The following is a 144,179-nucleotide window of genomic DNA, read 5'->3' on the forward strand; positions in this document are numbered from 1 at the left end:
TCCCAACTTTAATTTCTCTATCAAAAAAGAAAGCTTTTTAAAAATTTTTTTTTTATTTTAAAAAATATTTTTCCATATTTCCATGATTCATTTTCTTTCCCTCCCCTTGTCCTCCCCCCTTGCAGAGTCAACAAGCAATTCCACTGTGTTGTACAAATGTTATCACTTGATATCTATTTCCATATTATTTTTAATAAAAGCTTTTGAATGGTTTTGCCAATCTTATAATCAGCTGTGACATTGCCAATAAGTTAAATTTTCCATAATGTGTAGGGAATTTGCAAAAAAAAAAGGCTAAAAAGCATCAGTTAAGAAAAAAACTCAAAATTTGACTTCCCTTTTTTGTCTTTTGTGGGGGTTGTTTTGGATAGAACATCCCAAAGCCAGAAGGGGGTCTGGTCATTTTTGGGACCTCTGAAAACCTCTCTATTTAATGACCTTCCAAATTTGCCCTGATCTCATTTATTTTACCTTTAAAATTTAATTCCTAATGAATTCTAGGAGTGGGACTGAAGTTATATGGGTGGATTAGAATAACTTGGGCAACCCAGTAAAACCGTTTCACTTTAAGAAAAAATTCTAGCCCCATTTTCAGGTGACCATTCAGTGACACAAACCTGTAGGACTGAGATAAATGGCTTCTGGAAACATTTTCCTCTTGGAAAATCACAGATGAGACTAAATGAGACGTTTTATATATATAGTAGCAAACAGTCATAGGTACATTTCATTTTGAAAGTCTCATCTGTCTTATAGCCCAAACAGTTTCTGACACCGTAGAATGATGGCCACACTTTGTGATGTTCGGAGAGGCAGTAGATATGCAGCAGAGTCCTACCTTCTGGTCTTTAGGTAAACCCATAAATAAAGCCAGAGGTGTAATTATATCTTCTGAAGCATATGATTATTGTATGTTGGGAAATGTCCTGGGATCTGAATAAAGGAGCACAAAATTTAACTATAGCTCTGGCTTGGAGATGGAAGGAGAAATGATGTGGTTTCTCCCCTTCCCCTCAGATTCGGCTTTAATTGATATCATTAGAGTGAAAACTTTGAACTTGATGGGAGTAATGACTATGAAGTTATTCGGCACCTTATTATTCATTTTACATCTTCATGTCAGCTGCATCCTCAAGTCCACTGAGTCTGAAATATTTGAATTAATAATGTAAATTTAACTATTGCCATTAAAGCAAAGAGCTAATTAGGTCCCTGTTTGCTTGCCGGTCGTCTGATGCAGTAGATAAAATGATTGGCTCTGCTTGCTAATATTGCTAGGGAAATGGGAGTCAAGTTCACTGGAGATTAAACAGCTTAGAAGAGGCAAGGAAAGGGGGGAAAGAGGGAAAAAAGAAGTCTCGATTTTTTATTTGATAAATGAATTTAAACAAGGAAAGGAGCCCAAATAAAGCCAGTAAGCAGGAATAGTGTGCCAGAGCCTGTCCACAATTATTCCCCCTTTCCTTCCCTCCCTCCTCCCATGTTCTCCTTTGAAAGGTCTCTTCTTGCTGGCATATGCAGGGATGTAGTATTCCATGGGCACTAGTCGGAACCTGTGCATTTCCCCATAGTAACCAAGCCATAAACAGGAGAGGTGAACAAGCTGAGCTTTGCCTGTTTTATAAGAGCCTCTACTAAATAAGCAGAATATTTTTTTATTAGCTACTTATTTCAGAAGAGCAAGAAAAATGAAAGGCTGGACTAGAGAGCAATAGCAGAATAGCTCAAGGGCTTACCTGAGTTCAGGTAGGGAGGTTCTGGCCTGAAATCGCTTCTAGGAATAAGATAAATTCTTCACAAAGGCATGGTGCTGGGAGCTGCTGGGTAGCTCAGTGGATTGAGAGCTAGACCTAGAGGCAGGAGGTCCTGAGTTAAAATCTGATCTCAGACACTTACTAGCTGTGTGACCCTGGGCAAGTCACTTAACCCCCATTGCCTAGCCCTTACCACTCTTCTGCCTTGGATCCAATACACAGTATTGATTCCAAGATGGAAGGTAAGGGTTTTTAAAATAAGTGATACTCTTTGTAAAGTGCTTTTCAAACTTTAGAATCCTACCTAAATGCTGACTATTAGAAGGTTATACAGAAATGTTACATGGAGAGACTAAATCAGGTTGAGGGCAGCTGATGGGCTTTAAATTGCTAGCAATCTAGGGAGATGTCTATCCCAAGCATGTGAAGACTTCTTCTGGTGGAATGGATGGACAAGAACAGTTGGTTCCAATGGCCATTCAGGTGGTTGAGATAAATGTTGTGGAGTGTTTAGAGCTTGGTCAGACATCTAAGACTTCAAGGACATCCACTGCATTGCAGGCCATCATCAGCGTTCCTGACTTTTGTCTTGCCACTGGACTTGGATGATTCTAGAAGAGAGAATGAGGCTAATGATTTTGTACGATTCTGCTCACTAGTGGCTCAGTGGATGGAGATCCAGGTCTAGAGAGGGAAGGGCTTGAGTTCAAATCTGGCCTTAGATACTTCCTAGCTGTGTGACCCTGGGCAAGTCATTACATCCCAATTGCCTAGCCCTTACCTGCTGCATTGGAACTGGTAATTTGTATCCGTTCTAAGATGGGAGATAAGTTTTTTTTAAAAAAAAAAGAAATATTTTTATTATTTATTATAGTATTATGACATTATAATACATTTTATATGATAATACAATATGAAATATATGATAATAAAATATATTTAAACCCTTTCCTTCTATCTTATAATCAATACTGTATATGTTATTTTACAGATGAAGAAACTGAGGCAAACAAGGTTAAGTGACTTGCCTTGGATCTCACTGCTACTCAGTGTTTGAGGCTTCATTTGAACTCAGGGAGATGAGTCTTGCTGACTGCAGACCTGGCACTTTCTCCACTGCTCCATTTATCTGCCCCAAGCATCAACAGACTCCCTCATTTAATATAATCAGATTTTAGATGACTGTTTACCCTGAATATTTTCCCTGTGAATGAATGTCAGCTTGCTGATCAAGATTAAGTCAATGGTTAAAGAGCATCCAGAAATAGGCGGCAGCCCAACCACTGCCCCAAGGACCCTGGCTCCGGAGCAAGGCAGTCAAAGTTTGAATGTTTAGAATAAGGAGCAAGATTGATCAGGCCTTCCCATGGAAAAGGTATAACATGGCACCTAATTGGATCTGAAGCAGGAGAAGTGAGCCTGACTCAACCTGCTTTCAAGGAATGTATGCCAAATATTGCCCTTGTCAAGGTGTAGCTCCATAAACTGCCGATGCTCCATTTGGCAAACATTTATCCAGCTCCTACTATGTGCAAGACATTTTCTAGTCCTTTACTTTTGAGGGAAAAAAAAAGATCATTGGATTGAGCCATCACCATGCTCCACAGTTGAAAGGTTTCCTCGGGTTACAGAAGTGATTATTTTCTTTCACTTACTAATAACTAGTTCCCACATTCATTCTGGATGACCCTAGTTGCATAAATCATGTTTAATTATATGTATCTTCCATCTCTATATTCCCCAACTCAAATGTCAGGTAACTATGGGGTTTTTGTCCCTGTATAACCTCTCCATTGGTATATTGTGGCATCACAGTGCATATTGGGAAATAACCCTGGACCTGACATCAGGAGAGTCATGAGTTTGACTCCTGCCTCCATATTTAGTGTTACTATCATCTTAGAGTTTGGTCAAACACTGAACATGCCAAGGCTGTCCACTGTGTCCCAGACCATCGCCGGGCACCCTGACTTTTGTCTTACCACAGAACTTCCATTACTCTGAAAGAGAGTGAGGCTGCTCACTCTATGCAATTCTTCAATTAAATCTAATTCACAGGGGCAGCTAGAGGCCTCAGTGGATAGAAAACCAGTGTCGGGGAGGATCTGGTTCAGATCTGGCCTCAGACACTTCCTCACTGTGTGATGCTGGGGAAGTACTTAACCCAAATTGCCTAACCCTTACTGCTCTTCTGCTTTGGGACCAAAACTTGGTATCAATTCTAAGATAGAAAGGTAAAGGTTAAAAAAAATAACTTTCGGACTGCTTTCTCTTTTCTAGACTCACTCCTTTACCATTTCCCATGGACAATCCTAACTTTGGGATCAGCTTAGTTGGTTCAAAATTGGCTGGCTTGTTAATAAGAAACAATTTGGGGAAATTTCACATGTCATTGGGGGAAGGTTTTACCATGTAACTTATAGGCATTTTAAAAGACACAAACACCAAAGCCTGCCTTTATTTTAACCTAAATCTTCTGAGTCTTCTGAGTTTCTCTATGAAAATGTAGATAACATCAATAGTGCCCACTTCATAGAGTTATTTGTGAGGATAAATTTAGATAATATTATCTCAAGATGCTGGATAATTGTGAACCTTTATTATTCTTATTCAGGTTCTAACAGTGAGCAGAAAATTCCTTCTCATTGTAAAAATTTATATCAAATAATAAAAATTATATTTTAGAGTTTTATTAAATGATCATTAGAAAGGAATAATGAGGATACAAAATAAAAACCACATGCCCATGGCTGGTTAGCCCTTTTCAAAATCCCCACTCACCACCATCACTGCTGATTGCTGTATCATGCCCAAAGAGCAGGAGCAGGTCTGCCCCCTGGATATTTATTCCCTGTCTACAGGAAGTATGTAATGATAGGAAGTCAGTGGGCTCTCAGGAAATGTAGTTCTTTTTTAGGATAACAGATTTTTCAATTATACATTCCCCCTTGAGACCTGCAGAAGACTAGTCTCTCCAGTGCGTCTTGTAAACATACCAACTTTGAAATTACAATAATTTGAGGATAAGAGGAAAAGAGAACAAAACCAATGATTGCTAGGCACATTGACAAAAAGCCAGTTAGGGGGCAGTCCCCTTTGGCATGAGAGTATACATACAAAACAAATGCATTCTACCCCACACAGTTCAAATGACCACATCCCAAAGTTCACTCTGGATCTTCTGGTGCAGCTTGTGGTCTGTGGAGGCATCTTCATGGTATTTTCTCCAAAGAGTTCATTTTCTGGATTCAGAGAGATAGCATATTTCTTAACCAAAAATTACTCTCAAAAAGAATTTAAACTTTGCAATTTAAAACAATAATAATTATACATTGTTAAGAGAAGAAGAATATGTGTGAAAAACTATTTCTTGTAAGAGAATGTCTAGTATTATTTGTACCTACTTAAAAGAAAATTGAAGCATGACTTAGAAAGCCATTCCTGAAGGAGGTGAGATTTAGATGGCAAGAGGCTTTTAGTGGATACATTTAATTAGATATTCATGTAGATCCAGGTGGTAGACCACATGGGAGAGGGATAAGAAGATCTCTCTTCAATCCTGTCTGATACATATTAATCATGTAACCTTGGATAAGCACTTAACTCCTAGTGCCAAGCCTGTTAGCCCATTATTTCATTGACATAAGATACTTCAGTGAGGAACCTCCTCTGGATGTGCTGCAGATTGTAGTTTTAGAGGATGATCTGGGGCACTAAGAGGGTGAGGGGCTTCTCCAAGGTCGCACAGGTTTGGACCTACGTCTTCATGACTTAAGGTCCTCTCTAATCCCTATAGTACCATGCTTTCTTTCAGGTGGATTCAAGTAATTAAATCTGTCCATCAAAAGCCTTCTTGCTTTTCAAATATTCCCTTCCACAGGTGATATATAGGAGAGAACTTAGCTTATTATTTCATCATTATCATATGCATATTATATATGTGCTACATACAGGAGATACATATGTTTATTTCTTTGACATCCATCATATGTCTCCCTATCTAATTTATGTCTATCATCTCTATCATTTAAAAACCAATCATCAGGAGAAGCTAGGTGGCTTAATGGATTGAGAGTAAGGCTTAGAGACAGAAGATCCTAGGTTCAAATCTGGCCTTAGACACTTGCTAGCTATGTGACTTCAGGCAAGTCACTTAACCCCCATTGATTATAGCTCTTAGTGCTCTTCTGTCTTGGACCCCAAACACAATATTGATTCTAAGATGAAAGATAAGGGTTTGGTTTTTTTTTTTTTAAACAATTATCTGGAGCAGCTAGGTGGCTCAGTGGAGTCTGGAGTTGGAAGGACTCCAGTTCAAATGGGGTCTCAGACACTTCTTAGCTGGGTAACCCTGGGCAAGTCATTTAATTTAGTTTGCCTTGTCCTTACTGCTCTTCTATTTTGGAGTTGTTACTGAGCAGAAAGTAAGGGCCCCCCAAATCAATCATTTATTTATTCCATATCTTTCTTCTCTCTCCCCTTCTCTTCTTCCCTCCCTTCCATCATCTCTCTGTCTCTCTGTCTCTGCCTCTGTCTCTGTCTCTCTGTCTCTGTCTCTGTCCCTCTCTCTGTCTCTGTCTCTCTCTCTGTCCCTCTCTGTCTCTCTCTCTCTCTGTCTCTCTCTCTCTCCCTCTCTCTCTCTCCCTCTCTCTCTCTCCCTCTCTCTCTATCTCTCTCTCTCTCTCTCTCACTCTCTCTCTCTCTCTCTCTCTCTCTCTCTCTCTCTCTCTCTCTCTCTCCTTTCTCTGTCTCTGTCTCTGTCTCTGTCTCTCTCTCCCTCTCTATCTCTCAATCTTGCCCCCCTTCCCCAGTCTCTGTCTAATTGGATATTCTCCAACAAGAACCAAACTACCATTATTGTGATTCCTCTACAAAATTTACAATGAATTCTTTAGCTGTCATGAGCTAATATTTCTTCCTGCTTTGCACCATTCTTAGTGCTGAGTCCATAGGCCATGGCAGTTGGTTGGGGCTTGGGGGGCTGGCGGAGCAGGGCAGATACAGGGATGGGAAACACCTGGAAGAAGACTTGGCAGTCAGAGAGAATTAGAGATCAGGACATGACAAGTTGTCCAGAGGCAGAGTGCATATAGGTTTGGTGACAAATCATAGCAAGGCAGTGGGTCAAAGTCAGGCATGCAGGCAGGAGGAAGGAGTACACGGATGCAGAGAGAAAGACTATACAGTTGGACAAAGGTCATGGAGACAGGCAGGACCAAGTAAACAAGGTAATGAAGTTGGATCCCAGACCAGCTGCTTAGCTAGCAGGAGACCCAGAAATCCATGGAAGGTAGTCATCTGGGGTCATGAACCAAGTCAGAAAGTCTCAACCAAAGACCAGAAGAGACTTGAGCAATAAATAGTGCAAGTATTGAGGTCAAAATTGGAGCTCAGCCAATCAGTTTCTTCTATGCTTTCTGACACATCATTAGCCAATTCATGGGCACCATTAATATCATACCAGCAGGTAGTCCATCTGTGGGACTATTGTCAAATATAAAGAAGCAAAATAAAGGGCAAAATAAAGAAGACTGACTGTCCCAGAGCCTCTCTGCATGACATGACATCGTATCTGTATTATCTCTGCAGCATCACTGGCTTACCATATACTCCTGGACTCAAGCTTTCCAGTCCAAAAAGATGTAAACTATTCATGAAAGGTAGGGGTTAGCTTGAACAGAGCTATTTCCTAAAAACTAGTGCTCTGTGACTCTTCCATGGAAAATGGCGGAGAAGACTCTTTGTTTCAGATGCCCATTGACACCGTGATGCCACCAGGGAAGCCAGGGCAGGGAGAGAAGCTTCGGCTGCAAAGGACGGTGAGAAGAGGGGAAGCTAAATCGTTGGACCCCTTTGCAGACCACTGGGGTTTCTCTACGGGTTTCTGACACCTTGGCCCAGCACTTGGTGCGTCAGAGCCTCTCAGTGAATATTCTGCAGCCCTCCTTCCGTCATGGGGATAAGAGGTTGGAGTCAGAGAGGCTCGATGGGTCGTTGACACGGAGGTGACGGTGTCGATGGACTGGCCTTTTCATGAAGCATTTATCCTTCGGAACAACCTACAGACCCACACACCTAGGCGGATTCTCATCAACCTCAGGCATGCCTGCTTTTTAAGCTCACCTTTTATTTCTCGGAGAAGCATATTTATCACGTCCAATGCAAAAGCAGTGCCCTTTATGTATGAGCTCTCCTTTGTCCCTGTTCCCATACCTCAGGGTGCTTAAAGAGCACACAACAGTGACATTTTGCAGGATTCACCTTTGAGACTCCAGTGTCAAACAAGCAGCTGGGAGTATTGAGTGTGGCTTCTGCACTCACCATTGTCTTGGGGGCATCCATATTGATTTCCTTTCTTCCTTCGCGTGAAGATTCAGAGTGCTTACTTTGACCCACTGCTGGGATGTGCTTGGCTAGGAATAGTTTCTACAGGGAAGTGCAAAACTGGAAAGCAAGGGGCAAAGAGGAAATGAAGGAATAACCTGGGAGGGAGAAATGTGCTCAAACGAATGAGCCTCATAGTTTGAAATCTGGAAATGTATTTCTGTTTCATTAAAATGTGTTCTGATGAAGCATGTGCTTTTTTAGAGGACTTCTTTTGCTGACTTCATTGACATAGGTCACACTTATTTATAGAGTCATAGGTTGTTTTTAATTAAAAAAAAAATTTAAACCCTTACCTTCTGTCTTGGAATCAATACAGTGCATCGATTCCAAGACAGAAGAGTAGTAAGGGTTAGACAAAGGAGGTTAAGTGACTTGTCCAGGGTCACACAGCCTGGGAAGTATCTGAGGTCATATTTGAACCTAGGACCTCCCATCTCTAGGCCTGGATCTCAATCTACTGAGCTACCCAGCTGCCCCCCTCACATACACACACACATGTTTTGTTTTTTTTTTAAAGCTTTTCCTAAAAGGTAGCTGGGTGGCTCAGTTTTAAGAGCCAGGCCTAGAAACAAGAGAGGTCTTAGGTTCAAATCTGTCCTCAGACACTTCCCAGCTGTGTGACCCTGGACAAGTCACTTAACCCCCATTGCCTAGCCCTTACCACTCTTCTGCCTTAGAACCAATACACAGTATTGATTCTAAGATTGAAGGGAAGGGTTAAAAAACGAACAAACAACTTTTTCCTCAAGGATATTTACTCTAAAGACACAGTAGGAACAAAATATAAACATTTCCCCCAATCCTTTAGGGTCACCCTGCTCCCTCTACCATGGCTTTCTCTGGGGATAGTAGGCTCTGCTGAAGTCAGTTCCTCCGTTTCACTGGCCACACTGAGGTCAGACCGAAGGCAGCCTCGCTGTTTGATGTGCCTTTGTCTCAGCGACCACTGCTCTTGGGCCCTGAAGTTGAAGGTCATTCCTGGCTCCCTGAGGCATGGAAGCTGGACTGGCTGCAGAACCCGGACTTCTGGATTCCTGAGCTCCAAATTAATCTCTTTCACTTGAAGGCGAAAAGAGCAAATGCAAAGGCCCGAGACCCAGGTCTGTTTCTAGGGCTGGCATGGCGACAGAAAGGAGAAAGGCATCTTGTAGAGACTTAAGACATGGTCTTTCCATGGACACTGTGGGCCCTGGAGTCCAGCCACAGACAGAGCAGCTGAAAGGACTGAACACTTTAAAATGTGTTCCTATGTTTGCAAATGTCCAGCTATGCCAGCGGATACGAGGCTGTTTGAACATTTAATCTTAATCTTTATTACTTTATACCAAGAGTTGGCAAAATATGGACTAAGTTCCCAAAACTGAAGGCTACCAGAAGTTAAAAGTATTTTTATAACCTCTAGTTACAGTTTTATTGTATTTTAAAATTAAAATAGTTAACCAAAAACCCTCCACCATTTTTAGCTCACTGGCCATTTGACAAAAAGTCTGTGTGTTGAATTTGGCCCAAGGACTCTGGTCTGCTGACCACTGGCTCTCTACTGTTGAATTAGAGAGAAGTAGTGGAAATCTAGACTTGGAGCCAAGACCTGCTTTCAAATCCGCGTCTGAAATTCAGTTTCAATGAACCATCGAGTGTATGCATCAAGCATAGGCTATATACCATGTACTTTGCTTCTGTAGGTGCTGGGATACCAATCACTTTGTCCATTTAAAAACACTTCTAAAGTACACATGGGTTGTTTGCCAGGCACATTCTGAGCAATGAGAACACACATCTAATGAATGAAACATTTCTTATTCACGAGGGTCGTATACTTATTCTACAGAGACTAAAATTAAACAATCTCTCCTCTCAAAAAGCATACAAACCATTAGGGGAAATAATATATACACTTAAGAATATACAGAATATGTATATATATGTATAATAGAAAGATAAGATCATTAGTTGGCAGGAAGGCACTAGCTTCTGGAAAGATCAAGAAAACATCTAATAAAAGAGGAGTAATTCTGGGAAAGTCACTTAACCCCCTATAGACCTTAAGTGACTCCCTAAGATTTAATATTGTGAATTGTTAGAGAGATCTCAAGAGTTCATGAGCCAATTCATGAGGAGAGAGATTTCATGAGTTCATGAGCCAATTGATGAGAAGGAGAAAGACCTCATCCTCGTGTGGACATCATTCTAGATTCCTGAAGCCCGAGTCAGCATAGTAAAGTTGGATGGGTCCTCTCTGTGGTCCAAAGGCCAGCCTAGCCCAGTTCAAAGAGGCTCAATACCAGAAGGAAGGATGGCCGGCAGATGATGATTTTTTGCTGCAGTTGTACCTCCTAGGGTGTGAGAGAAGAACTATGATCTCCATCAACCCAGAAAGTGCCCATCCTAGTAAAATTCTTCTCCCATGCACTTAGAACATTCTATGATAGTTATTTCTGTCCCTCTTGCACCTCGCCTTAGACTAACAAGATTGTAAACTCCTGAAGGAAGCATTTTATGCATTTCTGTATTCCTGGCACTTCATACAATACCTCATACATACATAGTAGTCAGTCAACAAATGCTTGTGGAATTTGTTGGATCTAATTCAACTGGCACTGATTAAGTCTCTACTATATATGTGTGTGTGTGTGTGTGTGTGTGTGTGTGTGTGTGTGTGTGTGTGTGTGTGTGTGTGTTTGATGTCACACAAGGCAAATAACAACCCCTTTTAGACCTCAGGTGACTTGCTAAGATTTAATATACTCAGTCATAATTAGGTTCAGTTGGAAGGACTTCACGAGCTAGAGGTCACTCTACTCTGACAAAACTGGATATTCAGGTTCTTTACCTGAATTAACATAGAATTCATGTTCTTTATCTAGGTCTATAAATTTAAAAATATATGTATTCTGATAGGGGCAGATAGGTGGCTCAGTGGATAGAGAGTCAGGCCTAGAGATGAAATCTTGGGTTCAAATCTGGCCCCTGATACTTCTTGTGTGACCCTGGGCAAGTCACTTAACCCCAAATGCCTAGCCCTTCCAGCTCTTCAGCCGTGGAAATAATACTTAGTATAGATTCTTAGTATAGAAGGTAAGGGTATAAATGTTTTTTTTTTTGATAACTATATTTCAAGGTAATTGACTCCCTTTGTAATCATATATAAATATATGTATATATGTGCAAACACACAGATATGGATATACACATATGTATATATACATGGGGGAAATTGATCTGGCCCTCCAGGAGTTGCTGCCATGTTTAACTTAAAGGTATAGTTCCCCAGAGTCATCCATGAGAGTTGCTATGTGGCTCCATTTTACAAGGTAGCTTTATCTCTGTTCTCTTGACAAAAATGTCCAGATTCCTCATTCCTGAGAGAAAGAAGGCATGGGTCAGTTATCTGCCCACTTGTTGCCCTCTAACCCCAAGGAGGATGCATTATGATCATGAAGTTTTATGTATATAATTTGTGAAGTTCTCCTGAGCCGACAGTGCTCTATAAATGTGAAATGCTGTTATTAATAATAAAGGTTGGCTGACCTAAGAATACTCCAGAATTAAAGTAATGAGATTCTATTTTTAGTCAGACTTGCCAATAACATGCAAGTATGATAAGGCTGTGATTTAAAGCTCACTTTAACCTGCCATTGCACTAAAGAGTACATTTTCTGGGCAGTGTACAGAAGAGTTGGTCGAGAATCTCTCCATTAATGTTAATGGGAGCCCCACGCTTGCATTCCAGCACATTTGACTAAAAATAGGCTTTGGTCTTAAAGGTATGGGAATGGGCCTTAGAGATCATTTACTTTCCTAAAATACAAATTCACCACTTCAGTCATCTTCTAAAAGGTGGCGATACTGGCTTCTGAAAAGATTAGATGAGCCAAAAGCGTTATTCTTGATAATATGCATTTATCTGTAATTATGTAATATGTTGATGAGATCCAGTTAGATTTGCTTTGCAGTATGTAAAAGGTAGTTTATTGAAGGCTTGGTTTCAGAGTAATTCACAAGAACAAAACAAGCCTTACTTCTTGGGGAAAAAATAATTAGCTCTCCCACTAATGTTCAGGTCAATGGTTTGTCAATAATCATAACTCTTCTTTACTTATTTAGTGGGGCTTGTAAAGAGCATTATTATTCATAATTACAGATACATATTTGTGTCAAAAGAAGTATGTAAATCTCCTGGTCCAGCTAAGTGTCAGGTGCTCTCTAGCAGAAAGGACTATTTAGTATAGGTGACTTTTGGACCACTCTTTTGGGAAAAATAATTTGTTTATTGATTTGAAAATTTCTTTTTTCATTACTTATATTTTCCAGTGTACCTCACTCCTTTTCCAAAGAGCCCTCTCTCATAATATGAACTAAAAAAGGGAGATAAAAGCAGTTCAGCTAAACTAACCAATACATTTTTAAAAATCTGACATTATATGCAGTGTTCCACATCCACACTTCCCTACCTTTCCTAGAAGGTGGGTACATAGCCAGTCATATTCTTTCTCAGGAACCTAGATTGGTTTTTTGGCATCTCCTCCATTCCAATGATCATATTTTTTATATTTTACTTTGGTGGGCTTAGTGAGGAGGCATAGAAAGAAGGGTGGGGAGTTCAGACACAAGTTTTAGATAACAATTAAATGGAAAGATATAAAGCTGGAGAGACGGAATGTGAAATCCTGCATTAACCTGGAAGAATCTACTTATGGGGGAAGAAGGCTTCTCTCAGTAGAAATATATACATCTGGGGATTATCTCTGTCTGGCTAAGTGATGATCAGTTTTCCAAAACCTGTAGGCTAGGGGTTATAAATCAGAGTAAAGATGATTATCTGAACAGAGGGAGAAGAGCCTAAAGAGTCTGAGATTTCCTGTGTTTGAGGTCTCCTGAGTGGCTATGAGTAAACATGCCTAAATCACTAAACCTTGTGAAAACCCAAATGATCAGGCAAGGTGTAGGGTTGGGTCTGCCTAAGGGTTTCCTTAGTGCTATGCTTGTCACTACAAAGAGTAGATATTGGGTTGTGTTGACAACTCCTTGTGGTCTATGTTATGAACTTTTAGAAGCCTTTTATTTGTCTCTCCCAGACTTTTTAATTAGTTGGTTTATATAAATTAATAGAAATCCTCAGGAGATCGTCCTTTCCCACTATACTTAATTCCAGGGTGGTAGCTGTTCAGTCATTTCAGTCATGTCCAACTCTTTGTGACCCCCCTCCCCAACCCCCTTTGAGGTTTCCTTGGCAAAGGTACCTGAATGGTTTACCATTTCCTTCTACAGTCTCAGGGTATTGGCTGATTATTACTCAATGAATCCCCATTTAACATAAACTACAGCGAACAAAAGAAGTGCGGGACAGCCTTTTTCATGAATTATATCCAAGAGAATCTTAGTTTTAACTCTACTATGGAAAATGTCAGTAATTTAGCTTTAGGTAAATTTATAAGATTTTTTTTCTTGCTTTCATAGTTCCTATGCAGAAAGGAAAGCATTGAATAACTATTGTAGAATATCTGAGAGTGTCTTGGAGCCAGCTAAAACCATCAAGAACTGACTATTAAGTTTTTAATGTGAGCATTTATATCTTGCTCTTTAGTAATTTTCAGTCATGTACAACTCTTTGTTATCTCATTTGGGGTTCTCTTGGCAAAGATACTAGAGTGGTTTGCCATTTTCTTCTCCAGTTCATTTTATAGATGAGGAAACTGCGGCAAACATGATTAAGTGACTTATCTAGGGTCACAGCTAGTATTTAAGACTGGATTTGAACATGATTTATATTTTAGTAATTGGCAAAAGGTATAAGTCAGGATTTTTTAAAAATTGTTTTGTTGATTGTCTGGATTTGACAATGAAGGAGAAAATGTTAATGGTGCATGTTAAACTTAAAACGCGTTGTCCATACATCATCCCCACCCCCACCTAGGAGAGCTGGTTATTAAACATTAACCAGCACACTCTTGTTGCCTTTATTCAAACTCATGGTATGTATGTGAAATCTGAGTATGTATTGCAACATTATTTACTTAGAAGCCCACCTCTTTTTTTCTGCTTTTAGTCATCGACTGATCCCTAGAGCAGCAAATAGATTTCCTGACCTAACTACACTCCAAAATTTGGTGACTTTTGTCTAGGAAAAGCAGACAATTTTCAATATGGTGACTTATTGAAAAAAAAAACGCATTCAGAAAAGAAGTCAATACTTAAGCTTGGAAGTCTCCCTTTCTTTAGATGATAAATAGTAATATAAGTCATCCATATAATGCTCTAATATTTGTAAAATAATTTGCATACATTATCTTATTTAAGCCTCCAACACACATCTGAGATTGGTGGTATTTTCTATCATTTACAGGTATTATTACTTCCCTTTTGCAGATTAAGAAACTGTGTGAAGTCACGTGACTTACCCATAGCCAACAGTTATGAAATGTCCAAGGCAAATCTTGAACCCAATTTATTGAATTGTATTTTTTTTTAAATTTTATTCTGACTCCATGTCTAGGTGCTAATTAATGAAAGACTAAATAACGTACGGCTTTCCTCTTTTCTTCTGTACTCCTCAATCCGGGACAATACAGCTCATAGAAATGGAAATGGAAGGACATGCCTAGAAGTTCACTTGTTTCTTAAAAAGGTACACTTAACAAATTAGGAAATGTTTTATGTGCAAGCGTCCCCTTTTGGGACAGTGTTGTGGAAGTGGTTTGTTTTTTAATAATAGATAGTTTGATTTGATTCATCACCTGTCCTAACCCAAAGATTAATCAACTAATGATTCCATTGACCTGGAGGACAATCCAACATAATGTATTTCATGCTCTTGTGCATTTAACTTAATTGATGTGGGAGGTTATGATGCTTTTATAACAAAAGCTAATATTAAGTTCATATTTCCTCACCTCCACCTCCTCCCTGTCTTAGTCCTTCTGGCATTCTCCTGTAATAAGATCTTTCAAGCTGTGAAAGGAGATGCCATGAGGTTGCTTATATTCACATATCATTTGTGGAGGGAAAAAAGGAAAACGATTTTTTTCAAAGAAGGACATGCTAGGATTTTTGTACTGGCATCTACTACCTATTTTTCAATTGGTTTTTCCACTTGGTGGATTCTAGAATTTGTCAGACACTTATAGCACCATTTGCAAAATGCTAGTAAGATTTAAAAATCAAGTCTCTGCCCTACTTTATTGCTAAGAATTAGCAAGACTCAACTGAGACTGGCCAAGAAAGGAGATTCTGAGTTAGGAAGGATACCAATGTTGCATCACTTGGGGATTCTGGTACATTTTGCAGAATTGGCAGTTCTTAGTATCTTACTTAATTAATTAAAAATTTAAAAACCCAACAAAAATGCTACTTCTGATCATTAGCAGAGATGGGCATTGTTTGAGGGCATGGGGGTGATGTAAGTAGAACATCCCTGGATTTGGAGTCTGAAAACCTAGGTTCAATTGCTGACTATTATTTCCTCTCTCTGAGACCAAGGGCAAATAAATGCAGCTAAGCTAGGTGGTAAAATAGTGAGAGTAATGGCCCCAAAGATCCGAGTTCAAGTTGTGTGATCAGGCAAGTTACAACCTCAGTCTGCCTTGTTTCCTCAACTAAAAAATGTAGAAAATAATGGAACTTCTCTTTCACAGGATTGTGCTAGGGATCAAATGAAATAATATTTGTAAACCACTTCACACAGCATTTGGCCCAGTAGTATTGACTAATAAATGCTTTTTCCTTTCCCCTTTAGTTTCTATATATATAAAAACTGCAAAATAAGATGTATGGATTAGTGATCTCTAAGGTTCCTTCTAGCTCCAAATCTTATGATCACCATGAGATGTTCTCTTCCTGGGAGAGAAATGTAGATTTTCCTCACCCTCAATCAGATTAATCTCTTTATCATTTGGATTTTTCATCTGTGGAAGACTAGCCCAGATATACACAGCTATTAAGTGTGTGAAGTGGAATTTAAACTTAGATCTTTCTGATGTCAGGTCATGGAGTGATGAATTTTTTTCAGCCACAAGAATATTGTGAGGAGGGAATAGTTGGGTTGGGAGAATGTTCTACAATGAAAAAAAACCACAGATCCTTGAAGAGCTGAAATGCATTCTTCTTTAGGATTTTCATATCTTATGTCTTGTCTTCTTGACTAGATTATGAGCTCCCTAAGGTTAGGGACCTGATAATATGTACCTTTTATAGTGGAAGCATGGAGCAGTTGAAAGAGCATTGGAAAGGCAGATAGAATCAGTCCTGGAGACAGGAAGCCCTGTGTTCAAATTTGACTTCAGACCCTTTCAAGTTGTATGACCCTGGGCCAGTCACATAACTCCAGTTGCCTAGCCCTTGCTGCTCTTCTGTCTTAGAATCAATACTAAGACAGAAGTTAAGGGTTTTTTTTTTTAAAGCACATTATATTTAGAGTAAATGACCTGGGTTCGGATGTGCTTCTACTATTTTCCACTTGCATAACCTTGGACAATTAATTTTACCTCAGCTTCCACAGCTGTAAAATGAGAGAGTCTGACTATATAAATGTCCCCTAAGGCCAGTTCCATCTATACATGTATGATTCTATCCTCTCGTCTACACTTATTGCAACGAACACACGCAGTGCTTGACAAACAGTAGGAATTTTATGTTTCTGTTGAAGGGTTGAATTGAAATTAAACACAGATTCCATTTTTGCCTGATTCATTGTTTTATTTTTTGTTTGTTTTTCCATTCTCACTGTATTTGTTACCAGTCAAAGCCTCCTCCGTTACTTTTTTCATTTAGGCGGCATCTTTCTCTACATTTAATTCCTAAATCACTTTAAAATGGTTGGGCCAGCATGGAGAGCTTCAGCATGTGTTTGGTCAGTTTCACCTGAATACATTTTGCCATTTTGTCCTTACGTCTCCATCCACTGCAACAGTTCCTGAGGGATCACTTATTTGTCTCTTTTCTTGCTGAGCCCCCAGCAGTGGCAGCTGGTTAGTTACTGGAATTAGGGGTAGTGGTGATGGCTGCTACCCTTTCTCCTTAGGGCTCCTCCCTTGAACAATGCCTTGTTTTATTGATGATGCTATGTAGAATCAAATATTATTGATAGAGGTGTATAGGTGCTCTCTACAACCATGTCCTGAATTGTCTCCTGTTGAGACCTGATTAGTATGGCACAATGGAAAAAGCATTGACTTTGCCATCAGAAGACCTGTGTTCAAATGCCAGCCTTGGCTCTTATTACCTTTTGACATTGGACAACCAATCAATGGTCAAGCATCAGTTGCTATATATAGGGCATAATCACATAGAGAGAGACACATATCTCTATATACAGACACTTTATTTTTATATATTAATTTATAATGTTTATATTTTTATAAAATTGTATTTATATTTTCTATTTTATTTATATATAAATAGGTTTTCAATACATAAAATAATCCCTGATCTCAAGGAATCACTTAACCTCTCCAACCCTCTATTTCCTCATCTATAAAATGAAGGAATTGTATTATATTGTAAACTTCTTGAGAGCAGGGACTGTCTTTTGCCTTTTAAAAAAAAATTCCCATACTTAGCACAGTGCTTAATAAATGTCTATGTATTGATTGATTAATAAATGTTGATTGAATGATTGATTGACTGATGGCCTCTGAGATTCTTTCCAATTGTAGTGGCACAATATGACCTATATCAGAGCTGAAATCTTGAAGATCCTCTGAGTTGATCTTTGGTTCTAGGCCAGATGCTTTCTCTTTCTGGGATCAGATCCTGCATTGTCTATTTAAACCCTTACCTTCCATCTTAGAAACAATACTAAATATTGGTTCTAAGGCAGAACAGTGGTAGGGGCTCAGCAATGGGGGTTAAGTGACTTGTTCAAAGTCACACAGCTAGGAAGTGGCTGAGGCCAGATTTGAACCCAGGTCCTCCTCTCTCTAGTCCTGAGTCTATTTGTTTTGGGGCTAGACCTATGAATTTATTGGTATTGATAGGGAATTCCTATTTACCTATGCAGGTAGCCCTACCTGGTTGTCTGGGACACTGACAGAAAGGTGACAGAACTTCCCTCAGGGCCACTGAGGCTGTATTTATAAGAGAAAGAAAGGCTTGGTCACAGGTCTTCCATAGCTCAGCCTGCATCCATTTGGAAATACTGTCTCTCCAAGGTTTTATTTCTGAGCGCAGCATCCATCATATGAATTCACAGAGGACATGGGAAAAAGACCGAATGTGCAGCTCATTACTCGCTGTGCCTACTGGTCTTTCCTTCCCCTCTCTGTACTAGAAGAAAGAAGAGCCAATCAGGAATGCAAAACAACAGCTATGTAACCTATAGGGCTATTAAAAAATTCCTAGTAAGAAACAGAGTGTGACTTGTCAAAACTTATAGCTCTCTGGAGAGCACCAAAAATAATTAGACTATTAAGTTCCACTCTTCTGGAGCCTTTGCTGCCCTCAAGTTGTGAATGCCAATAGTCAAAAGGCGTTATCGTTTTTGGGCGGCTTCCCACCGCTCTACCAAGATCCCCGGACCATTTAGAAGACCTCAGTCACTCAGGTACTTTTGCCTCTCCTGAGGATTAGTCCAAATTCCAGATTTAGTTTAGTAATGATCCCTTCCTTCCCACCCCCACATGTATACTCTTTTCCTAATCAATACTATCACTGAGGACCCAAAGCATTCCAGGTTCTACTGTAATCCATAGTAATAATTGCTGGCATTTTGTAGCACTTGAAAATTTATAATGGATTTTAAAAAATATATAAAAATTCATTTATATATAAATAAAATACATATTATAAATGCAAACATATACAAATAAAAACGTATTTACATATAAATATACATAATATAAATGCAAACAAATTTATAAAAAATTATAAACATTATAAACTGAAATATAGAAATAAAATGTCTGTATATAGAGATATGTCTCTCTCTCGATGCATATGTGCATATGTTTTTGTATTCTTTGGAACCTCCCAACAGCTTTGTGAAATGGGTACCCCAGATGTACCAATGAGGCAGGTAGATACCTATTTTAGAGATGAGACGTCTAAGGCTTAAAGACTAAATGATTTGTCTGAGGTAACAAGTAAGGGTTGCAGTTTGGATTCAAACCCAGGTCTTCATTGACTCCAAATCTAATCTTCCATTCTCTTTGGCAAGCTGACTTTCCATGAGGTTCTTGGTCTTTAACCTTGATATATCTACCACACATTTGGAATATGAATCAACCAGAAAAATGATGTAAGCATATATAAACATGATACATTTTAAAAGTTTAATATTCTATTTAGTTATTTTTGTTATTCTTTTGGTAGTTGGGGTTTGTTTTTTTTTTAGAAACCTTTCTTCCTTAACTGACCCTTAGGACTATTTAACTGGAATATTTTGTTTGTTTGTTTTTTAATTTGAAGAATATGAATTCTTCAATATACTTAGTGAGCCTAGACCTCTGGGATGCTTGTACCAATAGTAAATGAATTGATGGGACCCATTCGTTTATTTCTTCTTCCTTAAGAGCCTATTTGATATAGCTGCGAAAGAACTGATTCTTAGAATAGCAAAAAATATTTGGGACTATAGTTCCTTTCTTTATGCCATGACTGGCCAATTTTTTTTTCTTTCCTATAATACATTCATGACACTGTTTCCATCTGTATACTAGTGGTCAGATCATTGCTTTTCATTCTCAAAAGTGAATGATGAGCATGAGGCAAGGGTCACTGCTAGGTTTCTGACACACATCAAGAATAGTTAATAGGGAGTGGGGTTCAGTTTACACACCCAAATTGGTGGCTACCTTTACTTTGCTCAGTGAAGCAGTGATTGGGTCATCCTGCAATGTTAATTGTTCATTTAGGTGAAAATGATTTGATGAAGTAACCGGAGGGTGGGTATAGTGATTAAGATTAAGTGGAATTTGGCTGCCGTCTAGAAGCTATTTTCAGAAATGTTAATGATATGTTCATCACAGCTCCTGCAATGAGTTTAACAGGAAATGGATAAATCTTTGCTAATTGACTAGGCTCAAGAAGAGAAATTGGGGGACACAAAAGTTCTTTCCTGTTATAAAGTATATCTTTCCAAAAGTGCCTTGCAACATTCCACCCTGACCTAGAAGTCTATCTTATAGATATTCATTCCAGGAAAGAGATTGTTTAGGAATTTATAGTGGGGCAAAGAACAATCAAATAGTGTTGATGAGTATTATAAATTGAAGACAGAATGGGTTTTGTATCTGTATATAATAGAGTGAAATAAGGAGTCTGGTTACTTAAATATGACTTGGTTTCTGAAACATTACCAAGGAACAGTCGTGTGTGTGTGTGTGTGTGTGTGTGTGTGTGAGAGAGAGAGAGAGAGAGAGAGAGAGAGAGAGAGAGAGAGAGAGAGAGAGAGAGAGAGAGAGACAACTATGGAGAAATTATTCATCACTGACTATGTGTGTGTGTGTGTGTGTGTGTGTGAGAGAGAGAGAGAGAGAGAGAGAGAAAGAGAGAGAGAGAGAGAGAGAGAGAGAGAGAGAGAGAGAGAGAGAGAGAGAGAGAGAGAGAGAGAGAGAGAGACAACTATGGAGAAATTATTCATCACTGACTATAGAAAGGAAATTAGTTCAAGAATCTAGTGAATTTTTTCCTTTTCTTATTTTTCTTTTTTAAAAGCATTTTATTGTCTTTTGGTTTTGTCACAATCATTTCCTTTTAAAAAGAAAATAGTTGAAGAAAACCAACTGGTATAATGACCATGAATGACTATGTATGCAACACTTTGTACTCACCTCTCCATCAAAATGAGAAATGTTGCTTCCTCCACTCGTTTCCATGAATTTATCAATTGTTATTTAAAAACATTCCATTACATTTATCTGCTGCTATATGTTCAACCATTCCCTGATTGATAAGAACCAAATTTGTTTCTAGTTTTTTGGTGCCACAAAATTATTGCAATTAATATTTTATTGTATATGTAAGATTTAGTGACACTTGCTCTGCATCAAGAAATGTGATGTTTAGTGCCTTCCCTTTTCATACTGAACTGAATCTTACAGACCAAAACATATTATATTTGACTTTCTTCTTTTTGATTTTGTTAAAGATCTTTTCCACAACAATGATTGATATGGAAAAATGTTTAAATGATTGCATGTGTCTAAGATTGCTTACTATTTCAGGGAGAGAGGAAGGTAGAAATGGTAGAAAGGAAGGACAGAATTTGGAAATTAAAGTTAAAAAGAAAAACAAATGTTAAAAATTGTTTTTACATGTAATTGGGAGAAACTAAAATATTCTTAAAAGATTTTCAATATCAGACCCAGAAGGAAATTGCATTTTGGTGAGCTAAAAGTATGCTACAAATTCTCTTGACCTTTATTTTTATTTATTTATTTTTTAAATTTTATTTAATTAGTTAATTTAGAATATTTTTCCAGGGTTACAAAAATCATGTTCTTTCCCTCCCTTTCCCCAACCCCCCTCCCATAGCCAATGCACAATTCCACTGGGTTTTTCATGTGTCATTCATCAAGATCTCTTTCCATATTACTGATATTTGCACTAGGGTGATCATTTAGAATCTATATCCCCAATCATATCCCCATCAACCCATGTGATCAAGCAGTTGTTTTTGTTCTGTGTTTCTACTCCCACAGTTCTTCCCTTGAATGTGGATATCATTCTTTCTCGTAAGTCCCTCTGAATTGTTCTGGATCATTGCATTGCTACTAGTAGAGAAGTCCATTATGTTTGATTGTACCACAGTGTATCAGTCTCTGTGTACAATGTTCTCCTGGCAATGTTCCTTTCACTCTGCATCAATTCCTGGAAGTCATTCCAGTCCATGTGGAATTCCTCCAGTTCATCATTCCTTTGGGCACTTTCCTTTGGGCATTCCATCATCAACATATACCACAATTTGTTCAAACATTCTCCAATTGAAGGGCATCCCCTCATTTTCTGATTTTTTCCCACCACAAACAGTGTGGCTATGAATATTCTTGTACAGGTCTTTTTCCTTATTATCTCTTTGGGGTACAAACCCAGCAGTGCTATGGCTGGATCAAAGAGTAAGCAGTCTTTTAGCGCCTTTTGGGCATAGTTCCAAATTGCCCTCCAGAATGGTTGGATCAATTCACAACTCCACCAGCAATTTTGCCCAATTTTGCCACATCCCCTCCAACTTACTTTTCTTTGCTGTCATGTTAACCAATCTGCTAGGTGTGAGGTGATACTTCAGAGTTGTTTTGATTTTTCATTTCTCTGATTATAAGAGATTTAGAACACTTTTTCATGTGCTTATTGATAGTTTTGATTTCTTTATCTGAAAATTGCCTATTCATGTTCCTTGTCCATATTTATCAATTGGGGAATGGCTTGAATTTTTGTACAATTGATTTAGCTCCTTACAAATTTCAGGAATTAGACCTTTGTCAGAAGCTTTTGTTATAAATATTTTCCCCCAATTTGTTGCTTCCCTTCTAATTTTGGTTGCATTGGTTTTGTTTGTACAAAATCTTTTAATTTAATGTAATCAAAATTATTTATTTTACATTTCCATAATTTTTTCCAACTCCTGCTTGGTCTTAAAATCTTTCCTCTCCCAAAGATCTGACAAGTATACTCTTCTGTGTTCACCTAATTTACTTGTATTTTCCTTCTTTATATCTCTTGACCTTTTTTGATCAAATATCCAGATTTGGGCTATTAAATGTTATTACTTGCCTTAAAATAGGTTATTCTTTTGCCTTTTCTCCTACCTATCCCTTGCTAAAGAGCAAATGTAGACTGAATATAGAAACTAGGCTGCTCTGGTTTAATAGATGGCAACTGAACTAAATCTGAACCTTTTTTTTTTTGGCAGAGAGGGGATGAATGAAACAAGGGATGAATATAGCACTAAAGGCCTAAATAGATGATTGTTTGTTTTTCTAAACCCTTAACTTCTGTCTTAAATAAAAACCAATAATTTGTTTCATTATAGAGGGATGGTAAGGATTAGGCAATTGAAATTAAGTAACTTTGCCCAGGAAGTGTCCGAGGCCACATTTGAACCCAGAATTTCTAGTCTCCAGGCTAGGCACTCTATTCACTGAGCCACCTAGTTGCTCTGAGGATGGTGTTTCTAAAGGATAGTCAAATACACCATTTCTAAAAAGATATTGTGGTGTGATCTGCATTCTCTGAGCTTCAAATACAAGTACAGTAGTAGCCATGTACTCCCAAGTAATACTTTATTCAGTCAGTACTGGCATAACCATTTGGTCTCTTTAGGTATACATCCCCCATAATATGAAAATAACCAGCTCTCTCCCCCCACCCAATATGATATTGTAAACTCAATATGTCTAAAAGGGAACTCACTATCTTTTCTCCTAAATCCTCTTCTCTTCCACACTTCCCTGTAACTGTCAAGGGCACCCTTCCTGTAATCCAGGTTTGCTCTTTGGTGTTATCCAGGGTATAAGAGGAATTGATAGCACAGTGAATAGATTATTGGGCTTGGAGTCAAGGAGACTTAAATTTAAATCTGGTCTCTGATACTATCTGTATGAAACTGGGCAAGACATTTAACCTCTTTTTGCCTCAACTTCTTCAACTTTAAAATGGGGATAATAATAGCACCTGCCTAGCAGGGTGATGAGGATCAAATGAGATAGTATTTCTAAAAGTGCTTAACATAGTGCCTGGCCCATAGAAGGTGCTCTAGAAATAAGAATTATTCTCTTCTTTTCCCTTATCCTCAACTCTTCATTTACATTTATCCCATATATTCAATCCATGGCCAAATCTTTTCATATAAGCCATCACTGTTGTTCCTTGGTTTCAGTCACCAGCTAGTATGTGTCTAAGACTGGATTTGATCTCAGGACTTCCTGACTCTAAACCTGGCACCTTGTCCATTGATCTATCTAACTATCCAGATTATCTCCCATTTGCATTGTATATATCTTTTGCATATGTTATTGTTTGCATGTTATCTACCCCATTAATATGTGAGTCCCTTAAGTGCGAGGACTGCATTTTTCTCTTTCTTTATATCTCTCATCACTTAGAACATTGCCTAGAAAATAGCCAGCTAGGTGGCTCAGTGGATTGAGAATCAGACCTAGAGATGGGAGGTCCTGGGTTCAAATGTGGCCTCAGACATTTCCCAGCTGGATGGCCCATGGCAACCCCCATTGTATGCCCCTTACCATTCTTCTGCCTTGGAACCAATACAGTATTGATTCTAAGATGGAAGGTAAGCATTTATTTTTTAAAGTATTTTTTGGTTGTTTTTTTAAAGCCTGAGGCTCCCAAACTCACCTAGGTGAAAATGCTTTAGCTGTTCATAGCCCAGTCCCACTAGGAGCTTAGCCCTGCTCTATTTCAGATCTTGACTGGTTTACCCATACTTGGGTACCCTTGTAGCCTCCCGCTCCCAGGGATTTTACCATAATCTTGCTGGATATTAGTGCAGACACTGGAGAGGCTCAGCCTGCTATAGCTCAGGACTCCTGAGCTCAGGTAATCGTCCCCCTAAGCCTCTCCAGCAGCAGAAACTACAGATTTGTATGACCACATCTGAACTAATCCTAGCTGATAATGACAATAAAATCAGCCTTTTACATGGAAGAGGACCATAGCTAGATAACCAGAGTGACTGATGAATACCATGAATGCAGGTCATGACTCCAAAAGACTTCAAGGAATGCCTGTGTTTAGGTTGATCTTACCTCCTTATGGTTGGACTTATCAAAGGCAAGGAGGGTTCCTTTGCCCAGAATTGTCACATCTAATCCAATTATAAAACCCAAGAGCCCTCTAACATCTACAGGTCTTACAGAACTAGTCAGTGGCTTTGAGCTAGTTGCCTTGGATTCATCTGTGCCTTAATGGGATTCTACTCTCTCAGATAGACCAAGGTCCAGATGTGGGGATGGTAGTAAGGAGGAGATTGTATATATCTTCTTGCATCTTGGTAGAGCAGTGTCTAGAGCATATGACTTGGAATCAGGAATATCTGAGTTCAAATTTGACCTGTGACACTAGCTGTGACCTTGGGCAAGTCTCTTAACCTCTATTTATCTCAGTTTTTTCAGCTATAAAATGAGAATAATAAGAGCACTTACCTCAAAGAGTTGTTGTTAGGATCAAATGAGATCATATTTATAAAAAACATTTCTCAAAGTGCCTGGATCATAGGAAATGCTGTGTAAATGCTTATTCATGTTCCTTTCCTTTTTATATATAAGCAAGTCTTCTATTAGTAGTTTGTGTATTCTTGAAAAATTCCTTAGTTAAATCAGTTTAGTTTGGGACTTTATTTATGTTCCTTCATCAATCCCATCTTCCTTTGCACAATGACAAAATGAAAGAAAAAGTCCACCAATATCTAAGAACCAACCAACTAACAAGAAGAACTCCAAATAAGCATGGATCATTAAGTTATAGACAAAATTGCACATATATATATATATATAATATAAAATATACACACATATGTATATACTATACATATACAATATGTTGATGTATAATAGAGCCAACATTTGTTTATTATTTCATTTTTCATAAAGAATGAATTTGAAGACAACTCGGTGGCTCAATGGATTGAGAGATAGGTCCAAAGGTAGGATCCTAGGTTCAAATCTGGCCTCCGACACTTCCTAACTGTGTGACCCTGGGAAAGAAACTTAACTACCATTGCTTACCTCTTAGCTCTTTTCTTCCTTGGAACCAGTACTTAGTACTGATTTTAAAATGAGAAATAAGTTTTTTTTTAAAAAAGTAGATTTGATGGACCCCCTTATTTATGCCAATTCAGCTGAGTCTCTCTATAAATGTTCAGTGCCTGAGGAGAGATTGATAAATTCTTCTCACATATCCCATCTACTTTCATTCTCCATCACGCATTATAACTTTATATGCACAATTATAATGTCAGTAGGTTAGTTTTGGGGCAGAAGAACACACATATATGCATTGGTCTGTTTGTGACTTTTTAAAATTAAAAAAAAAAAGGAAAATAGATTAGACATAAAGGGCTTTCCTAAGCCACTGGAAAGGGGGATGGTTTGTGATTAGGAAATATCTTTTTATTTTTATCTTTAGGTCCCAATCCTCTATCCACTGTGTCACCTAGCTGCCTCTGTAAGCAAAATATCATTAACATAGCAATTTCAGATTAATAAAGGAGTGTCATTCCATAGCCCCTGTTCTGAGTTATCCAAGTATCTCTACTTAACAGGATAGTACACCACAAACTAAGCCATAAGTAGATACACAGAGCAAATAAATGGTTTTTAACTATCTCCTGCCCTGCCCTACACGTTGAGGTCATATGAGTAATTTAGTGGGAAAAGTATGAAGTATTCTGAGCATCACATTTTAGTGTGCACTGGGGAAAAATCACACGGGGGTGGTTTCATAGTTATGTCTTCTTCAATATTTCTTAGGATCGAAGCACTTCTGGTTGATACAGCTACAAGAGAATACTACTTATCTGCAGAATAGAATGACTGGAGTACATGAATAAGTGAAAATGACCCTGGCATTCTACAACCACAACAAATTCTTTTAGAAATTGAACTGGATATCCTGAAGGATGATGATACCCTGTTTGCAACTCTTCAGGGAGGCTTCATTTTTGAACAAAGGTTCAAAGAGAGGAGACCACTGTCAGAAAACAAATGTAGTAACTTTTTTTTCTTACTTGGACATATAATGTGTTTAGGGAAAAGGCAAAGAAAATGAACTCTTATGTATCTATTTAAATATGTGCATATTTGTATTCATACACACCCATATCCACACTATAGATATATTGATATGGTTACACATATATAAGCACACATAAATATATGCACATACATATATATACGTTTGATTATTTATGCATACATAAACATTATCCCTCTATATGTATCCATCCACCTATCCATCCATCCATCTATCATCTATCTGTCTGTCTATCTATTTATCCATCCATCCATCCATCTATCTATCTATCTATCTATCTATCTATCTATCTATCTATATCTCTTTTTTAACCAGTTCTAGAATTTATATATTATATACATATGCATATATATATATATACATATAATTGATGCAGGGCACAGGTGCCAGACTCCCTGGAACACACATTGTGGGACCAGTTTAAAATGTAATTGAGAAATGTTTAACAAAATAAATAAAAATACCACACAACATAGATAATGTTAATTTGTTAATTTCTAGGTCAACATGACCTAGTCAGCAGGACTGAGTCTCAAGTTGAATTCAACACTAATGGTGAAAGGAACTTTTGATAAAGAGACTTTTTTCTACCAATATTGTTATAGTTACAATTTTAAATGGTTGCCTGAGATACTAAGAAATTATAAAGCAAATATGTCAGAAATAAGTATTGAACCTGGGTCTTCCTGCCTCAGAGACTTGCCCTTTACCCTATTTTTTTATGCTGCTTTTCACAACATTTGAACACAGGGCAGTTGGTGCTGAAAGATAGGCAAACATCTCTCCAAACTGGAGAAGACTTCCATGTGAACATGGAGAGACAGATAAAGGAAAATTCTTATTCCTTTAAGTGTTGTTAGTCATTTCAGTTGTGCCCAACTTTTTGTGACCCCATTTGTGGTTTTCTTGGCAAAGATCTTGGAGTAGTTTGCCATTTCCTTCTCCAAATTATTTTATAGATGAGGAAACTGAGGAAAGAGGGCTAAGTGACTTGCCCAGGGTCACATATTAAGTCTTAGAGATTGGATTTGAATTCAGGTTTTCCCAATTCCAAGTTTAGCTATGTACTGCACCATTTAACTGCCTCTTTACATCAAATAAAATTAATATATCAATTGGAGAATAACAGAGGAGTTAGTTGTGGCTCCTGTTCTGAGTTATCCAAGTATCTCCACCTAGTAGAATAGTAAACCACTAACTAAATGATTTGAGTGCTATCTAAATTGATAGTTGAGGTTCACGGAACAAATAGATGATCTTTAACTAGGTTCCCTCCCCCAAATCTCCCATAGTCAGGTCATGTGGGTAATTTAGTGTGAAAAGTCCTGGGCACCAGCCCAGCAGAGCTGATATGGTTTACTGACCACAAAAGAAACCGTGCTAATAAAAGTATCTAGCCAACTGGTAGATCTATAAAACATGTAAATCTCATAACCCAAAAATGAACCTGAAAGTTGGCTATATTCCTCCAAAATCATTGACAGAAACAGGCTTAGCCAAAGGCAGCACATAAACTAGGGTTGTCAGGCAGCGAGAGGGGAGACACTTGGAAACCTTTTAGCCTATGAATTTTGAGGGCAAACGCACAAAAGGTGGGTTGGTTCAGTAGGCATTCCAAAGTTAATTACTCAAAGGCTTCCCTGGCTCCCTCAATCCCCCCTCCCCTGCCCCTTTCCTCAGGCTGCTTCTTTCCTTTGTAAAAGGATCCATGCCCCTAAATTATAGTGCGTTCTAAAGCATATCCAATCATCCAAACCACCTCTTAAGTTTAAATAGGCAATTTATTACATGTCATATAACTCTTCCTAACCTAGACAAATACGATTGGTTTCAGATTCCATAAAAGCTTTATAAATACTTAATTTTTTTTAGTTAAGTCTTTATTTTTGACTTGCCTAATGTCAAAGGCTTACTCTGTAAAATACTCCACATCAGGATAATGGTCTCTCTTATGCTTATTAGAGTTTTATATGCGGAAAACTCTGTGGCCACCCCCTTTCCTCATGGCCCACCCAAAGATAGATAGACAGAATGGCTTTGAAACTACAGCACAGTGAATCAGTTCAGAAGTCCACCAATAATGTTCTCACAGACTATAATGATCTGAAACATCATCTTAATGACGTGGACGTAAAACGTTGTACTGTACCTAATTCATTCAATTCAATTCTTTTAAGCTTGGTCACGTTCAGAAATTGACATCATTGTAATCTGCTGGCTTATGTAAACAGGATCAATGGGAGGGCCTGATTATTCATGGGGGGGGGCGTAAGGTAGGTGGTTCAGGGGATTGAGTGCCAGGACTAGAGACAGGAATACCTTGGGTTCAAATCTGGTGTCAGACACTTCCTAGCTGTGTGACCCTGAGCAAGACACTTAACTCCTATTGTCAACCCCTTGCCATCCTTCTGCTTTGGAACCGTTACACAATTTCCCAATCTAAGACAAAAGATAAAGAGTTTAAAAAATAAAAGAGGAATGGGTTTTTATTCCTACCAACAAGGCTCTGCGGTAGTTGGGTAGTCCAGTGGACATAGTGGACTATCAGGAAAACCTGACTTCAGATCTTGCTGCAGACCCAGACTGACCCTAGGCTGTATTTTATTTTACAGGCCATTGGGAGTCACCATTGTTTCTTGAGTAGTGGGATGACAGAGTCAAGGCCTTTGCTTTAGGGACATTAATTTGGCAGTTGTGCAACAATTAAAATAGAGCAGAGAGAAACTGGAGGCAGATAGAACATTAATTTCTTTTTAGGTTGTCCATCTAATCAGATGCCAAAACAACAAAAAAAAGTTTTTTATTCACTTGACTTTTCCTGTGGGGATGGTTAGGACAAACTCTTTTGAGTGGTTATGAAGAGGCTCAGTCACATTCAGAAATTGATGCAACTGTAATCTGCCATCTTGGGTAAGCAAGAGCAATGGAAGGACCTGATTATTCATAGGGAACTTCAACTTGGACGCCATATGGCATAATCTTTGTGACAATCTTGATGAGAAGTGTCTCTTTGTTTTAGGGTTTTCCCAATATGAATTATAATAATTATAATGAATAATATATATTATTTATAATTATGCTCATAAACATAAACAAATACTTATAAATATAAACAAATAATATTCATAAATATAGACAAATAATTATAATAAACATATATTATTTATATTTATGCTAATAAATATAAATAGTATATAATAAAATATCTTAGAGTTATCAAATAAAGTTATCACTATTATATTCTCAAGAAATTTTGATATATAGGTGAGAAGCATCTTATTGTGGAGAGCCTTAGTGGAGTGATCCTCTATTGAATAACATGCTTTTAAGAAAAAATAGTCAAGAGATATTGGCATGGTTGTATCTTGAATTCTTTATGCCTTTCAGGCAATTATGTGCCAGTAGAGACAGTTATATATTGGTTGCTGGTCTACTATGGAATATCCCTTGCAAGAGCCTGACTAGCAGCTACAATAGAGGTTGGACCTGTGATTTTGTTGCTTGGAGTTGTACAACCAGTATGTGTTAGGGGAAAGTTGTCCTAACCTCAAGGCCAGCTCTCCATCCCCAAGCCAGACATGCATGGAAATATTCTTCTCATAAGATTTTTATTTAAGTGAAGAAATGATCCTATAGTTTATTAGTTGCTTCATTTCCTCCTCATTACCATTTTTGGTATTCACAAGTTCTAAAGTATTTCTGCAACTTAGGGATCTTTCTTTTCCTTAAATGCTTATTTTTCCTTATTATCCTATAACATATAATTAATAGTAGTAGTCTCTCTGTAACCAAGGATGACGATTGTCTTTGTGCATTTTTATCTATGGTGTATAGATGAGTGTGCACAAAGACACTTGTGCGTGAAGGAGATTTAAGTGGAAAAGTCAATGCACAGAGACAGTCCCACTCTCTCGACATTGGAAGCCTGGGTCCAGTGGCACGAAAAGTCTTACGCCTGGAGACTTCCTCAGTTGCATTGGATGGCCGTGTGTGTTGTCCTTTGTGCTCCAACACACCCTAAGCACTCCACAGTGCTTTGCTGCATCGCCATCTCAGCTGTTGAACCTTCTTGTTGGTTTCTTCCCCCTGTTCCACCAAAGCAATTTTCACATGCTGGGTGAGCAAAGCCTTGGTTCATCAGGGGTCGACGACCAAATGGCTACCCTCACAAGGTTTAGCCAGCCTGTCAAAGCCGATGCCCAGGGTGTGGCTGCTGCTACTAGGAGCCACAAGTGAGAGCTGGGTGTCAGGTGAGGGTCAGAGGTTGGAGAGCTGCCCTAGGAGGGCAGGACAAGTCCTCCATACCAGAGATACTACCCCTCCCTGAGCACCCCATACACCCCATTATAACATATAATAATAAATGCTTATTATTCCTTAAATGCAAATTGACAGCTCAATACCCAAAGAACCCTTAAAGACACTCTTCTTAGGAATAGAGCAGCTGGGTGGTACAGAAGATGGAGTACCAGGATTAGAGTCAGGAAGACTCATCTTCCTGAGTTGTATTTTGACCTCAGAAGCTTTACTGCAGAGGTTACTGCACAGGCAAAAAAAATAAAACTAGCTGGGTGACTCCAGGAAAGTTGTTTTATTTTTTTGCCTCAGTTTCTTCATCTGTAAAATGAGCTGGAAAAAGAAACAGTGAACCACTCCAGTATCTTTGCCAAGAAAACCCCAAATAAGGTCATAAAGAGTCAGTCACAATTGAAAACAACTGAACAATAACAAAGTAGTAATAACAATAAAGCCCAGATTATTTCTTTTGTTCCTCATCACAACTCTAAGATAGATACTCATATCACCATCACATTTTACAGATGAGGAATCAGAGAATCATAGCATGTCAAGTGAATTGTGGAGGCTCATATAACTAGTAAAGCTGAGGCCAGGTTTGAACCCAAGTCTTCCTGATTCCAAACCAGAACTCTATTTGCTATATATACCATGCTACCTTTTTGCTAATAGGACAGTGGCATGATTGTATTTATACATTAGGAAGATTAATCTAGTGATGGCATAGTAAGTGGGAATGGTCAAAAAAGAGGGACTTGATCCAGAGTAGCCAGTTGGGAGGTTTTGACAATAATACAGGTAAGATATAATGAAATCCAGTGAAATGTAATGCTATACTGTTAAAGTAGTTTTGGAGTTAGTCAGACCCACTTTCTTTCTAATTTTCCATAGTATTTAATGGGGAAAATAGCCAGCATGTAGGTGTATGTACCCAGTGTTACCAACATGGTAGACCTGACTTACAAATTCTTGTGGTGCTTGGAGCTAGAGATCAAGGGGCATCAATGAATTCTAAGAGAGCCCATGTGTATATTGAACAACAGACTAATGATAAGCCTGGCCTCTTCAATGAAAAACAGAGCCCCTTCAGTACCCAAATCATTCATTTCCCCAGGTGGGAGGCAAGTCTAGGATGGCAGAATTTCATTTGGTTGAAATGGTCTAGCCCTGCTCCACTGAGAAGGGGGAGTTGCGGTTACTGCACAGGTCTACTGATTTCCCATTCAGCGTTTCATGCATGAAATTTTACTGCCGCTTAAAAGGTGAATGAGTACTTTTGATTCATTGGAAGTCAGAAACAGCTTTTCAAACATTTGGGAGTCAAGGAAGTTAGTCGTCCTTGAAGAATGTCCTTATGGATGTCACCATTAGCCCCATTTCTATTAGCCTGAGAAATTGAAAAAGCAATTCAAACCAATCAAGCCTCTGCAGAATAACCCACTATTAGTTGAGGGTTACAGCATCAATCCTAGGCCCATCTTAATTTACAAGATGTTGAAAAGTAGCAGTGGAATTTCCTACTCTATTTTTACATCTTCTGATTTCATCTCTATTCCACAGTGGTGAGATGTTATGAAATCATTCAGTAAGCATTTATTGAGCATCTACTGTGTAAGATGAATTGTCAAAGGAGTTGGGGGAGATACTAAGGGCATGGTCTGTGCCCTGGAGGAGCTTACAGTCTAGGAAAACATAAAATGATCAGGCACATCTTTCTTGCTGAGGTTTTGCAGAATGTTTTGCTCATCGTATGAATTTTCCAACTTTCAGACTAATGCTCACATTCTAATAATATACTGAACATCGCTCATACAGTCAAGAAATTGTAATCTCTGAATGATGTGACCTAAAATAAAATAATAGAAAGCATTAAAAATGAACTGTTAATTTACAATAATTTACTTGTCCATGAAAAGGTAAATCCTAACATAAAAATAATGAACAGGAAAGGTTCCTATTGTATTTATAACATAGATTAATACGATCTACGTGGGCTGCATGTGATCTCCATGGTACCACACTGGGCCTTTTTTCATCACCTAAGCACCTAAGTAATAATCCTTGTTATTAATAGGCTAGGTTAATTATAAGTCTTGGGATGACAACTTGTGTTCTGCTAGAAAGACTTTGTCCAAAACCCAAATTATTTTAGATGTGGACAAGATAACTTGTCTGCATTTAAAAGTTAACTAAACAAATAGCCACTCTACCCTTATCACAGATTAACAACTATAAGTTCTAGCTTGTCCTAATTATTTCTAATAACCTCAGAGGAGATTAATTCCTCAAAAAGTATGTATGTATGTGATGATGATGGAAAGCAGATTGAAATACACTGATTTATTACAACTCTTCATTAAGTTTAAAAGCATTCCACGGAGATGAAGACATCTGCCTTAGATTGTGGTGTTTTCACAATGCAGAGGAAAAGTTAAAGACAGGAAAGACTCAAAAGAAAGAAAACAATGTTTGATGTTGAATTAGAGCCAAATTTAATGAAAACAATGCCCTGCTCAATGAGCCTGTAAAACTTATCAAATTAAAGAAAGTACATTATACCCATTGGCAATATCCTACTTTATTGTTGTTAAATGGTTTTGATTCCATACATTACAAAAGAAATTAACAGTGAATGCCCTTTGAGGACCTCACAAATTCATTTAGGTATTCATAATGATACAGTCCAGCATACCATCCATTTCTCCAAATTATTTTCTAAATACTTTCCTCTGTTAATTTAATCTATAAATGCACCTTTCAAAATTTTCCTTGATAAGAAGGATAAAAATATTTATTAAAGTGTATATTTCAAGCAGAATTAATTTAGGAAAGTGAAGGATTATGTCTGATTTTTCTTTTTATCTTCTTAGTAGTGCCCAGTAAAGTGACATGCTTCAATAAAAACTTGTTGAATTTGAATGACAAATGGATAGATGAAGAGAGAGATGGATTTATAAATGGATGAATGAATGTATTGAATTATTCATCCCTCATGGCAGTATGGAAATGACTTTGGACTTTCTAATATTATGCCAGAAGGACACAAGTTTTGACTGGTCCTACCAAATTAGATAGCACTCAAGTACAGTACAGGAAATGGACTATTTTGTCCAAGGAACCAGTTGACCAAATTCAGAGAATCTAATCATTTGAAGGCTACCCATCAGGTGATAACTCTTGTAACTCATATGTAAGGAGGGGTTGTGATCTTTATCTATGAAGAGTATGCTTACACTGAGGAAATTATAGATTTTTAAAGTTCTAAAATGAGACTAAGGCACCATTAAAAATGTTGAGTGGAAATGGAATTGCAATTTTAGGACTCAGTTTTGCTGAGCTACAGACATCCTTCATTCTATACCTTTGGAAAGTTCAAGATAGAGAGTGAGTTGGAGAGAACAATGGAGTAGTTTAGTTTCTTTTTTTTTTAACCCTTATCTTCTCCCTTGGAATTAATACTATGTGTTCATTCTAAGGCAGAAGAGTGGTAGGGGCTAGGCAATGGGGGTTAAGTGACTTGCCAGGGTCACATAGCTAGTGTCTGAGTTCATATTTGAACCCAGGGCCTCCCATCTCTAGAGCTGGTTCCCAACCCATCAAGCTTCCCAGCTGCTCCCAGAAGTTTAGTTTCTTAAAAGGTAAAGGAAAGATCCCACTTAATCTTCCTGAGCCTCTGTTTCCTCAATTGCAAAATGAAGGAGTCCGACTAAATGTCCTCTGATGTCTCTGCTAGCTCTAGGACTATAAACTAAGCATAACTACCTTGATATAACCTATGATTAAAAATCAATTGTATGCAAGCTTATTGTCTTAATTAATAGAACCAAGAGAACATGGGCTATTTCCAAACAAAAGATGGCATTACTCTGTGTGTCTGTATGTATGTATATGTGGTGAAAATGATTCATATGCAAGTTATTTCTGTTTTGGTTATATTTATGGTAGAAGATTGATTGGAAAAATGAGAGACTGAATTTAGAAAGATCATGTAAACTACTGCAACAGTCCAGATTAGAAGTTAAAAGGACTTGGATGACTTGGGATTGGGTTGGGTGGAAGTGTAAAAAGAGATGTATGTGGAAAATGTTATTAAAGTTAAATTGACAAGAAGTAGCTGGACATGGAGAAAGAAAAGTGAGATTGAAGAGTGAACTAATCCTTCTAGGTTGCAAATCTAGGTCCCTGAAGGAATATGATGTCCTTGACAGAAATAGGAAAGTTGGGAGGAATAGATTTAGTAGGAAAGATAAGTTCTGTTTTTGGACAATTTCAGTTTGTGATGTTTATGAAATATCCAGGTGAAGGTGTCAAGTAGACATCTGGAGATGCAAGAAAGCTCAGGAGAAAGACAAAGGCAAGATTTGGGTATTTAGATTTGGGAATTATCTACATGCATAGCCTAGTTGAATCCATAAGAAATGAGGACACTCTCAAATGAGGAAGTACAAATTAAAAAGAGGAAAACAGGCCACGATAGAGCCCTGAGCTATACGTAGAATGTGGGATATGGATTATGGTCATCCTGAAAAGAAGATTGAGCAGCATTCTTAAAATCCAGATGAAGTCTTCCCAAAGAACAGTGAAAGACACTATTATTTTTTTTCCTGGATGATATTCTCTCTTAATTCAGTCCAAGTCCATATTAGTTTTGGTTTTAGCTAAGATGGCATATTGATTCCCATGAAGCTTTTAGTCCTCCAAGACCATCAAATCTTTTTCAGATGAACTGCCGCCTAAAATAACTACCATTTCTATGGCACTTTAAGGATATAAAAGTGCTTTATATATGTTAATTCGTTTATAACTTATCTTGTATGTCTAAGTTTATTTTTTCACATGTTGATCCATCAATAAGAGTTGAATGTGCAAAAAGATGGCACTTGGCTCCAGATGCTTATTTATTGCCATCAATCAACAAGAATTTATCAAGTGTTTATTCTACCCCTGTGCAATGTAGGGAATAAGGAGGGATAAAAATACAAAAGTGTGCCAGTCTCTGTCCTTAAGGAGTAAACATTTCATTAGGAAAACACAACATATTCACAGATGAGTAAATACTGGAAATAAGCAAAAAAATTAATTTGCAAGTGGAGAAATCAAGAAAGATCTTTTGAATGAGGTGGAAATTATGCTAAACTTTGACAAGAGATAGGACTTTCAAGAAGTAAAAATGAGGAGGGAAAATATTCCAGGCATGAAAGAGGTCTTGCATAAAGGACATCAAATAGCCAATTTTGACTGCAGAAAAAAAAAAAAAAGCTAATTGTCCTAGTAAGATAAACTGGGGGCAGACTATTAAGGGCTTTAATGGACAAGTCTGCATGTATCCTAAAAAGAAATAGGGAACCAATAAAGCCTTCAGAGCAGAGGAATAACATGGCCAGACTAGCACTTTGGAAATATCAATTTGACATCTTCCTGGAGGATCAGTTGGAGAGGAGAAAGTGTCTGCACTTTCTCTCAGTGACCTCTCCTACTCTGGATTTCTCTCTTTAAGGTAGATTACTCTACCAAATCCTGATAGCTGTTATCTACTGGCTCTTAGGTCATTTATTCTCCTTGATCAAGTACAGCACCTCCGAATCTCAAGCCCTTTCTTTATACTTGAGGACAATAACTTACATGTTGATATGGTCTCAGATACTGTGACTTAGGAGGCCATGGATTTCTTCAACTCATTCAGTTTTCCATGTACATTGATGGTCACATCCTTGATTTCATCATCAAATACCTATGCTAAAATATTTTAATCCATAACTCTGGAATCCTTGTCCTATTTCTTCATGAACTTCACTGCTCCTAATTTTTATCTTCATCCTCACAACCTTCGGGCACCACTTTAACTGTCATTGATTTCCTATGCTGTATCTCCTTCTCTGGCCTTATACTTCAGGATTTCCACCCTTGCTGAGTTAGACAACTCAACTTTGCACTCTTCTCAACCATTGGAGCCTTTGCATTATTCATCCCTTTCCAACTCCAACCTTGGATTATTGCCACCATATATCTCTTCTATACCTGCTTTAATGGAACTGACAGCATGGAAAGAGTCATACAATTGTGCTGATTTGGTCCACTAAAAGTTTATAACATCCAATCTCAACTGGGCACTCACCACCACCCTCTAATCCTTTTTTATTTTTCTCTAATCAACTCTACTATAGTCTCTACAACTTCAAACCTTCTTCTTTCAAGCTGCCTACCTATAACACTGCCTCTGTCCTCTCAGGAAAAAAAATTCCTTCATGCTTCATTGAAAGATTTTTGGCTGTTTGTCATGAATTCAATCTCCTCTCCAGTTTCATATTTCAGATCATCTCAGCATCATTCCCCAGAGTCTTCCCCTTTGCTCTAGACTTAGATGATGAAGTGTCCCTTTTCTTTGACAATGCTAACAGCTTTAAATTTGTGCTCTTATTCCCATTACCTCCCATTTCCTCCAGGACCTTCTTCCTTAAATTATCCCCTCTCTCTCAATAATTTTTAACCTCTTCATATCCACTGAATACTCCTTTCCTCCTCACAAATCTGTCCAGCTTTTCTCCATCCTTAAGAAGTTTTTACTTGACCCTATAATTCCCTCATAAAGGATGCTTTATATGTGTCCTGCCTTAATTACTTGCTAAGAAACTTCTTTAAAAAGTTATTTGTGCTCACTGTTTCCAGTTTGTCACTTTCTACTCAATTATAAAAACTTTTGGAAGCTGAATTGGGATCCCATTCCTCAACTGAAATTGGTCTTGGTCACCAGAATTTCTCTATTATTAAATATTATGGCCCTGGGGGCAGCTAGGTGGCTCAGTGGATTGAGAGCTAGACCTAGAGGCAAGAGGTGCTGGGTTCAAATCTGGCCTCAGACATTTCCTAGCTATGTGACTCTGGGCAACTCACTTAATCCCTATAGCCTCACCCTTACCATTCTTCCTTGGAACTAATATAATGTATTTATTCTAAGATGGAAGGTAAGAATTTTATTTTGGTTTTGTTTTAATATTATAGCATTTTCTCAGATTTTATCCTTCTTAACTTTTCTGCTGTTTTGATACTGTTTACTACCTCTCCGTTGGGACTCTTTCCTTATCTGGGTTATTATATCAATTCTCTGTAGAATCCATGAAGGACTGATTCTTCTCAGCCTCCTTTGTGGGATCATCATCCATGTCTTTTCAAAATATGTGAGTATATCCGATGGCCTTTATGTAGACCCTTCCCTTTTTTCTTTCTCTGTACTTTCTCTTTTAGTTATCTCATCAGCTCTTATGGATTCAAATATTGTATCTATGCTTATGATTTGCAGATTGATATATTCAACCTTCATCTCTCTCCTGAGCTCCAGTTCTCCTGTCTTTCCTGCAGGTCCAACTACTTGACAAGAAAACCTTGAATATAATGGTGTCACAGAAAGTCAGGCAAGACTAAAACAAGACAAAAAAGAAATGGTCACCATCCTTAAGAGCTTACTGGTGGGAAATCACAGGAGTGCAGATAAGTAAGTACAGTAGTGTAGGCAGGGCACTGGTAAATAGACAAAGGAAGGGGAAGGGGATCTGGAGGTAGTACTTAAGCTGAGCATCCTTTATGGAAACTAAGGGGTCTGTGAGTGGAAGGCGAAAAAAAAAAAGAATGTGGTCTAGGAATGGGAGTTAGTCTGTATAAAGGCAAGACAATGAGAGATAGAATGTTATGTTCTATGAAAAGCAAAAGGATGTAAGAAAATTTGACTGGGATATAGAGTGGTGCAGTGGATAGAATGCTGGTCCTGAAGTCAGAAAGACTCCTTGTGAGTATAAATCTGATTTTAGATACTTACTAGCTGTGTGACAATGGGCAAATCACTTAACCCTGTTTATCTCAGTTTCTACTCTGTAAAAAAAGCTGGAGAAGGAAATTTCAAACCACTCCAGTATCTTTGCCAAGAAAACCCCAAGTGGAGTCATGAAGAGTCAGACAAGACAAAATACTTGAGCAACAAAAACTGTGTGAAGGAGAGTAATAGGGCAATAAAGCCTAAAAAGGCAGGTTGGAACCAGAATGTAAAGTCCTTTAAATGACAAAGGAGCTTATAATTTTTCCTGGGGGCAAGTGGGACTCATTGCATATTCTGGAGCAGTGAAGAAATAGATTCAGATCTGTACAATTAGGGATAATTTGGCAGTTATGGGGAAGAGAGATTAGAATTGGAAGAAACTTGAGGCAGCAATTAAGAGGCTATTGTAGAAGTCTTATTGGGGAGTTAGGAGACCCTGAATTGGGGTGGAATCTCTAAAACTTGGCAATTCACTAGAAAGAGTGACTGAGGGACAGGGAAGAATTAAAGATGAATCTGAGGTTAAGAAATCTGAGTAATTGGAAGGATAACTGTGCCCTTAGCAGAGAAATAGGAGAGAGTTTGGGAAAAAATGCAGTAAGTTCTCTTTTGCACATGGGTTTAAGATGCCTCAAGAACAGGTAAGTATAGATGTCAGGTAAGCAAATGGTGAATATGAGATTCTGAAACTCAGCAAATATTTTGAATTTAATTTGACTTTGAATTTGATTCGGTCATTCTCAGCTATATAGCCTGTGCTGCATAAACATCACTGAACATGTGCAGTCCTTTGAAAAGACAAGAGAACAATTAATTAGATTTTAATTAAATTTGTCATTTAGCTGGCTTAGAATTGAGAATAACTCTTAACAGAATTAAGTGCTTGGAATAGTTCATTATTTAGAATCTGAATCATAAATTCCTTTAGGAAATCAGTGAGCTTCATATTCTGTCACGGCTGCTCTTAAAAAACTTTAAAAGTTATTATTTACTTATTTTAAATACTCCTCTTTTTAAACTTTGAGTTCTAAAGTCTCTCCTCTTCCCACTCCCATCCCCCCTCACTACTGGGAAGGCAAGCAATATGTCAATTATGCATGTGAAATCATGCAAAAACATATTTCCGTATTAACCATATTTCAAAAAGAAAAAAGAAAAAGGCAAAAAATGCAAAAGAAAAATAAAGTGAGAAAATTAGTACTACATCTTGTGCTCAGGAGTCTTCATTTCTCTCTGAAGAGGTAGATAACATTTTTTTTTTATTATGAGTACTTTGGAAGTGTCTTTTATTGTGTTGTTCAGAGTAGCCAAATATCAACAAGGTATTAGCTTTCACTTACCCAATTTTAATTTTTATTTATTTGTTTGTTTGTTTTTTGGAACCCTTACCTTCCATCTAAGAAGTAATACTTTATATTGTTTCCAAGGTAGAAAAGTGAGGGTTAAGTGACTTGCTCACTCAACTAGAAAATGTCTAAGGTCAGATTTGAACTCAGGAGCTTTCATCTCCAGTTCTGGCTCTCAATCCGTTGAACCACCTAGCTGAACCCCTCACCCATTATAATTTTTAAGGATTATTTTCTTCACTAAACATTTGTACCTCTTTTCAGTTTGGTCCATTTTGCTTTTTAAGAAATGCTTTTTGTCAGTTAATGTTTGTATCTCTTTTGCTATTGGGGCAATTCTCTTTTGTGGGGTGTTATTTTCTTCAGTATTTTTGTATCTCTTATCAAGTCATTAATTCTCTTTTTGTAATTTTCCTGCATAATTCTCATTTCTTTTCCCAGTCTTGCCTCTTCTATTCTTATTTCTTTAACTCTTCCAGGGATTCTTGTTGGGTTTGTGCCCAACTAGCATATTTTTTTGAGACTTTGTAGCTGTTTTCATGTTTTCATGTCTTCTGAGTTTGTGTCTTGGTCTTCCCTGCCACCACAGTAGATTTTTATGGTCAAGTTATTAGTTTAATGTTGTTGTTTACTTTTTAGCCTATTTCTTGACTTTGAACTTAATGTTAAAGTTGGGCTCTGCTCCCTTCCAGTTGAGGAAGCACTGTGCCAAAGTTCAGGATTTTTTTTGTGTGCCTTTCAGAGGTACTTCTGGGGGGGGGGAGGTATCTGTAAGTTTTTGGTCCTGGGAGAAGTGTGGTTACTGATTTCTTGGTCTGTGCTGTGGTAAATTTACCCAGGAAGGGCTCCTGATTCACTGTAATCACAAGGGCTAAAACTGTGATCAGGTCCCCTGCTTTCCTGTAGCCACAGGCACTGGCACTCTTTGTTCTGGAACTAAGACCAGGGTCTTTGCTCCATTAAAACCAACCACAAGGGTTTGTCTCTGCCCTAGAACTGTGACCCAGAACTGCTATTGACAATATAGTTGCCAATTAGTGCTAACAGCATCCAGTACCAGCTGCACTCAGAATAATCTCATTCTGACCGGTTGTCTGACCACTTTGTCATTTCTGAGCTGGGAGCTCCTAACACTGTGGCTGTCTCTTTTATAGTCACCTCTGGTTCTGGCAGTTTATACACCAAAATCTTGACAGGTTTCCATCCCCATGTTATGGACCTCTCCTGCCCACCTCCTAAGTTTCTTAGGCTGGTAAAATGGCCCACCTGATTTTCTGTTGACTCTGCCATTCCAAAAGTAGATTTATTTAGAATGTTGAGAGAGTTCAGCTAGGTTGCTACCTGTAATCCGCCATCTTCATGTTAGGTCTTTAGTGCTTCTTCCTTAGAATATGATGGGAGTTGTTTTAATGACATATTTTGTCATAAATGAGGTTGTCAAAGTTATTTTGAAAGGACCACTTGAGTAATAGTATATTTAATGTTCAAGGAGAATATTGTGAATTGTGAATCTATAATGACTAAATTCCAAGTCCACATCCATTACTCAGAATGGCATTCTAAAACAAAGGTTCTTAGTCCTGTATCTACAATGGATCCTTTTGGTAGATTGGTAAAGCCTATGGACTTCTTCTAAGAATCATGTTTTTATATAAATAAAATATAGGATTACAAATGAAATTAATTGTATTGAAATAGAATTAGTAAAATATTTTTTAAAAAACCCATAGACCCCAGGTGAAGAACTCTTGTTTAGAACAATAAACTACCTACTATTAAGTATCGATGAACTTCTATTATGTTCATGGATCTTTAAGCTTATTGAGTTGTATGTTTCTTCAAATGCAGAATATTAAAACCCATCTTCATATTTTCTCTACAGTTTCCTCTTCTGATGGGTGAAATCATTCAATCCTCCATTTGAAAAAAGCAGCCATGCCCGCTATGCTACTCCAAACCCAGTTCAGCCCATGAGTGCCCTGCTTCCTTCTGGATCTTGCTGATACAAGGTACTCCCCACCCCTACTTTTGGGTTCCCTCTTATCTTATCTCTTATCTCCTCTCATTAGAATGTAAGCTTCTTGAAGGCAGGGTTCATCTTGCTTTTCACTTACATTTGTATTATCAGTGATGATAATTTTTTTTTATCTATGAAAAATCTGTATGTCTTTTGTCTATATCCTTTCATGTATTTATTAAAAGAGATGTATGTGTCAATGGACTTGAATTCGTCATACTTTTTTTTAGAGCCCTTACTTTCCATCTGTAGAAAAAAAACTAAAAGAAAAACTTCTCTCTCACTCTGATTTTTTAAACACTTTATTTAAACAAAAGGCAATTAACTAACCACTTTCACTATTCCTCTCCCCATTCATTACCTTCATTCCTAAGAAACAGCAAGAGCCCCTCCCTAGCACAGGATTGGTCCATTCAAGACCAATTTCATGCCAGGAAGTAGGGACCCCTGGGGCATGCTGGGAAATGCAGTCTTGCATCTTGCAACCCACACATCTTAGAATCAACACCCTGTATTGTTTCCAAGGCCTATTCAATGGGTTAAGTTAAGTGGTTTGCCCAGAGTCACACAGCTAGAAAATATACAAAATCAGATTTGAATTTAGGACCTCTCATCTCTAGGCCAGGCTCTCAATCCATTGGGCCACCTGGCTGCTCCTCTTCCTTCGCCCTTATTTTTTTTTAACATTGTATGACTCCTTTATAAATGGAACCCCAAAGTCCTCATTCTCATTATGTATAGCTCATATGTTTTTTCCTACTTGTACATTTTTCTGATAACATCATTTCCATAAATTCTGCATGACTAATTATTTGGGGGTGGTGTGTTATAATTTATTCTTTCCTACAGTATACCCATCCATTACCCTTTGGGTGACCTTCAATGTTGATTCTTCAGGTACCATAGTGGCCTAACTTGTAGCATCACTGAAAGAAGGAATACTGGTGTTAAAAGGATTCACCTGTGTTTCAGAGATTAGCTTAGGGTAATTAAAAGAATCACCCAATTTTCCCAAGGCAATCAAACTCACTTTTCTACTCCAGTTCAACCCTGGGTTCACCTCACTGTCTATTTGTAATGACTGTCTCAGGTATATGTACTACAGAGATTACTTATCCAACTGTTTATCATCGTCTAGACAACAGGCATTCTTCATACATGATAAAAACCAACATACTATCAAGTGACAAGATAGGTGTGAATAATGCAGATTTGTCTTTTAGGCAAGCAAAGAATTGCATGAATCCCAAAGATCTAATCATTCCAAAGTTCTGGGGCTTACCTAGATGGAGTGATTCTGCCACTCAGGCATTATGTGAGTCATTACAAAGGAACAAGGAGGTGAGCCCAGACTTGAATAGGAGGATAAAGGGAGATTTTGAAGGTCTTAGGGAAATTGTGTACTTAAAAAAAAATGACCCTAAGGATTAAATTGCCTGCCTTTACCCCTTATTTATTTATATATAACCCCAGGCTGTGTAACTTAGTGAAACATGGCCAGGTCCAGGTGTCCCCAACATGAACTCAGAGGTCTGGGGTTTAAAACCTATCCCTGATATTTACAATTTATGTGTTTCTGATCAACTTGTTTAACCTTTCTAGGCCTCAGTTTCCTCAACAGTAAACTATATAGGTTGGATTAGATGGCCTCAAAGGCCCAAGGGAAATGACATTTTCAACTTTCTTATGTTTATGACATTAGCAGGAGAGATAAATTTTTTTTAACTTCCTTTAGAAAGAACTTCATTCTTCAAAAGGGAGAAGAACCAAAAAAGGGGAAATTCTATTTTGGATCTGATTCTTAAAAAGGAGGAGTAACTCATTTCTGTATGGGAAAATGAAAACCTAAGCAACTCCTCCATTTGAGAACTTATAAGAAAAGAGAGAAAAGACTAGAATAATCTGAAAATCTACCCTAGATTTTGGGAGATCGGATTTAAAGGGTTTAGAGAAAAGAGAAAAAGAATCCCACGTGCTGAAATTTTATTGCCAAAAATGTACTGGTGGGTGTGCTTACCTTAAGTCTTTCTCTACTCCAATCCATTCTCCATTAAGATCTGACCATGTTACCTCTCTACTCAATAAATTTGAGAAGCTTCCTGTTGCTTCCAGGTTCAAGTGCAAACTGCTCTCTTTGGCATTCAAAGCCTTTCACAACCATGCCCCTCCTACATTTTCAAGCTTTTCATGCCTTATTCCCTAACATGTACTCTTCAATCCAATGACAATCTTTGACTGTTCCACAAGCAATATTCTCCATCTTTCAGCTTCTGACATTTTCCCTTTGCTGCCTTTGCCCCCATTGGACTGCTGATCTTACTGGCTTCCTTCTACAGGAAGCCTTCCCTAACCCCTCAATTCCCTGCCTTCCATCTTTATTTATTTCCTATTCATTCTATATATAGATTCTTTTTAATATATTTGTTTGCATGTTGCTTCGTCCATTAGACTGTAAGTTCTTCGAGGGTAAAAACTGCCTTTTGCCTCTTTTTTTGCATCCCCTTTTTACTTTGCAAAGTGCTTGGAACTGTAGGTGCTTAATAAATATTTACCCAAGATCTCAAAAGTCAAATTCAGAAGACATAAAGAGAAACTATTACAAAGAAAAAGGAGAATTGTCCAAAGATGGCAAAACAGCTGCATTAGAAGCTCATTAATCCTAAAATGCTAGCTAATTAGTGAGTCTGACCAGTCAAAGTATACTAAGTACTTTTGTTAGTTTAAAAATATTTTTCTTTACATAGATTATTTCTAAAATAAATTTCAAATCCCATATTTAATCTGTTTAATCTACTATCAATTGTGGGATCAGGACAATGAAATGTGAAAATAGAATATTTCTATCTGTGAAAGAAGTCTATGTTTAAAGGGTTAGATATCATAGGAAGGAGAAAAGTAGTATGAGTTTTTATTTCAAACTATTCTTTTTAAAATGTATTTCTGGTTTTTTTTTGTATTGTTCTGTTTTCAAAAAAAGCTCAGTGAGGTATTTTTTTCTCTCTCTCTCTAATTGTTGTTTCTGGCATTTAAAGTAAGATAAAGTTTTGCTGATTTTTTTTCCCTTTCACTATCCCCCCCTCCCTTTATTTCTCCAAAGGGCTTAATAATCACCACAGTAAGATTTATGGTGAGTGAAAAAGAAAAAATAAATAAATTATCTGACTGAGGAGCCAGTCTCCCCTCTCTGGTTGTACAGGATGTGTTTAAATGCTGCTAGCAGCAGTCTAATTAAAATAATTTCTGTCAGAAGTCCATGAAATATGCAGCTCCAGTCCGACTCAGTGTTTTTGAGCTAGAATGACAAATCTTTCCTTAATTGGTACTTAATATGGTAGTGTGGGATTAGTAATTCTCCAGGATAAAAGCAGATAACAAATAGAAAACTTTTGCTTAGGGCAGGAAATGCTGGAAGATGAACAGAGCAAATGGTGCTTTCCCACCTCCTACCACTGAACTATTCGTACCCATAATTGTTATGTTGGCCATAATTCATGAAATAAAGGACAATTAATGCACATTTTATAGTGAGTTTTAAGTCCCAATTAAACACAACTATGTGTAAAAAATGTTGAAGGGTTTAGATATGTAGGCAAAAATAAATGAAGATAGACTTATGTTAAATTTTCTAGCCTCAGCTCATCTTGATACCCTCTCATGATGCATGAGGGCCTTGGAAAAGGAAGCAACAGCATTTCCATATCTGTGAGACTTCTGCACAGCTGAGAAGAAGAGGCATTATTTATATGTGACTGAAGATCCCTTCAACCCTGGCATTCTGTCAATGGGACTACTGCAATATTTCTTTTCAGGGAGTTCCTTCTCTAGTTTCAATACTCCATTTTAGAGACACATTTAAATCTGGACTGCAAATGGATTGCTTCTATTGACCATAGCACAGGTAGTGATAAAAGAAATATCTTTGTCCTAGTTTCATTCTCTTTCAGAGAATGCTTGCAATTCAAAGTCAATCTACACTGATTATAAACCCATAAATTATGAAATGTATGACGATAGCTTTAGTTCATGATACCAATTCAGATTAATCTAACCAGTTTAATAGTGTGTGTGTGTGTGTGTGTGTGTGTGTGTGTGTATTAAGGAGGCCAAATCACTAGGTGATTAGATGAATTTTCACTTTTAAATTGATTACTTTTGGGGAGGATCAAATGAGATCATTGTAAAACTGTTAGTACACTGCCTGCCACACTTACATAAGCACTTATGTAATTGTTAGATATTATTATTATTATTATTATTGTCATTGTGATATCATATAAATAACATTGGGAAATCTAAAAAATGTACTTAGTTTTATAGCAATCAAAATTATTGCAGTATATTTCAATGCACATAAAAACCAATGAAATTGGGAAAGAAATGGCCAACTGAAAGCCAGATTTCATGTTTTTCTTGTAAATTAGAATTGAAGGCTATCTATCCCAATACATTTCTGAACAATAATCCTCTCTTTGATGTCCTTGACAAGTAGACATCCAGTTTTTGCTTGCTGATCCCTATTGAGGGGGCACTTCACTTCCTGAGGCAGTTCATTTCTCTTTTGGATAGCTCTAATTGTTAGGAAATTTCTTCTGCTATCAAGCCTAATTTGCCCATCTATAGCTTCTGTCTATTGGTCCTAGTTCAGCCCTTTGGGGCTGTGTAGAAAAATCAAAACAAAACCCTAACCTTTCTAGTGATACTGCTTCAAATACTTAAAGGAAGTTCCTTATTACCACCTATTCCTCTCAGTCTTTACCTTTTACTTTCTCCTCAAGTCTTCTCCATGCTCAACATTCCAAATTCTTTAAAAAACATTCTTATGTTACATTAACTCCAATTCCCTAACCATTCTGGCCAACCCCTCAAACTTTCCTGCATTCTTTCTAAAATGGAGTCTCTGGAGTGGAACACAACATTTTAGATAGAATCTAACCAAAGTAGAGAGGAATAATCATCTCCTTTCTTCTGAATACCACCCCTTTCTTGATGTATAATAAGCAGGTTAGTTTTTTTGGTTGCCATATTAGGCTATCAACTCTAATGAGTTTGTGTTCATTTGTTTTTCAGTCATGTCTGATTCTTTATGACCCCATTTGGGGTTTTCTTGGTAAAGATCATAGAGCGGTTTGTCATTTCCTTCTCCAGCTCATTTTATAGATGAGGAAACTCAGGCAAACAGAGTTAAATGGCTTGCCCAGGGTCTCCCCACTAGTAAGTATCTGAGGGCAGATTTGAACTCAGGGAGATGGGTTTTCCTGACTTTAGGTCCTGTACTCTAACCACTGTGTAACCTAGCTGCCCTTCAATGAGTTTGTAAGTCCACTAAAATCCTCAGATTGTTTTATCTACAAAATGTCATCAAATCACAAATTTCATATTTTACATTTGCTAAATTCATTTTTTATTCCAAGTATAGGACTTTAATTTATTTCTTAAACTTCATCTTATTAGATTTGACTCATTGTTCTAGCCTTTCAAGAGCCTTTCAAATCCTGCTTCTGTTGTCTAATGTGTTAGTTATTTCTTCCTGTTGTCATCTATAATTTGACAAAGTATTCCCCTCTGAGATTTCATCTAAGTCCTTGAAGAAAATGAAAATGTGAAATAGCAAAGGGCCAACAAGAGATCTCTAGAACACTTCATTAGACCCCTTCCTCTAATTTGACATGAACCTGCTAATAATTACTGGACCAAATCCTTTAATCAGTTTTTGAATGCATCTAACTCTGTTATCTGGTCCACTCTACCTTATCCATAAGAAATGCATCAGAGACTGTACAATATATGGCTAAAATTTCAGTGTTATGTCTCCAATATGCCAATGCATTCTCAGGCTTGTAAATCAAAAAAGGAAATGACGTTGGCCTGGCTTGAAATGTTCTTGATGAGGCTATCCTGACTTTTAGTGATCAACACATAGGATCATAAGTTGAGAGCTGGAAAGGACTATGGAGGCCATAGATCTAACCCCTAAACTTTATAGACAAAATATAAGGCAGAGAGAGGTAGTCACTTGCCCAAGATCACATAGCTGGTAAATGTCTGAGGCAGGATTAGAACTCACATCTTCTTTAATCTAAGCTCAGTGCTGTTACACTTCCCTTTTAAAATGCTCATGAATGTTTAATTTTTTGATTTATATAAACCGTCTGTGGTTCAAACAAGGTTCTTCCCCTTTATCTAAGCTGTTTTAGAATACTTATCTTCTTGCAAGGCTTGGCTGAAGTGACAGGTCTATGAAACCTTTCTTGATCTTTACCCTCTTCCCTAGATAGCTTCTCTCTCTCTCTCTCTCTCTCTCTCTCTCTCTCTCTCTCTCTCTCTCTCTCTCTCCCCCCCCCTCTCCCTCTCTCTCTCCCTCTCCCTCTCTCTCTCTCTCTCCATCTCCCTCTCTCTCTCTCTCTCTCTCTCTCCCTTTCCCTCTCTCTCTCTCTCTCCCTCTCCCTCCCTCTCTCTCTCTCTCTCTCTCTCTCTCTCTCTCTCTCTCTCTCTCTCTCTCTCTCTCTCTCCTAACCCCCCACCCTTTCCTCCTCTGTCTGTTTTTTCTCCCTCCAGTCTCTCTCCCTCTTCGTTTCATGAAATCAGGAGGATTTGCCCTTCTTTAGTACTTCAACAGATCTCCAATTCTCTACAGTGTTTCAGAGATCATTGGCAGATCTCAGCAATCACATATGCCAGGTCTCTCAGTAATCTAAGGTATCATTTGTATGATTGTGCTGACAGGGAACCTTGGGGCTCTCTTCCTATCTCCTCACTTACTGTAGGCTTCAACTGCCGGCTAAACCATTTTTGTACCTTTCTTATCAGTCCAAAGATAGTTTTCCTTGGCAAAGAAAAATAATCAAAATAGTGGTTATATGTTTTTGTGTTCTGTTTTCTATTATGATCATCTCATCTACCTGTAGGCAATAGTCTTATCTGCTTCTTCCTCCTCTCCTCTCATTGTCTCCCAAATTCTTTGCAATTTGGTTTCCAGCCTCATCATTCAATTAAAACTGCTCTCCAGGATTACCAGTGATCTCAGTTGCCATATCTAACTAACTGTCTTTTCTCAGTTTTCATCAGGGACTTCAATGTAGATTTTTGCAATTCTCCTTCTGGATACTCTTTCCTCTCTGGGTTTCTGTGAAGTATTTTTTTTTCCTGTTTATCTCCCTGTCTGATTGCCCTGTCTTAGACCCCTCCACTGGATCTTCACCCATGTAATACTCACTAACTGTGGGTGACCTCTAAGGCTCTCTCTCCCTGGCTTCTCACTTGATGATTTTATTAGCTCCTGTGAGTTTGATTGTCATCTTTATGCAGAGGATTCTCAGATCTAGTCTTTCTCCCAAACTACAACCTCACATCAACATCTTAGATATCTCAGAGGAGATATCCCATAGGTATATCAAACTCAGCATGTCTAAGATAGAACTGATTATCTTTCCTTCCAAGCCCCAGAATAACCTTCTGAACTCCCTATTACTCTCAAGGGTACCACCATCCTTCCAGGAATCCAAGCTTACAATGCTATTGCCCTTCTCAACTCCTCATTCTCACTGATCTCATATTTCTAACCCATTGCCAAATCATATCCTTTCTGCCTTTATAATACCTCTCATGCATAAGCTCTAGTTCAGGCAATAGTCTATTCTTATAATAGTTTTCTAACTGGTCTCCCTACTTTCCATTTTTATATTTCTTGAGTATACCTAGTTATTTATACCTTGTCTAATTTATTAGAATACAATCTCTTGGGCAATCCTTGAGATTTTTTTTATTCCAGTATCTGGGATATAGAAAGTGTTTAATAAATGCTTGGGGAGGGGGATCACAAAGTGGCTCAGGGGATAGAGAGCCAGAACTGGATTTGGAAGATCTTGGGTTCAAATTCTGGCCTCAGTTACTTCCTAACTGTGTGAACTTGGGCAAATCACTTAACCCTAATTGCCTAGCCCTATTAAGATTACAAGTCACTAAAGACTGTAATTTTAATTCATAATTATTTATTAAACAATAAAAAGAAGGGGGAGGGGAAGCACCAGCCACATGTGGCCAACCATTCCTCCCCAAGCCAGCATCAGCACCCGAGTCTGATTTCTGATGTGCTGGCACTCTCCTAGTGCTTCCCCCAAACCAGCTGCACAGCCAGACTGTACCAGTGCTCTCCTAGCTATCTCCTTTGTCTGCAGTTCCAAGGTAAAAAAGTCCTACTTCCATCCCCTATGCCAATTTGTACTCCTCATGGTGTCCCTTTCCTGAGTCCTTTTGATGTGGAGGGCTGTCACCTCAGTCTGGATAAGAGATGGTCTTCCAGATGCCAGGAGTCACCATGCAATCCTTAGAATGGCCGCCTCCCAGCATGGTGGGGAGGACTCTACCCATCACCTCAGGGAAATGTGGTTCAGAGGTTCAGAAGTAAGATCCTTTGCTTTAAAATCCAAAGGATGTCTTGGGGTGCCAAAAAGGGGGACAAGTTAGTATTGTGTATGTAGTCTTTACCACTCCTCAGAATGCCTCTTTGGCCCTAGAACCAATACTGAGTATTGATTCTAAAACAAAAGGTAAGGGGTGTAAAATAAATAAATAAATGTTTAAGAGCTAGCTGGCTATTGAACCCAGCAGAGCTTAAAACAAACAAATCCTTACATTGGTAAAACATGCTTGTCCCCGTACGTCCACATCAAACACCTATGACCTCAGTGCTTCTCTTCTAATGTTCCATAAGCCTTATGCCTTAGCTTTCACAAGGGTTTTAATGATTATCAGCATTTGCCTTGTGGTAGGTTTAATAGATTTCCCAGAGGAAAATCACACAACTAATTTTGTCTAATTTTAAACTGGCTCAATGTGAAGGATGTCTGTACTCCGTTGGTTCTGAAACTTTCTTAGGTCATGGATTACTTAGGTTAAATGACCCTCTGTGGACTGCTTGTAATTCCTATCACTCCTTGTCACTGACCGGGAAAGATAATAACTTGACCAGAATTAATAGGACATCTGGAACTCTGTTTAATAAGATCCTAAAGATTTGATGGCTGGTTTTTAACTATTATAGGTCATTTTTTCATGCCAAAACCAAAATGATGCACATGATTATTACTATAAATACTACAAAAGATTAGCCTACAGACCACCTTGGAATCCCTCTGTGGATCAGCAGAGAGTTTTGGGCCAAGCTTTATCTAAGTCACACACACACACACACACACACACACACACACACACACTAAAAAAAAAGAAAAAGAAAAAGAAATCACAGACACACATACACACTGTATGTCTTTGTGTGGCATATATGCAGACATGTGAATTAATATTAGTATATACTATATATGTATTTATTCACCATGATGCCCATGTTTTTGGAAAAACATGTTTTTAGAGTTGCATTCATTTATTTAATTTTTTGGAAATGGTAGTTCATAAAATCCTATTTTAAAAGTTGACACATATAGTACAATTTAGTTGCTAAGCCCAAATATATTATGAGAACACAAAAAGCATCTTGAGATGAGAGAATTTGAATAGATGAATGAATGAAACAGCATTTTAAAGTGCCCGCTTTATGTGAAGCAATGGAGATAAAAATAGAAATATAAGATCATCTCTCATCTCAAGGAGTTCACCCTCTAAGGGGACAAACAACACAAGGGTGGAAATGTCCCATAGTCCTTAGGATGCAATAGAGAAGTAGATGGTAATGCTCCTTTCATGTCATTTCCACTGATAAAATCACATCACTTTGTGGTGTTGAACCATTTGACAAGGCCTTTGGTGGCAAGAACTTTTTTGTATGAGTCTTCAGTATCTGCAGCTCCAGCATTTACAGAAATAGTTGTGAGACCACTGATCCAAGGGACATTTCTTCCAGAGACGATGGCTGCCAGGGCTGGCGTGGAAGCAGGACTGGCTTCCTGGGCTTGTCAGGGCTCTTAAATTCACTTGCCTCTTAGTGGCCAGCAGTGTTGGTGGTGGTGGGGAAAGTGAACACCTGCCCATGGATTGCTAACCTCATTGACAGCTTTGGGCTTGGGCCAGTGGTCTGGGAGCAGGGTGAGGGGCACTGCTAGTCCTTAGTTTCAGAGTCACGAGATATTTCCTGGAGAGACTGAGGAGAGCTGGTGGTCAGGACAGTGGCTTATTTGACTTATTTAGGTCAAGGACAGGTAATTTGACATATAATATGCCACCTCCTATCTTTCTCAAGGTGCCTTTCTGTTTCATCCAATCTAAGGTATCTAGAAGGCCCAGAGAGTTCAGAGAAGTTTATGTTATCAGAAGTAGGTGCTCCCTCTTCCCACTGGGAGGTTCTTATGGTGTGAGTATGAGGAATAAGCCCAGGAGAGAATGTTCAACAGATTATGGTGTGTAGCTCCTAAAATTCAGGGTGTGAGGCGATAGCAGGGGCAGAAATGGAAGGGCAAGCATCTTAATCTCCTCTTTTACTTTCCAGTGTTGGCCAGATTCCATTCTTTCAACCAACCTCATTCTTTCACTGTCAAACTAAAACTCCAACGGGGATAGGTAGATATGATCCTTTTGACTCAAGGCCATTCAAAACCACTAGAATTATTGGCTCTGACTACAGGTAAGGCATGCTAAACAGAGTCCTACCTTAGGAATGAGTTCTCTTCTCTTTCTGAGTCATCAAAGCTAAATTCTCAGAGTCACCATGTCTCCAGCCAAAACTTCTAATGGGTTCCATTATTTTGTTTACTGTGATTATCAAAAGATCTCAAGTAATTTTATATTTACATAGGCTATGATAATGGACTTCTGTACTAGCAGCAAAGCAATGATTCAGGACATTTTTGAAGGACTTTTGAGAAAGAATGCTGTCCACATCCAGAGGAAAATCGGTGGGAGTAAAAACACAGAAGAAAAACAATTGCTTGATCACATGGGTCGATGGGGATATGATTGGGGTTATAAACCCTAAATGATCACCCTAGTGCAAATAATCAATAATATGGAAATAGGTCTTGACCAAAGACACATGTAAAATCCAGAGAAAATGTGCGTCGGATATGGGAGGGGGTTAGGGGAAAGAAGGGAAAGAACATGATTTTCATAATCCTGGAAAATGCTTTAAATTAATCAATTAAATAAAATTTGAAAAAATGAAAATAAGCACATTTTTGTTGTTCATTCATTTCAGTCATGTCAAACTCTTCTCCAGATTCCAACCTCATTTCTTTTATCCTGTTCCATGACACACAAATAATTTATCGAGCTGTACTCTACAGGAGTTTTCTTAGCAAAGAAAGTGGAGTAGTTTGCCATTTCCTTCTCCAGATTATTTTATAGATGAGGAAACTGAGGCAAACAGGGTTAAATGACTTGCCCAGTGTCACAAAGCTTGAACTCAAAAGTCTTCCTGACTTTAGGCCTGGCACTCTACCATGCCAACTAGCTGCCCCTCCTACATAAATGACAGCTTTTGTTATTCTTCTTCTAATTAATTCAGATCCTGAATAGTTTTATAATCTACACTGAACAGAATGATAGATATGACATGGATTTTTTACCTATAAAGTGAACTATTACATCCTTGCTGTCTAGAAATAAATAAGCAATGGAAGGAATGGTGTATATGGTATGGAGACCATGCTGGTAGCATTATAATTGCCAGTAAGGGCAATGGTGGGGGGATCTCTGAGCAGCAGCAACACTGGAACATTGTAAGGAGAATGTGTGCTCTGCTGATGGAGTTGTGAATTGATCCAACCATTCTGGAGAACAATTTGGAACTATGCCCAAAGGGTGCTAAAAGACTGTCTGCCCTTTGATCCAGCCATAGCATGCTGAGTTTATAATCTAAAGAGATAATAAGGAAAAAGACTTGTACAAGAATATTCATAGCTGCGCTCTTTGTGGAGTCAAAAAATTGGAAAATGGGGGGATGCCCTTCAATTGGGGAATGGCTGAACAAATTGTGGCATATGTTGGTGATGGAATACTATTGTGCTCAAAGGAATAATAAACTGGAGGAATTCCATGGGGACTGGAACAACCTCCAGGAATTGATGCAGAGCAAAAGGAGCAGAACCAGGAAAACATTGTACACAGAGACTGATACACTGTGGTACAACCGAACATAACAGAATTTTCTTTTTTTTTTTAAATCCTTACCTTTTGTCTTAGAATCAACACTGTGTATTGGTTTCAAAGCAGAAGAATGGTAAGGGCTAGACAATGTAGGTCAAGCAACTTGCCCAGGGTCATATAGCTAGGAAGTATCTGAGGCCAGATTTGAACTTAGAACCTCCCATCTCTAGGCCTGGCTCTCATTCCTCTGATACACTCAGTTGCCCTCAACAGACTTTTCTACTAGCAGCAATGCAATGACCAAGGACCATCTAGAGATATTTATGAGAAAAAATGCTACTCATATCCAGAGAAAGAACTGTGGGAGCAGAAACACAGAAGAAAAACATGTGATTGATTATGTGGTTCAGTGGGAATATCATTGGGGTTTTGGTGTTAAAAGATTGCTCTACTGTCAATATGAATAATATGTAAATAGGGTTTGAACAATGACACATGTATAACCCAGTGGAACTCCTTGTCAGCTCCAGGAGGGGGGAGGGAAGAGGGGGGGGGAATCATGAATCATGGAACCATGGGAAAATATTCTAAATAAATAATAAAAAATAAAGTAACAAAAATAATTAAAAGTACATGTGCTAATCAGGATGAAGGAGAAGTCTGATCTGTCCTGCTTTTTCAGTTGCTAATCTTCACCATAGATTTATTTAACAGAAAAAATCTGATGCTGATGACTGAAGTGTGACTGTGGTAACCTTCTTTAGGTCTCCATGAATATATTCCAATTTCCTGATGATCCGTTGGGATAAGAGATGAATAAACTAAATGTGTGTTCGATCTAGATATATACATGGAGGGAGCTTTTTGATGAAAGAACTTATTCACTTGCCAGACAAAATTTGGGGTATTTCTGCAGCCTGCTTCTCAAGTGGAAAGACCAATAAAATGCACACTCAGAGATTACATCGTTGGCTAATATTTTGATTAATTTCGGCCCTCCTTGACCCTCATGTGCCTTGGTTCCGGCAGCACACCTGAGTCAGTTCCAAAGCTAAGTGTTCCCCAGCGCATTGGGGTAAGCTGGCCAGTCCAATCAGTCACTCACCATTGTGAGGTTAGGGGCTGATTGTGTCGAGTGCCCCAGAGTTTCTAGCATAACCTGCCCAGCACTCCATGCAGTTAAGTAAACACAGCATGACTATTAGGGCATGCGGCCAATGCTGAGGCCAGGGGGAGGGGATGAGGCTGAGAGGAAATAGGAGCAAATTCCTCTGAAATGATCTGACAGGAAATGACAAGAGTATCAGCCTCCTAGAACCACACTGTGAGAGGCAGTGTGAGGGAGAGAGGGAGACCGTCTTCCGAAGCATAGAATGGTGCCAGATCTCGGTAGGTGAGGATGATGAAATAATAAAGCATTTCCCGTGTGTGTTTTTCATTAGAGCTGTTTTGTTTTTCTTTAAAGTGCTGGGGAAACAGAACAGAAGCCCACGCTTCATCCAGGACTGCCAGTGGCCCCCTCTCAGGGGAATAACAGTTGCCTAAATAGGAGGGGAGCCCTCAACGGGATTGATTCTAACACCTTTCTAATGGAAATAATGATTTGCAAAGCCCACTTTATGCCCTTTGCTGCATAATTAGTAGTCCGAAGAGTCCAAGATGAAAACCACAGTTCCAGCTCCCTGCATCTTTGAAAAATTTGGCGAGACGTTAAATATTCCATTCTCAGTGCCAAACAGGTAGACTTCTTTGTATGGACACAACCTCAGACAGTTTGGGCCAGCCCTTGAATCACTCAACACTTATTACCTAGAAATTAACTGGTTTGATGTTCTTTAGTGAAAATTTGTTAGCAGACTTGCCCAATGGGACTTTCCCCCTATTCGGTGGTAATTGTGGAGAATATCCAAACGCTCTTCTTGGATGCTAACTTGAATGGCATTAGGTCCTATGATTTGTCAACTTATTTTATGATGCCCCCTTGCCTTTTAAAACCAAGACTGAGTATCAATTGTTGCCAGTCTCCCAGGAAGGATCATTAAGAGAGAGCTCAGAAGGAAGTGGAATAGTAAGCTCTCTTCAGCTCCAAGAACAAACTAATCCAAAAAGCCTGTTGTTAAATGGGTCATAAAAGCCCTGGGAAATCAATATTTGACTTTTTGTTACCAGAAGAGTGACAACTGCATGCAGCTTTAGATCAATCTGCTCTGGGCATGCCCTTGTCGAGCTTTGAGTCTCAAATAATTCCTGGGTTCCTCATGGGTACTTTCTATATGTGGACTAGTTGCATCTTAATTTTTTTTAAAGTAAGTAACCCTCTCTTCCCCAAATTCTCAAACTCAGTCATACGGTTTAGCAAAAATTCTATAAAATATCTGGATATATTGGTCAAATGACCTAAAATGGTCATTAAACCTCTAAATAAGTAGATTACCAACTGAAAAGTAGGGTTGATAGATGACCCCCATCAACTGAAAGGGATTGCTTAATGGACTGAGCAACAATGTTGGACTGAGTACCGTTTCACCCTAGAATCACAGGTCTACACTCTGGCAGGGTCCGTTCAACAATTTCTCCTCTTAAGATAAATTGAGCACTGTGCAGGGACCATGAAGAAGGCTCAGAGGTAGAACCCATGGCTCTTTGTGGACATATAGACTCCAAAGTCCTGCTTGTTAGGATAAAACAAGGACATCCCTAGACTCTTTTCAGCAAGCACTGCTAAAAAGGCTGCCACTGACTGGATCTGGCATTTGGGAATGTCTGAATGCTCCTTGGTTTAAAACATTAAACTTATCTTTGCTATTTTCTAGGAACATCAGAAAGAAACATTGTGAACAAAGGGAACATTACAAGTTTAAAGTTAACTTTAACATTTCCTTAGTTGTGAACAGGGAATGTGACAAGGTTCCGATACATGAAAATGAAATGAATACCCTGTGTTATGGTAGAAAGAATGATGACTCAGGAGTCAGAAGACCTGTGTTCAAATCCTCCCCACGTTTTTTACTGGTATGATCTTGGACAAGTCAGTAGCCCTTCTTGAGATTCAATTTCTTCTGTTAAATGTTGGGGTTGAATTAGATGGCCTCAGCGCTTTCTTCCCTTTATGAACATGGTCAAATAGCTACTTACTTGTATCATTGCTTGTATCTAAATAGACAGATTTAGCCAACTATGTCTTCCATGAGGGTTTATGTCAATTTCCCATGAACAAGAATGATAGACTTGTAATTCTAAGCATTTACCTTGGCTTATATTTGGCGAAAGCTTTGCATTCTTTGGCAGAACTAACTACTGATCCTGCTTTGATTAGGCTAATAGACTTCAAGTTAAACCATTTGGAGCTTTTTGACTATTAATTGTGTTTTTCTACTTTGCTTAATTTATAAGCAGACATGTAGTCCATGTAGTCCAGTATGACACTTTCAGAAACTGATGTCAAGACATCTTCCCTTTGAAACTGATAGAGGTTCTGTAACCTACATGATCAATGTAATTCATCATAAGATGTAGGCAGTGACAGTACTGACTTGAGAGCAGCCCGATCAAGTTGCAATTATCTTCATTTGGCACCATCAGTCATCCAAGCTGTTCTATTCTCATAAGCAAAGATCAGTCCTTAAGCCTATAGCCCATTTGGTAATGTCATACATGCTGTGATGCTGTCAATGACTTATAATATCATCCCAACAGAAGATGACCTAATGGATCCATCTTGATTAAGACTGATTTCTGCATTCCAGTTCTATAGGACAAAACAATTGACTCTATTTTTTTTATCCCTCCATTCCTCCCTCCTTTTATCCCTTTTCTTTCTTTCTTTCTTTCTTTCTTTCTTTCTTTCTTTCTTTCTTTCTTTCTTTCTTTCTTTCTTTCTTTCTTTCTTTCTTTCTTTCTTTCTTCTTTCTTTCTTTCTTTCTTTCTTTCTTTCTTTCTTTCTTTCTTTCTTTCTTTCTTTCTTTCTTTCTTCTTTCTTTCTTCCTTCCTTCCTTCCTTCCTTCCTTCCTTTTGTTTAGATATTATAATAAAACAAGAAAACTGGGTGAAGCAACTTTCTTGAGGTCAGATAGGTAATTCAATAGATTTAAGTGAGTAGTAGGAAGCATAACCAGAATGAAAATCCTAGGTTCTCGGACTTTAAAGCTCTCTCATTATATCCATTGTGTCTGGATGCCCTGAAGCTCCCCTTGGAATAATGCTCTGAGACCCTATTCTTGCCCTGATAGAAGACTACCAGAACTAGAAAATCAAATTGGTTCTGATGGACAGTCATCCTTTTGTTTTAAAAAATTCCAAAAAACAAAATGCTAGGTTCAATAATACTGACTTTCTGATGCCATTGAAATGAGGGAAAAAATGAATAAAGTAGATATTCATTCACTGGCAACAAGGATTTTTGCAAAGTACTAGACTGTCACAAATTGCATGGGATGTTAAGAAGAAAATGTCCTGATGCAGAAACAAAACGAACCTTTGTTTCTACTACCACTTCATCATGCAAATGAAAATGCTTTATTTAATACTCATATTGAATGTGACTAGAGACCACTGTTGATTGATTGATTCAAAAACCTGGATTTTTATGCAGAAAACCATTTATGCAGGTCAGGTTATATACTGAGTCCTATTATGCTCAACAACATATGGTATCCCATAAATGTTCAGTCCTTTTGAATGCTAAATGTAGCTGTTACTTCCAAAATCTACTCATATTTGCTTTGATAGTGAACAGGTTAAAGTATTTGTAGCATTTTGCCCTTATCCCTATTTTGTTACTTTATTTATTAACAAATAAATATATTCATTTACTTTATTATTAAAATTAAATTAACATTAAATGAACCACCCCTTGATGCCAGTACAACAGTGTGATATTTCTAGAAACTGTGTCAAAATATAATGTAATGGAGAAAAGTTGCTTGACAATGTAACAAGAAGGAACTGTAACAGGGAGGACTCAGCTAATTGGGTTCAATTCAACTCACTATGTATTTATTTATTTTAAAACTTTTTTTAAAACCCTTACCTTCCTTCTTGGAGACAATACTGTGTATTGGTTCCAAGGCAGAAGAGTGGTAAGGGCTAGGCAATGGAGGTTAAGTGACTTGTCCAGGGTCACACAGCTGGGAAGTGTCTGAGGTCAGATTTGAACCTAAGACTTCCAATCTCTAGGCCTGGCTTTCAATCCACTGAGTAACCCAGCTGCCCCCACTACATCTTTATTAATGAATGCTAGTGTGCTGTGAGCTAGAGAGACAAAGGCAAAAGAAATAGCCGCTGCTCCCAAGGAGCTTACCTTCTACTGGAGGTGAGGAAGCAAATGTACACATAAAAAGAAATGTAAACTATATACAAAGTAATTTCTGGGGGGTGGGAATGAGTCCAATAGGAAAAGTCATTTTTTAACAATAGCAAAAGGGGACCCACCCAGAAATTCTTTGTTCCTGTTGTATTGGTGGTTCATGTGAAGGTTCATCCTGCCTGATCATCAGGCTAGGGGTTAGAAAAGGCAAATAATCTTATTGCATGCTGAGCCCAATTTGGGGAGAAGATTTTTTCATCTTATAAAACCTTACTTATGTGCCAGGGCATATGGTAATCTTATAATCTTCCTCAGGGTGAGGATGTTAAGACTGGTAGGAATTAAAAGTACCATTGTCTTAGAAACAGTTTAAATATCTTCAGATCCTCTGATACAAAAATAATATGGGAAGCCTAAACCCTCAGCACATATTGCTGTGGCAAATTTGTTTTTTTAGAACTTGCACCTGTATCTAATGGGTGCCCAAGGTCAAACAGAAACACATGAATACTGAAGAGCAGACCAGGATGAGAACCTAGGCATATGCTGGCAGACTGAGACAACTCTAACTTTATCATTTTGTGTCATTTGAAAGTTATTACAGCAATTAGCATTACCAAACCTCCTGAAACTCATGTTTTTCTTTCTGCTGCACCATCTGAATGCACTGGAAATAATTTACAATTGTTTCTGAAAAAGAACATTCTGTGTTTTCTCATTATTCACTATTTGGTTAACAAAGACAAATGTTATTTTAAAATACTCTGTCACATTACCTGATACTGTTTTCATTTTTAAAAATCTATTTAATGAATGCAGATAACCGAAAGCTATAGCACTTGATGCATCTTGTTGCTTTGGTGATACTGTCCAATTTACAGGACTCTGTCATTTACCATGTACAAGTGAAATAGGAAAAGGTTGAGCACAAATGGAATCTATGACTCTGTTGGGCATTTCTCTGTGTGGAGAATTTGAGGATGATAAAGGTGGGCTTCCAAGATAGCAGAGCATCATGGGAGGATAGACAGGATGGTAAGAGAGGAGCATCGTTGTTCCTGATTCATCAGAATCATCCTTCTTGAATAAACCTAGCCCCGGGCAACATTATGAACCAGACCAAATTGGTCTTTTCCTCTACTTTTAGTGTTCTTCTCCTTTCCTGCCTCCTAACCTTTATTTCTTCTTTAGCCAGCTTGGTGCTTCTTCTGGATTAAACAAAACAACCTGCCAAAATATTGATGAATTAAGCCTTCTTTGTTGTTGTTCAGACCCTTAAGCTGTCTGACTTTTCTTGACTCTGATTAAACCTTCAATTCAAAATTTTATTCATTCATTTAACTATATATTTATTGGTTTGTTCATTCACTTATTCCTCATTGTGTCTTTTGTTTATCTATCATCTATCTCCATTTATCCATCCATCCATCCATCCATCCATCTATCTATCTATCTATCTATCTATCTATCTATCTATCTATCTATCTATCTATCTAGGCATCACAATGGATAGAGCACTAAGTTCAGAATCAGGAAGATTTGACTTCATGAGTTCAAATATGGCCTTAGACACTTGCTAGCTATATGACCCTGGGCAAGTCCCTTAATCCTGTTTGCCTCAGTTTCTTCATCAGAAAAATGAATTGGAGAGGGAGTGATATACCACTTTAGTATCTTTATCAAGAAAACCCCAAATGGGGTCATGAAGAGTTACGCGTGCCTGAGCAACAATTTATCTATCTCTATCTATCTATCTCTTCATGGAACTGCAGAGGCTACTTAGAAGTCCCATCTGACTTCTGATCTGCTCTGTTTCTGACCTGGGCTAATCTGTTCCTACTTTGACAACCAGGTTCCTCCTTCCTTGCCTCCACATTGGTACTGGACTTGGTGCAGAAACCTGACTGGCTTAGTCAAGTGAAGCTCAGAAATTCTGAGCTCCAAAGTTCCCCCAGCCTTAGCCTGCCTGATAGCAAGGATTATAGCTGTGTGCCACCAGCCCAACCTCAAGTCAACATTTGTTAAGCACATGATAGCTAAGTCCCTGTGACAGACTCTATTGGATATAAAGATAACTTAATTATGAAGTTATTTCAAGGAATTATATTATCTAACATTGGAACACAGTCCTTCCTTCAGGAAAACAGTCATTCATAGAATTATAGGATTATAAACTGGAGTTGAAAGGAAGCATAGAGGACATTAAGGCCAATCTCTTAATTTTTTCAGATGAAAAAAGTGAGAAACAGAAAGGTTTAAGTGGTTTGTCCAGAGTTTCATATTTGAGGCAAAATTTGGACCCAAGGCTTCCTGATTCCAAGTCCACTGCCTTAGTTTGCTAAAAAAAAAAAAAGAAGAAAGAGAGGAAGGAAGGAAGGAAGAAAGAAAGAAAGAAAGAAAGAAAGAAAGAAAGAAAGAAAGAAAGAAAGAAAGAAAGAAAGAAAGAAAGAAAGAAAGAAAGAAAGAAAGAAAGAAAGAAGGAAAGAAAGAAAGAAAGAAGAAGGAGGAAGAAAGAAAGAAAGAAAGAAAGAAAGAAAGAAAGAAGAGAAAGAAAGAAAGAAAGAAAGAAAGAAAGAAAGAAAGAGAGAGAGAGAGAGAGAGAGAAAGAGAGAAAGAGAAAGAAAGGAAGGAAGGAAGAAAGAAAGAAAGAAAGAAAGAAAAAGAAAGAAAGAAAGAAAGAAAAAGAAAGAAAGAAAGAAAGAAAGAGAAAGAAAAACATCCTTTGCAACCCAAAAGGAAGCTTTTATAATAGACTTTCAAGTAGTGAGGGAGCTCTTTAGGAACAGGCAAGTCTTCCTGGCACTCAGCATCTTCCATACCATTTAGGAGGCTTTCGGTTTCATTAGATCAAAAAACTGATCTTAATTCTGAGGCTCATGGTTTTTGTTCTATCTTCCTCTTAGTAAGCCTTGGTTCCCCATTTTACACAGAAGAGAATGTTTCCTATTTCTATAGATCACATAGAGAATGAGAGCAGGCTACCTTTATAGAAGCTCCTTGAGTAAGTCATGGGGATACACAAGAGGAATGAAGAGGGGACAGTTAGCCTCATGAAAAATTAGAAGAGGGAACTTCATAGTGAAGTTCAAATAGGAGAAAATTCTGACCAACTCTGGCTGATTCATGCAGTTCTTTTGTGAATGTGGAATAAATGTGGGGAAGTAAGTACCTGGTCTCCAAATATAGAGATAAACTTGTTCTAGTATGTACACATGCTAGACATCTCTGAATATGTTGATGGAAAACAATTCAAAACAATGTATGGTATGTTGGGAACTCTTCTTTGGTAATTAGAAAAAGAGGCTACTCTTCTTACATAGAGCCTTACATAGGATGAAACCTGCCCTTCATCTCAAATGGATCCTGTGCCAAAAATATAAATAAGTATGTGTATGAATCCAGTGAAGATCAGAAAAAATGTTTCATCATTTTCTTTCTGGTGTGATACTTTGTTAACAAAAATGAAGGCAATGCAATTCAACAGAATGAAAATTTTTGAAGTAACTTCTACGTGCCAATCACTATGTTAGGCACAGGAAATTCAAAGGTAGAAATCAAACATTTCCTGCCTTCAAAAAACTTACATTCTTTTGGTTGTCAGTTCAGTTTCAGGAAACTGAAAAGGTTGATGTATGAGGATATGGAAGGTAAAGGAATGGTATAGAGTGAGCAGATATGTCAAACCCCATGCCACAACACTACTGATTGCAGTTCAAACCAGATTTAAGTGTGTTTGGGAAATATTTAACAACATAAATAAAAACACAATAACACATAATGTTTTTTAAACCCTTATCTTTTGTCCTAGTAACCATTCTAAGACACAAGATCAGCAAGGAATAGGCAATTGGGATTAAGTGACTTGCCCAGAATCACACAGCTAGGAAGTGTCTGAGGCCAGATTTGAACTTGGGTCCTCCCAACTCCAGGCCTGGTGCTCTATCCACTGTACTTCCTACCCACCCTGATGATATCAATTCATAATTTTCTAAGTCAACATGCAGCCTTCAAGGATTCTTATGTGTAGCTTAATGGCTCTGTTTCTGTTTGTATTTGATACCACTGGTGTAGAGGAACTACATTGGTGCTGATCCTTAAATGTGTGACTCTGGTAAAGTCATTTTATTTTTCTGGGCCTCAATTTTTTCATTTGCAAAATTGAGATAATATGTGTACCACTTGCTCTGTAGGATTAATTTGAATAAAGAACTATGTAGATCTGTAAGTAACATGTGTTTGAGTTATTATTATTATTTTCTTACAATCTATTCCTTTTCTTATTAAAACTTGCTCAGTATAGTTATACATAAAAAGAATGCTAGACATACCCAGGACTCCCTCTCTCCCTTTTTTTACATTTTGTGTCTTGCTTTTTAAATTTATATTTTTAAGTAAAATCTAATAATTTTTAAAAGTTTAGTAAAATTTTAGGCTCCATAGTTTACTTGATGAACAAATACAATGTCCTTAATAATCAAGTTTTCAATAAATGTTCACTGTGAGTAAAAATTCCCTGGGTGCACAACTTAATGAAATGTGCTGGGTATGCTTATGACTCTCAGCTAGCTGTCAGGAAGAAAATTCCCTTATAAAATAATTCATTCTTCAAACTTTGACATTTTAAAATTCTATCAGATGTTACCAACATCACAGTTCTGTCTAGAAACAGTTCTGCCCCAAAGGCACCAAATCTCTTAAACTCATCTGCTTGGTAGTACAGATAGATCATCCACCTTGGGATCTGGCTGGGATTCAGATCACCTAGGACCTCACCCCTGTTTCTTTTCTTTTTTTTTTTACATTATTTTATTTGGTCATTTACAAACATTATTCATGGGAAACAATGATCATTTTCTTTTCCTCCCCCCCCCCTCTCCTATAGCCAAAGCACGATTCCACTGGGTATCACATGTGCTCTTGATTTGAACCCATTTCCATGTTGTTGGTATTTGCACTAGAGTGTTCATTTAGAGTCTCTCCTCAGTCATTTCCTCTCAGTCCCTGTAGTCAAGCAGTTGCTTTTCATCGGTGTTTTTACTCCCACAGTTTATCCACTGCTTGTAGATAGTGTTTTTTAGATCCCTGCAAGTTGTTCAGGGACATTGCATTGACCCTAATGGAGAAGTCCATTACCTTCGATTGTACCACAGTGAATCACTCTCTGTGTACAATGTTTTCCTGGTTCTGCTCCTTTCGCTCTGCATCACTTCCTGGAGGTTGTTCCAGTCTCCATGGAATTCCTCTACTTTATTATTCCTTTTAGCACAATAATATTCCATCGCCAACATATACCACAATTTGTTCAGCCATTCCCCAATTGAAGGGCATCCCCTCATTTTCCAATTTTTGGCCACCATAAAGAGTGCAGCTATGAATATTCTTGTACAGATCTTTTTCCTTATTATCTCTTTGGGGTACAAACCCAGCAGTGCTATGGCTGGATCAAAGGGCAGACATTCTTTTATTGCCCTTTGGGCATAGTTCCAAATTGCCCTCCAGAATGGTTGGATCAATTCACAACTCCACCAGCAATGAATTAGTGTCCCTACTTTGCCACATGCCCTCCAGCATTCATTACTTTCCATAGTTGTCATGTTAGCCAATCTGCTAGGTGTGAGGTGATACCTCAGAGTTGTTTTGAGGTGATACCTCAGAGTTGTTTGCATCTCTCTGATTATAAGAGATGTAGAGCACTTTTTCATGTGCTTATTAATAGTTTTTATTTCTTTGGCTGCGAACTGCCTGTTCATGTCCCTTGCCCATTTGTCAATTGGAGAGTGGCTTGATTTTTTGTACAATTGATTTAGCTCTTTGTAAATTTGAGTAATTAAACCTTTGTCAGAGGTTTTTATGAAGATTGCTTCCCAATTTGTTGCTTCCCTTCTGATTTTAGTTATATTGGTTTTGTTTGTACAAAAGCTTTTTAATTTGATGTAGTTGAAATTATTTATTTTACATTTTGTGACTCTTTCTATGTCTTGCTTGGTTTTGAAGTCTTTCCCTTCCCAAAGGTCTGACATGTATACTATTCTGATTACCTAATTTACTTATAGTTTCCTTCTTTATGTTCAAGTCATTCACGCATTTTGAATTTATCTTGGTGTAGGGTGTGAGGTATTGATCCAAACCTAATCTTCCCCATACTGTCTTCCAATTTTCCCAGCAGTTTTTATCAAATAGTGGATTTTTGTCCCAAAAGCTGGGATCTTTGGGTTTATCATATACTGTTTTGCTGAGGTCACTTGCCCCAAGTCTATTCCACTGATCCTCCTTTCTGTTTCTTAGCCAGTACCAACTCACCCCTGTTTCTCAGGAAAGGTTTAATGGACAAATCCTAAATGGTCAGATGGCACTTAGAGAAGGAAGACTTGAGTTGAAGTCTGGCCTCAGACATTTCCTAGCTCTGTGCCCCTGGACAAGTCACTTAATCCTGATTGCCTAGCCCTGATGACTCAACTGTCTTAGAACTGTTAGTCAATACTGATTCTAAGACAGAAGGTAAGGGTTTAAAAAATAGTTGTACATATTGATTTTTGAGGAGTAGGAAAGAAGGTGTCCATCATGGACATGTGCTTTATTCACAGCAGGAAGTGAAGGAAAGATTAGTGAGATTATAAATATATTGAAAGTGCTATTAAAATATATACACTAGAGTGGCTTTGAGGAGATGGGTAGCTATGTAACATCAAGCATAATAATAACAATAATATTTATATATCACTTTACATTTATTATCTCATCTAAGCCTTACAACCACCCTGAGAGGGAAGTGCTATCATTTTGGTTGCCTTTATGTTACCATTGTAAACTTTATTTCCATGTAAAGGACCTTATATAAACCAGTCAATAAAACTTTGTTAATTCTTCCTTCTTTTCTCAATTTTTAATCTTCCACAAAAATAATAGCATTGTCTAAACAAAAATTTAACCTCTGAGGCTCAAGGCCTCCATTTTCTTGTCTATAAAATGAGGGGATTGAACTAGATCAATCTATTTATCAAATAAAAAACATGTCTCAAGAGCTTGTTGCATACCTAACACTATACTTGGCACTGGGAATACAAAGACGAAGGGGGAAATAACTATTACCATTTCAGTTCAAAATCTCTTCTTCTTCTTCTTCTTCTTCTTCTTCTTCTTCTTCTTCTTCTTCTTCTTCTTCTTCTTCTTCTTCTTCTTCTTCTTCTTCTTCTTCTTCTTCTTCTTCTTCTTCTTCTTCTTCTTCTTCTTCTTCTTCTTCTTCTTCTTCTTCTTCTTCTTCTTCTTCTTCTTCTTCTTCTTCTTCTTCTTCTTCTTCTTCTTCTTCTTCTTCTTCTTCTTCTTCTTCTTCTTCTTCTTCTTCTTCTTCTTCTTCTTCTTCTTCTTCTTCTTCTTCTTCTTCTTCTTCCCTGGAAGCTTCTTTAGAAATCATCCAATCTTCCTCTCCTTTCCCAGATGAGGAATCTGAGGCCCACAGAGATTTACTGATAGAAAAAGCCAAAATTTGAACCCATGTCCACTGACTACAAAACCTGTGTGCTTTCTCTTCCACCAGGCTATTGCCACAGAAATTAATTTTTATATGGTTAGTACAGCTTTGACCTCATACAATGTAAGATCCTTGAGGAAAGAGACTGTTCCATTGTGGATTTTTTCCCCCTTAGCTCCTAGTATAGTGATAAAATTACTTTTTTTTTTAAACCCTTACCTTCCATCCTGGAATCAACTGTGTATTCGTTCCAAAGCAGAAGAGTGGTAAGGGCTGGGCAATGGGGGTGAAGTGACTTGCCCAGGGTCACACAGCTGAGAAGTGTCGGAGGCCAGATTTGAACCCAGGACATCCCATCTCTAGAACTGGCTCTCAATCCACTGAGCTACCCAGCTGCCCCCATATAATTGCTTTTTAATAAATGCTTATTGATAAGCTGATTTCTGTTATGAAGGCTTTATTTAATGTAGGCCTACTTGGGAGTGTACTCTTCTAGATATTATTTTATGGGTTCAAACCTGTTTTTATTGATGTTGGAAATTCCCTTTACTGGCCCAGTTGATGCTTGGGGTCACTGAGAATTAAGTGATTCGCCCATTGTCATGTAGTGACAATCATCAGGAATCCAGGTCTTCTGACTCCAAGAATGACCCCTGGATGCATTAATCCATGCTGCCTCTTCTGGCATATTACGGTTATTATTGTTACCTATTTATGTTTTCATTTATGGCACTCAATAGCAACGTGTTGAATTGAATTATAATAAATACTGCCCTTGAAAGTGATTATATCATTTCCTTAAAAAATTCTCTCATTCTGGCTTTTGTTTTTGTTAGACTCTCCTTTCTCCATATTGAGATTAGCAAATCCTTTTCTGTGTCAGAGTGGATTGGAGGAGATGGCGATGGGTTCTTTTGCCTGTATTCCTCTGAACCTGCTATTGCTTGATATTTCTAAACCAAGCCTAGCCAAATTGCTGCCCATGAATTAGTGCCAGAGAATAATGGCTTTTCACATGTGAATCTTCACAAGCACAGGTACACACATGTGAGGATGTTTGCCACGCACTGAGGTCTGGAGATGGGAGAAGAATTTCTTTGGGGGAGGGGGATGTAAAACTCCATTATTTATGCAGAGAGAGGATTGATGGAGAATTTCTCACTCCTTTCATTCAAGGTACCATTTAATTTTCCATGGCAATCATTTCATCTCTCTCTTGCGTACACAAACACATTGTTTCCTTTTGGAAAATTCGATATACCGGAGACCTTCAGGGTCTTTTCTTTTCAACTGAATGATTTGTATAATTCCACACTGCAGCAGCAGCAGCAGCGGCAGCAGCGACAAGAAGTCTTGTTTTCAGACTGCGTATTGATAATTGTTCATGATTAGTTATGGACCCCAAAACACATCAATAGAAGCCGTGAGTGCTTCAGGTTACCAACATAAATAAAGTGGAGCCATTGTCTTTCTCCTTCTAGGGCACCTGAGCACACCCAGACATTTTATGCATTTCCTTCTTTTTTTGACCTTGAGAAGGAAGCTCGATTTCCCCGACCAGCAGTCGTACCATAAGTCATTCATTTCGAGACAAGTCTGAATATTATGGGTTTCTCTGAATTAACTAATTTTGAAAGAGTAATTTTCCAATTAAATCAGAACATTAAAAAGTCCACCCCCATCCCGCGTCTAATTTTCAAAGGACATTATTTCTACAGGAGAAGGTTATTAATAATGCCTCTTTGTTAATTCGCAAACTCACTCATCCCCCTCCCCCTGGCTCACAAACAGCCAATAGCCAACCTCACCCTCGTTTCTCGGGAAAGGTTTAATGGACAAACCCTAAATGGTCAGATGGCACTTAGAGAGCTTTGCAGAGTGGCAGATATTTGCTAGCAGCCAGTGCACATTATCATTAGTAATTAAAACTACATTACCCTTGTCATAATACATGAACAAGTGCACGTTGTGGGCTGCTCCTTTCGGGCTTTTTGTCCTATTTGTTTGTTCGTCTGTCTATTGGTGTTCCAGTGGTGTCTGGACCCGCAACTCCTCCACAGTCTGAGAGCGACATTGGAGAGAAACATGAAGGACTGTGATAAAGGCATCCCTTGCTTACATAAGGGCTCCACCAAGGCAAAATTCAGTCATCTGCCATGGGTCGCCCTCCTAGTTATTAGTGAGTCTGCGAAGTTCTGCCTAGCGTTCTCATTTTACAAAACATCTCGATTCCCTACTCTTTCCCTTTCCTCGCCCGCTTTGGAGATACCCAGAGACCTCTGCGCCATTGCTGCCTCCCCCGCAGTGGTCCCCCAAATGGTAGTGAACTAGAAGAGGGGGAGGAGTGTCCTATGGTAAACAGGGCTCCCTTCCGACAGGCTCTGGGCAGCACTGCAGAAGGAAAACAAGGAAATCACAGTCTGAGAAGCAGGCAAACAAGGAGAGCAAAATCGTGAAATGAAGAGCGTGGGTGCGTGAGGCATGGAAAACAGCAGGGTAGGACCAGAGCAGGGCTGCCTGGAGAGAGGATGTGTTTAGAGGCCCGAGGAAAGGTCCAGAATGTGCTTTGAAACACTCTCCGTGCTGGGGATCAACTAAAGCACCTGACATTTCCATTAGAAGGGGCATATGCTTGCGTGCTGTTGCCAGACAAAATCTTTCCCCTTAAACCTTTTCCTTCTTCCAATTTTATGATGTCTGTCTGTGAAAGCCCATTGAATTAATATTTAGTGGATGCTAAAGGTAGATTCAAGGTAAATGTAAATTCCAAAGGACTTTCCTTTGGAGGAGAAAAAAAAAAGTAAGGTTCCTGTATTTATGCAGAAAGAATGGATAGTGGTTTTCTCATTTTTCTTTAACTTAAGGCAAGGGGTACTTAACCTTTTATGTGTCATGGTCCCCTTTGCCAGGCAGATAAAACTTATGGCTCCTTTCTTAGAATAAGGCTTTTGAATGCATGGGATTTCAAAGAAAAGCACATTTAAAAGTAGACTCATGAAAATATGTATATTTTTAAAAGCTCCAAGTTAACAGCCCTTGGTTTAAGGTAAATTTTAATTTTCCATGGCAATCACTTCATCAGACACATACACATAGACATAACATTTTCATTTGAAAAACTCACTATACTGGACCTTTAGGACCTTTTTCTTCTTTAACAGAATTGTTGTTATATTGTTATCTCTGACTCTTCCCTCATCACTGCTGGGTAGCTAGATGGCACAGTGGATATAGAAGACTGGGCCTCAAATCAGGAAGACCTGAGCTTAAATTTGGCTTCAGACATGACCTAGCTGTGTGATCCTGGGAAAGTCACTTAACCTTTTTGCCTCAGTTTCCTCATCTGTAAAATTAGTCGGTGAAGGAACTGGCAAACCTTCTCAGTATCTTTACCAAGAAAACTCCAAATATGGTCTCCAGGATCAAGAAGAGTTGGATATGACTGAACAACTGAACAATACCAGTGTTCCTAAAATATCCTCCCTTTTCTTTATCTTTTAGATTCCTGCTCACTTTATTTTTTATAATTTAATTTTATAATTTAAATATTTTTTACATTTCATTTTATTATAACATATTTTATAAAATAAAAATGTTATAATTTAAATATCATTAGCTCTATGAAGTCCTTCTCTGATTTCTTTAGTCAGTAGCAATCTTCCCCCTGAAACTTCACAGTGTTTTACAACTCTTTAATGCATTTATATAAGTATATTAGAGCAATCTGTGTATTTTATCCACCCCATGTCCATCTAGACTCTAATTTCCATGAAGGCAGGATGTTTATCTGAACTTTGCATCTCCCTGGACAATTAGTCTTTTCCATCCAAAAATCCTAAGGAGCCATTCCCCATCTTTACTTCTTTACAGACATTTTTTTTTGACTAGACAAAGATCAAACAAGAAAGAGTGATGAAAGGAGATTTTGAGGAAGAATCCTAGCAAGAGATACTTTTGTCACATCCCTTGTATAAGAGGAAGACAAGGTGGGAATCAATAAAATAGCTAAACTGGGAGAAGAGTGAAAACAACCACAATAACTTACTTCTGTGGTCCTTAAAGGTTAACAAAGAACTTTCCTCACAAATTAACGGAGTTATAGAGTACAAGCATTATTATTCCCATTACACAGATGGAGACACTGATGCTTAGAAGTAAAGTGCCTGGCCCAGGGTTACACAAGTACTAAGTTTTAGAGCAAGGAATAAGTCAGAGAAGAGAGGAGCCAGAGCCTGCTTAGGAGGGGAGGAGAAGAGAGGGGAGGGCAGGGCAGAGAACCCAAGGACTAGAGAGGCGTAAGAATCCTGTGTAGTAGTGAAAAGTGGGCTCTGTTTTGATTGAGAGAAAACCTGAATTCAAGCACTGGCACTTTTACTTACTGGGTATTTTTGACCTCTGGCAAGTCATATAAAGCTATTTTTATTCTTTCTTTTTTGAGTTTCCCAGCACTTAATAAAATGCACGGTACACAGAAAGCTCTTTATAAATGCTTATTGACCAACTAACTGACAATGTCTCTGGGCCTTGGTTGCTTCATTTGTTAGATTACAGGGTCTCTGAGTCCCCTTTATATTTTAGATCCTATACAGGCTTCACAATTCTGCCAAGGCTGACCTTGTTTGGCGGAGAAGAAAAAAGTGTGTGTATATATGTATGTGTGAATAAATATGCGTGTATGTATTAATTGGCATGTGTATATTAACATGTGTGTATGTTGTGTATTTACATGTAAATAAACAGGTACGTGCACTGTGTGCATATAAATGTGTATGTATTCATAAATGTGCAGCATATGTGTATAAATATACACGTGCATGCATGTGTATAAACCCATATACACACATGTATATATGATATGCATGTATATGTGTATAAATGTTTATGCATTCATGTGTATATATGCATATATGCATATAATGTGTATATATGTGTATATAAATAGGTGTAAATAAATGTGTTTTAAATCTATATGTGTATACATTATACGTGTATATAGTATGTATGTGTATAGAAATATGCATATAAATGTACATATAATGTGTATAATCTGTATATGTGTGTATAATATGCATGTATGTGTCAAAATCTATATATATGCAGGTATGAATCTATATAAGTGAACATGTATGTATATGAATCTGCATATGTGTGTGTAGACAAGATTGCATGTGTGTCTATAAATATATATATGTGTGTGAATTGTGTGTGTTAAGCGATTTGCCTGGGGCCACACAACTAGTGTCTGAGGCTGGATTTGAACTCAGGTCTTCTTGACTCTAGGTCTGGTGCTCTAGCCACTGTGCTATCTAGCTGCCCTTATTGCTCTCCTAACATTCTGAAATATTCTTCCATGGAAGGGGAGAAATGAGGGCAACCTGCCTGCTCAGGACCTGGTCCAGGGATGTACAGAATGGAAGATGGAGAAGACTCTACTTGTGGTGAAGGCACTGAGGTATAGTGACTTAGTTCTGGTCTTGCACCATCGTGCTGGGTAAAAGACAATGAATGCACGGACTTGCCTTCTTAGTATCCTCTCCTAGGGAGGGAGATAAGGAGGAAGTTCATCTTCAAGTCTTAAACAGTGAGCTCCTGCATCCAAAGTAGAAGATAGAACTGAGCACCTATGATTAAAAAATGCAATACATACTAAGGAAGTCCAAGATAATTTACACAACACATTAAAGTGTTTTGCATGAGAATATAGTATGATGCGGACAGCATAAGAATTATGCCTTTCATTAAAAGGTTTGCAACTCAGTGTGCTATGATATAAGTATAGCTATTTTTCTGTCTTGGTGATGGTTTTTTATTTTAAACACTGCCTTGAAAATCAAGGCTCACAAATGCACTGGAGATGTTCTGACGATATATGTTTTAACTTCTTATCCTCTCTTACTAATTACACCCTGTTAATATTTTTACCTGCTTGTTCCAGGGTGAAAGGTAAACTACTAGACTGGTGCTGCCCCTTTGGCCCCCTGTATCCTGGTGCAAGCTATAAAGTAAACTGGGATTTCTTTTTTTCCCCATTATTTAAAGTCGGAAATTACCTAGTTCAAAGCCCATTTGAGGCTGTGCATCAAGAATGATATACATTAAGGTTGGGATTAAAAGAAAAGCAATTACATGAAAGAAACGTGTTTTTGCCACAAATCCCTTGTGTGCAAGTCAAGATATATAACCATTGCCTAATTTAAAAAGAAACCAGGACAACTCCCAGAGATATATACCTGCATCTGGTCAGTCTTGTAATAAGGGAACTTTCTGTTTGAAGTTTGGATGTGAAGATGGAGAAAAACCATCTCTCTCTCTCTCTCTCTCTCTCTCTCTCTCTCTCAAACACACACACACACACACACACACACACACACACACACGCTAAAAACAGTGAGTAAAATTCTGATTTTGAGCTTTCATAAAAGGTAAAACCAAGAGTTGCTTTGTGCAGAACACATTCAGAAAGGGCAAGAAGAAATGGCTTGAGGTTGAAGGCTAAAAGATTTAAATCAGACCTGAGGAAAATCATTGGCTAGCAAAACCCTTTCTAGTTGTATGTCTATAATTGGCTATAATATAATCATTCTGGTGACAGGATTCAACTCTTAGCTTCATATATCTTATGCAAAACTTGGTGTCACCTGAGAATAATCAAATGATCAATCCAAATCCACTTGATTTAGATAACTGTGGCATACGCTTTCTCTATTCCAAATTGACCTAATGACTAAAGTTCATCCCTGGGTTATGTTCAGGTACATCAGCACTTTCCATAACTCTGCCTCCTGCAAGAGTGTATCAAAAACACTTAAAGCATTCTTAACTTATCACCACCATAGCACAGATCAATCATCCATCCATCATCCATCATGATTGATTGAATCAGTAAACATTTGTTAAGGACCTACTATGTGCCAGGCACTGGCCCAAGTGCTAGAGAATCAAAGAGGGTAGGCAATCCCTGCCTTCAAGGAGTTTATAATCTAATAGGGGAGACAACATACAAAATATATGCAAAGCCAGCTATACATAGGATAAATAGGAAATAGTTAACAGAGGGAAGGCCCTAGATTTAAGAGAGTTTGAGGAATGTTTCCTATTTCCCCAAGGTGATTTGAATATTAACTCTGGAAGATGACCTGCATTCTACAAATACTAGCCAAGATAGATTTAAAGTTGTATTTTAAAAATATGTATATTATGTATCTAATTCCCCAGAAAACTAATACATACACACTATAACACACACAAGCACAGAATTTCAGAGTTGGAAGAGACATCAGAGATCATCTAGTCCTATTTGTGTCTGAAGTTAAATCCTCTCTGCAACATTCCTGATGAATGGTTCCTGGGATCATCTTCTGCTTCAGGCATTTATTAGCTCTCTGATTCTGAGCAAGTTACTTGGCTTCCCTTTCAATGCCTCGATTTGCTATTGTTGGTTCTTTGTTTCTAAGAGGGCCATGGACACTGCAGGGTCATGTCTTGAATCATGAGTAAATTGGTTTTAAGTGAGGCAGAGTTGCACAAAGCCTCACTCTCTCTTCCAGAATCATCAAGTGGCAAAAGTCAGGATGACTAGTGATGGTCCAGGATGTAGTGGATGACCTTGGCTGCTTAGATGTCTAACCAAACTCTAAGTGCTCCAAAGCACCAGCTTTGACTATCTTTGTGGCTTTTGGAACAAATTGTTCTCATCCATCCATTCCACTGGGATAAGTCTTCACATGCTTGGAGTAGACACCATCTCCCTAAACTCACCAATGGGTTTGTGCCCCTTCAGGTACTCTCAACCTGGTTTAGCCCATCTGTTGAGATGAGTTTTCTGGGGTGTGGCCATTGTGCTTGCTACAGCTTCTTGGAGTCACAGGTGAGAGTTGGATGAAAGGTAGACACCAAAGGTTGATAAACAGCACTGAAAAGGGCTCAGCAAGCTCTATTACCAGCTATACCAATCCTCCCTGAGTACCCTTTCAACTTTCAATTTGCTTTTTTTTTTAAATGAAAGAACTGGACTCAATTACCTTTAAACTCCCAATTAATTTTAAATATACAATCCTATTATCTTGCAGTTGAGTACCTCCAGGGATGAAGAACCCACCTCTTTATGAAGTAGCACATTTTATTCCTGGATACTCTCTACTGGGGAATTTTTGCTTGCATCAAACCCAAAACTACCTCTTTGCAACTTCCAGTGAATGTTTCTTATTTGGTTCTCTGGGGCCAAGCTGAACATATCTTTCCCCCCTCTTCCTCAGCCACTTAAAGAATATTGAGAGGTTCAAGTGAGATAGTGATTGTAAAGTATTTTGCAAATCTTAAATAAATGCCTATTAATATTATTATTATTAGTCATCAGGTCTCAACCCAGTGATGACTTAATTCTTGAGGACCTTCTTCTGAACTACCGTAGATTTTATAGAGCAATAAAGTAAATGTTTAACTGGGGAGGATGGAAGGAACTTGTCATTTTAATCTATGACAGCACTGTTAAGTTTAATCTGCATTATTAACACTTCCTTAAATATAGAAAACCAACAAAACAATAAATCAATCCCTGATTTGTGGTGGATTTGTACAGTGTAAATGCTCTGATTGAAATTTATCAGCAGATAAATTAGAGCTGGCTCCAGCACACCATGGCTTCCTTCCCTTCCTTAGTCTGTTCTGTGGATATTTTAGTCATGCCCAACTCTACATGACTTCATTTAGGGTTTTCTTGGCAAATATATTGGAATGGGTTCCCATTTCTTTCTCTCTTTGAGAAAACCGAGACAAACAGGTTTAAGTGACTTGCTCTGGGTCACATAGCAAGTAAGTGTCTGAGGCCAGATTTGAACTGAAGTCTTTATTACTCCAGACCTGGTGTTCTGTCCACTATGTCCTTTCTATTGACTAAACAGATGTATTTTTGACCACTGATCATACAAGTGGTATTTCATGTTTATGAGGACTAAGACATTGACTTTGTGGTTGTTTTAAGGAAAACTAAGAAAATGTCCTTCATTTATTACATTTAAGGTAAATTAATTCCAAAGAACTTATTCCAGAGTTGAAGCTATCTTTACTAAAGAAAAAAGCATCCAGAGATATTCTCTTTTGCTTTTATTTTAAAATAGATAGATAAATGTAGATTTGACATAGTTTAAGTGACTACAATAGAAGGTTTAAATGATGCTGTGAGAGATGGTGCCCTTTGATGAATAGATGACATACTTTGGAGTCAGTAAGATCTTCTGCTCTGGGTTTAAGTTCTACCTCAGACAGGCATATTACTCTCTTAAAAAAATAACATTTTAATTTACATCTTTTGTTTTTACATTTCTCAAATTCCCCCCTGCATCATTCCCTTGCCCAATCCTATCCCATATAACAAAGGATATTAAAAAACAACAACAATCCTTACCTTCTGTTTTAGAATTGATATCAATTCTAAAACAGAAGGGAAATAAGAGCTAGGTTATTGAAGTTAAGTGACTTGCCCAGGGTCACACAGCTAGAAAGTAACAAAGGGTATTTTTATTTTTATTTTTCCACATTATTTTATGTATTTTTTAAAGAATATTTTTCCATGGTTACATGATTCATGTTCTCTCCCTTCCCTCTTCCGTCCCCCTCAAACAATTCCACGGGTGTATACATGCCTTATTGCTTAAAACCCATTTCCATATTAATCATATTTGTAATAGAGTAATCTTTTAAAAACCACAACCCCAAATCATATACCCATATAACCAAGTGATAAATCATATGTAACAAAGGATATTTTAAAAGAAAAAATAGAAAGATTTTTAAAACAGCAAAACTGATTTGTACATTAAAAAACATAAAAATATGTTCAATGTGTATTCAATCAATTCAAAGGGGTGGAGGTGGGGAATTTCTCTGTTAATATCTCTTCCTAAAGGCTTTGCCTGTTCTTTGTAATTTTGTAAAGTTCACTTTTGATTGCCTTGTGGATGGATAGTGATTCTTTCCATTTAGCTTGCTGTAGTCAATGTATAACATTTCCTTGACTCTCCTTACTTCACTCTACCTAATTCCATGTTAGTCTTCACCCAATTCTCTGTACTCTTCATATTTGTCATTTCTCACTGCATGGTAATATTCCATCACGTTTATATTGGGTTGCCATTCTATGGCTCATAGGCACCTACTTCTTTGCTACCACAAAAGTGCTGTTACAAATATTTTGGTGTCCATGGAGGCTTCATTTTTATTGATGACCTCCCTCCCTGGGTTCAATGCCAGGTAACTCTTTAAGACTGTAAGGAATAGGCTTTGTAGAGGGAATTCTAAGACTAAGGAAACCACAGATACAAACCTGCTCTGTCCTCCAATAACAACAACAGAAAGCCTTTCATGAACTTTATTGTTGAGTTTTTGTTGATCCACCATATATGTTTTATATGGGGACAGGGATTGGACATGTGGTTTCACTGGTATAGGTGAACAAATTCCTACCACTGCAGTCTGCAATTTATAGAGCACCATGAGGTTTAGCCTCTTCTCCAGGGTAATCCAGATAGAATGTGTCAGAGGCTAGATCTGAAGTTAGACTTTTTGGTTCTGTGGTTAGCTCTCTATCCACCTTACCTTGTTGCCTCGAGGCATCACTCTACCTTTTCTCTATTTCCACTTTCTGCTCTAGATCCTGGAGTTCCCACATTTCTATATTTCTAAATCATTGTCATTCTCATAGATCTCACATTAGCTAAGAACTTGTTGTCCCTATTCTGGCAGCATGTTTGCATCAGATAGCTTGCTCCATGTTCCTAATTGCAGTAATTATCCAAAAAGCCCCTTCTTTTTGTGACTCTTTTCCCCGAAAGTTCCTGTACCAGCTGTTTTATGAGAATGATCACCAGAACAATAGTATCATGATCAAGGATGACTCAGGTCTTTTTCTAAAATATTTGGGGGGGTTGTTTTCATAGTGGCAGGAATCCTTTTCTAGGAAATGAGGAAAACAAGCACTTACTCATCCCTTCTCAGTGTGATAAAAGCCCATTTCTCCCTATCTATAAAAATACTGATTTCCTTTTAATCATTTTATTATAATACCAGAAAATTATTAGAAATGCCCTGACGAGGTTTAAGAGAAGGCAAGTTGGTTGGTAAGGGAGAGATTAAACTAGAATAGTAACTCATTGGTTTATAGGCATCATTGCAGTTATCCAAAATATTTAGTTGTTTCTAACCCCAAGCCAAGAAAAAAGGTTAAAGAAATACAGAAGCAGCAGTCTCAGGTGGCAAATTTTAATAAGCTGTATTGATTAGATTTAAAATTTTCCAGTTAATCTATTCTACTACCACAAAATAGAACATTTTACAAGAATTAAAATTCAGGTTGGCATATTAATATTAATTGGTTTGTGATGTGTGAGTGGATTAGAAAGTTCCATGAAACATAATTGTTCTAAATAGCTTAATCTATCAGATAATCAACAAACATCATTGAATATTTATTCCTGTGTAATAGTCTTTGTGGGAGATACAATGAAATATTTTTAAAATGGTTCCTTGAAGCAGCTCGGTGGCTCAGTGGTCAGAGAGCGAGCCTGGAAACTGGAGGTCTTGGGTTCAAACTGTGTGACCCTAGCTGTGTGACCCTGGGCAAGTCACTTAACCTTCATTGCTTAATATCAATTCAAATACAGAAAGTAAACATTAAAAAAAAAAGAAAGAAAAAAGTCCCTGCTCTCAAGTGACTCATTCTGATGGTGGAAACAACACACAAACAACTATGTACAAATTATACATAGAAAAAAATGGAAATAATCAGCACTGGGAAGGCAGGAGAATTAAGAAGGATCTAAGAAAGTTTCCTAAAGATCAGCATGACCAAATGTGTATTTTTATAGGCTACTTTTCAAGTGGCAGAACTGGGAGTACCAAGTACTCTGTGATGAGGAGCTGGGGACTTACATGTCCTCTCTATTCTGCATTGCATAGAATATAGAATCCAGTTTGCATTCATAGGATTGGCAAAGAAGGTCTGGGAACGGATGGTGGAGCTCAAAAAAGGAATTTATAACACATATATCTTCATGTAATGTATCCAGCCCAAATGGCCAAATTTGAATTTGTGGAGAGATGAAGAATTTAATTTACACTCTATAGGGTTCTCTTATTTCTCCCAACTGAACTAGATTCAACTTTATTTAATTATTCACAACTCCCATGAGGCTATATTTTTTTTCAGCTGGTCCCTCGCACTTGGCCACAGGGCCTAAAAAGAAGATTGTTGCAAAGTTAGCTAAAGCCCTCAGCGAGATGGGTCTTGGCATCTGTTCTGTGTACTTTGATAGTGGGGCTAAGCCAGGTCTCTGGGGATCAGAAAGATTCCCTATTTGAGGGCACTAGGCTGCAAAATAGGCTTCCTCCCATTCTTGCCAACTAAAATCCAGGGAGACAGACAACAGGCAACTGGGTATAAACATAATCATTGGAATTTCTCAGAAAGAAATTTTAGGTTCCTGACTAATTTTATTCAATGTTCAAACAATAAGAGAGTTTAAAGAAAACACATTTTGGAGTCACTAGAACTCCCTGCCCATCGATTTCCATTTGTGTTCTTAAAGTTACATTGCATCCAATTATGCACCAGAACACTTGGTGTTGAAAAAAACTAGATTATGTGTTCTGTCCACACAAGGTTAGGTGAACAGATGAGTCAATTAGCCTGGTAATTAAAACTAAGACAATTGCTGCTAAAGAAAAAGGCTTGTTTGTTTTTTAGTTGAAGTTGCCTAGTTTGATCACTGACTTTGATCATTTATCTCTAACTTTCCACATGAAGAAACAAAGTTTCAGGGTTTTGTTTTTGGGGGGAAGGGATTGGTATCACAAAAGCAAGTCTCCAAGTGTCCACTTTTGCTTGTATGAAATAAAATACCAGATCACATCCCTTGAGGAGAAAGACATATCACCCCAACCCATAAGCCCCATAAATCTCTTCTTCATGGGCATAAAGCTCTAACTCGACTGGAGTTGTGGGGAAAGGACTATTCCCATCCACCTAGGCTAGATTGTCTAAGAAACAGGAAGAAGGCAAAATAATGGACAATGGATATGTAGGTGGAAGGAAAACTAAGGAGACCTTAGGAAATGAGATGAGGTAGATAATAATGGAAGTTTAAGGGTGGAGGGAAAAAGAAAGGTGAAGAGAATAACTTTTTTTGGCCCCTGAAAACAAGACTAGAGATGAAGAGACAATATGTGTTCAAATATAGCATGCTGCAGGTTTTATCACTAAATACATTTTTCATTCAAAGTACTGTAATGAATTTCTTAAAATCACAGATTCCAAAGTTTGTGGGAACCACAAAAGTCAGGTAGTTACCCCCTTAACCAAAATGTGAACCTTCTCTGTGATATTCCTGACAAATGTCACTGCTTGAAAAAGACCAGTGATGAAGGAATCCTCTACTTGCTGAGGTAACATTCCATTTTTGGAAAATACTAATTTTAAGGAAGCTTTTTCTCCTTGTATTGAATTGAAATCTGTCTTTCTGTACATTTTATCCATTGTTCCTAGTTCTGCCCTCCCAGGCCAGATAGAACAGGACCAGCTTCTATTCCACGACAATCTTTTGTTTGTTTGAAAGAAAGAAGGAAGGAAGGAAGGAAGGAGGAAGGAAGGAAGGAAGGAGGAAGGAAGGAAGGAAGGAAGGAAGGAAGGAAGGAAGGAAGGAAGGAAGGAAGGAAGAAGAAAGAAAGGAGGACAGAAGGAAGAAAAAAGAAAGAAAGAAGGCAGGAAGAAGTAAGAAAGGAAAGAAAGAAGGAAGGAAGCATTTATTAAGATTTTACTATATGCCAGGCACTGTAGTGCTGGGGATACAAATACAAGCAAAAAGAAAGATATTCCCTGCCCTGGTGAACTTAGATTCTAATGTGGGGAGAGAGAACTCACACAAAAAGGAACTAAAAAGAGGGAGAAGAATGTACTCTACCTCAGGACATGATTTTTAAGTCTAGAAAAAATCAAGAATAGAATCAGGAGGGGAGTGAAGGCTCTCTGACCTGGGTATTAAAACAAAACAGATAGCTATGTAACCCTAGGCAAGACACTTAATCCTATTTGCCTCAGTTTCCTCATCTGTCAAATGAGCTGAAGAAGGAAATGCCAAACCATTCCAGTATCTTTGCCAAGAAGACCAAAATGGGGTGACAAAGAGTCAGACATGATTGAAATTATTTTAATAGGATTTTATAAAAGTTAAATGATTAGGCTATATCCATACAAATAAAGTATCTATAATGCAGGAGGATATTGTTCTCTAGGGCACCCTTCCCTGATCAAACAGCATCCAAAATTTTATAACTAGTTCTACTCACCATATTTTAGGAGAGACATTAGAAAGATAGAGCAGGTACCGGGAAGTATGACCAGAATGTTAAGAGAACTCAAAAACCCATCACTGAAATGAGCTAAGAAATCTAGAGATTCTTTTAAAGTTTGGAGAATGTATAAAGTAATATGAAAGCTACTTTTATTTATTTCTTGACCCTGTTCTTGACTTTCACTAGGCTGAAAAATCATTCCTGTACTGCTATTTCATCCTGAATGTCCCTCAGTGTCTATGGCCTCCTCATTAATGAACATCCTACTATTGCTCTTGCTCAAGAGCACAATAAAAATCTCATGAAGGAAATAAAGTGGAAGATGAAATCAGTTCTTTTGTTCTTTCTTTGGCTGTGGATGGATGGCATTTTTCATTATGAATCCCTTGTGGTTATCTTGGAAACTTGCTTTGCTGAAAATAGTTTAGTCCTTCACATATGATCATCATATAATATTTCTGTTACTGTATACATTATTTTCCTGGTTCTGTTCACTTTACTTTGTATCAGTTGATATGTCTTTCCAGGTTTTTCTGAACTTATCCAGTTTGTCATTTCTTATGGTACAATAGTATTCCATTACAACCATATACCACAACTTGTTTGCTAATTCCCCAAGTGGTAGACAACCCTTCAGTTTCCAATTCTTTGTCACTACAAAAAGAGCTACTAAAAATATTTTTGGTGTAGTGTAAAATTGGACTTGAACTCTGGACTTCAACCCCCACAAGCCTTTGCTCCACTTCCCCAGAATGCTTTGTAATCTCACCTGGGCCGAGATCGAGAAGGGATTTAAGCTGATTGCAAAGGCTTTTGGACTTCCATTTTGGAGCAGATGCATCTCTTCCATGATGTGAGATTATCTTGTCTAGGCCTCTCTGGCCTAGGCACATTTTTCTTATCTTGTATTTTCTTTAATCCTTAACTTTTAATAAACCTCTAAAAAATATAATACTCCTTGCAGAGAGAAACTAATTTCTACCTGCCTCAGATGCCTCAGTCTCCCCTAAATTTTAATCTTTACAGTAGGTAGGTCCTTTTGCTTTATCTGTGATCTCTTTGAGATACAAGCCCAGTAGTTGTATTACTAGGTCAAAAGGAATACATAATTTAATGGTCCTTTGAGTTGGTTCCATAGTTTGCCAGAATCATGTACCAGGTCACAGTACCACCAACGGTGTATTAGTGTCTCAATTTTCCCACATACAATATTTATCATTTTCTTTTTTGGTAATTTTAGACAATCAGATAGGTGTGATGTGGCATCTCAGTTGTTTAAATTTTTATTTCTCTAATCAATGGTAATTTAGAACATCTTTTCATATGACTTTAAATAGTTTTAATTTCTTCCTCTAAGAACTGCCACTTCATATACTTTGACCATTTTTCAACTGGGAAATTATGCAAGTAATTTTAACTTAATCCCAAATTTGGATTGATTGAGTTATTGAGACCTCTCTTCACTGAGAAAAAAAGTTACAGGATATTTTGTCACTTAAATTAGACAGAATGGGTGAAATTAGATTTACTTAAAACCCTACCTTTACACTTAAAAACGCCCCTATCATGCTGATGATTCATACTGAAGTATAAGACCACTAAAAAACCAGGATCATCATGAGATCTTTTTCATATGAATTATTTTATCCCTGTTTGTACCTTTCATGTTCTTCTATAGTTGTTGTTTTTTAAACCAAAGTTCAAGATTTTGTGTTCATTCTTGTCACATTTCATCTAGTTAGCTTCAACCCACCAGTCCATGTAGTCAAGATAAGTTAACATACTAAATGCATCATTCAGAATATTAGCTATTCTCCCTAACATTGTATTAGCTATAGTTCAAAGAGAGGGTGCTTCAGTCCTCTTTTAGAGACTTCTTTCCAGGTTGAAATCAATCTATTAACTAGCTTTTCTTAGGTCAGAAAGTGAGTGAAAGCTAGGGAAAGCCTGACCACAGGAAGATGGGGGAAATATGATGAGGTATATTGTACAAGCTTGTTCAGTAGGTTTCTGGCTCAGTAGATGGCTGATAGCTCAAAGTGCCTTGCTTAGCTTCCACCTTATGGTGGTTAAAACTACTTGCTTCCTCCATTGAATTCCACACTTTCTATCAGATCTCTCTGAAGACAAGATGAAGATCTCAGTAGAGTTAATTGGATGTGGAATTGAGTTGTATATAACTTAATTACCCTATTTGGAGTCTTCTTGGCAAAGATTCTGAAGTAGTTTTCTATTCCTTCTCCAACTCATTTAACAAATGAGAAAACTGAGTCATACAGGGTTAAGTGACTTGCACAAAGTCACACAGCTAGTAAGTCTCTGAGGTCAGATTTGAACTCAAGAAGGTGATTCCTCCTGACTCTAGGCCTGGTACTCTATCCATTGTGCCACCTAGCTGACCCAATGATACTAATATCTGATGGCCAAACACTGTTCTCTTTCTCCTTAAAATAAACTATCAACTCTTTTTAATACTTGAATCCTTGAACTTTCATCCAGAAAACTAATTGGCAGCATTCATCAACTAGCATTTTATAAAAATAAACCTCAGCATCTCAGTCTCTTTCCTTTTGGGTTTTCTCTCTTCATATTCAGTCTCCTGCTTTCATTAAAACAAAATGCAGCTGACATGGTTAAGATAGCTAGCTATTTTTTATACAGTTCCCAGAAGCACATGGAGGGAATGGTGATCAAAGGGACAGCATATATTTGGGAAAGAAATAGATTAGAGCAACTATTAAAGGTGGCAACAATTCTATGCTGCGGCTTTATAGATTACAGTTAGAGGGAAGAGTAGAAAAAGAAAGGTATGGCCAGACAGTTCTCTCTCCTCCAGTTCTGGGAGGAATTGGGAAATGGGTTAAGCCAAATAAATTAGGACAGCTGTATTTTCTCCTCAAAAGCATTGGAGAAAATCTTCAATGACAGGCACCTGCCCTTCTTAGGTCAGATCAACACTTGAAGTCTCTGAGCTGTCCCAAATCCTGTGCCACAGTGTATCTGATACGCTAAAGACTCCTAAATTTAAGCCTGGCCAGAAGTGAATTTGGCTTTTCACCTTATTTTAAGCTCTACCCCACCCAGTACAATGTTTGTAATAGTGATTCTTTTATCTGTTTTTTGGGTTTTTTTTTTTTGCTTTCCTTCTCTCTTTTCTTCTAGCTTCCACAAGTCCCTTCAATTTCAAGGGCAAAACAAAACTTACTAGAGTCCAAGAGGAGATCGTTGGGAAATCCTTGGCTAAATCTACAGCTTCCATTTCTGGCATCATGATTTTCTTGGCAACATAGGAGGAGGTGTGACTAAGACAGTTCTACAAAGGTAAAACTGGTGACTGGAAGGTTCAGGGGAAGGAGAATTCAGGAGTTTGGGGGGAGATGCACAATCAATGGCAGAATAGATATGTGTCCAGGGAGATGGGGAAGGCCAATTGCTATTGTGAAAGATAAACTGTTACCTCAGGAAAACTTCCTGTCCTCTTTATCACTCACCAAGAATGGGAAACTAACCCAGAATTTGAAAATATGAAGTATGGAAAAAAGATTCTGAGCAGGATGAAAAAAGGCAGTCTGGATCAGAATTGACAGATAATTCTGATGCTAAGTCCATGTTGAATTAAACATTTCAGCGACTTCTTCAAAGCCTTAAGAGACAATTCCTTTAATTCTAGGACATTTCCAAGAATATAAACTCACTCCCCTATGATTTGTAGACTTTGTGAGATTTGACTTAAAGCAGTCCTGTGACACCTTTCCTATTCTTCACTGACTTTGAAAATCACTGCAAGAGGCTTAGCAGCCACATGGGCCATTTCCTTCAGCACTTTAGGACAGACTTCTTCCAGATCCAGTGACTTGAACTCATCAAGAGCAGAAAGATATTGATTCACCATTTTCTCACCTATCTTATGTTTCTACTCTCTGCTTACCATCCTTCCCAACATCCAAATCATTCTCTTTGGAAGAGAAAAGAGAAACAAAGCAACAGTTGAGTACTTCAGTTTTCTCATGTCTAACCCTTCTCATCTTGTCCACAATGAAAAGTGGCTTCATCCCTTTTTTGAATCTTCTCTTGTAATCATAACCCTCCTTTCATATTCTTCAGCATTCACGGTCAGCTTGTCTAGTCTGAGTGCTCCTGACCCTATTCTTTCAAGACTGCACTAATTTTTTGTCTTCTTCCTCCGTTGTTCTGAATTCCCTCTTCTGTGCATCTTTTACCAATCTGAGTAGGTCAATGAACTCCCTGTGAAACCTCTTTAGGCAATTTTCTCTTTTCCTTTTCTTTACAGTTATTTCTTAGGTCCTCAGAAGGTCATTCTTTAGACTGTTGAGTAGGATGGATCTAGATCAGAGCATACTATTGTGGTAGAGTCATGAAGAGAGAGAGAGGTTTTGCAGGACAAGCCAAGATGCAAGAACGAAGGCTGGGGACCTGTCTGTCAGTCAAGAAGAAGGTTCCAAATGGAATGTTCGCAGGAGTTGGCAGTTGGGGGTCTGGCCACAGAGGGGAAGAAGCAGGATCTTGAATTTGGATTCTATCTCTGGCTCTGGGGGTTGGAGCTAGCCAGGGGGAAGAAGCTGAACTGATATTATTTAATTTCTGTCCCAGGCTGAAGGACCCTTGGGGGGGGGGCTTCTGAAATTGATGACTGTGAAGAAAAAAGAAGATTTTAACTGTTGTCCTCCATCTCTGACTATCCCTCTGTCACAGTTGTGACTTCCCAAGCCCTCATAATCTTCATTTTAGATTAGGGACACCCTCATCCCTCTTACCTCAATTTCTCATCCTGTTTCCCAATAAAACCCTTGACCTGAAAAGGAAAATTGTATCTTTATAGTTCACTCAGGGGAGAGGGAAGAATCCAAAGGCTTCAGGAAGAACTGGGAGGTGAAGGAGGCAGGGAAGAGAAGGTGAAGGAGGGAGGGAGAGAGGGTAGGAGATTAGAAGAAATTTGATCCACTAGTCATCAGTAGGGATCAGTAGGCAAACCCCAGAGCATTCCCCTGTATCAATATCTCTCAGTGTCTCTCAAAGTATTTCTATCTCCATAACTAGTAACAGTTCTTCAGTCACAGTCAAGCCAGATTACATTCTAGTTAGTTCAACAACAACTAGTTTCCACAAATTACCTATTAATACACTATCACACCAGCATATTTATGGTTTTATTTTGGGTTGCTGGTTTTGTATGAGTGTGCTCTTACAGCAATGACCTCTATGGTAGTGTGTTTTACCTGACACAAGGATGGCCCAAATTGAATTGTTTGCCATCTCCAAGTTGGGGGAAAGATGGCACAATGGGAGATGGTTTCGATCTTATGGTTTTGGAAAACATATGTTGAAAATTATTATTATTACATATAATTGAGGAAATAAAGTATCTTTGAATTAAAACAACAACAAAAAGAATGTCATTCTTTAGTTTCCCATCTCTCTTGAATCGCCTTCTCCTGAAGAATATAAGGCCATTGGATCCCAACTATCCTTTCTTTGAATCCCTCGAAAAACGCTTCCCTCAAATTGAGGGTTCACATCAGATTCTGCCAGACTTTCCTTCTCTCCTTTATAAACTATATGGTGCCCTCAGAGTTCTTGCCATTTTTTTCCCCAGCATGTTGATGTAGATGAGGTTAGGAATAGCAATTCACCATCAGTTCTCCTATTGAGTCAAGAAAGGATTGATTAAACACCTAATTTGTGTCATGCAAGGAGGGGGAATACAAAGAAATAAGAGAAAGAGATAAACAAAGAGAGAGAGGGAAGAAGGGAGGAAAGGAAGGAAAAGAAGGAAGGATATAAAGGAGGAATTGAAAAGAAAGGAAGAGGAAGGAAAGGGATGTTAGAGCTACTCTTCTATCTACAAAGATGTGTTTCCCAGGCTCAATTCAACCTCAATAGATAAATCCACTATAGCTTATATTACTCATCTGACCAACATTTATAGGATTCTTTCATTCTTTATATATGTTTCTGTCACAACTCCATTTTGGGAAAGACTGCCCCAGCAAGCTCTCAAACACATTACCCTGTATCAATCAATGTAAATACAATTCTACCAACATCAAAGATGATAACAAGATCTGAAAGGTCATAATGCTACCAGACATGTCATGAATAATCGCTGTAAATGCAACCCAGTGATTGTCAGTCTATGACAATTAAGGACCTGGGGGGAAACTAGCTGTTTGAATTTTTATATATACCATAGTATGCTCTAAAGTGCCTTTAACTTTTGATTTTGGCTGCCAGAATCATTTTAGATCACTATATGTCTTATTAGAGTTAGAAGAAACATGGCACAGATAGAGAGAATATAAAAAAAAAGGAAAAGCAAAGAAAGGAACTGATTTCTATTTCTGACAAAACCATGGTTTTATGCTTTAGCCCCTGTATCCACTATGTAGCTCTCAGCTTTTACTGCAATACACAAGTATGACTCATAAAAGTTGCACATGCAAGCATATCATGTGTTAAAGTTTATATTCAGTCAACCACATAGCAGTTAAAAATATATACTGTATGCCACATTGTGCTAGAAGCTGTGGAGACAAATATAAAAGTGAGACAATCCCTGCCATCAGATAGCTTACATTCTTTAGGTAAAAGTTTATAGTGCTTTTAAATAATTACAAAATTATGTGACTAATGTTTTAAAAAGAAAATTACCAAAATTATGTAACCAAATACATATTATTCTTTTTTGGGGGTGTATGGGGTGCTCAGGGAGGGGCAGCATCTCTGGTATGGAGGGCTTATCATGCCCTCTTCGGGCAGCTCTCCAGCCTCTGATCCCCCACCTGACACCCAGCTCTCACTTGTGGCTCCCAGTAGCTGCTAGCATGTGGCAATGGCCACACCCCGGGCAACGGCTTGGACAGGCCGGCTAAACCTTGTGAGGGTAGCCATCGGGTCGACGTCGACCCCTGGTGAACTAGGGCTTTGCTCACCCAGCATGTGAAGACTGCTTGGGCTGAACAGACGAAAGAAACCAATAAGAAGGTTCAATGGCTGAGATGGTGACGCAGCAAAGCTCTGTGGAGTGCTTAGGGCGTGTTGGAGCACAAAAGACAACAGGGCCATCCAATGCATCTGAGGAAGTCTCTAGGTGTAACGACTTTTCGTGCCACTGGACCCAGGCTTCCAATGTCGAGAGAGTGGGACTGTCTCTGTGCATCGACTTTTCCACTTAAATCTCCTTCATGCACAAGTGTTTTTGTGCACACTCATCTATACACCATAGATGAAAACGCACAAAGACAATTGTCATCCTCAGTTAACAAGAGACTACCACTATACTATACTATTATTCTTTTTAACGTAGTATTTCTGGGAGTCTACATACTTCCTCCAACAAAACTGTCAGTGCTCAAAACGTTTTGGGAATTCATCTTTGCTCATTGCTCTTAAGGTCAGAGAGTCATTCTTTTTAATACCCTCAACAGTGTTAAATCTTGTTTATTGAGATTGTCTATAAATTCTTGTAAAAGGCCCAAGTCCAACCCAAAAATTTGATGTCAAGTCTAGGGAACTGGCAAAGTAACTGGCAAAGGATAGTCAAAAGTTCAAAAGCAAGGTGTGACTATAATAATGAATCCTATTTTCATAATTTCAGGGCTCATCTGAGACTCCAAAACCATGGCTATATTATTGGACTTCCAAAATGACCACATAGCACACATTTAGATGGATTTCTTGTGTATTTGCTTTAAAATTTGTAGTGTTTTGTGATGCAATGGAAATAATGGTAGATTTGAAATTCCAATCTAAACTGTGTTACCTGCTAAATTTCTGGCTTTGCAAAAATCAATCACTCTCTTAAGGTCTTAGTTTCCTTCTCTGTAAAATCAGGAGAGACCTCCCAGATTTCAAACTCTGACCTTGCCATGAAAAGTCCAATTAACTATCTGTGGTTGAAAGAAATTTTCCAGTTTGGAGGTTACCTGCAGTTCTCCTTTTAGGTCTTGTCTTCTTTAGTTGCCTGTTTGTTGGTCATTTCCTTCTTTCTTCTTCTTCTTCTTCTTTCTTCTTCTTCTTCTTCTTCTTCTTCTTCTTCTTCTTCTTCTTCTTCTTCTTCTTCTTCTTCTTCTTCTTCTTCCTTCTTCTTCTTCTTCTTCTTCTTCTTCTTCTTCTTCTTCTTCTTCTTCTTCTTCTTCTTCTTCTTCTTCTTCTTCTTCTTCTTCTTCTTCTTCTTCTTCTTCTTCTTCTTCTTCTTCTTCTTCTTCTTCTTCTTCTTCTTCTTCTTCTTCTTCTTCTTCTTCTTCTTCTTCTTCTTCTTCTTCTTCTTCTTCCTTATTGCTTGTCTTAGAATTTATACAAGTATGGGTTCTGAAGCAATATAACACAATGGTGAGGTCTACTCAATTGGGGTTAAATGACTTGCCCAGGGTCACACAACTAGGAAGTGTCTGAGGGCAGATTTAATTCCAATTCTGGGTTTGGCTTTCTATCCACTGAGCCACCTAGCTGTCCCCATTCCCTTACCCTGTCAAAGGGTCCAATGGCAAAAAAGGCAAGATAGTCAAATGAAACTGAAAACACCTGAGTTTATTGCTCTTCTTCCTTGGGTTTTACTCCGATGATAGGCTTATTGAAGAAAAGTGAATGAAACTATTAAGGAGATCAAGATTTGGTGATTATCCCTGGATCTCATTCTTTCCAGATTATTATTGGAATTGTTGTTATGAGGATTTATTAAATCTGGCTATTTCCCCTATTTTTGCATAGTAGTGTGTACCCCAATTAATGGATTTTGAAGCTGTTGTTGTTAATGAATTAGAAAATTCCAGAGAAGAAGCATTAAATGGAATAAACAAATCTGCTATTCATATTCCACTACTAAAAGGTTTTGCAAAAATCAATGGCTTTCTTGCAGACTGATCAGCATTGTTTTGAAAGGCCAACTTTCTGTACTCTTCTTGTCTCTCCTCCTCTCTCCTCAGTCAACAGAAAGGGTTCAACTATAGTTCTCATTTCATCAGATGCTTAACATTTCCTTCACATTTTCTTACTCACAAACCATTTCTTTTTTAATGCTACCAGGTAAGAATGTGGAAGTGAATATTAAGCTACCATAACTACATTTTGGTGCTGATACTGCATTTTCCTGCTTTATGGTCTATGCTGAGCTGTTTGATTGAACAACAGTCTGCTGTTTAATCAAGGACCATGTGTTATTCCCTATAAGTGTACTGCATTATAAAAGGGAATATAAAATTAATTTCAGGATATATATGTTTAATTATGCAGCCTTGTGTTATGTATCTGAATCAAATTGTGCATTGCCTCTTAATGGCACAAAAAATTCTCAAATTAATTTAATCAATGAAGCTTTAGTCCCCTTTAAGGGAATGGGGGTGTAGCTGTCCCCAAATCACAATTTAGTCATTTCCACTCAGGTAATTTGTATTTCTCCTTCTCTCTTATAAGAGAAAAAAATTGAAAAAAACAATAGGACTTCAAGGGATCTACCTTTGTTGCTTTCTGAGCCAGGAGACTGTCCTATGACATTTGAACATGTTGGTAGTTGGCCACTGGTTCTCTGGTTGAGAACTGTGTCTCTAGCAAGTTCCTAGAAGCATGGACAATTGCTCACATTAGTGCTATTGGTGCCAAATTAATGGTATGGTGGATAGATCTTTCAACCTGGAAGCAGGAATACCCAAGTCCTCTTCCTTCAGCCTCTTTTTTTTTTTTTAAACCCCTGCCTTCCATCTTGGAATCAATACTGTGCATTGGTTCCAAGGCAGAAGAGTGGTAAGGGCCAAGCAATGGTGGTTAAGTGACTTGCCCAGAGTCACACAGCTGAGAAGTGTCTGAGGCCAGATTTTTTTTTGAACCTAGGACCTCCAATCTCTAGGCCTGGCTCTCAATCCACTGAGCTACCCAGTTGCCCCTCCTTCAGCCTCTTCTTAAAGAGCAAGCCATTTAAAATCTCTGTGCTTCAGTTCTTTATCTTAAATGAGAGTGTTGGCTTAGGTGATTTGTATGGCCCTTTGGTCTCTATATTTATGATCCTATGGTCAAATCCACTTATCCAGGTTACCCCAGAAGTAGGTATGGATATAATTCAAAAAGGACTCATTCAGTATGACATTCAACTCAAGGGTTCTTCTCTAAGGCAAAGAAACCTTTGAGGTAGGAGATCAGTATCAAGACTGCTTAAGGATGTTTATAAGAGAAAAGTCCTCACAAGTTCTGTATACTTCTTTAAAGAGCCATATCTGGGAGAGAAATGGGTGACTAACAAAATCTTTCCCTGAAATAGCAATAATCCTTTACATGGGATGGTTTCATAGTTTGACAAATATTTTACTATGGACCTCCTGAGCACAAGGCATTGATTTTTTTAATATGTTCATTTATTGGAGATATGAGGATGGGAAAAATTAAAGTCTCTGCCCTCAAGGAACTTAAAGTTTAATGGTAATGATCTCTTATATGTGTGAATAAAGATGCATGCAAGGTAGAAAGTGAAGTCAAAGAAGAGATGCAGATAAAGCATGCAAAAAAATCCAAGGAGGACAAAATCATTGCCAGCTGCAGTTGCTACATGTGTAGTGAGATGGAGAGTTCAAGGCTGGCTTGCTGAAAAGGGGCATTTGTACCTGAAAGAAAGGGAAAGATTTTGGTACACAGTACACACATTCAGTAAACCTATTTCAGCCATGTGTCCACAGTATAATCCATGCATGGGAAATGTGCCTGCATGAATGCAAAAAGGCAATGGATGGAGCACTGGGCTTGCAATAAGGAAGACCCATCTTCCTGAGTTCAAATTTGGGTTCAGTCACTTACCAGTTATGTAATGCTGGGTAAGTCAGATAATCCTATTTGCCTCAGTTTCCTTATCTATAAAATGGGGATAATAATAACATCCACCTGTAGGATAATTGCAAGGATCAAATGAGAATTGTAAAGTGCTGAAGGCAGTGCTTGTCACATAGTAAGTAAGCCAAACACCATGCTAGGCACTGGGGACTCAAAGACCATCCTTTTCTCAAGCATACCTGCTACTTGCTTCCATTCTACTAGAGAACTTAAACAAACAAGTACACATATGAATTAAATGCATTTTTACCGATGAGCGAAATCCTGACCTTTACTGCCATTAGAGGAAGTGAAGAGTTGCTCTGAAGGATTCTGCTTTGGGAACTAAAAAAATGACAGAAAATGCCAACACTGATGTGATTTTCTATGTCTTGCTAGGCCAATTTTTCAAGGTCAAAGTGGAGGAAGTGATAGCAACTTCAAGAAGAGGAAACTGAAGGGGGAATAAATGGTACCAAAACATTTTCAGGTCCAATGTTTCCCCTAAGACAAAGAAAGAAGTGATGAATGGGATGGATCTGGTCTGTGTGCTTCCCATACAAAGGAAAGTCATCTCTGCCTTATAGAAGCTATTTCTGCAAACTAGACAGATCTGAGCCTTGCCTAGCTCAGTCAGACAGATAGGTAGGCCCTAAATCTTCTAGGAATTACTGGGCTTAAATCAAATTTAGATATTAAAGGCTTCATCTTACATAACCTATGTTTAAAGCTCCTATTGAGTCTTCAAATTGATTTGCTGAAATGTATGTGCTTTTGGTAAGAGTCCAACTACTTAACGAGACTGTAGTTTTAATGACAAAAGTTTATATTAACTTATATAAAATGCCAACATTGAAAGCTTTCAATCTGCTTTTCAGTGTTTCCTATATCTTCTGTATACTCTGGTAAGATGAACTGAGTGGCTATAAAAATTGACATTAGTAATATAAATTATTTCACATCACTATGTCTCAATTAATTTTTAAGACTCTATCTTCTGCATATACTAAGCACTAGAGACTCTTCAGAATTCTAGAGGGCTTGAGGCATCTGTTTTTAGGGAAATGTAGAATCTGTCCACTTATAATTATTGCTTTAAAGATTAGTGTTAAAAGTGGGGTTATGGGACATCTAGGTGGCTCAGTGGATAGAGAGGCAAGCCTGGAAAGAGGGCCTGAGTTCATATCTAGGTTCAGCCACTTCCTAGCTATGTGACCCTGGGCAAGTCACTTAACCCCCATTGCCTAGCTTTTACCACTCTTCTGCCTTAGAACCAATGTATAGTATTGATTCTAAGACAAAGGTTATGTAGGTAACGAAATTTAGAGAAATCTCCATCCTGAATGTTTATATGGACAATCTGTGCTCAACCTGTGATAGAGCCTTCCAAGCTTGTATTGGTCTAATCAGACACAGTTAGATACACTGTACATTGATCCAATATAGTGATATCGTTTTGGTGCTCTTTGTGTACCAAGAAACAACCAATTGTCCATCCATCCATCTCTCTCTCTCTTTCTGGGATCTACATACTATCTATGTACCTAATCTAACACTCTGTGCCACCCAGCTGCCCAACCTCACACATAGTAGGTGCTATATAAATGCTTATGCTCTTCCCTTCCTGTGCTCTGGAATTGTTTATTCCTGCTCAGAATTGGATTTAGAATCAGATAGCTTGGAAATGAGTTCTTGCTTTCTTATTTTCATCAATCAATCCACAAATATTTTTAAGGGCCAACTATGCACCAGGCATGGTACTAGGTGCTGGGGGGGGGTGCATATATATGCATATATCTATTCAAAAGATAAATATTTGCAATAAGCTTATGTGCCAATGGAGGAGATGACATTTACATTTACAAATATAAAGAGCATAAATATAAAATTAATTTATACAAATATATACCAAACAATTAAATGCAATATAGTTGGCAGAGAAGGAGCTAGTAGTGGGAGATCAGAGAAAGTTTCACACTGTGAGACCTTGGATTATTAATTTAACCTTTTTTATTTCTAAAGAATAGATGACTTCTTAGACTCCTAGGGTTTTGGTGAAGAAACTAAAGTTAAGTCCCAGTGTCTACTTAAGTATCCATATGAATTTAAATTCTTACTACTTGATTGTGTAAAATATGATAATTGGTCTTAGTCCAATGGAAATGAATAATACAATCACTTTGGGGGGGGGGTTCATTAATGGAACTAACTAGATAGAGATGTAAACTATTACAAGTTGGGGTGGTCACAGAATTAAAGTCAGCCTAAAGAGCTAATTCCCTTCATGCCACTCCAGGCTTTTGTAATACACCTTTAAAAATATTCTTAGGCAATGAACTATAGTGTATTAGGGACATATTTGTCTAGTCACATATCCCATAATGCCAGAGCTCAAGGAGTACCTGTTTATTGGAAGAAAGTCTCAGGACTTCATTTTTCCCAGGGAGCTGTGTGCCTGGATACAGGAAAATAACATCAAGAAATGTAGACTCTGATTGAGAACAAGAGACTTCTAAGAAGGTGGAGCACTCTGTGTAAGAAGTTCTCATGGTAGCACATTGTACAAAGATGGAGGAGAGGAAAGAAAACAGGGAGGGAAACAGCTGCCTGTAAAGCCAGCAGAGAATAAACTGAGAGATATGAGTAATAAGAGACTATCTTCCTACTGTGAGTAGAATGTCTGATTGCCAGCAGGCTAAGAATGAGATCAGAGACACTGCATGACTGAATCTTCCCTACTCTGTCCAGCTGTGAAAGAGATAATATCTTTACCCCTAGCATGACTTTTTATGTGAATAGTGTTCCCAGAACTTTCCCCTCTTTTTCTCCTAAATCCCTTGATTGCAAGCACAAAAAGTGATTATGCCATTTTCTCTGCCTTTTCAAATTATTTTGATCTCAGCTAAATATTTAGTTTAGTCTTGTTCTGGTTTACTTAATGTGTGTTCTTAGTGTGATTGGTCTACTACCTGGGTTCAAAATGCAAATGGAACTCAGATGATTTTAGAGGTGCTCAGTTGATCTGCATGGGGGACATAAGGTAAAGGAGGGACCCTTATTTCCTATCCATGCCCACAATTAACCCAATAGTCTGCAGAGTCCAGGGTAAGTGAAAAGTGATATGCATAGGCATCAGGGGAAGAGAAAGGGAAAATCTGGGGTGGAAAAATCATTGCCCCAGTCTGTAACTTTGTTTTGTTCATAGAGACAGGTTGAGCTTATTCTTTAAAAAAGTAGGAGATATTTGAATGATTCTGCCCATTTTTTAAATAAAGAAATCATCAGAAAAGAGATCTAAAAGTCAATCAAGTCACTACTAGGTAGTACAAAAACATTGTAACAAATAAGACTAGATATGTATCATGTTAGGCAAGAAAGAGGAGGCTATGGGCTTGGTCAGAAGAGAGATCCTTAAAAACAGAGGGGTTAGGGGCCATCTAGCTTGAATTGAGGTCAGCTGTCAAATCTAAGAGTCTGAGTTTATAGTAGATATAAAACATTAGTGTATTGCTGTCAAATAAAGCATCCTCACATACCTAACTGCAGGCTCCCTAGCAACTCACATTCTTTCTGAACCTTTAATCCTGTCCTTTTTGGTGGGTATGGAGTGGAGGACCAAAGATACACTGAACTCAACAGGGGCTTCCATATTTGATCCCTCATATCATATTTTGAAGTGGGTTTTATTTCAAAAAAAGTTCACTCTGAAGGTTCTGGACATTTGAAGCCAGATTCGTTAGAGCTTTCTCGTGTGTTGGGGTTACAGATCACAGCTGAATTCATAGGAAGTTGTGGATTGGAATTCTGTGCCCTTGATGATTCCTGTGATGGAATTAAATCTGTGCCTGGCTGAGAAGGAAATTGCTTAGTATTTGGAAGTTATGAGAGGCAGGAGATTGAGGTGAAGAGCAGAAAGAAATCATTTGACAAGCTCTTAATAATCCCTTTCTATATTCTGTTCTAGGCACTGGGGTATAAAGACTAAATAGTCCCTGCCCTCAGAAAACATATCATATGTACACACATAAGTAAATACAAAGTTATTGAGGGCATTAGTAGCTAGGAGGATTAGGAAGAGGTTGGTAATGAATTTATCATATATATGGCTTGTGGCTTTGGTGTTTTCAGGTCTAGGGTTTGGACTGGTCTTAGAACTCCTGGTACTAAATTTGTCCCACAAGTAAAAATTCACTCATAGTTCCTTTGCTCTGGCACACAAAAGTTTCACTTATCTTTTTAAGAATATGGTGAGCTATGAAGTAGTGACGGTCATTTTAGAAACACTAGTTTAGAAGAGGGGACCAGCTCTGACTCTACAGACTATTGGCAGTCTCAGAGGAATAAAGTGGCTGATGGCATCATCCAGATTATTGGCAACAGCTGCTGCCTTTTGACCCCACAAATCAGTTGCCATATCTTCCTGATTGTGGGCACAATTAGGTTCAGTTTCTTGTGACACTCTCTGATATGTCTGATATGATATGTGATACAGTTTCTGGCAATGACTTCATTTTGAGCAATGTAATCTTGGAAATCCTAGCCCTGAAACTGATTCTTGCTAGAATTAATTGAAATAATCTCAAGCCACCTGTCCAGATTGATACAGATTGAGATGTTTCTACTTCTGGGTACAAATATGAAAAATTATTTTTGAGATTTGTGTCTTTGGGAACAAATTTTATGGTTCAATATCCATTTTAATTCAAATATTAAGACTGATCACAAAACATAATAATCCAGATATGGAAAATTGTAGATATTCTAAAGAGATTTCTTAGACCTTTCTTTTTGCAGAGGTTAGAGACTAGAGAAGCAGAGGAAGCAATGAAGAAAATTGGTTGAAATTAATTTTTACCAACAAGAAATGCTTTTTACCTATTAATTTTGAAAATTTTAATTTACAAATTAATGTTCATACATAAGAAGTTAGTTAGTGAAGTAGAATCACTGGGAATCTTGGAAGGACATGATTACATCATCTTAGAATCTCCAATACCCAAGGATGGAAATCAGGAACAGTGAGACATGTCCCTAAAATTTTAGGAAATAGTTTTCAGAAAGTTCAGAAAAATGAATGATATGATCCAATGACAAGAGACTCTAAATGAGAAGATGACTCAAGAGGAATGGAGATATCATTTAACAGAGGTGGAGAACTAGGGGCAGTGATGCTACCCATGTCATCATTTATAGCCATTTGAGTCAACTGTCATTTTGCTCATGCATTTCTTCTTGTTACAAGAGATAACCCACTAGGTGGTAAGTGATATTGTCACTCAAGGAAATGGTGCAAGCAGAATAGATCTGTTAAAAGTTTTTAAAAGATAAAGACTTAAGAAGGCAGAGAATGAAACTGCATCAAACACCAAAATCCTGCCCACACAAAAGCAAAGGAACCCAGTGAGGAAGAAAAGAGGAAGGCATTTAAAGAAACCATTGGAGCTATACCAAAACTAGCCAATGAAGCCAGATTTTAGAAAGGATCTCTGAAAACAATTTGAAGGTGAGATAAGGAGAATATAGTCAAGGACATATGTAAAGAAGCAAGGCTAGAAAAGTTAAAGCCCCAAATGAGCTTAACTTTGTGAAAAATATATAGGGTGCCTCAGCTTTTTTTTTTTTAATTAAACCCTTACCTTCCATCTTAGAATCAATACTAAGGCAAAAGAGCAGTCAGAGATAGACAATGGGGATTAAGTGATTTAGGGTCACATGGCTGGGAAGTGTTTAAGTATAGATTTGATCCCAGAACCTCCCATTTCTAGGCCTCAGCTTTTTATAGAGTAACTCTAGGTCTGGAATCTCTGGCCCCCCTAAACCCTTTCTAGGGTCCCATAGTTGAATCTTGTCTAGTCTACAGCCATGGAAATGATCAGAAATCTGTTCTTGTCCTTGGCTTCTTGCATAAAAAAGCCATGCTGAGCATCTTCCTTTCTTCCCCATTCCATATTCCCAAACCCTTTAACATTATGCATTGTGTTCTCCTGTATTCCTGTCTTGGATAAAGAAGTGGCCCATCTCCCTCCAAGGTTAACTCCTCTACTATTAGTATACATGATAGCCTTCTAAATTCTTCAGCAGCTTCCTCCTGCAATTCCCTGACTACTATCATTTTCATTGCAATTTATTTTAAAACTAATAAGCATTTATTTGCTCTCCTTCCCACCACCCTTCACTTTAAAAGAAGGGGGGGGGGGAAAGAAACTTGTAATAAATGTGCATAGTCAAGCAAAATAAATTCCTACATTGTCCATGTCCTAAAATGTTCATCTTATTCTGCATCTTGAATCTGTTAGCATAGATCAATCTCTTCCTTATTTCCCTGCTGCAAACAAATATATCTAAGTCTTTGAAGGCAGAAACTTTTTCATTGTGGTCTTTGTGTCTCAGGGCCTAACCAGAGTGTTTGGCATATACTAGGTGCTTGATAGAAATTCATTGTACTGAATAAAATAGCCCAAGAATTTCCCCTTAAAATTTGAGACATCTAATTTATTTGGTATGTCTTTCTCTTTTCTTGTAGGTCTTCAGGTTCCATCCTTCTTGAAGCTACTTCTCTCTTGACCTTGACCCAAATCTATGTAGGCTTGTTTTGAATGAAAAGGCATAGAGTGTTGAATTGTGGGTATAAATGTGCTTTAATAGAGAGGTGAGGTAGAAGGGAAAAAAGGAGCATCTTCCTAATATAGAAGGCAATATTGAACAGATCTCAGCCTCACCTGGAGGGGATTTGTTCTGTACCCTCTGATAATGGTAAATTCACAATATCTTTGTAAAAAATATGATTCAGCAATGCAACCAAGTAAAAAATTAGTATCAGCTAGGGTGGGAAACGAGGCTTAAAATAAACCAGGGACTTGGATAATAACTTTAATGAGCAATTTTGCTACTTCTCTCCCTTTCTCTCCTGTGGAAATGTGTTGTCTGAGTATATTTTTAGCTCAGTCATTTATTTAAGTTTTCTAAGATTAGTAATATGCAGTCTATTACTAACAAGCATTTAAAGCAATTTCCTAGCCTTTTCTAGCATGACCCTTTTGGCATCCTCATGAAGCCTATGAACCTCCTCAGAATAATTTTTTGAAAGTATAAAATAAAATGTACAGGATTACAAAGGAAAAGAATATATTGGAATATAGTTAGCAACATGGTGGACCTCAGGTCAACATAGTGAACCTCATTTCGAGACATTAGGAAAAGTGTATTATGCATTTTTATTTTCCTTCTTCCAACTAAAGTACACCAGTAAGAAAGCAAGACATAGAGTCGAAATACATATGGATATACTGACTGTCCTCTTACCACACCAAATCTTGATTATTTCTATTTTCTAGATTTATTCTAGAACACCTATTCTATGGACTAGTCCCAGGTACTCAATCATGAACTGTTTCCATCATACTCTCTGAGACTGACTTGTCTAGCCTAATGGCTGCTGAAGGATGCTCTTCCAGACTGAGGCTCTTTTCTTATTCACAATTAACTATTCCTAGTTCATTGGTGGAAAGATGATAGATAGTTAACACACCCTGGGGACAGTAAACTGTAGCTATCTTTTCTAGACAAATATTCTTATTCTAAATTCTACTTTAGGTCCCTAAGCAAAATCCCAGGCTTCTTGGAGTGGGGAATGGATTTCTAAAGTCTAAGTTTTCACATTAAAAAAGATTTTTAAAGAGCAATGATGATACAATATGTAATGCTAGATACATGCCATAACTCAAACCTTTTCTCTCTTTCTCAATAACGGAAGGGTCTGGTACTACACATAGTTAAGAGGAACAATTAATCCCCAAAAGATGAGTAAATATATATATGTGTATATATATACATACATACACACACACCTTTAACTTCTTTCTCTTGCCTATTATTATCGCTAGCATTTCTAGGATTATATCAAATAGTATCAAGGAATGCAGCCATCATTGCTTTACTCCTGTCTTTCCTGAGCAAGTTTCTACCATATCTACATTGCAGTAGATGTATTTGGTTTTAGGGAGATATTTATTATATTAAAAAATAAGCCCTCCATGGTTATGTTTTATAAAGGTTGTTTGTTTGTTTTTGCACAAATGGATATTACATTTTGTCACAAGGCTTTTTTCTGTACAAATTGAGGTAATCGAATAGTTTGGAAAGCTTTTGTTTTTAATCTGATAAATTGTATTGATTATTTTCCCAGTATTGAAAATCCTAGCCTAAGTCTTATCTGTTCATAATGAATGATTTCTACTTCATCAGATTTTTATTTTTCAAATTTTAATTGATATACATTGATGTTGATAGTGTATAGTTCCTTTTAAATTTTTTTTTCTTTATCCTTCTCAGGTCCCTTCCTGCTCTAAAACTTTCTGTCTGTAGTCATGATATATATGAGGGAGTAACAGAATACTGAATAGATGATGCTCTAATTATTCAAAAGATAAGCTGTTATTGCTGTTTAAGTTTTATTAAAAACTATAGTTACCATAAATAATTTTAAATATTAAATTATTTCATTTTTATGTAAAGTTAAGTTCTTGTAATATTATTTAATACTAAAATTTACAGAATAGTGTGATAGAGATATGGAGAGAGAAGTTTTTGCAGGACTGGAGTTCTAGTTCTAAAATGCAAAACCCAGGATTCTAGCAGAATGTCTTAGGGTTGTTGGCAGTTGGAACTGAGTTAGGGGTTTGCTGGCCACACTCAGGAGAAAAGGGGCTTTGTAACTTTGTCTCTGGACAGTTGGAGCTGAGGAGGGGGATTTTGTGTCTCTGTGTCTGGGACTGAAAGTCATACTTTTCCCTGGAGGCTTTTGGCTGGCCATACTAAGAAGAGAAACTGGGCTTTTGAACTTAGTCTCTGGCTCTGAACAGTTGGAGTTGACCAGGGGGCTTTTTAGTCTCTGGGTCTCTGACTGGGGGACACACTTTGCTCTCTGGAGTTTGAAGTTGTCTGAGAGACTTTTGTGAAGCTGACTTGGTTACTTGAAGTTCTCTGACTTTGGACAGTTTAAATTGACAAGAAGGAGAAACCTAAATGAAGAAGAAAGATCTTGTAAAGCCATTGTCCTCCATCTCCCTGTCGCAGAGTCACTGTTTGTGACTAGAGTACTCCCTCAAACCTTTCTAAAATCATTCATTTAGATTAGGGACTTCCTCATCCCCTTTACCTCAGTTTCCCATCCTGTTATCCCAATAAACCCCTTACCTGAGAAAGAAACTTGGAATATTTTATAATTCACTCAGGGGGGAGGGAAAATTGGGAGGAGAAGGGTGGAAGTTGGAGCAGGGAGAAGGGAGTGAGGGAGGAAGGAGGTTAGGAAATAGATCAGTCATTGTTAGGGATCAATAGGCAAATTCCCCAGAGCAGTGTCCCTTGTGTACCAGCATCCCTGTGTGTGTAGTGGCATCCCTCAGCAGCATTTCTCTGTCCTCCATTACCAATAAGCAGCCTCAGGTTCCCTCAGCAGTTTCAGGCCCCTGCAGCAGCCTCTCTAAACACAGCCATAAAGAAGAAACAGTTTCTCCTCAGTTTACCTTCTCCAGTTCAGTAACAGTTTCCTTCAGTTTATTCTTTATTTCAATAGATCTTTGAAAGAGTGATTTACAGGCCCCTAGAGAATCACTGATCATCATGGTCTAAAATGAGCTCTTTCTGAATATTTCATTCCAACTTATCCTCCTTTCCTATTTTTAATAGACCTATTGAGAGGGAAAGCTAGAAAGGGCCATAGAAATGAAGTATTTGGATGCCAGTAAGGCAAAGTCTTTCATTATAGCCTTGAAGAAAATTCGAAAATATTAAATACATGATACTAGAATTAAGTGAATTTATACCTTGGACTTCTTTTTATATATATTGGCATTAAGCCAAGTTTTCTTCCTTATTCAAGACTTTGAAGATTTCCCTATTAAATTTCATTTTGTTAGATTTAGTTTATCTTCTCAGTCCATTACAATCTCTTAAACTATAGACTATCATCTAAGGTACTATTTATCCCTCAAAGTTTTGCAAATTGGTAAATATGGCATTTAAGTCTTTGTCTAGTCTCTGATAAAAACAAACAAACAAGACAAGGTACAGGATTAAGTTCTATAGTCTACTCCAGAAGACTCATGAATTTGGTTATCAATATAATGGGGTCATTAAAGAATCAAACTAATAAACACTTAGTAAGCCTTTAATAAGTGCAAAGCTCTGTACTTAGCCCTGAATTAAGCAATACAATTTTTTGGCACAAATGAACTTGGATGGCAAAACCGTCTGGATCCATCAAGGGTACAAATAGGTAAGATCCAGATTAATAAAATGATGGTATCTGATGAATTTTATCTTTTACTTATATAGGTAATCCAAAATAGCAGGATCACATGAATCTGTTCTGGGTGTAAAAAATATTTAGTGCAAAGGACTATTTATGTTTGGGTAAGCCATGCTTAAAACATTCACTAAGAATACAGTGATCATATCATATTCTTGATCCTATCTTTTTAAGCATGAAAAATAGATCTTGTAAGTGATTAATTGGATTTTTAAGGATTAATAGTTCTTAGATATACATAAAGTAAGCCAGAATCATATTTTTTCCTTTGTTCCTTTATTTTTTCTCCAATTATACCAAATACAAAGATAAGGAAAAACACTAGTGGGAGAGGCAGTAAAGTGTTATATAGGTTTGGCGAGGTCAATGGAATGCCAAAGACATTTGTAGGAAATGATCCAATCCTCCTCTGTTCTTTTGAAAGCCCTAGGATAAGACTAATTTGATCATAATAAAAGCTTTCTTGAAATAAGTTGTGGTTGTCTGTCAGAATTTTATTTTAAAAATTTAATTAATTTGCATTAATGTTGCTGGTCTATAGTTCTTGTTTGCTTTTACCTTCTTAGGTCCTTTCCTGCTCTGGAATGCAATAGGGAGATGTTAGAACAAAGAAGTATGTATTCTTCTGGTTTCCCTCCAGTCTTTTGTCCTCCACTTCCTTCAGAAGGAAAAACATGGTGGCTATTCACAAAAGGCATAGAATTCTCATAAAGGAAATTCTAGTGCCCTATTAAATAGGGCCAGAATTAAGGCAAGCATGTTCATTCACATCTTGATATATATAATCTTTAAGGTTCTTTTCATGAAAGGAGTGCCATTAGAATGGCACTAATGAAAATTCAGCAAAGAATTTGCCTGACCTTAAGTTCTTTCTGCTATGAAATGAGTTGTCAACCAATTAATCGAAAAGCATTTATTAATACCTTTAATATGCTAGGAACAATGCTGGGAATAGAAAGAAAAAGCAAAAAACAGTCTCTGCTCTCAAGGAATGAAGATGAGAACCATTGATTCTTTCAGCTTGAGAAGATACTCTTTAGTTCACTGAGTCCTGAATTGTAGCACATCTAATGATGTGGGGATTGGGGAGAATAGAGCCCAACAATAACAGGGAAGTCTTCTTTCTTCCTTTTTAAAAGCAGTAGCTAGGGTCTATTATTTGCTATGTTGGTGTGCCAGCTTAAAGGGTTTCCTTTGGCCCTTATCTGACTGTCTCCAGTTATTATGCCATCTCCTACATAGCCCAGCTTTTACCTAAGGAACATTTATAGGCAATCACCTTGAACTGTTGACGATCCTTTCTCCTCCTGCAATGTTTATCTTCAAGAAGGAGGACAGAGTGTTTGGAGACATGGTAGTATTTCATTTCTCCTCCCTCACCCCTCCGAAACAAGGAAAAGAAGCTTTTAAAAAGAATCCTTAAGCACCGAGCTGCCAATGAACTTTGTGCCCCAGATCTGACTGTTGTGCCTGGACTAGTCCTGCTTAGAAGATAAGCTTAATTTCGAGATGCCAGCAGATACCATGCACTGAACTGAAACCTTCAGACTCACTCCACATCTGCTGCCTTAAGCAGTCCCCTAGTACAAGTCTCCAGAGGCAAGCAACTAGCAGGGATGCCCTTTCGTGACACCACCCTTCCAGCCAATGATATAAGTTTCTCTCCTAAGCACAGAAAACATGGTGGGGAATGGAATAACACATCTTTAATTAGAAAAATTCAAATTTACTCTTAATTTAATTCCTCACCCCAGTAGCCATAATTAGATTTGCATCATGATAGATCTCCGATATGATCCATTTTCATAAATGCAAACTTTCCCGAATATGGTTCTGATGGATCCTGACATTTTAAAATATGTCCTATTGTCCTTTCCTGCGCGGCAGACCAAGCACAGAGTGTTCACTCCTATATCATTGTCACAGTGGTATCAGACCAGATGGCTACTTCATCACCAAATTAAGAATTAGGGGATAATTTATGCAGTTTCTTTTTCAGAGAAATTAGGAATCTAGGGCCTTGTCGCACGCACATCCATGAAAAACTACACAGAATGGCAGAGAAGAATCGCGGCAGCCTAGGAGACAGGCTGCTGCTGCTGCTGCTGGTCTGCAGGGATATTTGCTTGTTGATGCTGTTATTCTTTTTTCCACTGAGCCACAAGCCTGGTCACTCAGCTGATTGTGGGAGCCAACTGATGGAGTTTGCCATGCCAGGACCACATCGACAGAACCATGCCACTTTGTTAAGGAAAACAAGCTATTATTAAAACTGCTCTAAAATGGGAAAGATTGTATCTGAGAGCTCTATTGTCTTACTTTCAAGGATCTCTCCCTTTCTTTTTGGGGGAAAAAATACCCCTCTGAAGGCTGCCTTGATATTCAGGGCAGTTGTTTTTGTGTCAGTGAACACTAAGTGCTAGAAACGGAAGAGCTATTTATCCTTAGCCTGAACAGTACGGTGGAAATTTCTCTTTATTGGTCTATAAATAAACAGAGCCTGAGCAACACCCTTTATTGGGACAAGTCACAATAACTCACGGTACAAACCAACTATCTCATCAGAATTTCTTTATCTCATATTATCACAGGTCTATATGTGGATGTAGAGACAGAGACCTTGGAGCTGGGCTGCCCAAATCCTCCTAGGCACCCAGGGTATATTTGTAATTCAGAAGTGCCTTTAAAAAAATCACATCCAACCTCTAGGTAACAGGTGTTATTTGAAAAGGAAAGAGCTCTATCCCCAAACATGAAGATCAGGAAAGCTAGGTGAGGTCAGGGAAGCATTATTTGTCACAGAAGAACCAGAGTCACAAATTAAATGACCCAATAACTCTTTGCTGTCCATCATTTATTACCATCAAAGGAAGGGCTTGCACTTTGTGTTTTCTGATGTTTAGAATACATAGGCCTTGTGAGAACACTGCCAAACAACTGGTAAACTCAATCAGAAAAGATCGATACGGGGCCATGTTTGTTTTTTGTTGATATTCTGATATTCTGCATAGAAACCAGTCAGAGAGGGTGATGTTGGTATGAGGAAGAGTCATTGAAAAGGATAATAAAACAGGGGAAATGCTTCGTCTACATTGTATTTCATTTTATTTTAAAATGGTTTATCTATTACTTTTTTCAGACTGGGAAAAGGAAGGAGTTGTTACTGTAACATTCATTTTACAGACATATAAAAGGGTTTCAATGTAAGTCGTTGCTAAAGATTTAAAGTTGCAAGGACTTTAGAGGCACCTAGTCCAAATTTTCCATTTTATTTTATTAAATAGATTTTATATTATTTAGTTTTATGCCACCTTCATTTCTGAATATTGCCCTTACCCCAACCCTGCCCAGGTAGCTATATCTTGTAACAAAGAAAAAAGAAAGAAAGAAGGAAAAAGCAGTTTAGCAGGATCTATGCAACATTCCACACCTATGATTTCTCACCTCTACAAAATTGAGAAGGCCAAGTTTGGTCATTTGAATCATACAGCATTCAGTCTTTCCATTTATGCCATAGTTGTTATTGTGCTTGGTTTTCTGGCCCTGCTTCCTATCCTTTACACCAGTTCATATGACTTCTCTTGCGTCTCTGAATTCTAAATGTTCATTCTTTCTTAAGGTGCAGAAATATTCCATTACATTTCATGTGTCCCAAGTTGTTAAGCCATTCTCTAATTGATGAGCAAATATTTTGGTTTCAGTTCCTTGATATCACAAAAACTGCTGCTATGAATTTGGTACAGGTGAAATCTTTTTCTCTCTGTCTTTGGCCTCCTTGGTGGTACATGCCTATCTGTGGAATCTCTAAGTGAATGATCACACACATTTTAGTTACTATTTTGTTTTTAGCATGATTCCAAATAGTTTAACAGAATGCTTGGACCAATTCATAGTTGTATCAATGGTCCATTATGATGCCTGTCTTTCCAAATCTCCTCCAACTTGACTAGTTCTATCTTTTGCCATCTTTCCCATTTTGCTGGGCAGGAATAAATGATTTTTATTTGCATTCTTGTTATTATTGGTGGTGTAGAATAATTTTTCATATAGTCATAAATAATTCTCAATTGTTCCTTTGAGAACAGTTCATTCATTGTCATTTGACCAATTCCACATTGGGGAATAGCTCTTAGTCTTCTGTATCTGTGTTTGCTTCTCACATATTTTGGATATCAGAATTATATATGTGATGCAAAGATTATTTTCCCCAAACTAATCAATAACCATCTAGTAAGCATCTACCTTGATCCAAGCATAGTGCTAGGAACCTAGAGATACAAAGAGAAAGCCAGCAAGAAGTTTTTATTTTATAGGGGAAGACAACACTGGCATATCTAAGAATATCCAAAAATAAATTCAAGGTGATTTTTTTTTCTGGAGGAAAGGCTTATACTGCTAGAGGAATCAGCAAAAGATTCAAATAGAAGGTAGCACAAGCTGAATCTTGAAGGAACTAAGTATTCTAAGAGGCTCAGGGAAGGATTATAGACACGAGAGAGCTTCCAAGTCAATAGACCCTCTTTTTAAAAAATCTGTATTGTTTTTGTATTTAAAGGTATCTATTTTTATCTTTTCTAGGATCACCTCTGTACTTTGGTTAAAAAACTATCCCTCTAGTCAGAGAAATGAGAGGTAATTAATCTGGTGGGCTTCTCATTTTCATAGTGTGCCCTTTAATATTTATTTATTCTGGTTACTGTTCAACCATGTTCAGGACTCGAACCTGGGTCTGTTGCATCCACTAAACTACAAGGTGGGACAGATAAAATGGGTAACATGAAGCAGCAAATGTTAATTACTTCATCTTCCCAATAGAAGATCTTTCTCAGTAAGCTCCCTATATGTGATTTGCGGTTTATCCTCAGATTAATGATGATTGCTCTCCCATCAATATTTCGGAATATTACTAGTGACTGGAGGAAATTTTATTGGCTGCTGCAGTTCATTGAGAATTAATTGATATGACATACTTACTCTACATGAACTTGGGAAAAAGTATATCAAGTGAGTGATTTAATTCACTTTATGCTAATTATAAATTATGCCAGACAACATTACTAAGGACAGACTTGTTCCCAACGTGGATATTGCACATGTGTGCAATCTGTCCCTTTGACACTTGCTAGCTTGGTGACTTTGGCTGAAGAGCACCTCATGTAAGTCATTAAGTGGGAAACCATGCCCATGTTTACAGTGTAGGGTGTTCTTAAACTCATTAAGATGAGAGAAGGCAGCTAAATGACCCACTCATCTTTATTTATAATTTCCCTGAAACTGTGATTGCCCATTCCTAAATGAGAAGGTTTCAAATGTTCCCATCCACCTTGCATATTTTTAAGTCATGTTATATATATTTCACGAAACCGAAAAGCAAATGGACTAGGGGTTGGGGGGGTTGGGAGTAGAGGGGTAGAGGGGCAGGATGCTAGGAGGGGGAGGGAAAGACTGCCAAATGAAAGGAAAAATGAAAGATGACTTCAGAAGCCTCATGTAATGAATTACTAGTTGAATGTTAAGACCACATCATAAAGACCTCCTTCATTCTCATTTCCTGTTCGATATTGTTGATGACTGGATTCCTCCCGATGCTCCCTCTCAGAGCAAGAGCCCCCTCATAGTTTTATTAAAAGAAGTCCATCAGAATGGAAGATAGTTGTTATGCAGGAGCAGTACTTCACATAATGGGAGATGGCATTTCTTTTCCAGCTCTTGCTGCTCCGCTGGTTCTAATAGCAACCTGGAGCTCAATTTCCTCCTCAAGAACATTGCATTTCATGTGGAATGTCAATTATTAAAATGCAGTGTCCCGTGTCTTACTTTTCACTAGATGAATTCATTTGCAAAACTTGCTAATTTATGCAAATGATCCTTAACCGGTAACTGCCTGGAATGTATTTCACAATTCCTAGTCTTTTGGCAGCCTTGAAACATGGAGCCTGGGAAGGAAAGGCATTAATGCCGAATTTGTCTGTCAGCTTTGTCATCATTACATTGATTATCGGGTCTTGTTTTAAAAAAGCAGCTCTGGATAAAAATCGGTTATTAAGTGGAAACCAACAGCCCTGGCTGAAAAATCTGCAGATTAAATTAGAGATAAAGCAGAATGGTACTCGCCGATACTCGTATCTCCTGACATGGCTGAGTAATGCTCGCGGCTAATGTCTGCTTTTCTTGAAGAAACTAACTGGTTAATAACCCATGAAGGGTCAATCTGCACCCGACTCACAAGTTTTCAAGTAGATTTAGACAAGAACTCTCTTCTCATGTGCAATGACCCAACAGACCCGAGTTTCCATAAAGACAAAAGCAAAACAAACAAACGTCAACAGCATTATTTTGACTTTGATCACGTTGCTCAGAAGCTCAAATGTCTCTGAGGGTCTGTTTATGCCTGTGTGTATGTTTACATGTACACACACATGCATCTGTCTACATGAGTATTCACAAGTAGCTCAGAATCATAGATTGTTGGACACGAAGATACTTCAGAGAGCATATCCGCGCTGAAAGTTGGCTCTAGGTGGGGTATTTTTTTTAAGCAGGGCCATATTGTATTCAAATGACACACAGCAAATTTTGCCCCTACTGGGTGTCATTTCCTGGGATACAGTCTTTGTTTATGAAAAGCTGTGCTGAAATAAAGAGCTTTTTACAACCTTAAAACACACACACACACACACACACACACACACACACACACACACACAAACATTTTCTCTTGAGTGTTCCAAAAGGAAGATTTGGATGGTAGAACTGATCCTTATGTTTGGGGGATATGAATCCCACATCCTTTGTAATATAGTTCTCTTCTCAGACAGGCTGATGGTGAGTTGCCCAAACCCCAACCTCCATAACTCAGGAAGCCTAGAGAACGAGAGAAGTCATAAGATCTGACTGCAAGGAATGAAGAAGCATCCTTCCCCACTCTATGCCACTGAGGACAGTTTGGCCCCAAACCCGAGTACTTCATTTTGAATCTAGCACCAAGATCTATAGACTAGGCTACAGTGTTGATTATACCTCCCTTTCTCTTCATTTTTTTTATTGTACTTGCTTCTTTTGAATCCTACATATTTGGATTTTATCCATTTGCCTCAACTAGGGTATTTTTGTATCTGGTCACATGTATCTGGTCACATGTATTGGTGTCACCTCATTTTCCTTGCTTCAGCTTTCTTCCTTCATGTTATATCCAGAGAAACTGAGTGAGGGAGAGATTTTCCTAATGAATCTAAATGAAAAAGAGAAAAGAATTGCAGTTTGGGAAGTTAACAATCATATTTTTCACAGGACCTATCTCATTTCTAGAAGATTAAAAAGTACATATTTAATCACTCATGTAAATTCTGTTCCTTGGTCTCTTACAGAGCTATGTCTCTTTAAATCTACTGTGGAAGATATTCCTTCTGGCCCATAGGATGCCAAAATGACTTGATGATTTATTTATGTAGAGCTTGGCAGACTGGAGTCCAGATTGTGGCTGAAGCTGAATTTTATGAGCCTTCCCCTAGTGAGTATATTTTAAAATTATATAAAAAAAATCTTAAAAAAAAAGCTGGGTAGAGTTTGGCACTAGTTTCAGGTGATTATAATGAAGAAGACAGTAAAAGGTTTTAAAATAAAATATAAATATGCACCAATTTAAAATATTTATTACTAAACAGGTTATAAAACTGTTTTTAAATGATCAGTGAAAATCTTTCATTTTGGAAAGGATAATGTAGTAGCATTTGAATTGAATGCCACTTCCTTATATATCTATAGCAAGGGTTTTCAGGATCACTCAAAAAAAGACTGATTGAATTCCAGCTGGATAATCAGAAATTACAGGAGCAAACAGACCTGGTGAAACAATTTCCAAACCTATTTTCCTTCTGTACCTACTTTCTAAATGTGAAAAACATCAAGACCAAAAGGGGAAATAATTTGTAAAGGGCATAAGGAAGAATTTCAACAAAGGGATAGGCACTGAGGAAGTCAGGTGGAGGTTTATGGGTAATGAAGATGGTGCTGCCCTTTGACTTCCTAAACTTAAACTTGACCACTTCCAATGACCAGCTCTATGAATATGTCGATTTATCAAACACCAGAGAGTTAAATTTATGGCCTTTGAGATAAAGCCAGAGCTACAAGGCTTTTTCAAAGTGAAATAAAGGGTACTACGGACAAGCAAAGGACTTTAAACTCTGGTCAGTTTAAATATTGATAATACTGTCAGACATGGTGAATAAATTGGTTACTAAAGTGCTTTTTACTCTCTTTTTTATTCTTTGTAATAAGGGATTATTCTCTCATTATCTTTCTCACTAAATCCCTCCCTGCCCCCATTTTCTCTATTACTTTCCAGGCCAATAACATCCTCCCAGTCTCAGACTTGCAACCCAAGTATCATCTTCATCTTCTCATTGTCATTTTCCATATCCAGTCTATTTCCAAAGCCTGCCTATTTTACTTTTGCAACATCTTTCACACCTGCCCTCTTCTCTCCTATGACACTGCCACCACTTTAGTGCAGGCCATTATCCCCTCCAGCCTGGATTATTGCAATATACTGCTTGTGGGTCTGCATGCCTCAGGTCTCTCTTCAATCCCATCCATCCTCCAGTCAACACCTAATGTGATTTTCCTAAAAGTTTAAGTCCAACCACCTCACTCCACTACTCAGTAAACTTCAGTGGTTTCTTCTTGCCTCTAGAATTAAATATAAAATTCTCTATCTAGGGTTCAAATCCTTTCATAACTCAGCATCCCCTCTCTTTCCAGTCTTCTTACATCTTACTGCAGACTTTGGACTAATGGATAAAATAACATTGACTTCCTTACTGTTTCTCCAATAAGATACCACATCTCTTGGCACCAGACATTTCCTCTGGTTGTTCCTCATGCCTAGAATGTTCTCATTCTTCATCTCTGCCTTCCCAACCTTCCTTCAAGTTCCATTTAAAATCCTAACTTCTATAAGAAGCCTTTCCTAATCCTTCTTAATTCTAGGACCTCCCTTTTATTATTTATTTCCTAAATTTCCTGAATATAATATAATATTATATATAATATATATGTGTGTGTATATATATATTTACTTGATATCTCCTCCATTAGATTTTGAGCAAGGACTATCTTTTGTCTCTTTTTGTATCCTTGTATCCCCAGTGCTTAGCACAATGTCTGACACATAAAAGGCACTTAAATGTTTATCGATTGGTTGATTTGACTGGGAAACGGAAATTATGTAAAAACAGAAGAAATCATAGAAAATATTTTTAAATAATGTAAGTTATAGAACATAAACTCCTTGAGGGCAAAGATTGCTTCATATTTTTCTCTGTATTTGTAACATACAGCACAATGATCAGAATATAATTGGCTCTTAATAAATGTTTGCTTAGGGGGCAGCTGGGTAGCTTAGTAAATTAAGAACCAGGCCTAGAGACTGGAGGTCCTGGGTTCAAATCTGGCCTCAGACACTTCTTAGCTGTGTGGCCCTGGGCAAGTCACTTGATCCCCACTGCCTAGCCCTTACCGCTCTGCTGCCTTGGAGCCAGTACACAGGACTGATTCCAAGACTGAAGGCGAGGGTTTAAAAAAAATAAATGTTTGCTTAATTCAAAAAATAAAAACTCACTGAAATATTTTTTTAGAAAACTGACATTTTCCCCAAACATGAAATACTTCAGACATTCAATACTTAGAAAAATAAATGGATGTAATTAATACCATGTTACATTTATTGAGTGTTGAAAGCATTTTCTGATTATAATTTATTGGGCACTAGTAATGCTCAAGTTATTGCACAAAACATGAAATTAGACATTTTTACTTCCCATTGAATTCACAACCATGAGTTAACAGACAAGACTTGACACTCTTCAAGACTGACATGATTTCTTCACAATGTCATTTCATTTATTATGATTGTTATTTTTGTAATTATTGTTAGTAGTGATAATAGTAACAATATAGGTCTACTGTTCAGTCGTTTCAGTCATGTCTGACTTTTCATGATCCCATTTGGGGTTATTTTGGCAAAGATACTGAAGTAGTTTGTCATTCCTTCTCCAATTCATTTTACATATAAGGAAACTGAGGCAGGGTTAAGTGACTTGCCCCAAGTCACATAGCTAGTAAGTATCTGTGGCCAGATTTGAACTCAAGAAGATGAGTCTGATACTCTATCTACTGTGCCACTTAGCTGTCCAAAGCTCCTACTAGAGCCAAGCAATGTTGTCTTCAGTGTCTGGCCATTTAGGAGTGACTTTATAATAAGATTATTTGATATTGCCCATGTTATTGAGCATTATTTTGGATTAAAGATAGTGTCAGTTTATCACCAGAAGGTGATAGGGAAAGGGCATTTCAATTGACCAGTCAGCAAGCATTTATTAAGCTCCCACTATGTTCTAGGCATTATTCTAGGCACTAGGGATATGAAAATAAAAACAAAGCCATTTCTGCCCTTTCTTTTTTGGGGGGGGGAAGATAATGTATGTTAAAATAACTACAAACAAAATAAAGAGGACCTAAAATTTTGTGGGAGAAGGCCCTAACTACTGAGCAGGAAGAGGTGGGGGAGGTGAGGATGGGGAAAAGTTTATTGAGGGGTTGTCATTAGCCATAGTTTTAAAGGGAAATAAGGAATTCTAAGATATGGGGAGAGGGGTAATGGCGGTAGGTAAGAGCAAAGCACAAAAATAGGAGAGGACGGATCATGTGTAAGGAATACCAAAATCTGAACTGAACAATGTGGAAAATGAGTCATTTAGAATAATTTTGGAAAGTCAGAATAGTGTTGTGAAATATTTTAAGAGATATATAGAGAACCCTATATTTGATCCCAGAGGCTATGGAGAGCCAATACAACTCGTTGAAGAGAAGCCTAATATTGCTAAGACCTCTACTACAGCAAAACCACTTTGGCAGCCCTGTAAAGAATGGATTGGAGAGGTGAGACTAAAAGACCCATTAGGAGTATTATTGTATTCATCCAGGTCATCAGTTCAGAATATTCAGGTCCTTATGAGAGGTTATATAGGGTAGAAGGTCTAGTTAACGTTTTGAGTGATAGAATCAAGATCTAAAAGTATCCTGAAAGCCTAGATTATTGGAGCGAATAAATAAGATGGAATTCAGTAGCAACAAACATAGTCATCCACTTGAGTTTAAGAAATTAACATGACGAGTATAGGATAGGAGAAACATGATTCATGGGCAACTTGTTTGAAAAATATTGTAGTTTTAGTGAACTGCAAGCTTAATATGAACAAATAGTGTGTACCACAACCCAAAAAATGTAATTTGTGGCAATGCTAGAAAAGATGGAGCTTCCAGGAATAAGGAGGTAATCGTTTCTCTTTACCCTGTGCTGATTAGACCATACCTGCAGTACTACGTTCATTTCTGAGTGCCACAGTTTAGGAGAGACATTGATACAACCCAGAAGAAGCTATTCAAGTGGGTGCAAGGAAGGCTCTGAGTTCATAGCCTATGAAAATCATTTGAAGAAACCTAGAATGTTTAACCTTGAGAAGAGAAGACTCTGTGGGAATGGGAGAACATGATAGCTATGTTCAAATACTTGAAGGGAATGGGAACAGAATAGACGTTTAGATAGTATCTGCTCTGTGTCAAGCACTGTCCTGAGCATTATACGGATATCTCCTTTGATCTTTATAAAAATCTTGAGAGGTAAGTACTATTATTGTCCCCATTTAACAGTTGAAGGAAATGAGGAAAAAAGAAGTTAAATAACTTTGCCAGGGTCACACAACCATTCAGTATCTTAGATTGGATTTAACTCAACTCTTCTCAACTCCACACCATACTACCTAGTTGAGTCTAATGAAGAATAAATAGGTTCATTCTGTTTGTTGACAAAATAGAACCCAAATAGGTTAGACATAAAAAACTGCCTAATAATTAAAAGCTATCCTAGAGTGGAATGGACCACTTTGGAACTACATGACATCTTGTTTTGCAATAGTCTCATGTATAATTTATCAACCCCAAATTTATGTGCTTTGGAAAGTGGAAGGTTTCTCTCTGTGTGTCCTGTGGTCTGAAGTCTAGAACCAACCTGACACATCTGAAGATGCCTTTAGCTTTTCTGGCAATATCCATGCATCAGTATTTAAGACTTCAAGTAGTGTTAAATCTGTAGCACTTTCTCTCCTCTCCCCCCTCCAACTTACACTCACCTTCAGAATCTGCATACCTCAGAAGGCAACTAATATCCAAGGTGGAGTTTTTAGTCCTTGAATTTCACAGGTGTGGGTCTGAGGCATTTATCTTGGCAAGGAATGGGCCAATTTCATGTGAAAGAGGGGTAAAGGAGGAAATAGTTAATGAAAGCATTTGAGTGATATGGGGGTTCTTGATTAATAACCTCAATTTTTCCAATAAAATATGAAGCAAGATTCTCAGCTGAAAGTGTGGGAAGAGGAAGAGTGGGGGATTTGAGAAAGGATGAAAAGGTTAAAGGGTGGAAGAAAGGACAACAGCCACTGTGGAGAATGGGACAGTGAATTGACAAGAGAGGGGTAGTAGAATTATCTAGAAGTGATGAAGGCCCAGTGGAGGAGTTGTATAACATAACTTTGTAGTGGACCCAGTCAAAATGGTTGCACGATTCTCTTCATTTTCATTCAACAGCATTTGTGTAGCAACAAAAGTAGTGAATGGTGAGAGTGATCCAACAGTGAGGTTTGGCTAGCTGTGATCAATGAAATGATAAAGGACTAGGGGTCAATAGACAAATTCATCAAGAAAGGAGATTGATATCTGTACTATTGATATTTGTACTATTATTTAATTATTCTATTTGGGTGATAATATATGTACCAAGATAAATAAACGAAGGGAAATTTGAATTGACATCTGTGAGAGGACATTTCTCCTAACTCTTAATCTTAGTGTAATGCTTTAAATTTTACTTCATTTTACTCTTTACAAAGAGCTACATGGACATTGATTAGTATATTATATTAATGCAAACAGATATGCCCACAAAGTGGGAAATTTCTATGGGATCTGTAATTTCATTGGATCATATATATAATCATTTTTTTCAGTCTCTATATGTCAGACCTGTACACTGAGCCTCATGATACTTTCCTAAGGTTCAAAACTATAGGGTCACACAAAATATGAATGTCCTAGTATTTTATGAGGGTCAACCAATGAATTTTTCTTAAATTGTCAAACATATAAATGAAATGCTATTAATTTTATGTTGTAGAAAACTATATATACCACATTATTAGAAATAATAGTAATAAAGATAGCAGCTAGGTGGCACAGTGAATGGAACACTGGGCTTGGAATTGGGAAGTCTCATCTTCAATAGTTCAAATCTGGCCTTAGCAATTTACTAGCTGGTGACCCTGGACAAGTCACTTAACCCAGTTCACCTCAGGTCTTCATCTGTCAAATGAGCTAGAGAAGGAAATGGCAAGCCTCTCTAGTATATTTGCCAAGAAAACCTCAAAATGGGTACATGAAAAATTGAACACAATTGAAACTATTCAACAATAATAACAACAGGAAGAAAGACAAAGACTGGGCCTATGATTGTATTAAAATGGGAAACTCCTTCTGATACAGGTCAGGGTCTTAGTGTAATTGAAAATCTTAATGGCTATCTATAGTAACACATATAAATTCCCTAAAATATGGAAGTCCATCTTGTTTTCCCCTTGCAATTATGATTTATAGTAATAAACTCCCATAGATGGGATGTGAGGAAGGTTCACCTATTTTTGTTATCAAATTATCACTGTAGAGGTTAGTATAAGCCCTCTTTGAATTTAGGATGTCATCTCTTTTTGCAGATGATACATATTTAAACTATTTGTAAATTATGCTAGAAATATAGGGGGACTTCTGGTCAAGATGGCGGCTTAGAGGCAGCAAAAGTTCAGACCTCTGAAAACCTTCCTTATCGATCAAAAACTGAATGCTCCTAGGGGACCGAAATTAAAATTGAACAACAGGACAGAGACGGGGAACACTCCTCCTGGACTTGGATCAAAAGGTATGCCCCCCAAAAGCCGGAATCCTAGATCACTCGGGTCTAAGGGGAAGGGAGAAGGAAGGGCCCAGGACTCCTCCCCCCCAACCCAGAGTGCTGAGCCCGCAGCAGCAGCTGGAACCTAAGGGCAGGCAAAAGGGCCTTAGGTCCTGCTGTTCTGAAGGGTGCACCTTGAAATCAACCTGAGCCAGTCTCTGGGGCTTCCAACACAGACAGCAGGGAAACAGAGAGAGACGGGGGTGGGGGGGGCTCCATCTGAGTCTCACCAGAGGTTTTTACTTCGGGGCATATCCAGTTCAACCCAGCTGAACCTAATCCAATCAGGAGCCCTCAGAGCTCAGGGAGGCCAGGACCCCTCCCCCCTTAGAGTGCAGGGTCTTCTGAAAGGATAGAAACCTCAGGGCTGGCAAAGGCACTGAGGTACCCTGCGGACAATGTTGTGCCACGCTCAGAGTATAGAAGTAAGGCAGCGGAGAAGCAACTGGAGAGAACTGAGAGCAGTAACACCTGAAACGCCAGCAGGCAGGGGAGGGAAGACCCTGGGCTTTCCCGGGAAGACAGCGCAGCTGCGGAGAATGGACAATTCGCTTGGGGCTAAAGCCTCAGACCATCAGACAGATACACTAAGAGCCAGTCCTCCTGACTCAGATAGAGATGGAAAACAGTACAGAAGTGCAAAAGCCTCCAAACACCAAGAAAAGCAAAAAGAAGGGGGTGACTTTGGACACATTTTATGGAGCAAAAATACAAAATACAGAGGAGATAGAAGAGGAAACACAAACAAATGCTCCAAAATCTTCCAAAGAAAATGGAAATTCTCCACAAACTTTTGAAGAATTTAAATCAGAAATCATCAAAAAGATGGAAGCCTTCTGGTAGGAAAAATAGGAAACAATGCAAAAGGAACTCAGCAGAATGAGAGACCAAAATATGTAAATGCAGAAACAGCTCGAAGCCTCAAAAAGAGGTCAGAACAAACTGAAAAGGAAAACCAGTCTTTAAAGGTCAGAATCAGGCAACTGGAAGACAATGATCTTGCAAACGAGCAAGAATTAATAAAGCAAAGTCAAAAGACTAAAGAATTAGAAGACAACATAAAATATCTCACTGACAAGGTGACAGACCTGGAAAATAGAGGAAGGAGAGACAATCTGAGAATCATTGGTCTACCAGAAAAGCCTGAAATAAACAGTAACCTTGATATCATAATACATGATATCATCAGAGAAAACTGCCCAGAGATTCTAGAAAAAGGGGACAAAATATGCATTGAAAGAGTTCACAAAACACCCTCTACACTAAATCCCCAAAAGACAACTCCCAGGAATATAATTACCAAATTCCAAAGCTTCCAAGCAAAAGGAAAAATCTTACAAGAAGCCAGAAAAAGACAATTTAAATATAAAGGAACACCAATCAAGGTCACATAGGATCTAGCAATTTCCACTCTGAACGACCATAAGGCATGGAACATGATATTCAGAAAAGCAAGAGAGCTGGGTCTTCAACTAAGAATCAGCTATCCATCAAAACTGACCATATACTTCCAGGGGAAAGTATGGGCATTCAACAAAATACAAGATTTCCAAATGTTTGTAAAGAAAAGACCAGAGCTCTGTAGAAAGTTTGATATCCAAACACAAAGAGCAAGAGAAACATGAAAAGGTAAATGTGAAGGAAAGGGAAAAGGAGAAAAAATGTTATCATTTTCTTTTATTCAAACTCTCTTCTATAAGGACTACATTTATATCAATTTATATATATAGTAATATGTGGGGAAAATGTAATGTATAACCCTCAAAATTGTATGCATCATTAGAGTAGTAAGAAGAATCACACATAGGGAAAGTTTGGGGCATCAAGAAGATATGGAGAAAGGGGGAATAGAAAGAAAAAGGGAGGGGGGGTCATTGATGGTACTAAGATATACTCCAAGAAATAGGGGAAAAAACTAAATAGAATGATCTTTCTCACACAAAGATACACATGGGAAGGGAAGGGGAAGAATTCTCCTATAACAAGGAGAGGAAGAGAGTTTTTACTTAAGCCTTACTCTCAGTGAAATCAACTCTGAGAGGGAAGAGCATCCAGATCCATTGGGATCTTGAATTTCATCTTATCCAATGGGGTAAGGGAGAAGGAAAACCAAGGGGGTAGGAGGGGAAGGAACACAAAAAGGGAGGGAAGGAGGCGGGGAGGAGGGGAACAAAAAGGGAGGGGCTAGAAAGGGAAACATATCAAGGGAGGGGACTAGGGGGACTGATTTAAAGTAAATCACTGGCTTAAAAGGTTATAGCTAAAGAAGAAAGGCCAGATTTAGGGGAGGATATCAAAATGCCAGGGAGTCCACAAGTGACAATCATAACTTTGAACATGAATGGGATGAACTCACCCATAAAACATAGACGAATAGCAGAATAGATTAGAATCCAAAACCCTACCATATATTGTCTTCAAGAAACACACATGAGGTGGGTAGACACTCACAAGGTCAGAATTAAAGGATGGAGTAAGACCTTCTGGGCCTCAACTGATAGAAAGATGGCAGGAGTTGCAATCATGATATCTGACAAAGCCAAAGCAAAAATACGCCTGATTAAAAGGGATAGGGAAGGTAAATATATTTTGTTAAAAGGGACTATAGATAATAAGGAAATATCACTAATCAACATGTATGCACCAAATAGTATAGCAACCAAATTTCTAATGGAGAAACTAGGAGAACTGAAGGAGGAAATAGACAGTAAACCATATTAGTGGGAGATTTGAACCAACCACTATCAGATTTAGATAAATCAAATCAAAAAATAAATAAGAAAGAGGTAAAAGAAGTGAATGAAATCTTAGAAAAATTAGAGTTAATAGACATATGGAGAAAAATAAATAGGGACAAAAAAGAATACACCTTCCTCTCAGCACCACATGGCACATTCACAAAGATTGACCATACACTAGGTCACAGAAACATGGCATACAAGTGCAGAAAAGCAGATCATAAGGCAATAAAAATAATGGTCAGTAAGGGTACATGGAGAACCAAATCAAAAATTAATTGGAAATTAAATAATATGATACTCCAAAATCGGTTAGTTAGAGAACAAATCATAGAAACAATTAATAATTTCATCAAGGAAAATGACAATGTTGAGACATCCTTTCAAACCTAATGGGATGCAGCCAAAGCAGTAATCAGAGGAAAATTCTTATCCCTGAGTGCATATATTAGCAAACTAGGGAAGGCAGAGATCAATGAATTGGAAATGCAAATAAAAAAACTTGAAGGCAAACAAATTAAAGACCCCCAGAAGAATACCAAACTAGAGATCCTAAAAATTAAGGGAGAAATTAATAAAATTGAAAGTGATAGAACTATTAAACTAATAAATAAGACTAGAAACTGGTACTTTGAAAAAAAACAAAGAAAATAGACAAAGTACTGGTCAAGCTAATTAAAAAAGGAAAGAAGAAAAGCAAATTAACAGGAACAAAGATTAAAAGAGGGACATCATCTCCAATGAAGAGGAAATTAAGGCAATCATTAAAAATTACTTTGCCCAATTATATGGCAATAAATATACCAATCTAGGTGATATGGACAAATATATACAAAAATATAAACTGCCTAGACTAACAGAAAAAGATATAGAATTCTTAAATAATCCCATATCAGAAAATGAAATCCAACAAGCCATCAAAGAACTCCCTAAGAAAAACAATCCCCAGGGCCTGATGAATTCACAAGTGAATTCTATCAAACATTCAAAGAACAACTAACTCCAATACTATACAAACTATTTGACATAATAAGCAAAGAGGGAGTTCTACCAAATTCCTTTTATGACACAAACATGGTACTGATTCCAAAACCAGGCAGGTCAAAAATAGAGAAAGAAAATTATAGACCAATCTCCCTAATGAATATAGATGCAAAAATCTTAAATAGGATACTAGCAAAAAGACTCCAGGAAGTGATCAGAAGGGTCATTCACCATGATCAAGTAAGATTTATACCAGGGATGCAGGGCTGGTTCAATATGAGGAAAACCATCCACATAATTGACCATATCAACAAGCAAACCAACAAAAATCACATGATTATTTCAATAGACACAGAAAAAGCCTTTGATAAAATACAACACCCATTCCTATTAAAAACACTGGAAAGCATAGGAATAGAAGGGCTGTTCCTAAAAATAATAAACTATATATATCTAAAACCATCAGCTAATATCATCTGCAATGGAGATAAACTAGATGCATTCCCAATAAAATCAGGAGTGAAACAAGGATGCCCATTATTACCTCTATTATTTGACATTGTACTAGAAACACTAGCAGTAGCAATTAGAGAAGAAAAAGAAATTGAAGGCATCAAAATAGGCAAGGAAGAGACCAAGTTATCGCTCTTTGCAGATGACATGGTGGTCTACTTAAAGAATCCTAGAGATTCAACCAAAAAGCTAATTGAAATAATCAACAACTTTAGCAAAGTTGCAGGATACAAAATAAACCCACATAAGTCATCAGCATTTCTATACATCTCCAACACAGCTCAGCAGCAAAAACTAGAAAGAGAAATCCCATTCAAAATCACCTTAGACAAAATAAAATACCTAGGAATCTACCTCCCGAGACAAACACAGGAACTATATGAACACAACTACAAAACACTCTCCACACAACTAAAACTAGACTTGAGCAATTGGAAAAAACATTAACTGCTCATGGGTAGGACGAGCCAATATAGTAAAAATGACCATCCTACCCAAACTTATCTATCTATTTAGTGCCGTACCCATGGAACTTCCAAAAAATTTCTTTACTGATTTGGAAAAAGCATAACAAAGTTCATTTGGAATAACAAAGTGTCAAGGATATCCAGGGAAATAATGAAAAAAAAATACAAAGGAAGGGGGCCTTGCAGTCCCAGATCTCAAACTATATTCCAAATCAGCAGTCATCAAAACAATTTGGTACTGGCTAAGAGACGGAAAGGAGGATTAGTGGAATAGACTTGGGGCAAGTGACCTCAGCAAGACAATATATAATAAACCCAAAGATCCCAGCTTTTGGTTCAAAAAATCCACTATTCGATAAAAACTGCTGGGAAAATTGGAAGACAGTATGGGGAAGATTAGGTTTGGATCAATACCTCACACCCTACACCAAGATAAATTCAAAATGCGTGAATGACTTGAACATAAAGAAGGAAATTATAAGTAAATTAGGCAAACACAGAATAGTATACATGTCAGACCTTTGGGAAGGGAAAGACTTCAAAACCAAGCAAGACATAGAAAGAGTCACAAAATGTAAAATAAATAATTTCGACTACATCAAATTAAAAAGCTTTTGTACAAACAAAACCAATATAACTAAAATCAGAAGGGAAGCAACAAATTGGGAAACAATCTTCATAAAAACCTCTGACAAAGGTTTAATTACTCAAATTTACAAAGAGCTAAATCAATTGTACAAAAAATCAAGCCATTCTCCAATTGATAAATGGGCAAGGGACATGAACAGGCAGTTTTCAGCCAAAGAAATCAAAACTATTAATAAGCACATGAAAAAGTGCTCTACATCTCTTATAATCAGAGAGATGCAAACAACTCTGAGGTATCACCTCAAAACAGCTCTGAGGTATCACCTCACACCTAGCAGATTGGCTAACATGACAGCTATTGAAAGTAATGAATGCTGGAGGGCATGCGGCAAAGTAGGGACACTAATTCATTGCTGGTGGAGTTGTGAATTGATCCAACCATTCTGGAGGGCAATTTGGAACTATGCCCAAAGGGCGATAGAAGACTGTCTGCCCTTTGATCCAGCCATATCACTGCTGGGTTTGTACCCCAAAGAGATAATAAGGAAAAAGACTTGTACAAGAATATTCATAGCTGCACTCTTTGTGGTGGCCAAAAATTGGAAAATGAGGGGATGCCCTTCAATTGGGGAATGGCTGAACAAATTGTGGTATATGTTGGTGATGGAATACTATTGTGCTAAAAGGAATAATAAAGTAGAGGAATTCCATGGAGACTGGAACAACCTCCAGGAAGTGATGCAGAGTGAGAGCAGAACCAGGAAAACATTGTACACAGAGACTAATACACTGTGGTACAATAGAAGGTAATGGACTTCTCCATTAGGGTAAATGCAATGACCAAGAACAACTTGCAGGGATCTAAAAAACACTATCCACAAGCAGAGGATAAACTGTGGGTGTAAAAACACCGATGAAAAGCAACTGCTTGACTACAGGGGCTGAGGGGAAATGACTGAGGAGAGACTCTAAATGAACACCCTTGTGCAAATACCAACAACATGGAAATGGGTTCGAATCAAGAACACATGTGAAACCCAGTGGAATCACGTGTCGGCTACGGGGGGGGGGGGGAGGAAAAGAAAATTATCTATCTCTAATGAATAATGCTTGGAAATAATCAAATAAAAATATTTTAAAAAAAGAAGAATATTGATAGCTGCACTCTTTGGAGTGGCCAAAAATTGGAAAAGGAGGGGATGCCCTTCCATTGGAATGGCTGAAGAAATTGTGGTATCTCTTGGTGCTGGAATACTATGGTGCTCAAAGGAATAATAAACTGGAGGAATTCCACGGGAACTGGAAAGACCTCCAGGAATGGATGAAGACTGAGAGGAGCAGAACCAGGAGAACACAGAGACGGATACATTGTGGTACAATGGAATGGAATGGACTTTTCCATTAGTGGAAATGCATTGATCCTGAACCATCCAGAGGGATCTACGAGAAAGAACACTATCCACATTCACAAGGAAAACTGTGGGAGTAGAAACACCCAAGAAAATCAACTGCTAGATTACAAGGGTCCAGGGGGTTAGGGTTGGGGATATAGACTCTAAATGAACATCCTAGTGCAAACATCAACAACATGGAAAGAGGTTCTCATCAAGGACATGTCATACCCAGTGGAATTGCCCCTCTGCTACGGGAAGGGTGGAAAGAATATGATTCTTGTCACCTAGGAGGAATCATGTGCTAAATTGACTAAATAAAATCTGAAAAGCAATAAAAAGACAATTTCTGAATAAAAAATAAATAAAAGTCTGGCTAGAAAAGTTTGAGAATGAAAAAAAAAAGGAAATGGATTCTTTCTAGCTGCCTATTGATTTAGAAAACTACAAATTAATATTATCTATCTTGTATTACATTTGTATTTTGTTTAACATTTCCCAATTAGCATTTTAACTTGTTTCTAGCTCCACTTGGGAGTTTTTCCAGGGTTTGCTGCCAGGGCTATGAGTTTGACACTTATGGTAAAATAGGTCAATTAGCAGGTTTGACTAAAAAAACCTGCTGCTGACCCATTGATGAATCTATTCAACCATTCTGGAAAGCAATCTGGAATTGTGCTTCCAGTTTTACTGAACTCTGTATTCTTTGATCCAGTGACATGACTGCCAGCCTATATCTCAAAGGGTGCAAAAAAAGGGGAAAAGAATCCATATAATACAAAAGTACTTGTAGCAGCCCTTTTTGTAATCCAAAAAAATGGCAAATTAAGCAAAGTATTCCCTCTCAGCAATTGGGATATAGCTGGACAAATTATGGTATATAAATGTAATCAAATACTATTGTATTGTAAGAAATTGAGACTTTCAGAGAAACCTAGGAATATTTGTGTGAGTTTATTCAGGGTAAAGTCAGTAGAATCAGGAGAACTATTTATTTAATAATAACAACATTATAAAAATTAAAAATATTTGAAAGAAAAGAATGCTGACCAATGCAATATTCAACCACAATTTTAGGAGGAACAAGTGTAAAGCATGAAAAATGCTCCCTAGCTCAAACAGAAAATGACATAAATTTTTGGACATGGCCAGTGTGGTTTTGTTTAACAATATGGATTTCTTATAAAGGCTTTATTTTTCTATTTTTTCCATTTTAGGGAATGGGTATGGGAAGGGAAAATGTTTGATAATTGAAAAGATTTAAAAGCTATTTCACTCCCCTCAATAAAATGAAATAACTTGATGCTTTGCTATTACAATGACTTAAAAGAGAAACAGTGAGGTGCCCACATTGGGCTAGTATAAGAGTTAGAGATGCATAATGTTAGGAGATAGTCACATTACTTTAGTTCTTTCCTCTACCACCATGATTCAATGCCCCTCTCCTCATCGGAACTTCATACCATTTGCTTGTACCGTCTCCCAAACTTTGTCTGTCATATACAGTCATTCTCTTCCCTTTCTCCTCAGCAATCTGATAGGGTCAGCAGAGTGTTAACTATGTCTTCCAAGTTTATCTGGTTTTATTTAAATAATCAATTAATCAACAAATACTTCTTTGTACCAACTGTACTAGTTGTACTAGTGCCAGCTATACTCTCATGACCTCCATCTCTACTCTGTTTCATCATGGGGATGATTACAACTAAAATTTCGCCATTTTTCTCACCTAGCCATTCCTTCCATTTCCTCTGCAGCCATCTTATTTCAGGGCTTCATCTCTCCTTGCAGTTACTATTACAATACCTTCCTTACTGGTCTTTTGCTGACAATATATCTTTTTTCCTATTTATCACCCATATTGTTGTCTGAGTAATCCTTTGAAGGTACAATCTGATTTAATCCAATTTCTGCTTAAAAATATTCATTGTCTTCCCATTGCTTATAAAATAAGGAAAAGTTTCTTAACTTGTGTTTCAAAAGCTCCAAAAAATCCAAAATATCTCTAACCCATTTTTCCAGTGTACTCTATCTAAACTAGTATCTTTCTTATACTCTATGTTTTAACCAAATTGGATTACTCTCTACCAGTTTTATTATTCTTTTTTCCATCTTAGTCCTTTTGAATAGCACCTCCCTTACATGCAATAGACTCACCCACTATCAACCATCAACATCTTTTGAAGACTTTCTTTCCTTTGAAATTCAACCTGGGAATTACTTTATGAATCTTTTCACTTCCCTCATCCTCTCCTAGGGAAAGTCATCTCTGTCTCCTCAAACTTCTTCTAGAACTTTGCCTAGACATAGCCTTGTCATTGTCTCCCTCTCTTGTTTCATAATGATTTGCGGATGTCCGCATTTATCCTCTCTGCTAGATGGTGAGATCCTTTAAAATGAGGCTTGTGTTATTTCAAACTTTGCTATATCTTTTCTGGTCTAGAAGAGTGCATTGCACATAGTAGGCCCTTTATGTGTTTTGAATTCAATTGAATTATGCTCAGGACTCATGATTCTTTTAGTGCTGCTCATTTTCTTAACCACTATCTAAACAGAAATGATATTGTTACTTCTAGAGTTATACAATGGACTAGGGGAAAGCTATAGGTAATCCCTTCTCCTGAACTAGCTTGAAATAAAAATTAAATGGGCCTTGAGCGTTTGAGAATTGCAGAGTTTCATTGGGGCCATGGAACACTAAGTGAGGTTGAGAAACAGGGTGTTAATTCAGGCCTAATCATTTAATTCCACTCTGTTATATGCTATATTTATTGCCCTCCTGGATCTGTTTTCTATGGCCTGATAAAGAGACAGTGATTCTCCAAAGCTCAGTCAGGGACCATTTTATTTATATCATTAGTTAGTCCAATAAAAGCATTGGCTTCAGCTTCCTGCTGTTATTTTCTGTCTGCCTCCTTGTCATTAACTATGAAAATGCTGATTGGGTTTTCATTGGCTGGGCTCGAGCTTTTCTGCAGCTGGAAGGGTTATGTGCATGCATGCGTGCGTACATGTGTGTGTGTGTGTGTGTGTGTGTGTGTGTGTGTGTGTGTGTGTGAGAGAGAGAGAGAGAGAATGCTAGATTGGATCTTGGAGAAAGAATGAGCCCACCAGAACCTCATAGGGCAGAACACATGAAGAGATAATGAGGAACATGGCACGTGTTTCATTATATTTCTGCTGTATTTTTTAATTTGACCTTGTTTGTAGATGAAGTATCATTTATCCCTATAGGCAACCTAACCATAAAGTCAAGATACACCTAGAAGGAAACAACATAATATTTAAGATGTTTTATATGGATTTCTAGGGGTAGAGTAGGGTAGAAGGTGGCAAATTAGCACCAGGACACCTGAGATCAAATTCTGATTCCATTTGTGTGAGTATGGGGAAGCATCAACTTCTCTGAGATTTACTTTTGCTTATCCATAAAGTAGAAATCAGTCCATCAACAAGTACCCCTTCAGGCACTAGGAATACAAATGAAATATATGAAACTCTACCTACACTCAAGGTATACCTTCTATTGAGAAAGATAAAATGCACATGTGTATGTATAATATAAATTTGTTGGCCATCTAATATATAGATATGTCCTTATGTGGCACCAGTAGATATTTGATCTAGGTTCTTACTCATCCTGACACCAAGAGAGACTTTAAATCTTTTTGGGAAGTAGGATGAGGGACATAGTAGGGCACTTGCTCTTTCATTCTCCTATCTCCAAAAAGAGAATTGGTCTAGAATCATATCAGTGCATTATACACCAAACACCTATATATAGGACAGTGATGGTGAACCTTTAAGAAATTGAGTGTCCAAACTGTAACCTCACACTTCATGTGAGCACCAGACAGGGGAGGAAGTGCTCTCATTGGGATGCCGGGCAGAGGGTCAGGGAAAGTGAGGAATGTTCTCTGGTGTAGTGGAGCTTATGTGCCATAGGTTCACCAATATGGGTCTAGGGCCATGATAAGGGGTTCTCTGTTCTCAAGAGGATGATAACAGTTTAATCTTGATGTTTTAACTCTCACACTAAACACTAATTATTAATAGAAGTGTCCCCAATAACTATTATCCAAGTAAGCAAAGTATCCAACAGCAAAGAAGGGAGTCATACAAATAAGAGGAGATAAAGTAATATAGAAGAGTAAATGAGCTTTTTAACTGAGAAGGAGAAAAGAATCTCAGCTCAATCAAGGATAGAATAATCTCAGTAGGAAGAAGTCCATTTCTACCAGTTTCTGGGTACTGTAAGTCAAGAAGCATGGTAGGGACCAGTTTTCTCACATATCTACAACTCCAAGGAGATCTTATCCACTATTCAACATCATTCAAAAACTTATACATGTCCCTCTGTACCACCATTCTCTGTGCTCAACTCTATAAAGGTTCAGAATCCTCTTAGCCAATCAGAAGTCATGTTTCCCGAGAACACATCAACAAGGAGCTATCCCTCAGGAAAGTTGCCCCAGCCTTAAGGAAAAATAGGGTTACTTACATATAAGCACACAGAATAAATCAAAAGAGAATGTATACAAGAGAATATATTCAGTCCATATAATTAGATAAGCACTGGTAAAGGAGATCAGGAATTATTGCATGGAAAAGGTAATACTTAAACTGCATCTCTGAGGCAGAAGTGAAAAGAGTGCATTCTAGGCACGGGGAAAGATCAGTACAACGTCAGGGATGAAGAAAATGAAATATCATGTCTGAGAAAAAGATAGAAGCCCATTTGCCTGGATCAGAGAATACAATAAGGAGAGCATTCAATAATGAGGCTGGAAAGAGAAGTTAGGACCAGGTTGTAAAGGGCTTTAAGGGCTAAAAAACATCTTTATATTTTATCCTAAAGGTACCAGGGATCCACACAGAGCTTATTGAATAGAAAAGTAATATGGTTCTCTCCACATTTAAGGAAAATTACTGTGGTTGCTGTGTTGATGATCTGGTTGGAAAACACCTAATAGAAGGGTTTTACATAAATCTAGACAAGAAACAGCAAAGGCCTGAAATAAAGTGATGGCAATGTGAGTAAAAAGATGTCATATGTGAGACATAATGTGGTGTAAAAATGACAACATTTAGCAGCAGATTGGATATATGGGGTGAAAGAAAAGTGAGGAATCAAGGATTATTAAAACTCTGAGGGCATAGAACAATGGTCGTGCCTTTGCCAGAAACAGAGAAGTTTGGAAGGGGGCAGGTTTGGGGGGATAACAATATTGTCAAAGTGGATAGAGCAATGGGCCTGAAGTCAGGAAGACCCAAGTTCAAATGCGGTCTTGGATTTTCAGTAGTTGCATGATCCTGAGCAAGTCACTTAACCCTGTTTGTCTCAGTTTCTTCATCTGCAAAATGAGCTGGAGAAGGAAATGTCAAACTTCTCTAGTATATTTGCCAAGAAAACCTCGAGTGGGATCACTAAGAGTCAGACAAGACTGAAACTACTGAAATATAACAAGATTTTCAAAGAGCTTAACTCATGTTATCTCATTTCAGCTTTACTATAAACTTATGAAGTTGGTGCTATTAGTAAACCCATTTTACAAATGAGGAAACTGATATTGAAAGAGGTTAAATGACTTGCCTGGTATCACACAACAAGTAAGTTTCTGAGGAAGCTATTATTAATTAAATTATTATATGTTATTATCTGTTATATGAGGATTAAAAGCAATACCTGTATTGCCTTCTTCATGGTATTATTATGAGAATCGAATGATGTAATATATGTAAAATATTTTACATATAGAAAAGATAGTTATTATTGCCATTATGATTATTACCACCATTATTATTACCAGTCTCATGAGTTTTATAAAGAAAATACTTTGGGTAATATAAATGTGAGTTATCTTCTTGAATCAAGAAATAAAACAACAGCATATATTTTTATTTTGATGATTCTTAAGATAATTACTTTTTCTGTTTCTTATCCACAGATCAATTGATTATATTTTGAACAGTCTCTAGAATATAACCAAGGCAATAGAAGTAAGGGAAAAGCAATGGAGAAACCCACTTGCAGAGGTCACTTGAGTTAATGATACAGTTATTAGAAGATAACACAGGTACATTAACATAACTTACTATATAATTACTATTTTTTCCAATGGAGTTAATGTGTAGTTATCCATGTAATAAGAGACATTATTTCATGGTAGATATGCCATTACCTCATGTCATTGGGAACAGTGAAGAAATGAAGCAAATCATTGTTATTTTAGTGCTAAAAGGTGTGGACATCTTTGAGAAGAAGCAGATCTTTTCTTGACATAGGATTATTATTTATTCAACTAAGTGGATATATTTAATAATCCAATTGAAAATTATAGTTCTTAGAACTGCGTCAATTATTATCTAAGACAGCATGATAAAGTCAGTAAGTCAATAAACATTTATTAAACACCTACTCTGTACCAGGCTTGCTCTCAAGAAGCTCATAATCTAATATGGAAACAATATGTAAATAACAATGTACAAACAAGATAGATACAGAATAGATTGGAAGCAATTGAGAATGGACACTAGAATCAGAGGATTAGTAAAAGGTTTCCTGTAGAAGGTAGGATTTTATCTCAGACTTCAAAGAAGCCAGAAAAGCCAGGAGGTGGAGATGAAGGAGAGCATTCCAGACATTGAGGACACCCAGGGAAAATGCTGAATGAGCAGATGGAGTATCTTGTTCAAGTAATAGCAAGAAGACCAATGTTACAAGAACATATAGTAAGGTATAAGAAGACTAAAGAGGCATGGGAGGAGGAGCTAGTTTATAAAGGACTTTGAACAACAAAGAATTTTATATTTGATCTTGGAGGTAATAAGGAACCAATGGGGTTTATTGAGAAGGGATGTGATGTGATCCAGCCAGCTGTTTAGACTTAGAAAACTAAATTGAAAATGGACTGGAGTGGGCAGAGATTTGTGGCAGAAAGATCAACCCACTGGTTATTGCAATGAGCCAGGAGTTGGGTGGTGGCAGTGGCAGAAGAGAGAAAAGTGCACATTCAAGAGATGCTATGAAGTAAATTCAATAGGCATTGGCAACAGATTGGATATGGAGGCAGAGCAGGTAGAGAGCATGAGGAATTGACAGGAATCAAGGATGACACTACTTTGTGAGTTTGAGTGACTGGGAGGATGATGGTAGTACCCTTGACAGTAATAGAATAGAACTTTTGGAAGAAAGATAATGAGTTCAGTTTTGGACATGTTGAGTTCAAGATGTTTGGGAGACCTCTAACCCCAGATGTCCAATAGGCAACTGAAAGTGTGACTGGAAGTAAGACTAGTGGACTGTGCTAGATTTTGCATCAGGAAGATCTAGTTTCAGATCTCAACTGATACCTATTATTTGTGTGACCATGGGACAGGCATTTAACATTTATGATCCTTAGTTCCCCTTTCTGTAAAATAGAGGTAAAGATACCTATAATATCTGTCTCACAGGCTTTAGTATGAGTTTCAAATGAAATAATGAAAGCAAAGTGCTCTGCAGTCCTTAGAGGACAATGGAAATATTTAATGTTAGAGAATCTTAGTTTCTTCCTTGAGGATGTTTATTGGTTCAACCATCCTGGAAAAAATAATTGGAATTGTACATGCAAATTTATTAATCCTTTGATCCAGTGATACAGCCAACTATTAGGCATCACTCCCAAGGAGATCAAGATAAAAGGAAAAGGACACATATGAATAGGAATATTTGCATTAGTACTTTTTATAGTATTAAAGACCTGAAAACAATATAAATGTCCAATCAATCAAATGATTGAACCGGTTTTGGTATATGAATGCAATGTAATATCAATGCAGCATAAGAAATTATGAATATGATAGATTTATAGAACATTTGGGAGTCTCAGAAGAACTAGGAAAACTATATGATGTAAACCACAGTTATATGAAGGAGAGTAACTTTGAAAAAAACCTCCAAACTGTGATCAAAACAGTGAGCAATAGTATTTCAAAAGGCTGATTATGATTTTTTCCCCATCAGCCTCTCTGGTTGGCTTCAACTCCACGGAATAACATGCTTCCCCACCCCGCCACTTTCTGCCCCAGGATAAAGTGATCATCTGAACTCTCAGTACCAAAAAAGATGACGCAGATTTCAACACTCAACATGTTCACAATTTACCTTTAGTTGCCTCTCCCCTCTGAGAGATTGGAGGGTTTGAGAGTGGAGGACTGAACTCCTCCCCAAAACCTTCCTTTATAGAGGGCTCAGAATCTTTCTAATCATTCCATTTTCCTTCACCTGCTCTGCTGGATTTTTACTTTAAGCACCAGATATCCTTGTTGTCCACCCTTTCAGCTTCTTTTTATGTGTTGTCTTTTTCCATTAGATTGTAAACTCCATGAGGAGCTCTTTTTCCTTATTTGTTTCCCCAGCACTTAGTGCTGTGCCTGACACATAGAAGGCACTTAATATTTATTGCATTTTTGTATTGTCTGATGAAATATTCCCTTCCCATTCCAGAAGTACTGACTTATGGGGACACAGCACTGGCCTTAGGGTCAGGAGGACCTTGGTTTGAATCCCATTGGAAATAGTTATTAGCTATGTAACCCTGGGAAGGTCACTGAACCTTTCTGGGACTCAGTTTTCTCATTTGTAAATAAAGAGGTTGGGCTTGATAAAGCTCTTAATGAATGACTTTTAAATATTCTTGCCAGGGAAACAATGGACTAGAGCTTCAGAAGATAGATCTATCTATCTATATACATATCTAACTATTGTTAAAATTTATTTGTGGTTGGACTCTGAATATATTAAATAAGTGGTCACCAGAGATTTAATTTCTAAATCCCAAAATTAATTACTAAAGTAAATGGAATTTATGGTAGTTTAGTTATAATATTTACAATAGAAGGAAGATATTAAGGAATGGGAGAGAGAGAGAGAAAACTCTGGTTTCTTCTGATACCGTAATATCTAAACCCCAGCCAGGGAAAGAGAGTCTCAAGAAGATGAGCCTTACCTGGAGACTTCAGACCTCCAGAAAGATGGGGTCACTAAGTCAGCTTTTCACTCACCAAAGGTTACAGTCTAAAAGAAGTCTGGGTGTCTGCCTTCCGGTCACTCCTCAAGAATCTGTCTTCTAGTCACTCCTCTGAGTCAGTGCCCAAATATATGATTGCTCTCCTTCTGCCTTTTGGTCCTCTTTTAAAAGATCTTTTTCTCTTGTGTTACCTCCCCTAAATTTCATGTCTACCAATCACAGCAGTTGCTTTTCTCCAGGACTGCCTACTCTTTAGTTCTCATCTTCTCTGGTTAGATTATATCTTTTGGGGTTACTTAACACCTCTTTTGTTAAGTTGACATTTTGTAGTTACTTAACACCTTTTTGTAGTTAAAATCTAAAAATAGATTGTAGCTTATAATTCTAGCTTCACTATAAAGGAAGAGCTAAGTACCTTCATTGTTACAATCAGGAGATAGCTAAATCCAATCTTCACACTATCTATATCTACATTTATCCTAAGGCATTGCCAATGTGTCTATTTGTTTGGATGGACTACATATATTTGTGACAAGGAGGGGCTTCTCCTTGAAGTTGTGGAGGGACAGGTTAGTAAACAGGGATTAATACCTCAAAAAATGAATAAACATTTTTAAATGCACAAAAGAAAGCAAAAAGTACAGAAAGGGTCATAGACATATAGATCAGGACTTAGTATCTTATTTAATTTAACATGTAGAGCATTTATTTTTTTTAAATAATAAACTCTATATAATTAAAATTCAGTTTTTATATAGTTTCTTAAATGTTCTTTATTGATATGTTCATGGTTTTTGATTGTTGTTAAGTTCATGTCAAACAAAAAAATGTAATTTTAAAGGTATCAATCAGTTAACACCTTTGTATGCAAAGTTTGAAAACCAAAAGACTAAAATTAAAAAATAATAATGACAATTTTTATTCATGGAATCTACAATCTTAGGTCATGGTTCTCAGAAAAGGTAGAATCCATTGAGGTTGAATATATCATACCTTGCTATTTGTTATAGCATGGCCCCAGGGATTTTCAAAATGCTTCTATGTAAGGGTTTATAAGAGCTCACTCAAGGAATGGTCAGAGAACCAGATCAACTGAGCTTAACCAACCTCAATGCATGTAGAGAAATGCTGCCTTAAATTCCAAAATAACATTATTTGTTATCTGAACAAAAATCTTCTTGCTTTAAGGTGCCTGATCCAAAAACATTTATCTAGTGTGAACTGAGTAGCCATAATACTAGCTAACATTCATATGGAGCTCTGAAGTTTACTAAATGCTTTACATATTTTATCACTCCTCATCCTCACAATAATGCTGGAAGATAGATGCTATCTGTTATTATCATCATTTATACATAAAAACTGAGGTTCACCCAGGGTCACGCAGCTTCTAAGGGCCAAATGTGGTATTTGAATTCCAGTCTTTCTGATTCCAAGTCTAGTCATGATGACTTTTTGGAAACATAGTTCTCTTTCTTTGATGTTTTCTTTCTGTGAAGATGTTATGCCTATCTTTGTCTCATTAAAGGAGTTTGGTGGGTAAATAACCTTTTATTTATATTATATTATATTTATGTTATAATAAAAATATCTCACAATTACTGAAAATACTTTGTGAACTAGATGTTAATTGTATTTTAAACATTTGGTAGAATTTTCCTATAAATCTTTCTAGTCTAGCATTTTGTTGTTCTTACTAGAGTTTGTCCCTTTTGTTGTTCCATTGTAAATATTTCAGTCTACTATTATAAGGATTTTTGTTTAATATCTCTATTTCAAGTTCTTACATTTTAGGCATTTTAGATTTTTGTAGCTAAAAGGATCATTTAGTTCAGCTCCATCCTTCACCTTCTACACAACTCCCTCAGCTACCTTATATGAGGTAACCTAGTTCAAGAATGATAAAGCAACTTGTCCATGGTAAAACCACTAAGAGAGAGTTCAGAGGAATTCCATGATCTGCTTGATGAGCTTCCAGGGTAGACAACCCTTATTTGGAACTCTTTTCAATTCTTCCTGTGGAGAGAATGGACATGCCCACTTACAACCTTGTTAAGAAGATTGGGGGTGAACAGTTATATCCCTCAGTGGAAATGAGGGTGTCTTTTCAAGTCTTATCAGTTATGGACGAACTATATTGGTCAATTCAGATATAATAGGGATTAATTGGTTAATGTACTTTTGTGGGTTTGGGTTATCTTGGAGACATAAAAAGGGGGTCAGTTATGAATTCAACCCTTCTGACACTACCCTCCCCCATTTTAGAGATATTCAGATAGAACTGAGGATTCCAGAGAGTGAACACATATCCATGAATGATTTCTATGTATTGTTACAAGCCTTCAAGGACCAACCAATCATCTTTTCCTTAGTCCCAGAAATAATATCTGGGACAGCAATTGAGTCAAACTATTGGACTCCAAGTAACTGGCTCTCTCAGTGCCTGGTTCCAACTCTGAAGAGGCAGTTTTAGAAATATTTTTATGTTATATATGCTCTCAACTGGGTAGCCTTAAGGAAAGGGTGCCATATTGTAAAGAGGGATGTCTTAATCCTAGCTTCCTGGGTAGAGAAATAGAAATTTCATGGACAATTTTATGTGATGTGAGAGTTTGAGGATTTATGCTTCTACCAGGAGGAAGGGGAGTTCTGGCTTTAGCATTAGTCATCCTCAGGGTTACTGCACTAACACCCTGAAGTTCAAGGGTTACATAGTCTAGTCCTCTCAAATATTCTATAGTGAGAGGAACAGAACAATTCACCAATGATACAAAGAAGACTTGCACTCAACTACTACAAAGATCTATAGTGTACAGGTTATCTGTTGTACTTTCTAGCAGTCCTAAATCATTTTTCTTTAATGGGAAGTCCAAATCCTTAAGTGCTACTTTAAGATTAGGAGTCTATTAAATGGGCCCATGGATGACAAAAGAACTCACCATAATGACATGGATTTGCCTCCCTAGTCACTACGAGTTCATTTCCTTTTCAAGGACAGTCTAGACCTTAGGGTACTGATATGAAGTTGGAGGAACCACAGAGGAGACTGGCAAGTCTTCCCACTTTCTTTGGGTGGGCTCACTGGAGAGGGAAAAGAATTATATCAATTGTTTACAGGTTACTGAGAGTTCACATATTTTGAGGTTTTTCTTAGACAGGAATAAAGACTGTCCAGTACTTGATATGACTTGAGTATTGATCTACTGCATGGATCTGAAGACCTGCTCACGCACAGTTGTAGAGCCCTGGACATAAGTTATATATTAGAATTATATTCTAATATCCCCCAAGGAAACTCAAAAAATAAACCAGAGATATGATTTGGGGGTGTTGGGGCTGAACCTAGAATAGCACTTCATACATATTAGCTGAGAGCCTGGAGGGCACTGGGTCACAGTTATAACTTCTAAAGTCAGGACCAGAATCAGGCTTTCCTGAATTCCAACCTATGGCTCTATCTACTATACCATGTTACCTTTGTGATTGTCTTGATTTCTTCCATGACCTGTTCCACTTTGTAGGGGGAAAACAGTTAGGATAACAAAGGTGATACTGACCTTAATTGTGGGATCAAATCATCCCAGAAAAATAATGTCTTATATAAATGCGCAATACATGGTAACATGCTGCCATTTCAATGGGAGGCTTAGAAACCTTCTAAGACTTGAGCCAGAGCAGAAAGGAGGTGTTTGGAGCCACTGAGATTATTTCTAGCCTTTAAGTTCTACTGCATAGATAGATAGCTGTCTGATCTATAGACCAGCCTTCATGTGAGTCTCCAGAAGTTCTGAAACTTTCAGAAGATCCGCGAATCCATCCAGAAACTTCTCGTTTCTGTGCTGCTCTAGCCATGACCCTGTTTTTCTATGCCCTGAGACCTGCTGTGATGGAAAACCAAACATTCAGAGCACTTTTCTGGGTAAGGAAATTGAACTGCCAATGTGTAAATTATGCTGCAATCACACAGCATTCTGTGAATAAGAGGAATGCCCTCCTCAGGCTCCACAGAGAAGCTTCCTGTTGTTGCTATCATGAAATTACAGTTCCCCATGTCTCTTGCACGTTCTCCTGGAAAAGCCCACTGGGTCTTCCTCCTGTGTTTATAAGCTTAGCTCTTTAAATATGCATATATGGTTCTCATTGCTGGAAAGAGAGCTGCATAGTAACACAGCAACACTGCATGATGTGCTCTTCTCGTTCAAATGTTGCGGGGCACTTGTGTTGGTAAGCCCTGGTGTCTACCTACAGGCTGTGCTTACTGGAGTGAGACTTTAATTTGCTACAGCATGCCAGAGTATTAATAGACAATTATTTATTGCAAATCTGAACCATTTATACTGTTTACTGGCTGACACAATGTAAAATTTTGATCCAAATGTTAATGTGTCCATGACATTGCATAATTCTGTTCCATGCCAAGGTTTTTTTCTCTTCTAAATGAATCGAATTTGCAGTACGAGGAAATGGTATTTTTAATGGATGAATGATTTACAGCCTCCAACTTATAAGGCGGTTATTTGTGTAACTAAGGGAAAATTGGCTAATTGCAATAACATAGAAAATTAGAAAAATTTAGGATTACACTAGGAACAAATTCAGAGGGAGGAAATGAAAATAATTTGTAAAGTTCCTAAAGGGTAACTGAATAAATCTTACTTTAGTTTTACAGAGCAATTGCATTTTGGGGGGGAATAGGTACCTTTGAGGTCAAACAGGCTTATAAATATTCAATTGAGTAGAACATAGATAAAAATTACCTCTTCATAAAGAACCACATGTTTAGGGAAAAGCACTTCCAATTCTCCAAATGCTTACTGAAATTGCTTATACAAATGTTTTCAGCAAGAGGGCGAAAACAAAAAGGCTTTATCGTTATGTTCCTGAAGAAACATCATTTTAGCATAGCTACCTTCTATTTGATGAGCATATCACAGCCAGGCCAAGGAAGAATTTTCCAATGGACATCTTTGTGATTTTTCAAAATTAAAAAAAAAAACCAAAAAAACGGAATCAGTAGAAATCATAGTATTTGCCTTCCAAGGTCTTTCCTTCCTCTTAGGTTGTTTGTGTCAATTCCTTTTAGTCTATTACCTTTGCCTACAAAGAGATTATTGAGATAAGAAAGTGCCACAACACAATTCTAATTAAATCTCTGAGAAGCACATTCCTCAGAATTTGTCTCAAGCCCCCAAACACAAAATGATTCCAGTATCTTAGTCCATTGGGTAGACATGTTTGAAGGCTCCTATAATCTATGTATATCTGAAAGCTAATTAATGATAAGGAATGTTTAACTGTAAAGGAGACCTGGGAGAATAATATTAAAAGTTTTGTTGTTTTCTTTCTGGACACCATATAAAATGATCCTTTACTGCATAAGACACTTTTTCTTCCTAAGCTTTAAACATTAATAATATTGCTTCCTTTATTCTTATTCATCCTTTCAACAACTATTACTGAATTCATCTTTCTATACCTGGTACTGTGCTAAAAGGATGTGGAGAATACAAGGATAAAGTCCTCCAGGGACTTATAGTTTAGTAAAGGACACATAATAATAATAATAACAACAAAACAAGGATGAAGGTGAGAAAAGACAAAGAAAATTAAATAGAATTTCAAAGGAGATGGCCTTTTTGTGTATATGTGTAGATATATTTTAATAGGACAGTATAATAATTTCTCAGATCAACTTTTTTGTACATTAGGAAACTTTTTCAGTTTGGTACATCATGATATTTTCTAGACAATATCTGAACTCTGAATTAGAAGAGTCATATTATTTTTTACCTGCCTCCTTAACTATAAGAGTACTATTTTGACCTTTAAAAATACATCTTGAGGATATCATCCTTGAATGCTTTGAAAATCATTCTTTAATCAGGAGGCAACTGTTTGGTATTCTTTCCAAAGAGTTCCATTTAATATAGTGAAGTATTTGAAGGAAATAGAAAATCCACTATATAATAATTTTTTGCTTTTGGGATATTGGAGTTGAATTAGAACTTTAGAGTGAACACTATATTTCTCAAGTTAGGCTTATAAACATTCATTCATTCATACCCATCTTCTCCCAGTGCATAATATTGCCCACTTTGTCTACCATATTAGTATTTTTAAAGTCTAAATCATGGGATCTGTTGCACTTTCAAATTTAGTATTATATCAAGGTTTTCTGAGAAATAACATTATTTATACAATGCTTTAGGTTTTAAAAGTGCTTATAAATATTATCTCATTTGATCCTCATAACAACTCTGGGAGGTGGGTGCTATTATTATTGCCCCTTTATAGATGAAGAACCTGAATCAAACAGAGATTAAGTGACTTCCCCAGGGTAACACAACTAGTAAATGTCTGGATTTGTACTCAGGTCATCTTAATTCCAGATCCAAAGCTCAATCCACTGAGCCACCTAGCTGCCTCAGGAAAGGGAATGAGCATTCATTTATTTAGATTTTAAATACCTTATGTCTTTTGTTTTTTTTTAATTGTGCTCATTTCCAGATAGAGCCTTATCTTGTAAAAAAACTTTAAGCAAAACCACTTAAACAATGATTAGCTGTTTCTAATAGTGATAGTGAATATCAGATAAACTGATGGTGAATGCAATGTTCTACAGCCAATATCTTCTGCCCCTCTCTCAAAATGTCATCCTAGCATATATCAACTAATATTTATTAATGATAGTACCTTTTATCATTAATGATTCACTAATGACATCATTAATGATAGTACCTTTTATCATTACTTGTTTTCAAATTAGTCATAATAATTACTGAGTTCAACTTCCTTTTAAATGAACCTTTGTTTTAGTATTATTCTTATTCAACTCAATTCTCATCCCATGGCTCTTTCTGGTTCTCACCAAGATTGTAGTTCTTGCCTCTAGATCACCTCATCCGTCTTCCTCAGTCACATCTTTTTCTTCTCCAGCCCATAATGCACACCATACCCAAAATGATTGTACCTAAAGCCCAAATCTTACCACGTCACCCTATTTGATGGGATATCATTATTCAATGGCTACCTTGTTTCCAAGACTGAATACATACTGAATCTTATAAAGTAATTCACAAGCCTTCTTATTTCCTTTTCCACACTCTACGGTCCAACCAAACTGGCCTTCTTACTGCCTGTCACACGGGACACTCTGTGACTTTGCATTGTTTGTCCCACATGCTTGGGATACACAACCTCCTCTCTTCCTAGAATCCCTTTTTTCTTTCAAAACTCAGCTCAAGCATTATTTTATATATGAAGTTTTCCCTGATCTTTCTAGGGGTTAATGCTATAACCCTTCTTCCCAAATTACTTTGCATATTGTGTATATATGTTGTTCATACTTGATCTGTACCTACTTAGATCTCTAATAGAATAGAAAGGTCTTTGAGGACCAAGATGGTTTCAATTATGTTCTGTTTGTATCTGTGCTGACTGGCACAGTGCCTGCCACATAGTTGGTGTTTAGTGAATGTTGGATGATTCATTGGTTGGTTCCTTGATCATTTTTAATAGCAGGACTGTGATCATATGAGCTCATCAAAACTTAAAGGTATGTCAGTAATAGATTTCAAGTCCCTACAGAAATGTATGGTAACCTTATTTCTCCAAGATTTCTGAAAACAAAGCATCATCGACTTGAAATCATCTTGTTTTATAGCTAGAAGGGTGATCTTAAAGATTTCATAGTCCAGCTTTCTCATTTTATAGATGAGAAAACTGTGACCAAGAGAGGCAGACCTATTTATTTACACACAATTGGTGCTGGAGCCAAGATTAGACTCTGGGTCTCCTGACTCTTAAGCCCAGCTGCCTCCTGTTGGGTAATATCATAGCATGTTGCTTTCTAGGACTGGAATGTGGAACATGCTAAGAAAAGATTTGGTGGGGGAGGGGAGACCACAAAGACCTTTCTTTGCTTACCCATATGATGAACCATAGGATCCCTCTAATAAATGGTGAGGAGAAACAATCCTTTATAGATGACTTGCTAACATCAAAATTTTACAGTTTGATTTAGACCAGTGAGATAAGATTGAAAAAAAATCATTTTTACATGCATTAAGTGCATTTATTTTATTTTCACATTCCATTTAAGAGGCAGAGATATAAAACTAGATATACAGGTTAAGAACCAGTCTCTAGTGCCTTAACAATGGAAGAACTCCTTGGGAGCCATGAAAGAATATGACACTAGTGAATATCAAGAAGAATCCTGATCTTTATATTATTGTTTCTAAACCAGAACATTTTACTTATTATTCATAATACATGTTGAAAGCAGACACCAAAATGGCTCTTTTGGAGCCTTTATGGGATCGCCCGCTAATGCACATTAACGCCAGTACACATTCTGTATTACAGATTCATAAAATGCATTTGCATAATATTGAAATTATAATCCCAAATGTGTAGTAAAAATCTTTATGAAAAATTGTTACTGCTCATGTACTATACAGCGGCTAATTTTTAATCTTCACTATCTCAGCTGCAAGGAAGGGTGGTGTGCTCTCTAGATGCAAATCTCAGGAGAAGAGGCCTAGAATCTTGCCTCTTCCTCTTCCCCTCCTCCATTCTCAGCCTCACTTTTAAAAGGTTATTTGGGATGTTAAAAATATATATATCAATAATGGCGATTTGCTGTCATGCTCTGAGACCTTGACTTCTGAAATCATGGAGAAACCCAGGTCCAGACATTTTCCCACATCAACCCCTTTTCTCAACAAAGAAGTACATGAAAGGAGATCATGAGAGAGGGCCTTTCCCTGAGGAGTTGAGTCATGCATGGATGAGTGGAGGGAATATGGAAGTGGTAGAAGTCATAGCACTAGAGCCAGCTAACAAACTTCTTTTTTTTAAAAAACATTATTTTATTTGGTCATTTCCAAACATTATTTATTGGAGACAAAGATCATTTTCTTTTCCTCCCCCCCCACCCCTCCCATCACCTCTCCCATAGCCGACGTGTGATTCCACTGGGTATCACATGTGTTCTTGATTCGAACCCATTTCCATGTTGTTCAGCCAACAAACTTCTTGATGGAGATTTGAATTGCAGGGCACAATCTGAAATCAGAGACAGTGTGATAGAGTGACACAAGCATTAGCTTTGGAGGCAGAAGAGAATCATACTTCCATTACTTACTCCTTGTTTGACCTTGGACAAATCAATTAACCTGGACCTCAGTATCCCTATCTGTGCAATAAGAGGGCTGAGGTAGTTGCCTCGAAGGTACTTTGTTCCTCTAAATCTCCAGTCCTATGATTCTATGAATTCCTCCACTGGCTCCATTACTTGATTCCCACCTTTGCTTCCAAGAGACCCTACCTAAAAGTTTGCCAATTGTTTTGAGTGTTTCCATATTGGATTTTCCTTATTGTGCCTCCACTATGCAGAACAGTACAAAATGGTAGAATCACATAGTTTGTGCCAACACTCATCTTGTGTCAAAGCAAACTGAATAAATTAGTAAGCTTTTATTAGGTGCCTACTGTTTTAAAAAAATAAAAGTAGAGAAGGAATGTATTGTACCCCAGAGGCCCCTCCCCCATCGAGGTGATCAATTTCATGTATTCTTCAGTCTGGCACTTTTTCTCTAGTGCCAGCCTCTATCACACTACTATGCCCTGCTTAAGCAGATAGAAATACAAAATACAAAACAAACAAATAAATGGGTAAATAAATAAAATGCATAAAAGAGTGCCTGGATAACTGAACAAATAAGTGAATGAATGAACATGAACAATACCCACTGTCAAGGAGCTTATAATTGATCAGAGCAGTGCAAGAGTGAATTGCCTTCTACTGTATTCACTTCTTCTCATAGGCATCCTTTTCTCCTTCTCTTCCAAAAGTCTTTGGCATAACTTTACCATCTGTATAACTTCAGGTAAAATCAACAAAGAACTCACCCTCATACCGATGCATTGTTGAGTGAAGGCCATAATATGCATTCTTGAGGCTTACAATTGATGGCAAATGACAAATGAGGCAAAATTGAAAAGAAATGCAAAGGCTTAGTTCGTTATTTCTTTTTTTTTTTAAACCCTTACCTTCCATCTTGGAGTCAATGTTGTATATTGTCTCCAAGGCAGAAGAGTTTTAAGGGCTAGGCAATGGGGCTCAAGTGACTTGCCCAGGGTCACACAGCTAGGAAGTATCTGAGATCATATTTGAACCTAGGACCTCCCATTCTGGGACTCTCAATCCACTGAGCCACCCAGCTGTCCCCTAGTTCATTATTTCTGCCTCTTGATGTTAGACTTTGCTCCATGTTGCTTCATGTTACTTAAGCCTACTCTGTCCATGCATTTGGCTGCTTCTGCCCATTGCATAGCCAGTATGGACAAGAGTACAATGACTGTTCTTTCAAGGTTGCCAGAGGGCTGAGAGTATAACTACAACATCACAGCTGTGATCTATCCTGAAGCAGTACGAAGATCAAATCATGTATTACTGAAAAAAATAGGAAAGGGAAAACCATATAAGGAAAAAAAACAAGTCTTCCAAAGATCACCTAGTCTGGTGTTTCCCAAGTTCAATGGGATATGGGACTAGAAAAATATTGGTGGAATCCATAAATGCTGGTCTCCATGATTAAGGCCAGGGGTTACTTGGAGCAGGCTAGTTGTGTTAGCCAGGGCTAGAGTTACAGTAAGATAGATGGTAGGAATTCAGGAAACAAAACCATAAGCCTTATGGCATAAGGTAAAGGTCTGGGTGACAGCAGCTCTCTCCTTATTTTTCTCTCACTCTATTAGTTTGTTTTTTTGTTTTTTTTTTACATTTTAGGAGTTGGGACAGGATCCTGTGCCTGGGAATGTAGAAATGAAGCAGAAAGGATTGGTGGTTAAGGGAAAATGTGTTGTTTATTTCACCCCCAGGTTCTTCCTTCTTCTTTTGGATACTGGTGACTTTGAATTTGAAGGGGAAATTTGAATAAGGGAAGGGAGGCTGGGAATAGTGTGCTTATATCAAAGGATCTCTCTCTCTCTTAAACCTAGAAAAGAGGAAACCCTTATCACAATTTTTTCATGGAATCCCAATTTACATTGTGAAGAACATTAGGGTCCCATAACACTGACTTGGTCCATTGTTCCTCAACCAATACTTCAGGAAACTTTAGGAAATCACAAAGATCCTCTTAGATTGGTCAAGACTTGATGGGTTTCTTCATTCTACCTAGCAATTTTAGCCAGAAAGACAAAATACTGTGATGGAGAAAGAGGAAATAATGGTTGGGTATTTGTTTGTTTGTTTGAAACCCTTACCTTGTCTTAGAATCAATACTAAATATCAGTTCCAAGGCAAAGTAACTGTAAGGGCTAGGCAAGGGGGGCTAAGTGACTTGCTCAGGGTCACAAAGCTAGGAAGAGTCTGAAGCTAGATTTGGACCCAGGAGCTTCTCACACTTGGAGTGAGGAAGTTCTCTTGGCTAGGTGTTTGTGTAAAAGGATCACAAAGCCAAAATAGGGGAGAGGGCAGCAAATAGGGCTATATAAATGAATGAGCTCTTTGAATCACCTGGCAATTTAAAAGTGTTTATACACACACACGCATACGTAAATGTATGTATATATGTAAGTATGTTCACACACACACACACACACACACACACACACACACATATATATATATATTGGGGTACTTAGCCCAGTCACAGAATGAAAAAAGTTGAGAAACTTTCATCAAGGCCGTTCTTCCCCAAAGACTGCATTGAAAACATGATCTCCAGGAGGTAGATTCCAAGGCTTCTTTGGTAAAACTTTCAACTTTCTCACAGCCTTTAGAGTCAGGAAGTTTTTCCTTATGTCTGATATAAATCTCTTCTGCATACATACCCTTATGA

The sequence above is a fragment of the Monodelphis domestica genome, chromosome 4 (genome assembly GCF_027887165.1).
Source record: "Monodelphis domestica isolate mMonDom1 chromosome 4, mMonDom1.pri, whole genome shotgun sequence".
Lineage (NCBI taxonomy): Eukaryota > Metazoa > Chordata > Mammalia > Didelphimorphia > Didelphidae > Monodelphis > Monodelphis domestica.